General features: G+C 43.4%; 2 protein-coding genes across 3 annotated transcripts; one reads left to right on the top strand and one right to left on the bottom strand.

The window, feature by feature from the left end:
* Positions 1 to 27,980: 27,980 nt before the first annotated feature.
* On the bottom strand, positions 27,981 to 58,793 carry DTL (denticleless E3 ubiquitin protein ligase homolog). Its single transcript, XM_082217552.1, has 15 exons — positions 58,526 to 58,793; positions 56,303 to 56,428; positions 55,719 to 55,817; positions 55,242 to 55,303; positions 54,247 to 54,367; positions 53,098 to 53,163; positions 52,785 to 52,900; positions 51,360 to 51,433; positions 50,575 to 50,678; positions 49,733 to 49,837; positions 46,439 to 46,551; positions 37,858 to 37,947; positions 36,013 to 36,148; positions 29,996 to 30,792; positions 27,981 to 28,577 (listed from the first exon to the last, which is right to left on the bottom strand). Exons 1-15 carry the CDS (start codon positions 58,569 to 58,571, stop codon positions 28,509 to 28,511), a joined length of 2,124 nt encoding a protein of 707 aa, XP_082073678.1. The 5' UTR covers positions 58,572 to 58,793; the 3' UTR covers positions 27,981 to 28,508.
* Positions 58,794 to 58,975: 182 nt separating this feature from the next.
* Positions 58,976 to 98,451, top strand: INTS7 (integrator complex subunit 7). 2 transcript variants are annotated; one of them, XM_082217416.1, is made up of 20 exons: positions 58,976 to 59,176; positions 60,469 to 60,598; positions 61,171 to 61,317; positions 62,099 to 62,236; positions 62,836 to 62,882; positions 63,663 to 63,862; positions 64,621 to 64,743; positions 72,745 to 72,862; positions 74,772 to 74,906; positions 75,539 to 75,636; positions 76,536 to 76,775; positions 80,308 to 80,445; positions 81,070 to 81,276; positions 84,277 to 84,471; positions 86,258 to 86,361; positions 87,125 to 87,193; positions 90,227 to 90,359; positions 92,392 to 92,490; positions 95,363 to 95,548; positions 96,191 to 98,451. In XM_082217416.1, exons 1-20 carry the CDS (start codon positions 59,086 to 59,088, stop codon positions 96,482 to 96,484), a joined length of 2,892 nt encoding a protein of 963 aa, XP_082073542.1. In that variant the 5' UTR covers positions 58,976 to 59,085; the 3' UTR covers positions 96,485 to 98,451. The 2 variants fall into 2 exon arrangements, with proteins under 2 accessions (XP_082073542.1, XP_082073543.1); XM_082217417.1 differs by lacking the exon at positions 60,469 to 60,598 and having other exon boundaries at positions 59,037 to 59,176.
* The last annotated feature ends 27,981 nt before the right edge of the window (positions 98,452 to 126,432 follow it).

Here is a 126,432-nt window from a genome sequence, read left to right as displayed (position 1 = left end):
CCTCATCATCACACAGGAAGCTCATTATATGCAGATCTTGGGGACTTAACTACATGTGGAGGATGGGACAAGGACATAGTTGCCACCAGCTGAGTTTCCCTTACATGCCTCACTGGTAATTACCGTATTTTTCCATGTATAACATGCTCCCATGTATAAGACGCCCCATATTTTTGGGGACTCCAAATTAAGAAAATGAGGGGAGATTGCCCAGAGTTGCTGAGCTTTTTTGGGGGGTGATTGCCCATAGTTGTTGAGCTGTATTGGGGGTGGTTGCCCACAGTGACTGAGCTTTTTTTAGGGGGGATTACAGAAAATTGCTCACCCACCTCACTACTCTGCCACTCACATGCTTTGCAAGAGCGACCTATCATCTGTCCCCTGGCCAGCAGAAGCCGCCAATCACCTGCCCAATTGCCGCAGCGACACCCAATCAACACCAGCCCTTGCCGCAGCCACCAATAACACGCCCAATAGCCGCTGACAATCTCCGACTTGCTATGCACTATCCGTGTATAAGATGACCCCCAATTCTTAACATATTTTTAAAATAAAAAAACCACCTCGTGTTATACATGGAAAAGTACAGTAATAGTAAAAGAAATGTGTGACATGACATCACATCCAGGATTCACGCTCCTTTATTTGGTAGCCAGTAGAGGATCGAGAAAAATGTTGAACAGGACGATATCATATCACCTGTTGGCCAAGTAGGGATTTGAACCCAGGTCTCCCAAGCCCTAGTCTGACACTCTAACCCCATTTAGCACAAGGGCTTTTCCCTAGTCATTAAAGTGAGCTGGAACAATGCTTTACTGAAGCATACATGGACTTAAGACACTGCTTTTGAATCCTTCAAAACAAAATGGGTTAAACAAAAGCAAAGCAGATTACTACAGGAAACATATACCATAACATCAGGCATACAGGCCAACACACACAAAAATAGCATGTTAGATATTAAAGGATACAATATACACAGATTGTCATTGTCCAGGGAGTTTTATTTGAAACATTTTATGCAGGCAGAAGGGTTCAAACCTAGATAGCGAAACTATCCGCACAGGCTGTTTCTTTAAAGAAAAATCACCCCCCCCCCCAGTTTTTAGTACCAGCCTCTTAATTCCAGTAGTAATGTGGTTCTCTGCCAATCCAAAGAGGCCTGGGTTACATTACAAACTAGACAAAAGAACTTTAGAGAGGTGACTCATCACCCGCAGGAAGAGGGGTAATTGCTAAGTACTTAGGAAGCACCTGCAGGAGTTGTCTTGCTTAGTGGTAAAAGTCAGTGGTTATTCATGATGTGAAAACACATTTGGATATTAAACAAGATAGCTCAGTTTAAAGCTGTTGTGAACAGTTTGGCTAAGGTAATATAAATCAAGCATATCTTTATATATCTGCCATACAGCTGCAAAGAGGAGTACTTTGTTTAATTAAGGCAGAGTATCTTTGCCTGCTGGGTACTATTCAGTCACAAGCGATGATGACTTGATTTAATGTCTGGATATGGGTGTAGCTTGCATTAGATACAGCACTGGATTCCAGAGTTAGTTGAGGCAGGGTGTGACCTGACAGTAAGGCTGACTAACTTACAGTGGTTCCCCCAATTATAATTATAATTATGCTCTCACTGTTTTGACTAAAGCAAACTTGCACACACACTTACAGGGCATGCACAGAGTTACAGCTGAATTGAGATTTTCAGTAACTGTGTGTGTCCATGTGTGAATCAGAGGCCTTTCTCTACACACCAATTTGTTCACAATTCTCAACAATTCCATATAATAAGTAAGGGGAAAGCTGTGTGTACCGGTATCTCAATTTGAAAACAACGGTGTTTTGGAAACAAATCTATATCACAGATTGAAATGTGTATGGATTAGCTGCATCTAAAAGAGATACCATACGTAAATATATGCTTTCTAATCAGAAGAGAGGAATGTTAAGGAATTTTTGGAAATGAAGCCTTTCAAAATGGTGGCCTGTCAGTTGCTCCCCCCCCCCCAATGTTCACTTTCAGGCCCACTGTGGGGAGGTACATTCTCTCACGATGAATCAACATGCCTAATTTTATATGGCAAATGTTGGAGGATGGACTTTTGGCCAGAATTTAACCATACTTTGACTGGGTCTCTCTCCTGCCCCCACCCGTCCCAGTCTTTTTTAATTCCCCATAGGTTGGTATACAGTTACAGATGGCGGCTTGCCCTGGGCCAGAATAAGAATGCTTCACCTCCCTTCAACCTTCATCTCTCAGCAGCCATCTGAAGCCTCAAATATTAATATTATTTAACTAGGAGTTGCCTCGCACTAGGTTTCGGGGTGAATACCTTTGAGACCGCTTGTTCGTATTCCTAAACAAGAATATGCAAGTTGCTTGCTGGCTGCATTATTTTTTTGTTCCAAATGAAACTTAACAGAAGACTTAATAGGCATTCAACTGCTCATAACAGATTGCAGTGACTTTATGTATGCCACTCCCTCCAGCCTCTGCCAACATTCAGAAAAAGCCTAAGGGGAGATATCAAAGCTGGCTGCTGTTGTATTTTAATGTATTTTACTTGAGATTTGTTTGCAGAAAAGAACAGCAAGCGTAGTTCTGCTTCCCATAAATAATTATAGAGTCCCCCTCCTTGGACATGTTTTCTGACAGTGTATTTACCAAATTAAAACATGAAATGAGCTTAAAAGCAGTAACATCGGCGTTCTGAGGTAAATCTGACAGAACAGGCATAATCTTCCCCTTTTGCTTCTCTCTAAAGATTAGGGACTCTATTGCCCCACATTTAAACAAGTTTTCTTGTGGGTTCCACTGAACTCTAGAATAGGGCTAACTTACTAGGGAAATACATCTCTAACAGGAGCATACATGGAGTGAAATCAATTCATCCTTTATTCCCATTTGAAGTTCCTTCACAGGACAGGGTACTGGAACAAGTCTTGAGCTCATCCACACCACAGGCAGAGACTTCAGGGTGATTTGGGTCTTAAGCCAAGGCTAGAAAACCTTTTTGCCATTCATCCCATGGAGACTTCGTGGCAGGACTGGCTGCAAATGGAGGGAGAATGAGCCTGCCTGGAAGCTCCCTCAGCTCATCCCTTTTCAGCCCCCTCCTGGTTCTGGGAGACGGTGGGGAAGCACCTGGCTCTTCACTTGTCTGACTTGCCTCTACCTCCTCTTCTTCCCATCCATCCTGTGTTCTACCCTCCGGCTCTGAAGCTTCCCCTGCCTCTGATTCGTGCCTCCTGGCTGGTACCAGGCCCCACAAACCACTGCCCCCCATCCTAAGTCAGACTCCAGCTCCCCTGCCCCTAGAGCACACTCGTCAGCGTCCTGCCAGTCCCAAAGATCAAATCGTGAGAGTCACAATTGTTTGCACAATTACCAGCTCCTGCAGAGCAGCAAATGTTGCTTTCTTCCTTTTTAATAAATGGGCATTCGAACAGAAGAGAAATCCCACCTGTTGCAGCCAGTCAGTTAGAAGCTAGGCGGATTTGTTTTGTATTAGGACATTTTGTTCCAGGTCCAGAATATTTAAGCACAGCTAAAGACTGATTGTCTTTCATTGTGTACTCTGAGCGTCATTTCTCATGTTTTGAACAAGGGGCTGCAGTGTTATCGTTGGGTCTGTGTTCAAAACAGAGAAACAAAGTATTTTTTTAAATCTGCAAACAGACAATGCTACTTTTATATTTTGCCTCATAGCTTCGCTATCTCTATTAAAAACAAAAACAAAAATTCCTGTTTTGGCTTTTGACACTGATCATGCTCACAGATTGGCATAAAGCACTCACATTTTCAACTACCTTTCATCTGTCTTTATATTTGCTTTCTAATTCATGGTTGACATTAGCTACAGCTGTTTCCCCCTCCACTAGAAAGGCAGATATTCTTTCTGTGGTTTGCTGTCTTGATGCTTACTAGAGATTCATATTAGCTCAAAGCCAGAGTAAATAGAACAAGCTTCTTGTGTTGTCCCAGAGCAGGTGGAAAGGGGTCTCTGCCCCCATGACTGGTTTTGCTCCCCATTGCATAAGTGGAGACAAGGAAAAGGCTCTTGAAGAGGGGGAGGGATAGGAAAAGTGTTATTTAATTATTTACAGTTGTCTCCAGCTTTTCTTTAAGGTGCTCAAATCAACTGAGGTGTCTCCCAAGAACTCCTTAAATAGTAGGTTATCATGAGACCCAAGAACATATATGGAGTTTCACAGCCAATTAGAAGTTTGAACCGGTTTCTAATATTCAGAACAAAAAGTTTGGGCTCTTCAAACAAACAACAAGCATTTCTCTTGTACGAGTCTCACGCCTGTCTGTGCTGATCCTTCTAAATTTGCTTTGACTTTCAAAAATGCATTGAGATTGGAACAGTCCCCACCAGAATCAGCACACCCAACCCAAAAAGGTTGCCTTCACCTGGAAGCGCTGTGTGTGTGTGTGTGTGTGTGTGTGTGTGTTGTGAATGACGGTCTATATGGCATATGCTGTTGCTTCTTGAAGGCACTGTTTTTGTGTTCTCTCCATTTCAGTGCCAATAGTTATATTTTTAAAATCGAATACATCTATGATTCTGTTCTTGAGTCTCTTCTGCCGTGTGGATTTATGGATCAGTGAATATATGTACATCGGACCGCCAACACCTACTCTTTTTTAGACCTGTTTCATTTCATATGTGATGATCATCCTGGCTTCTCAGATAAGAAAATGTGTCCTCTTATTCATTACACCATTCTTCTGATATACTGTGTTTTTTTTGTTTTTTAGGTCCAAAATACTACAAGAATGGTGACTGAGAAGTAATGAAAAATTGTTAAGGTGATGATGATGATTGTATTAAACATGGGGAAACACAATAGATTGGCATTGTGATGAGTTGATCAGTCAACTGTAGTCTCAAGACTGAAACTCTACTGAGTACTGAACTGGCATCCCAAGGCATGTGGGGCAGGGATTCAGTCTGTGCCACTGTATTTCGTTGAACCACTGTGCTTGGTTCAGATTTATGTTTAATCAAGGCTTAAGATCAAGAAGTTATAAGGCAACAAGAGGGTGCCAGACAGGCCACATGTGGCTTGCACAGCTCTAACATGACACCATTGCTCTCCTCCCTCCAGCATCTGCTGCCTGAGGGGGTTATTTTATGCTGCCTAGTGGGAATTCTGGCCCTGATATGTGTTGCGATTAAACAAAAAATGTACAGCCAGCTTTGCCTGAGCCACTAAGGGATGGGTGAAAATAAACTGAACCAGCATTTGATTCACTGGCTGCTGCATGTGGGAGGAAGCTAGGTTTGTCTCACTGAGGAAATAGGTGCTATAGCTCCCTTGTTTGGGCCGATTGGTACATTGCTTATTTTTTGCTACTAGTTTTGGGTTCTAATGGATGTGTGTTATCCTTTTTTTTCCTTTTCCAAAAATACAGATAAATAATAACCTATCAGAACAAGAAAGCCTGAATGTACTCTATGTCTGCCTTTACTTAACACTTCCAAGCCTGTTGTTGTTTAGTCGTTTAGTCATGTCCGACTCTTCATGATCCCATGGACTGGAGCATGCCAGGCACTCCTGTCTTCCACTGCCTCCCACAGTTTGGTCAAACTCATGCTGGTAGCTTTGAGAACACTGTCCAGCCATCTCGTCCTCTGTCGTCCATTTCTCCTTGTGCTCTCCATCTTTCCCAACATCATGGTCTTTTCCAGGGAGTCTTCTCTTCTCATGAGGTGGCCAAAGTATTGGAGCCTCAGCTTCAGGATCTGTCCTTCCAGCCTATTTGGCTTTAAAACAAGCTCTTTTAAACCTGGATGGTTAACCTGAGGGTCAAATTTGGCCCAACAAACCACAGGAAGTTTCTCCACTAGTCCTGAAGCTTGATCTTCTGATCTCAGTCAGGCCAAATCCCTCTGCTTGATTTTTAGTGATTGCTCTGTGAAAGCGAGTCAGAGCACCTCATAACCTGGTCTCAGTGCTGTGGTGGTCAGTACTGAGATTGGGAGATTTAAAATCTCTATCTAAACAGCAGGCAGGAGGCCTTTATCTCCTGATCTCAGTGCTGAGCATCACCACAGAGAGATGTACAGTAAAAGGCAGCATTTTTCTATACTGCACTGGACAAGTCCTATATGTGATGGGGATGTCTTTATAAGAACCGTCATCCTGCCAAGGAAGAGAGCAAGTGCTGTATATATGCATTCACGTGCGTATAAGAGAGTAAAAGATGTAGAAAGAGAAGGAGTGTTGTGTGCCTGCATGCTTTGCTTTAAGCTCTGAGTCATGCTAAGAAAACTTAACAACTGCTTCTGGTGGCATAGCTAATAAATTCTGAAACAACGCACACACACACACACACACATACACACGTGATACATACCATTTGGCTAGATGACACAGCTGTAATGAGTATACTTATAATTACCCCAAATATAATTTTAAATTTGGCTACAATTGTGACTATCAAAGCTATTAATAGGGGAGAAAGCCTTGGTAAGCAAAGAACAAATATCAGAATCAAATCCTTTCTGTATACATTTATTCAGAATTTTACAAAGCTTTAAAATTGGGAATGAGTCACCTTGCTAGCACTTATTCATGCAGAAAGAGGATTGTGCTTCCCTTTTAAGCTCCGCAGTTTTGCACACAGTTTTGGGGGTACTGCTCATCTGCACCTAGAACATTTTAAAGTCAAACTGCATGGGGACAGTGGTATGTGTGTGTGAGAGCGAGAGAGAGAGCGTGAGAGCGAGAGAGAGAGACAGCAGTGTGACACTTTTTTCTGCCCATGGCAGGCATTTTGTGCCAGCACCCACAGCACGTTTATCAAGATATGAGTACCAGCTCCTCATTCTCCCACTCTTCCAAAAGCACTGCATAGGAGACACATGCTGTGTGTGTGTGTTTGTGGTGTGTGAAAAACAACCTTGTAGGTTGTAATCAGGAGCAGAACAGTTAGAGAGGGCCTGGTTAACCCTCTTTCTTCCTGCGTTTGGCTCAAAATCACTCCCTCGAGGGGCGGAGGAACAAAGATTGTAAAGACCTAGTTTGAACTTAAATCATTATCAAAGTCTGGGGAAACACAGTATTCGAGATCTCAAGCATTTATTTTGTATCTCCAGCTTGTGCGGAAACATTGCCTCAGGAAGCAGCTAAAGATGATTCATTCTCTAGTCTAGCTAGAATGTGTCTTAAAGCAATAACATTTCAACACCATTGTGGTTAACAGTTTATCATAAAGAATGAAAATTAAATTGAGCTTAATGAGGTAAATAGTTTTGTGCAGCTTGTAGGTGATACCTTTCATAGAATCATAGAATCATAGAGTTGGAAGAGACCACAAGGGCCATCGAGTCCAACCCCCTGCCAAGCAGGAAACACCATCAGAGCACTCCTGACATATGGTTGTCAAGCCTCTGCTTAAAGACCTCCAAAGTAGGAGACTCCACCACACTCCTTGGCAGCAAATTCCACTGTCAAACAGCTCTTACTGTCAGGAAGTTCTTCCTAATGTTTAGGTGGAATCTTCTTTCTTGTAGTTTGGATCCATTGCTCCGTGTCCGCTTCTCTGGAGCAGCAGAAAACAACCTTTCTCCCTCCTCTATGTGACATCTTTTTATATATTTGAACATGGCTATCATATCACCCCTTAACCTCCTCTTCTCCAGGCTAAACATGCCCAGCTCCCTTAGCCGTTCCTCATAAGGCATCGCTTCCAGGCCTTTGACCATTTTGGTTGCCCTCCTCTGGACACGTTCCAGTTTGTCAGTGTCCTTCTTGAACTGTGGTGCCCAGAACTGGACACAGTACTCCAGGTGAGGTCTGACCAGAGCAGAATACAGTGGCACTATTACTTCCCTTGATCTAGATGCTATACTCCTATTGATGCAGCCCAGAATTGCATTGGCTTTTTTAGCTGCCGCGTCACACTGTTGGCTCATGTCAAGTTTGTGGTCAACCAAGACTTCTAGATCCTTTTCACATGTACTGCTCTCAAGCCAGGTGTCCCCCATCTTGTATTTGTGCCTCTCATTTTTTTTGCCCAAGTGCAATACTTTACATTTCTCCCTGTTAAAGTTCATCTTGTTTGTTTTTGCCCAGTTCTCTAATCTGTCAAGGTCATTTTGAAGTGTGATCCTGTCCTCTGGGGTGTTAGCCACCCCTCCCAGTTTGGTGTCATCTGCAAATTTGATCAGGATGCCCTTGAGTCCATCATCCAAGTCGTTGATAAAGATGTTGAATAAGACCGGGCCCAAGACAGAACCCTGTGGCACCCCACTAGTCACTCTTCTTTAAAAATATGCAATTCGTCATTCTTTCGCCTCCAGGAAAAAGTGGTGGTGGGGAAACTCTAGGACCCTGTCAGAGCCTCGTGCTTCCTTCCCGAAGCATGCTTCTTCACTTAACCAGCTCTGGGAAGGCAGCACAAGGGCTGGCGGTGGGCGTCAAATTGTGGCCTTGTTTCCTCCACCCTCCGCATGACAATACAATGTGCGGCCTGCTGGTTCCGTGTCAAAGTACTCTTGCAGCCCACTTGTTATGAGAAGTTGGACCGCCCTGAGCTAGGTTAAGCAATCAGCAGGGGAGCCCTGTCAGTGATGCCCTGTGACAGGGTCTTGTTGGTGGTGGTTCACCGTTTGTGAAATTCCTTCCCTGCTGAAGTGTGTCTGTCTCCCTCATGATTGATTTTCAGGAGAAATGTAAAAAGAGTACTGTTTGCCCAACCATTTGATGGCTAAAAGATATGGGCCTCGGCTACCTTGAACATAGCAACTGGAAGGGTATGTGATTGGTTTTATGTGTTATTTGATGTTCTAAATATTGCTTTACATTGTTTAAACGTTTAACATAGGCTTTTATTTTGTTTTAACTTGCACTGCTTCATCTTGTTTATGTTTGCCACCCTGGGTTCCTTTGGGAGAGATGACAGAACTAATAATGACAATAACAATAACAATAATTGCACTCCTCCCTCCTGCCTGCCAATGCTCCTCAAAAATGTTTCTTCTGCCCACTGAAAGTGAACATCACTTTCACCAATGCACTTGTGTTACCTCAGTAAATGCAGGTTCCTGGCCATGGGTTTGCCAGAATGATGTCTAGTTTGGCTTTCAGTCACCTAGCAGGATCTGAAAGGTTGGTTTGTGTTATGGAGATGGGCCCATCCCTGAAATACTCATAAATTTATTTGCTGTTTAATTTATATATATATATTTATATATTTAAAAATCTAAACAAAGACTTTTTTGTACTTTCAGAGAACATTGAGGAAGTAAAGCACGACAAGCCAGCCAGGTTAAAAGTACAGAAAAACAGGCTTTGAATGAAAGTGCTGGATTTGGACAAAGAAGGAATTTGGTTTTTGGGCAGAGACTGAAGTGTTATGAAAATTTTAGGAGGAGGTTTGGAACTCTCCTGTACTCCCATGAGCCATTGGCTCTTGCAACCAGCAGCTGCGTTTCTTCAAGGGAAACACCAAGTGTTACAGGGGATGACTTGTAGAACAGCACACTGAGCAAGATTGAATAGGGTAACTGCCTAAGGTATGTCATAGATCATCTCCTTTTCGAAGGCCGTTTCCTGAGCAAGGCAAAGGGAAGATTCAACCAAACAGAATGCTATTAAGTGTTTTCCTTTCTTAAGTGTGGAGCTTTTACAGTTTGTGTGCGTTTGGAATGCTTCCCAGTCAGATGCCATGTGCTGTGAAACAGGTTTTGGACTTCAGGTAAGAAGCACCCTGTGCAAGAGAAGGAAAATCACCCCCCACAATCCCTCATTGCCTCTCTCCCTCAGGTGCAAATCTCCATTCCAATTTCTTCAGGGACTGAAGAGATAAGCCTCCCCTTTCTGCATGCTGTCTTCAGAGTGATAATCGGGCTCCTCTGCCCCATAATTCGTTAAGGAGTCTCAGGGCTGGCACTGCTTGGAGAGGTTTTAATTCAAGCAATTTACACATTTTCTAAAGCAAATAAATAAAAGATGGTGCACCCACAATCCCACTCCTCCTCTTTGCTCCTCTCCTGCCACTCCCAGCTTAACTTTCTTCTGTTTCGTTCTTGGTGAAGTGGCAACACCTAAGGATGGGTAACAACAGCAACTGAAGCACCACTTTTTCAAAATTATAACAAACAAGTAAAAGTGGATTCAGTTGTAAGCTGAAGAACAGGCACTAAAGCACTTGGATGATTTGTTCTACTGTATGCTAAAATAGTCATGGATCCACTCAGCAACTCACAGTGTTTACGTGCTGTGGGAATGAAGCCTTTCACAGATTAATAGCATTATAAATTACAGGGGTCAGTCTGGATGACACACCTGAGGTTGCTTCCAAATCTGTGACCCTGTAATCAGTGCGGCAAAATGAGTGAGTGGGAACCTGGTGGACCAGCCTAACAAGTCCCTTTGCAAAGGTAATGGATCTATCTAGGATCAATTGGCCTCCAGCCAGATAAGGTGTGTGGTGGGTGAAGGCCTCCCCTCTCATTGGAGAGAACTAGCTCTTTGAGAGGCTGATGAGCAATTAACCGACCAGCTAAAGCCATTACCTTTGAGAAGACATAGATACAGCCCTACTCAAATATTACAACTTCAACATTTCAAATTATAAGTTACAAATGAAAAATAGGGTATTAAAAGGTAATGTGAATACTCTAATATACTGTAGCCCTCCTAACTACCACAAGTGTATACCTATGCAATTTTATATTTGGCTTTTCTTCTTATTTAATTTTATTTACTGATGCCTGTCACTACTGCATGGTATGCACAACCAACATATCGCTAATTAACAATACTTATTACTGAATCTCTCACTTTCACTGTCCTTTGTCCTTTTAGAGAATGTACAACTCATTTTTCAGTGTGAAAATTATCAAAGTGAGAAACACGCACACACAAACACACACTTCCCATATGTTTCTGGCTGCCGCAAAGGTCATTCTATTTAAAGTGCCTCCTTATACTTCTCTCAGGTTAAATCAAGAGCTAATTTGCATGGCGAAGTCTCATGCTCCACTGACTTGCTTGCATGTAGTCTGCCTTTACTTTTAAGTTGTCAAAATCCAAATTGAAAATGCCAACACATTCTGCACATAAAGAACAGACCCAAGTTAGAGCAGGGACTACTATCTTGGATGCTAACTTCCTGCTCCAACCCCCTCAACTACAGGCCGAGGTAACTCATGCACAGGAGTGATACATTAACATACGTTCTTGTGGACCCCTGCATGTATGTACTGTTGTGAGTTTGGGTGGGAGGTGGGTCAGGCTGCATGCTTGAGTCCCTTCTAATGCCTGGATCCGGCAATGATTCAATTGCTGGAATACCTAGGCCAGCTTCCTGGTGAAGCAACAGCCTAAGTATGGGTTGTTGTTGTTGGTGGTGGCGTTGTTTAGTCGTTTAGTCATGTCCGACTCTTCGTGACCCCATGGACCAGAGCACACCAGGCACTCCTGTCTTCCACTGCCTCCCACAGTTTGGTCAGACTCATGTTTGTAGCTTCGAGAACACTGTCCAACCATCTTGTCCTCTGTCGTCCCCTTCTTCTTGTGCCCTCCATCTTTCCCAACATCAGGGTCTTTTCCAGGGAGTCTTCTCTTCTCATGAGGTGGCCAAAGTATTGGAGTCTCAGCTTCAGGATCTGTCCTTCCAGTGAGCACTCAGGGCTGATTTCCTTAAGAATGGAGAGGTTTGATCTTCTTGCAGTCCATGGGACTCTCAAGAGTCTCCTCCAGCACCATAATTCAAAAGCATCAATTCTTCAGCAATCAGCCTTCTTTATGGTCCAGCTCTCACTTGCATACATCACTACTGGGAAAACCATAGCTTTAACTAGTTAAGGTAATAGACCCCCTTCCTCAACTAGCTGTTAGTTAGAAGGGAAAAAGCCAGAATTTTGTGTGAGAGTTAGAAGCAGAGTGCAGGTCAGGCATGCCATTGTGGGTGCCCGGGCCACCATTCCCCCCTTGCCATGGCCTCCTCCTCTGGTGTGTACAGTGAAATGCAAATGCAATTTGAAACGCAGCAGAGAAAATAACCTCACCACTAATGTGTTTTTAAGCCGTTAATGTGTACATAGCCTTTGTTAGGCCACAGAATGCTGACTGATAATTGAAGGGGAACTGGAGAAGGGGGGCAATGCAATGGAGTATTCTGAACAAGAGCACTCCATTTCACACTGCAACACTTTGTTGCAGATTCCAGTTTATCTCTTACATTTCAAGCTCTGTGAATCTGGGTAACTTGGTGAGAAGGAATCTGTCATCTCAGCAGAGCTTTGCAAAGTTGTCACTATGATTATCTTAACAAAAAGCCTGTTTGATGGAGATGCATCAGAAAAGCGACAGGTCAAAGGGCTGCCTCTTGACACTTGTGTACCTCATGGGCTGTATTCAGCTGAGACACAAGTAGTCACAACTCCTCCTTAAACTGAGTCAGAGATTCATTTGCCAGCAGCTGAGGCAGAATCTAACCACATATGCTGAGCATCAAAATGACTGTGGTTTCTGTTTGATTCCAAGCCAACTGTAAATAGGATTGCCACCTTATTTTATGAACAAATGGCCGTGTCAGTCTCCCAGAAGAAATACAGAAGTAAAACCAGTATGTGCAAATGAATGCATGTGGCCCCAATATGTTTTAACTCCCACTGGGTTCTTCTTCAAGAATAACATGAAAATTTTATGATAATATTATCTAATAATACTACTTCTTTTTTTGCCACAGCAAACACTCTCAAAAATAATACTGTTTCCAATTTCTCATTTCAAGTGGTAAACAGTCTCAGGGCAACTTTTTTATTGCAGGGTCAATTGCCTTGCAAGAACAGAGCACTAGAGAATCATGGCATGCTTGTAGCATATCTGTCTAGTTACAAAAACAGAAACTGAACAGAGTGGAGAAACTGCCACACAGGCTGGCAGCACTGAAAAAGCATCAGGTCCTTGCAGTCAGCAGGACAACTGTGCAGCTCCTTGACACTCTGAAATATATGGTACTCAGTGTCGGAGTCTGTAACCTGAAGCATCTGTAACCTGGGGTACCACTGTATAATAATGGGCTACATTCAGGTGTTACCATCCAGAAGGTGCCAGTATGGCACTTGTGTCCAAAGAGGCCTCCTGTGGCCCCCAATAATGCTTGAAAGAAGCATTATTTTAAGCTCCAGTTGCAGAAGGTGCTAGTTTACAGGATGAGGATAGTGCCCACAACAATTTTATCTGATTTGCAGATGCCCCCATGATCCCGCAAAGGTTGAAAACCCTCGCTGTGAAGCAGGGTTTCCCAAACTTGGGTCTCCAACTGTTTTTGGGCTACAGTTCCCATCATCCTTGACCACTAGTCCTGCGAGCTAGGGATGATGGGAGTTGTAGTCCAAAAACAGCTGGAGACCCAAGCTTGGGAAACCCTGCTCTAAAGCACAGTCTAGCCTGACATGAACGAGCGTTAGCGTCAGGAACTGCTGATGGTTGTCCCTGATGTGGTGAACGTCTCAACGGCAACCTCTCAGTAAAGAGCCTTCTGGCTCTGAACTGACTCCGCCTGCTAGGCATTGGATCCTCCTGGAGAGGAAAGAATGCAAGAAGACTTCCTGCTTTGCTTGAGCAACAAGGCCAACCTGAACTGTGCTATGCCTCTGTGTTTCTGTTGGTCACGCTTCTTCTTGCCCTGATTGCCCTTTTATCCTAAAGTTTGGATTGAACTGGAAATGGGGGGTTGGACTGACCCCCCTTTGCAGGGATGGTTGGACTTTCCGAGTCTGGTAATGGGCCATCAGAGGTTTGGAGCTGTTGGGACTTTCAATTTTGGAGGGAATTTGAAATATGTTTTTAAACATCACATGGAGCTTAGTCTGGACTGTGAGAAAAGGGCTGATTTGCTGAAAAGGGTCAAAAACACTATTAAGCTGGAGTTCCCGCGAGTGAAAGGAAAATATGAAGAAGAGCTGCGAAAGGGACATGGAAGAGATTTGAAGGCCTCGGATATAAGAGCACCAGGTTAATGTGCCAGACTAATGGGACAAAAAAAGACTGACAATCCCGGGACCGGGGGGAGGGGACGCTGGAAGAAGATTGGATTGCTTTTATTTTATTGTATCTTTTTATATTATTACTTCTAGAAATGTTTTATGAATTTTGGGGAAATGTTGAGATGAAATTACTTGGCTCTTGTAAAAATGTTTAAAGAATTTGGCAAAAAGGTAATGGTTATGAGAAGTTGGTAAAAAAGATTTAAGTTTTAAGCTCTAAGGTCGTTTTTATAAGACAAGATGATAATAGAGTAAGGTAACGTAATGATAAAATATTATGAATTATGGAAAGGATTTGCTGTGACAATTATTAATTAAGATACAAGAGATGGGAGGAGGAGGTAATGGAAATTGGAGAATTTGAAAGTGATGGTTTTCTTTTTCTTTTTGTGTTTCTGTTTTTTTTTCTTTTTTGTAATGTTGTCTTTTTTCTGTGTAATTTTAAATTTTTTTGTGTTTCAATAAATATTATTTGATTGCCCTTTTATCCTGACTCTGGTTCCCTTCCTGGTTCCATACTAGTGCCCACGGCTCAACCCTCAGACTAAGTGACCAACAGGCAGGGGCAAAACTAGGCTTTATTTCACCCGGGTCAAAGACCCAGTTTGGCAAAAAACAAACAAACAAACAAACAAACAAACAAACAAACCCACATTTGTGTACACACACACACACACACACACACACACACACACACGCTGGGAGCCTCAATGGTACCCCTCATAAGGCTTCACCTGGGGCAAAGCCCCCAGCTAGGCCCCCACCCCATAGCTACACACTGCCATCAGGCATGCACTCTTGTCCCTTTCCCTAGGCTCACTCATGCCATACTAAGTCATGCTTTAGCACGCCGTCAAAAAAATGCAGCCGTTGGGTTTCTTCCATTGACTTGCAGGGCAGATCATAAAACTCTTATTATTATTATTGTGCTTGCGCTGCTTGGCAAGAGAGGTAATACTGTTGCAACGAAACAAAGCAAAACAAAACACCAAAGCAGTTATGCTAAATAAAACTATTAATTTCTTCCGTTTTGAAAAGAATGTTCATGGCTGTCAAAGTGCAGGGCATTTTATAGTGAAAGAGACTCTGTCTTGAGCAGTATCCGTAATAAGGTGTTGTGAGTCATCTTGTCCTCCTAGGGTGGGACCTGAGTAGAGTGCGGTGGAGCAGTCATTAAGCTGCACTTTCCCTAAAACCTCCTTTAAAATTCAAGAGGGGTAGCCTTGCTTATTCTGTTGCAACAAAAAGAACAAACAGTGTTCTGGCGCGTTAAAGACCGATAAGTTTATTGTGGCAGAAGCTTGTGTGGGACAGAGCCATCTCTAATGACTGCATCAAGGGGAGCCTAAGTGCTTGGTATGTATACCTTGAGTGCAGAGAGAAGAGCGCTGTTTCTATTTTGTTTTTGGTCCCCCCCCCCCCAAAGTAAAAGGTAATAAAGGTCAAGCAATGCAAGAGATAGCTGTAGGTAACCTAGGTCACACCTGCCTCCAAGGTATGCTGCAGATAAAACTGGTTTGCCCAGTCTGGTCGCAGGGAGTGGGGGCAAGGAGAGTTGAACAGAGTAATTTGTTTGGCAGGTGAGAGGAGAATGAACTGGTTCTTGATTTTTGCAGGGAGAGGACAGGCCTTGCTTTGGAGATAACAGTGACCGCCTCTATACCAGTGGTTTTCAACCAGGGTGCCTTGAATGATGGTCAGAAGTGCTGTGGGCAACATTGGACTCTGTCCCTCTTTCCTTCCCTCCCTCCTCTGATGCCCTCTTGCATCTCTGCCTCCAAAAGGCTTGCATGGCTGTTTGCTGCAGCAGCCCTAGCTACAAGCTCCCCAGGTGCGTGGTGCCTCTGGGGCTGGTGGGAGGGGTGTGCTTCCCAGGCCTCTGTGGGGCAGCGTAAGGAGACACCTCTTCTTGGGGTGGGCGTGGAGCAGTTCAAATCTACTTAGCCGTGAAACTCCCTAGGTGAATGAAATATACTCGGAGTCGAGTGTGGAGTTCATGCTCTTTATTCAGCTCATAGTAGTGAGGAATGGAAGTTCCCCCGAAATGTCTGCTTTATATACATTATTTACACAATGGGCCCCACGTGATTGGCTAGTTCTGGGATTCTCCTGTAGGCCAATCAGGTTGCGGATTCACTTCCACCTGGAGTTGGATTGGGTGGCTCCTGCGGACCAATCAGACTGCTGCATTCTGAATCTTATTCAACTCAGTACATAACAGTGACTTTGCTTTGGTCATTGCCTGTCAGCCTAACCTACTTCCCAGAGGTGTTTAGGGAATTATATAAGGAGGGGGTGAACAGTGTACAGCGCCTTGAGCTCATTGGATGAAAATATATAAATGTAATAAATAACAAACTTTTGTAAATAGATGGTTTCAAAGACAATAGATGTTTCCAGTGTTGCATTATTGAAAGGAAAGGGTTGCTCCAAACTTTCCATAGTCTGGGAAAGGACAAGCACACAGAACAATAGATTATTCCCTAATGCTATTTAATTATGCTGTACCTAAGGATATATATCGGAAAGGAAAGAGGTTTAGAAAGCGCTGCTCAACCCTGGAGGGTAAAAAGGTATTATACCAACTCAGAGAACTGTTGACATGAAGCATTTGATAATAATAGATTTCATCATTTCCTTCCTTAAACAGTTCTTTAAGGTTGCTGTGCAGCAGCCGAGACTCTTTGCAAAAGCAATGCAGGGTGGGTGGGGGAAGAGTATGAACAATATTTGCTGTGTTTTACAATGAATCCCATTGAATGAATCCATAGGGTGGCCCAGTTCAGATGCCATGAGAAGACTATGCTTTGGCCCTTTGGAACGTGCTGTGGACACAAGTCCTCCTTTCTCCTGCTTTCTTGGCTTCTTCTCCCCTCTTCCTGGTTTCTCCAAACCATAATCATAACAATAGTAATAGTAGTAGTAGTAGTAATAATAATAATAATAATAATAATAATAATAATAATAATAACAACACCACTTCAAACCATTTCCCCCAATTATGATTTGAAGGCAAACTATGGCACAGTCTGTAGCAATACTTGCCCAGTTTGGACCCCAAGGTAAACTATGATGACCACAAATCAAAAAGGAGAATCAGTCTATGGGAGGAGAGAAGGGGAGAGAGCACATGACCTCTGCAGTTCATTTCTAACTATGTTTTGACCACGATGTTGAAACTAAGCTTGAGAATCAGAGCCTACCAACACAGCAACACCATAAAGATATATATTTCAGGACAGCACTGCTGACACCTATGGATAAAGGGCGATATACAAAATTAATAAAGAATAATAAAAGGCAAGCTGGTTGAGCTCCAGCCAGGGTCACAATGAGATTTTTATTCAACAGAACACACAATCAAACCTGACCATCCAGAATCTGCTTTGCATGCCTGTGGTTAACTCACCAATAAGCACAGGTTCATCCTGCACAAGTTCTGACCAGTTGCACCTCCAGCCTCTCAGAGGACTCAGTGAACGTTGTTTTGGTCATGCTTGACACTGCAATAAAACAGGAGGGAAGTACCTGTCAGGCTATGATACATGGCTTGTGGATGGGACTTGGCTTGGTAAACCACAAGTTACGCAAGTCTGGTTTAAGGCTGTGCACACGTTATTTTCTTAGTCCATTGCTAGTGTTTGCTCATGACATTAGCCACACTCCTTATGTATCATAAAGTCCCAGGAGCTGAGAAAGTCAGCAATAAAACACCCAGGGTCAGTGAAGTTAACTCTTTATTCGAATAAACCAAAACAGCACAGGCCTGGTGATCACAGGTGGTCTTGCTCCAAGAGGTAGTTGGAAGGAATGAAGATCCCTGCCTTCCTACAGCTCCCTGTCTCCTTCCCCATCAACCTGAGGCTCCTTTGCCTTATCTCTCTTTGCTCCACCCTCTTCATTCCTCTTCTGGTTCTGGGAGACCAAGGGGAGGGGAGCTGGTCGCCGCAGGAGGGATGACTCTCTGGCTTCTTTACCAGCCTGTTTCCACTGTGCCTCTTGCCTCCGCTCCTCTCTAAACCTTGTGTTCAGTTTGTACCTTTCCAACCACATCCATCCCAACAGAACTTTCCAGACAACCCTACAAGTCTCTTCTTTCCCTGCTGTCACCATTGTCCCCAAATATTTGTTTTCTCCTTGTGGTGAATGCTGGCCTCGCACTCCCAGGCACAGTGCGATCATACATAGCTGTTCATGCTCAAGCCATGTGCAGATGAGCAGTGCTCTTCCAGAACCACATCAGCAGGGATGTATGACAGGCAGTGGCAAGACAAGGGCGGGGCTAGGGCAATGAGCCCCATAATTTAACCAACGACAAATTTAAACCCTTACTTTGTTAAACCACATTACACCAGTCAGCAGCTGGTGTAGCCCCCAAGATGAAAATCAGCGTTGGAAGAAACTCTTATCAGCTGCATACTGCATCATTAAAGGCTTGCCTACTTTGCAACAGTAGTAATTTTTTAATTCCAGAAAAAGCAGACAAGCTTGCATCATTGTCAAGCGAGCTCGGTCAGGGTATGGTGGTTCAGCGCAGCATCATTATCTTACTGCCTGTGGTTTTGTTTGACATTGCCGTGTAACCTGCTTTGTTTTTACCCAGCTTTTGCACAGGAAGTTCATCCAGTCACGTATGCATTTGCAGATGCCTTCTACTCATCCCCCAATATATTTCCCATCAATTAAAAAAATGGGTGTAGCATGAGCAAGTTTTTATTCCGAAGGTTTGGCCCAGAGAATGAAGTTTTGGAACTACTGGGTCAGAGCACACAACAATATGAAGCGGCCCCACCTTCCCACAGAAAAGTTGGGCGCAAAATAAGAGAGTTGTGAGAAAGTGCTGGCAGATCCACTGGCAGAAATTAGAATTATTCTGAGGCAAGAAATTTAAGGCTCCCTGGGCTTCTCAAGAGTTAGCGATGGCATCAGAAATGCATACCACTGCTCAGCTCTGAATACAGTGGTACCTCAGGTTACAGACGCTTCAGGTTACAAACTCCGCTAACTCAGAAATAGTACCTCGGGTTAAGAACTTTGCTTCAGGATGAGAACAGAAATTGTGCGGCGGTGGTGCAGCAGCAGCTGGAGGCTCCATTAACTAAAGTGGTACCTCAGATTAAGAACATTTTCAGGTTAAGAATGGACCTTCAGAATGAATTAAGTTCTTAACCTGAGGTACCACAGTACTGAGGTTTGTTCACCTGTAAGTTGTTGGTTCTGGGCCACTGGTTTCTGGTAGGCGACATCTTTCATACTGTGGCCATCTGGGGGAAACAAATATACGCAAACTGTAAATGCCAGTGTGAAACTTTTCCATTGCTAAGCTAGGGAGCTATTTAAAAAAAAACAAAACAAAAAAGCAGAGCAGGAAAACACCACCTCAATATGGCCAAATGGATCTGCTTAGCAAGCTGCCAAAAGTACAAGCTGTCTGGAGGCCATTCCGTCAGCACACAACAAATAATTTGGAATGCTGCCTTCACCGACATCCAACTCAGCAGCCAGGAAGTGTGTGGGATCCTGTTTCACTATCAGACACCTAAGGGACTTCATAGCTCTGCTCTGGTACAAAGCAACTGGGGACAAAAAATACCTTAGCACCATCAACAAGAGCTTTTTCGCACACCCACACCCTCTGGAGTGGATATTTTGCCTACGAAGTGTTACAAAGATTCACTGGCAGACATTTATTTTAAATTAGAATTTGTTTTATGGGCAATCTCAATTTACTGGCGTAATTTCGCTTTTACATTTAAAACAATCAGCCCATCAATATATAAACAACTATCAGCTTTGTACGTGGTGTTACTTAGGAATTGTAAGAAACCAAAAAATGGATGCAGATTTGAAATCAGTGGTTAAAATCACTGCGGTTTTGAAAGGTTCGGTCTGCCATCTTGATTCAAAATGGCACCCCACTATTTCTAGACGTAGACAGAAACTTGCTCTTTGATCTCAGGAACCATCATGCAAAACTTGGTTATGGTATTTTCAGAAAGATGTCCAAATGCATAGTAGGATGACTTTCCAAAATATATAGTGGTATAAGGAGTTCAGTAGGGACGCGGGTGGCGCTGTGGGTTAAACCACAGAGCATAGGACTTGCCGATCAGAAGGTCGGCAGTTCGAATCCCCGCGACAGGGTGAGCTCCCGTTGCTCGGCCCCTGCTCCTGCCAACCTAGCAGTTCGAAAGCACATCAAAGTGCAAGTAGATAAATAGGTACCGCTCCAGCGGGAAGGTAAACGGCGTTTCTGTGCGCTGCTCTGGTTCGCCAGGAGCGGCTTAGTCATGCTTGCCACATGACCCGGAAGCTGTACGACGGCTCCCTCGGCCAATAAAGCGAGATGAGCACCGCAACCCCAGAGTCGGTCATGACTGGACCTAATGGTTAGGGGTCCCTTTATCTTTAAGGAGTTCAATATGGTATACATGCTTTCCCCACCAACTGCATTATCACAACAACCCTGTTCAGACTAACTCTCTCTCAGCCTAACTGGCTCAAGGTCACCCCGTGAACTTCAAAGCTCAGAGTGGTGCTTAACCTGGTTCTCCCTGCTATTACCTTCAGCTCTAACCACTTCACCATACTAGTATACTTGGCTAATGCAATAATGTGCAGAATATGTATATTTTTGATAGATACACATGTGACTATTTCCCCCCTACGTGCTTCTGAAATTCAGTGAAACTTTTTTTTTTAAAACTACTTGTTACTGTTTGTTTTTTAATCCCAGTGGATTACATAACCAATGTCTTTTTTAAAAAATAGAGATGCATGCGTATTAACCTCAAGAGACAAGTAGTCAAATGGGGACAAAGTTACAAATAGACAGTGACTTTGCCAAGACCGAACTTCACACAGTGAAACTGAACCATGCCTAGACCTTATATGCGGAGATAAACTAGAGATTGCTTTGTTTGAAAAGGATAAAAGTGGGAGGCAAAATTAAATTTCTCTGGAACTTTCTACAGTGTGGATTTAATGCACATTCAAGGACCATTCTGGACATGGCACAAAGGAATAGTTTAGCATTATGTCAGGGGTGGGGAACCTTAGGTCCAGGTGTCAAATGTGGCCCTCTAAGCATCTTTACTTGGCCCCTGAGATGATCTCCAGGTCACGCCATCCTTAACTGCTTTTGTATTTGAACTATAGTGATGGTTCTTGTATGCCTGGAAGGAGTGTGTGTGTGTGTGTGTGTGTGTGTGTGTGTGTGTGTAGAAACCTCTAGCTTCTGCATGGCTATAATGTAAGCGTCTCACCATTGCTCCACCTGCTTTTGCTTCTGGCCCTGCCAACCATTGGTGGGGTGGGAGGCCTGATAGGTTGCCCACAAGGAACTGTGACCCTCAGGCTGAAAAAGCTTCCCAGACTGCTGTTTTCCTTTGGTGTGCAGCTCTACCTGCCTAGAAGAACAGGAAGCCTTTCTGAAATGTATCCTTGGAGGATATGCATTGTTAGAAAAGTCACTTAAATAACGCAGGCGACATCCAGAGAGAAAATAAATCCTGGTACCAAAAGCTGAACAAAAAACACCCAGCATATAATCTGAGGAGAAATAAACAGAGAGATTTTGTCTTTCTTACTTCAGGCCTTGTTCGTAGCAGGGACACATTCAAGCAAATATACAGACAAAAACTCCTTCAGAACTACACAGCCAATCAGAGCCCTTGCCTCTCTGGGGAGAGCATTCCACAATCGGGGAGCCACCACACAAAAGGCCCGTTCTCTTGTTGCCACCCTCCAAAACTTTCTGGGATGTGGGGGGGGGAGAGGGGGAGAGACATAGATGTCAGATGACAAGCGCAGGGTCTGGGTCAGTTTGTATGAGGAGAGAAGATCCTTGAGGTATTGAGGTCCATAGCCATGTAGTAGTCATCGATCACCTTTGTCCTCCAGGAATTTGGTTAATTCTCTTTGAAAGCCATCCAAGTTGGTGTCCATCATGAAGGATAAGCCTATAAATAAGGATGGCTATGATGTACCTCCACGGTTGGAGGCAGTATGCCTGTAAAAACCAATTTCTGTGAATTGCAAGACTCAGCTCCTGAACCAGTTGGGCCTTTGGCCTTTGGCAGCAGGTCTTCTGTTCTTCCTAGTCTATGTTTCCAAGCCGTTCCACATAGGAATGATTCCCCCCCCTCCAAGTGTTGGGTTTCCTCACCTATGTACGTCTTGGCTTCTTCAGGTCTCTCCGTGAAAAGATAGAAATACACACTCTCAATTTCAGGCCACGGTTACCTTTCAGCTGTTTCTTTTGTGTTTGACATTTTGTCACATCATTCTGATTTGTGAGCCTACAGCCTGGCAGTTATACAAATTCCAGCCAGGAAACTTCTCTGCTTAAGTGACGGGAGAGGAGAACGGATGTACCACCAAGCGCCAGCGCTTCAAATAAGCCAACAGGCCCTCCGTGATACTGGAACCTGATATGCGAAAGCCTCACAATTCAACCACTTATGTGTTTTGATTCCATTTTAAAAATATCCCTGGGCTGGATGCATTTTGTCCCATCCCCCCGTCCCCCCAGGGTCGCCTGAAGAAAGGAAACATTCCATTTTTAGCCAAGGTGCATGTTCTCCTAATAAGAAAAGCAGAACTGTAGAGATTGTGTAACATTTGTTCGAATGGGGTTGCCTGGCAACCAGCAGGAACTGCGCTGGAGAATGAGGCAGGCCTGAGATAAAGGAAAGCCTCTTAGGGGTGGGGGAGAGAAAGAGAACCCTGGCCACAAAATGCATTCCTCATGCCCATGTATGAAACTTTCTGCCTGCTCTATAGTCTCTCATTGCGGTGGGCAGGAGCTGGGCTTCCTGCTGAAGCTGCCTGCTTATCAGAGTGTCATTTTATGGAATGCATATCCAACATTTCTCCAATGTAAATAGGGACGTCCCATTCCATGATAATTTTACTATTTATACCCCTCCACGTCTTACTGGGTTGCCCTAGTCACTCTGGGCAGCTTCCAACATATATAAAAGCAAAATAAAACATTAAACATTAAAAAAAAAACACCCTTCCCTATACATCTGATTGCCTTCAGATGGTTCGCAGGTTGGATAACATTTCTCCATTGAAAGTAGGGACATGCTAAGGAAAAGTGGGACATTCTGGGATCACATCAGAAACCCCAAATTTGAGACATCCCTGGAAAATAGGGATACTTGGAGGGTCTTGGAATGTAGCAATTATAATTTATTTAGGGGAAAGGTTTTGGGGTGGAGAGAGTCCAAGCTTCCTATGATTTTGTAGGAGTTCCAACCACGGAGGCTTCTTTTGAATGCATAAAGGTAAAGGTAAAGGTACCCCTGCCCGTACGGGCCAGTTGTGTCCGACTCTGGGGTTGCGTGCTCATCTCGCTCTAGAGGCCGTGAGCCGGTGCCATCCGAAGACACTTCCGGGTCACGTGGCCAGCGTGACGAAGCTGCAGCTGGCGAGCCAGCATCAGCGCAGTGCACAGAAACGCCGTTTACCTTCCCGCTATAAAGCAGTCCCTATTTATCTACTTGCACTTGCTTTCGAACTGCTAGGTGGGCAGGAGCTGGGACCGAACGACGGGAGCATAGAATGCATAGAAAATGAATTAAAAAGTTGTGAAACTCTGGCTTAAGCAAATTAGATCTTCAGCCAGACCTGCTAACAGATTGGGAAGAGAGCAGCAGAGTGCCTGAATAGCACCTCAGATTCTATCCCTGGTATCTTCAGTTAAAAGGATCAAGTCATGGGGTCAATGATACAATCCTGGCCTAGATGGACAAAATAGTTTGATCTGATGTGAGGCAGCACCCTGTCCTCAGAGATCCAGCAAGTCCTAAACTCATCAAAATGAAGTTTACTTTAACCGCAACACCACTCACCTTCTTAGAAAACATAGCTTTCAAAATAACGTATGTGGGTTTACATACCCCTTAAGAAACAGTCCTTTGCTTCAGAAAATTTAAGCTATAGGCCAAAAGCAAATGTCTACAGGGCGGGTGCCACTACCGAGAAGGCCCTCTGCCTGGTTCCCTGTAACTTTGCTTCTCGCAGTGAGGGAACCACCAGAAGGCCCTTGGAGCTAGACCTCAGTGTCTGGGCAGAACGATGGGGGTGGAGATGCTCCTTCAGATCAGGGTGCTGTGGGTGAGCAGTTTCTGAGTGCAGATAATTGGTCAATTGCTTGCTTTGGATAGGGTTTTTTCCCCCTTGAAGGCACAGGCTCATAGTCTAGGCAGTGCTCCTGGATCTACCTGTCACTAGAGAGACAGCTACAGCCATGTCTGGACCAGGATTTAACCTGACAACTGTTGTCCATCCAGGATGGATTGCCATAATGTAGAATTGCCCCTTAGGTTGGTCTGGAAGCTGTGGCTAGTGCAAAATGCAGCAGCTTGAGTGCTACCGTGCAGGCCATTGCCATGTGTTGTTACACAACTGCTGAAAGAAATACACTGGCAGGGAATGGGCTGCACTGAAGATACCAAATTATACAAGGTATACAAAGGCCTACACACTTTGGGAGCAGGGTACCTAAAAAGATAGCCTTATTCCTTGTTTACTCAACCAATCACAATGCTGTGAAGCAGAGGGCCTCTTGTAGATACTATCTGTACAAGGCAGGACTCAGGCCTTTAGTGTGGAAACAGCCCCTCTTTGGAACTTCCTCCCTTCATATATCAGATATGTTGTCTTTTTAGACTGACGAATGTCTTCGTTTTCCAGCAAGGCTTTTAATTAGAGATCTTTATCCCAGTTTGTACTGAATTTGAAACTGTGTTTATTTATGGAATGTTTCAGTTTTGTCGGTGAAGTCATTTTTCATATTGCCATTTTATTGTTAACCACTTTGAGATCTTTCATAGGAAGTGATTCATAAATGGAACTGAATAAAGGATATTTTTTCCACTGTTGATATGGCATTGGTGCCATTAATTCCAGTCAGGTGTTCTTTTGTTTCACATATCTAAGCACTACAGCAGTTATTTGAATATAAGCCCCCGTGATGTGCTTCGTTCCTGTGGTGATATTGTGAGGAAAAACTTGACTTTAGCATTGTGTCCTCAAACCTTGCCAATGAAACAATTAGCATTTGGTGCAGTGTGTATTATTCCCTAGTCCCTATTCTTTCCAAGGTTTAGGAGTTAAATCTCAGTGAATTTGTACAATTAAAAAAGGTGCTGAAAACCACACTTCTACCTAAATAACAGGGCTTAAATCACTGTTGATGACACTTCACTTGAGGGGGGGGGAAAATAGGGCATGATGAACTCACCTACTTTTCTGCTGCCTCATTGTGAAAGAAGGCTTGCTTCCAGGTAAACACAGATAGGACCTGGCTGAAAAGCCCGAAACTATAAAAAGCACCTTGCAGTGAAACTGGATTATGAGAAGTTCCAGAGAAGTGTCTGCATTAAGTGTGCCACAGCAAATACAAGAAGCCCACAGCACCTGGGAAGGCTCTAATAACTGCAGCATAAATGTTCATATAGCAGAGCCTATTTCATCAAATACAAGAAGTCATGTCTTAAGTGGGTAGGTACATATACTCCAGAGAAGAAAAACGGTCTAGCGATGCAAAGCAGGAATAGGTGTGTCACGGTACTAGGCAGTGTGCCAGTGAATCGAGGCTCTGATCACAGGATATTGTAAACAAACACTCTAAAGGCGGGCAAATTACTTTCTGCGGTGATCCAGCCATTTGCAGGATTTACTGAGATCAAGCTTCACTTTGCTAAATAATCCTTTGCATTGCTTGACCCTTTGGACTCCCTTTGCTCAAATAATAATCTCCCCCTTTGTTACTCAGGTGCCTGCTCTGGCTGGCATCCCAGAGCAAGAGCTCTGAGTGTATGCTAATGCTCAACTCGGCACTTGATCCGTTTGCTAGGTGCTGGCTTCCAGCACAAGCATGCGCCTCCATTTGGCCATGAAATTTCCAGCTCTGGCTGGTTCAACCAACTGCAGCCACTCTTGTACTCCATACTCTGGGAACTTCCAGACTGGATGATTGCAACATGCTCTATGCAGAGCTGTCCTTGAAGACAACTCAAAAACATCAATTGGTTTAAAATGCAGTGGCCAGATTATTGGCTGGGTTCCATTTAGAGCTCACATAACCTGTCTGAAAACAGGTTCAGGGTGCTCATGTTGGTGTTTAAAGCCCTAACTCGCTCAGCTTTGACGACTCAGGCTCCAAATAGCTGAAATGCTGCCTCCTTCCTTACAGACATCCTTGGGTGTTAAGATCGGCAGAAGGGGCCCTCTTGGTTGTTCTACTGCCCTCAGAAGCGGAGGGTGTGGTGGCCTGGAAAAAGGCCTTCTCTGCGGCAGCTCCAAAGTTGCAGAATTTCTTCTCCACAGAGGTGTGTCTGGCACCTTCACAAAAACATTTCACTGAATGCTGAAGACATACCTCTTTAGCCTGGCATTTGACACACCGGCTCCCTCGGCCAGTAAAGCGAGATGAGCGCTGCAACCCCAGAGTCATCCTTGACTGGACCTAACGGTCAAGGGTCCCTTATGAGTGTAAGACACCAGAGATTTGTGTAAGTTGTTTTAAACGGATTTTAACATTGTGTCTTAGTTGTTGTAACCTGTCTTGGGACCTAAGGGTGACAGGCAGGTTACTGATATTAATAGCAGCCCTGACAAAAATACAGTCTTCCTCAATTAGTATTGTCCCTACCAGTCAGTAGTTGTTTGTATCACTTAAGGATGGATTTACACTCAAGGCCTCTTCTAGTCTCGGCCATTTGATTTGTGTCTCAGCTCTCAGGTGCCTTCTCCTTTCAGAAGCCCAAGTTATTTTAAGTGCTTGTCCATGGAGGACCAGGCTGTTCAGCCTTCCTGGGATCTCTCTCCTAAGACAGAAAGCTCCAAATGTCACTAGTTTCCCTCCCCTACCTGTTCCCTTGCCTCCTATCTGTTTTTCCCCTCGTACTAGGCAGAGATGCTTGAGAGAATATGAAGGCATGCATTGTCCCCTTAAATCAATTTTCTATTTTAGGAACTGTACTTGGAAGGTTCTGAAAAGAACCATTCAGTGATTAAGATTACCAACAAAGGCATACTTACCTTTGGCCACTCACAACTGACATTTTCCTGGATAAACCAGACTGATTTTCAGTGCGTGCAGTCTATGGCTTGTGTTCATCCACTATAATAGCCTTGGTATCCAGTCTTAGTCCTTGACCCCTTGATCACAGTGAACGCTTCTCCTTCTATTATCCTTGGAACAGGAGTTTTAATCCTTCTGTTTTTGTCATTTCTTCCCTTGGGTGGTTCAATTCCCTACCATTTGCATTTGAACTTTTTCTGGAATACATAGGCCTCATTATTACAGCCTGGGAGATTCCTCCCACCAGTTCCGATTCCTTATACAGCAACAGTAATATTCCTTATCTCTACCTAGATTTGTCCCTATCATAGAAACTAGTAGAGTAGAAGATGCTAGGTCCAGGAAGGGTGGAGCATTGAAGGCTGTGCACACATTTTACTTGAACTAACCATTTTAATCTCTGCAACTATGTCGCTCTAGCAATTGAACTACACAACTATTTCGTTCTTTGACCCCAATTTGGACATCTGTAACAAATGAATTTCTCTTGCATCTAACTGGGACTCAGGGGTTTTTGCTAATTCATCCTAGTAACTTTCTTACAGGACATGACTCTGAGCTCAGGTTCCTGAAGTTATTTTTGAGATGTCCACTCCATGTATTTTGTAAATATCTGCTGTTGTGCAACCAAGCAATCTATAAAAACAGAGGGCTGAGAAAAGAAGTGAGTCTTTCACATGTCAGGGTGTTAGGCTTTCTGCCTCACTTCTCTGAACTATGGTGACAATAATGCTGTCACTTAGGCATTCCTTCAAATGACGCTTCAAGGCATGGGTGAAGTATTTTCCCCAGTACTGTATTAAATGTTTTTTCCTCCTCCCATTCATATGAACTCCATTAGAAAAGAAGGAAAAAGTAGCCAAGGATGTTAAGAAACTCTGCATTCATATAAAACAAGTCACATTTACACTGTTGCAACAATGGAAGAATGAGCAGCACAAAATATAGATGTTTTTTTCAATGGGAGTCAGAGGCTCAGCTAAGTATCTAATTTTACTATTAAAGGCAGGGTGGTAATGTTGTACTTGAAACCTCCTTCCATTGAAAGCAGTATGCCAGACATGGCAAAACATATTTCCAACAAAGAAATACAAAGGATTTGAGAAAAAGGTTGGTAGAAACATTACAATTAAAAACACACACACCACAGTTTATATTTTAAAATCTATCTGTTCCTATACATTAATTGAGCAGATATCCCCCCTTAGCTGGTGTATTAACTAATTAAATGCAATAAATGGATAACAGGTTTTATATTTTTTTAAAAAAAAATCAGGAAGTTAATTTTATTAAGGTCCAAAGACAACAGTGTCTTTCAATGGGTGGCACAAATCCACTCACAGTAATATCAAGTATGCTACAACATTACAGAAAGTCTAGAAGAATGTTACTTGTCAGTTTTTCTGCAATTTTCGCTCAAAGTATGTGCAAATCTTCCTCATGGGAACCAAAGTAGCTACGCCCTGCGAGGGGAAAAGAAAGGCAGAGTTATGTATCAGGTCAGACACACTTATACACATTGGATATGTATTTTTTTTTTAAAAAAATAATTATCCTCTCTAAAGCCATTCTAGACCAGAAATTTGAATCCTAATAATGAACTTCCTCAGGATCCTCATGTACCCAAAACAGCGCCATTAATGCTGAGGTATCATGGGAACCCCATGTTTTGCAGAAGTACCAAAAGTACCAAAAGTACCAAAAGTACCAAGTACCAGAAGTACCAAGTACTTATTTTATAATACTTTTGTCTCATTCCTCTCCCCACCACAAAGTTCTCAAACTGGCACAATGTGGTTGTCCCCCACAGCAGACAACATAGTTGTGCATGGATGTGAACCCAGACGCTATCAAGCATCATGTCAAGTTTTACACCTTACTGGCTCTTGAGAAGACAACAAACCGCAGAATGCAAGCCTTGCAGTCCATAAGTATCAAATTGATGCTGCTGAGCAAGGGCAGAACCCCCTTCTTCTCTCAAGGAAAGGGCAGCCCTGAGTTACCCACTCATCATCTGAGTGAGGTAGTGTCATCCTCACTGCAACTCTCAGAGTGCAGGATCTGCACTATGAAGTACCACTGCCTTCCAGAAAACATAATCAGAGAAATTAAGCAAGGTGAAGTTAGCTACCCATGGAGCAAGAGAGCCCCAGTTCTGTCCTGGTCTCCAAAAAATGGCAAATACGTTTCCCATAACCCCAAAGCAAAGTGTCCTTCCTATCACGGAATGGAATGCAGCAGTCCTGTTATAAATGTTTCCATCCCCATTACACAGCTAAGCTCCACTTCCTTGTATCTATTGCTGCAGCTTTGCCTGCTGTGACAGAGCAGGAAAAGAAACTCAGATAACAATGGATGATTTGCTTCCCGGTGCTGTTTCCCGCTGTCAGCAACAACCCTCATCAAAGCCTTTAAAATGGGATTGAAGGGAAGGCAGAAAACGCTTAAAAATGCTCAAGCCACTCTGAGCAATAGAACAGGGTGGGGTAAACATTCACATAAATCGGCTGCCCTACTTCATCTGTGCCTGGCATGTCCTAGTAAAAGGTAAAGGGACCCCTGACCATTAGGTCCAGTCGTGGCCGACTCTGGGGTTGCGGCGCTCATCTCGCTTTATTGGCCGAGGGAGCCGGCTTACAGCTTCCGGGTCATGTGGCCAGCATGACTAAGCCGCTTCTGGCGAACCAAAGCAGTGCCAAAATTTTTTGAAAGGGGGAAACCTCCAAAAATAGAACGCACATACATAAATTAAACATTGGGAGTGGCCTGTAACAAGTGGAGTATCTGAGGGACTGCAGGGTCTCCTCAGGCACCACACACTGGGAACCCCAGAAATAAACTCAAACATCAAAGATGTTGTAGCCGCGTTAAATGTACTTACAGGCCCTGGTGACACAATTCCTGTCCCAGATTCCTGTCGCCTCGTGCTCAGATTCCGCAACGGCTGGGAGCTGCAGCCAGACCCATTTGGACAAGGAGGCTTGTTATTCCGTAGCTTGTCCCCTAAAGCAGACAGCCAGTTTCTTTTGTCTGGAGAACCGTTCTCCTTGTCAGCCATTTTCCCACAAGGGGCCTTGAGAGGAAGCGAAAGGTATGAGAAGCTTGCAGGGGAACAAGGATTTCCAGGTGGAGAAGGCCCTTCCAGGCATTCAGCGGCCTGAGCTTGACCACTGAGGGTCAGGCAGCCTTCCCCTTCTAAGTCTGCTTCCAAAGTGTCCTGCTGTGGCCTGGATTTTTTAGGCACCGGGTGAAGATCAGTCACGCAGTTGCAGGTTCTTAGGCACTTGGCAGGTCCTTCCTTGCTGGAGTCTAGCCTCCTCTTGGCTCGCACCTCGCACCTCAGATGTGGCGATTCAGAAGTGGCGAGGACCCGAGAAATCTCTGCTGCGGCTTTCACATGGGAAGATACATTTGGAGTCTTGGTAACCCACTGCCGAATGGACATAACTGAAGGAGGAGGTGGCTTGGGCATTGTGCCTGTGGCGGTTTCCTTCTGCCTTGTTGGAGTGTAGGCCGATGTGGCTGGAGGTTTGACCGATGACGATGTTGGTGTGCTGGAGGGAAGAGGAAGATCTCCGGTGTAAGCTGGAGCGCACGCTGCAGGCTGCGGCGAAGAAATAGGGGGGCTGCCCGTCAGAGAGGCTTTAGCAGGAGTCCCTTGGCTGCTGCTTTGAGTTCCTGAAGGTAAAACACAAAGCCCAGATGAGGACAAAGCACCCCAAGTGTGAAGAAAGCAAGGGCACCATCAGGACATACTAGCATTCCACATAGTCAAAGGGTCTCTCACTGCAAACTTCTGAGGATTGCAGCCTAAAATTATGGACGTGTGTGCAAGTAAAACAAACACTGAAGCAAGACTCATCTTCTTGAAGGATTCAAATACTTGTACGGCGCCCTGCCTCCCAGCTTATAGCTCTGAAGTGAGAGGGAAGAAGAGCTGACTCTATATTGCCGTCAGTTTAATAGTCTCTGCACAGCCGCAGCTTGTGCCAATCACTAGCTGGATGCACGTTCTATTCAAATAAAATAGTACCTGGTTAAGGCAACAGTGAATCGGAGTGCAAATAACTATTGTGCGCACATAGCACATGTTTGGTGTTCAAAAAGCCAAAGTATGTAGGAAGTCTGCCTATGTCGGCACGATCCTTGCACTTCCTTTCCCATTCCTGAGCTGAATAAAGAATAAGGTATCACATTTTTTTCCTAACAAGAGCCAACTTTTTGACTGTAAATATCCAGCACGGACATCACTTGCAGTTTTCAAGCTGGGAGATTTAACAACTACTTCTGTATCAATAGGAAGTTGTTTTTTTAAAAGTAGGTTTCCTAAGAGGACAATGATGTATGTGTGTGTACACGAGATACACACAGCACGAAAGAACTGGCACATACCCTCCTATTGTTCTGCAAGTTTCCTGTGAGTGAATTCTATGTTGGCAAAACAATCCCTTTCTTCCATTTCTCTGGGTTGAAAGAAGCCATTTGTGAAGGTGAAAAAATCAGCCCCCGGTCAAAAGCAGTATCTGGGATACCCTCTCTTGTGGGTCTGGCACAGTGGTTCTTGCATACCTTTTGGGTTTGTTAGGTTTTTTTTAGACAAACTCATGGGATTTGGGATAGAATTGAAAAACGTCTGGTCCCCAAGATCAAGATATTAGGTCTGGTGCCAATAATTTGCTACACAGCTACAGACCCATTCAAAATTGCTTTAGTACATCAATTGGATCTTCACGAATCGTAGTGGTTATTAATAGTTTGAGGTTCTAGCTCATTTACTTGTAAAACTAAGCTGAGCAGAAAGGCAAGGACTGCAAAGCCTCTCAATTCAGACAGAAACAGCAGCAACTGCAATTGTTCAGGGCAAATCCCTACAAGCTCCCTGCTCTTTTGCACATGCCACACCTCCAACCTGCTATTCTGAACCTAGGGCATGCTCTTTTATCCTCTCCACTAATGCCCCCTTTTTCTGCAAATACAAGTAAGGAAGAAGAACACTGTCCTGAATAATTTGCCACACTATTTCTATTTGCTCTGAATGGACTGTAGGGCAGGAAAAGTCAAGTCATAATTTAGTGGCCTGGACTGAATGCATATCCTTCCTGTTACCTCCACAGAGTAGGGATCTGTCTTGCAATCACCCTGTTAAGTGTCAAGCACACTGACAATAGTACAATAAATAGCATAAACCCATCTGGTAATTCTGTTCACAGTAGGATTTCTGGATTTGAGATTACAGTTTAGCAACTAAAATTGTATCTGCCACTGCAGTCCCATGGATGGGCAGGATACAACATAAGGAGGTGCTTAGGGCTGCGGACAAAGCCCAGAAGTACGGATTTTACTCAGGAAACTTTTGGGGTGGGGATGGAGGTTGTATAAACCTTAGCTCTGAAACACTAGTTCAGCACTACATAACTAGAATTCCTCTTAATCCAAATATTTGTATGCCCTACCCAGAGGATTTAGATAAAGATGGTTTTATTATTATTTATACAAGCCAGGTTGAACCAGGAAACTCCATTTGTTTACATTCCTTGTGCTGCATTGTCCTAGAACAGTAATAGACACATGCACACCCCTTCCCAAACATAGCTTGGCCAGGTAAAAGAGCTTTAAAGATAACTGTAAACATACAGCTGCTGCTGCTGCCGCCACGATTGCATCTCACAGATGCCCAGAATTTGATGGCTTCCAGATGTTGGACTCCAATTCCCATCAATCCCAGCCAGCATGGCCAACGATCAGGGGTAATGTGAGTTCAGCAACATCTGGAGGGCCACAGGTTCCCCACCACTGCTGTGAAGAATAGCACTGCCATGAAGAATAGGAGCTCTTTAACTTTTAACCATTTCATTAATCTTGTAAGCCGGTGGTTCCCAATTAGCTAAGTACTGCAGACCCCCTGTTTTTTCAAAAGACAAGCCATGGACTTTTGAAAAAGTTGAGAGCCAGTGTGGTGTAGTGGTTAAGAGCAGTGGACTTGTAATCTGGTGAACTGGGTTTGATTCCCCGCTCCTCCACATGCAGCTGCTGGGTGACCTTGGGCTAGTCACACTTCTCTTAAGTCTCTCAGCCTCACTCACCTCACAGAGTGTTTGTTGTGGGGGAGGAAGGGAAAGGAGAATGTTAGCTGCTTTGAGACTCCTTAGGGTAGTGATAAAGCAGGATATCAAATCCAAACTCTTCTTCTTCTTGATATCTCTGTAGTAGTTTTTGTTATGTGAATTGTGCTACCATACCCTCCAATGTGTTCCAGCACACAACTGGCCTGCACTCCTGCACGTGACCCACACAAGAGCACAGTCCCCCCAAATGGGATGTCTCAGACAGCTGGTGGTTATGTGCCACGGACCCCCTGGGAGGATTACACAGATCCCCAATTGGGAACCACTGCTGTAAGACATTTGCACCCCAGCAGGGCATCTTTCCCACAATTCGGCAATGCATGCATGCATGCATGCTTATTTGTTTATTTATTTATTTAACTTTACTTTTTCATTGAAAAAAAAACCCCAAACACTACTTTTCCTTCAGAGCAGGTACCTCTTTCAGGAATTTTTTTATTTATGAGTTGCTAAGAGGACTCTAGCCAGCTCCTTCTGTTTCCTTTCTGTAGATATCATCAATCTTTTTAGCAACTGGGAAAACTACTTCAAAAGCTTTTATTTTTATGTGGTGGAATAGAGGGAAAGACCTCTCCCTGCCCTCTGGGCAAGAATATAACACAAAAGCAGCCCAGCTGGATTAGACAAAGTGTCCACCTAGCCTGGCATCATTTCCCTTAGAGATACAGGTCCAAAGAAGACTTCACGGGGCATGAGCATGAGGGTTCCACCCCCCACATCCCTATGTTCCCAGCATCTGACATTCCAAGGTATACTGCTTCCAGACATCAGGCTCCATTAAGGCTTATGGTTAATAGCTATGACCAAAGCTCCTCTATGTATTACTCCAGCCCATTTTAAAGTCCTCTAATCTAGTGGCCATTATGTTTTGTGGCAGTGAATTACACATGGTAATCATGCATTTCTAGTCTCCTGAGCCTAGAGCCCATCAATTTCATCAGCTGACCTTGGAGTTCTCGTTTTATGGAGGCAGAAACTTTTCTCCTTATTGACTCATTCCATTCCTCATTATGCACATGCAGCTTCCAGGTCGCCTCCCCCACTCCAAACCCTAGCCTTTCCTCAAAGAAAATGTGCCTTATCCCTTTGGCAATCTGGGCTGCCCCTTTTTCAGTGATATCCACAGAGCGAGCATGCATGTGATAGGTGCACTTCACTCTACAGTATGCAGTTGAATTTCTGGTATTTTTGTTTATTGACATCTATTATACAATTCTTATGGAATTAGGGTGTGTGGCTATCTTAGCCACAAGATGGCTGCTAAGTCACTCCTCGGGATGAAAAGCTCTCTAACTACACATTGGGAACAGAGAAAGAATGATCCGAACACCATGAAGAGATCAGCAGCACAGGATGCTGCAACTACATCTGAACTGAAGGAAGGAGAATGTCTTGGCACATCTCAAGAGACCTGAACTTTTGCTTTTGTTTCAGTTTACTAACTTTACTTTCTTTGCTTAAAATAGACTGTGTGTGAATGGACTGTATGCTTGTACCTGTAAGTGTATGGTTGTAAATGAGACTATGGAGAACATATTATGAGAGAGGCTTTATGCCTCAAGCAGAAAGACAGCCTGTTTCCCTATTACTGTGAAATCCCAGGGCAGGGAGCATGATCCAGAGTATTGTTGTTTTAAACTGTACCATAGGATCAGTCTATCACCAATAATAAATGTTGTGCTAGCAAGTGGTCTATGCCACTGTCTTATGCCTTAGTGCGTAAGTGTGAATTGTGTGATTCAATCACAATCCACTGAAACAGTTTTACCACGTTGGTGATTCTTTTTCTTCTTTGTTATTGAGTTGTGGGAAGAAGGGGATAGGGGGAAGAGTGTTTCCATGGGTATGCTTCAACAATTGTGAAGTGACAGATTACTGAATTTTCCACATGATCACAAAACAATAAAACTGTATTTTTTGGAGGAATATTAAATAATCTAGAACCAATTGTTTGTGGGATAACATGCTGAAGTTTATAATTAAAGGTTAAAACCATAGAGCAGTGATGGCCAAACTTGGCCCTCCAGCTGTTTTGCAACTACAATTCCCATCATCCCTAACCACTCGTCCTGTTAGCTAGGTGGGAAGGAAGGCTGCCTGATTATGACTGATGAGCTTCAGTAATTTTCAGTTGTCTCAAGTGGGCCCTGGGAGCACAATGTCTGAGAACCTCTGGACTACGCAATACAACCAATTGTAACTTTTCTTTATTTGCATAATTCACAGAGAATCCTTAAAAGATAGATAAGAAAAATTATTCTTGATTTCAGGGCTAACATAATCAGCTCCAGGTGACCAGCTTACTGCATTAACTTGCAGAGCTGTTTGAATGCTTCCACTTCTTACAAATCTGTGGCAAGATTGGGTTTTACCATGCCTTTAAATGCTGTTTTAAGCTGGTAATCACCGAGCCACAATTTTGCCACATGTCTGCAATGCTTTTTGACATTCAACCTGTTACCTTGAATACACACACGTTCATATTCTGTGGCAGCTGTATTCTCTCAGCTGCACATCAAACTGATAACCTGAATTAGGCTTATGTACTTTTAATTACTAGTCTTCCATGAGCTATGCAGTGCGGTGGAAAAAATCATCTTCCGGCTACACAGGTATCTCACACACTGACAAGACATCAGTTTCATATAGCTGTTGCGAAAACCGTTCTTGAACCTAATTTATGCTATGCCTCTGCTTTATTAAAGAAATTACCCCGAAGCTACAAATCTACTGCACAGGAGAGAACATTTGTCAGCGTCTCGGAAGTTCTTACCTGTTCCACTTTGTTCTCCCACTTTCTTCTGGCAGGCCCAACCCACCAAGCTGCTTTTGTCTAGACAGTTCTCTCCTTCGGTTCCTCGCTTTAAGCGCCAAATCTTGATGGTGTTGTCGTCTGAACATGTGGAAATCTGCAAAAGAGCACAGGGAGCCACCTGAGAAATGCCACACTTCACAAACAAGGGAAGATACTGACTCTCTAACAAATAGTGGAAGAGTGGCGAGTTTTGGGAATGGTAAATGTGTCAGAAAAGGGACTTGCAGCTATCCTGCTACATTGAGAACCTCAGGCTCTCTCTTTATTAGGATGTAATGCTATGTCATTTCAGATTAGAGCCTGGTAGAAGTATGAGTCAGTAATTTTTTTTTAAACCACCTGTCTTATTAAGTTTAAATCAATAGATTTCTATACTGCCTCTTAAATAAATTTCAGAGCTGTTTATGGAATTAAAATATAATAAAACATAGCAAGAGAAAAAAAGGTATGAAATGGGCCTTTAGGCTATAACATCTGGTTCCAATAATTGAGAAATATGTCTCTATGCTACCAAGATGAGATGCTGGCTGTAGTTTTTGCATTTTCTGCTGCTGCTTTTTATAGATTATGTTTTATGCTGTTGTTTCATTCTGTAAATCCATTTTTTAAAATGTTTTATTGTTTTAACAGTGATGTTGTTAGCTGTCTTTGACAATCTATTGGAATGGTGAGATATTCAGTTTTGAAACCTGTAACTTTGTAAATGATGAAATATTAAAAACCTTATTGGGGAAAGAATTCTACAAAGAGGTACTAGCTCTTCAGTTGACAGGATTTGTTAATCCACTCTTGAGCTTACAAATCAAACACACACACAAAACGAACAAGGGAGATAGCCCCTGTCTTTAGGCTTACAATCTTGACAAGACACATCACAAGAGGAAAAGGGATTGGGAGAAATGAAGAACTAAGCAAACACGTGTTCCATGTACAAGAACATGTGAGAATAAAAAAGGGGTTGCCTGGTTCAAAGATAACCTTGCCAGACAAGGCCTTAAAAATAAATAAAATTATTGTTATTAAAAAATTTCTTAGTTTACAAAACTATGTGCATTGTCTCTTTTTTCCAAGTTGTGTTTTCTACAGATCAATTACATTTGTTGTGAGACATTAGTGTTGTATATAGTAGAAGGCTGGGGAAGAAAAGAGGGGGTTGGGATGGTAAAACTTATATTCTTTTACTTAGTGCATGCGTGAGATTTTATGTCAGAGTCACTTGGGTAGGTTCTCTTTCTATTTGTTTATTACATTTCCTTGGTAGTGAGAGGGATGGGGGAGCTGGAGTATGGTTGGTTGTCTTTAGTTGGTTGTAGTGAGATTTTTTTTCCCTTGTGTGTGTGTGGTGGCGGAGGAATTATTGGGTCAAGCTAGCCATATTGATTCATATGCTATTGGTGGGTTCTTGTTGTTGTCTTGTTGGGCTGTGTATGTGATAAAGGGGAGTTATACCAAAGTGAAGGCATACTCTTCTATTTGTCCCCATGTCAGTTTCAGTCTATTGATTAGCTTTTCTAGTAAGGCACATAGTTTGATACCAGTGGCCCATGTATATTCCTGACAGGTCTTTCCAGTGGTCCTTCTGAGCTCCACAAATGGTGCTCTACAACTGAAAAAAGGTCCTTTCATCTGCCTCATCTCACAGTGGGAGAGTCAGTTGTATAGCCAAGGGCGTAAGGCTATCTGGGCAGGAGAAGCTACTTTTGCTTTGAAGCAAATGAAAAGAAATTATATTTAGGCTTTTGTTAGTGGAGTTTCTTTCAGAAGGCAGGCATAAGGAGAGACTTTGAAAACGTGGAAGCAAACCTTAGTGAAGTCAGATGGACTCCAGGCAACAGAGGTGACCTCCTGCAAGTGGCCAATGAGCATCATGGGAGGAAGTTGGGGCTCAGATACCTATAGAAAGGAAGAATTGCAGAGAAAGTCAGAAAAGCGAAGACACCGGAACATCAAAACATCTAAGTATCAGAAGGGCAAACATCAGTCTGGGATATTTTCCAACCTGGTGCTCTCTGAGTGTTTTGTACTACAACTCCCATCAGCCGCAGCCAGCACAGCTGGGGTTGATGGGAGTTGTAGTACAAAACATGTGGAGGGCGCCAAGTTAGCAAAATCTGCTCTGTAATCCACCATTACCAAACAGTGCTCCCTTTCAAACAGTGCAAGTTTAAAAGGAAGTTGAGAAACAGCGGCATGCCGAGGAAATGTGTGTGTGTGTGCGCACACACACATACAAAATGTTAAAAGCCATCCAAATTCTGCACCTAAAGAAGCTGTACAAATCATGCAAATTTGCAAGGCCTCACTTATTTTGCTCAGTTTGCACCAATTGTCTCACTTGTAGCGAGGGGAAAGAACGATGCAGGACACAACCTTCACTTCCCAACCACTGGAAATGTAACTCAGCTGCCACATCAATTCCTGGCTTCAGAGATATCAGCAGCTGTTGGCTGCACACTTTCAAGCATATCTTATATAGTATCATAGAATTGTAGAGTTGGAAGGGGTCATGAGGGTCGTCTAGTCCAACCCCGCCCTCCACAATGCAGGAATCTTTCATGCAATGTGGGGTTCGAACCCACAACCCTGGGATTAAGAGTCTCATGCTCTACCGACTGAGATATCTTGTCAGCCATAAATCCCATGAGCTTCTTTTAAAAATTATATATATTCCCCACCCCACAACCTGTTCAGTGTTTTAAGTAACATGATTTTAAAACAAACAAATAAGGTTGTCAGAAGTCTAAATTCTGCACTCAGAACCACCATTCCTGCTTTTTCCTTCCCCATCTTACCCTAGGACTGATATAGGGAAACCTTTGGCTTCCCGGATGTTGTTGGACTATGACTCCCTTATCCCCAACCTTTGGCCATTCTGGCAGAGGGGCTGGAGGGAGTTGGAGTCTGACAACATCTGGAGTGCCATAACTTCCACATCCTAGCTCTAGAATCACAGCACACACAAACCTTGCCACATACAGAACAGGCATCATAAGCCCAGCTCATCAGCGGCGCTTACAAAATCTCCATTTCTTAACACCTTAGAGTTACAGTGGTACCTCGCAAGACGAATGCCTCGCAAGACAAAAAACTCGCTAGACGAAAGGGTTTTTTGTTTTTTGAGCTGCTTCGCAAGACGATTTTCCCTATGGGCTTGCTTCGCAAGACGGAAACATCTTGCAAATTTGTTTCCTTTTTCTTAACACCGTTAATACAGTTGCGACTTGACTTCGAGGAGCAACTCATAGAACGAGGTGTGGTAGCCTTTTTTGAGGTTTTTAAAGACTTTGGTGATTTTTGAAGCTTTTCCAAAACTTTCCCGACACCGTGCTTCGCAAGACGAAAAAAATCGCAAGATGACAAAACTCGCGGAACGAATTAATTTCGTCTTGCGAGGCACCACTGTATATTTTGCAGACAGCCTTGGTATGAATGACGTCTTTCAAAAAAAGACAAGCATTTTTAACCCAGGAAAAGTAATAGGGAATAAATTTAAGTGTGCAGGTACGGAAAGCTAGAAATCCATACATATGTTGGACACATCCTGTATTACATCAGCCTGGGTTGGGAAACCTGCGGTCCTTCAAATATTGCTGGACTCCCAACTCTTATCAGCTCCAACCAACATGAGAAATGCTCAGGGATGATGGGGGAGTTGGAGGCCAGCAATATTTGAAGGATCACAGCTTCTCTGATGCTGGCATAAAGCCAAAACCCTGTACCCTGTCAAGAACCTGCAAAATGTATCAGCTATGTATGAGTCACTTCAAGTGCAATCTTTTCCATTCTCAAATAATGCAGAATATTTTGGAAAAGTATGGGGTGGCAACAAAGATTATGAGACAGGTGGCGTGGGGAGAGTAGAAAGAAGTACTGATTTTTTTCAGTCACCCTTGCACAGCCTGCTGTAACTCCAAAAAGCTCAGAGCAGCTTACCTCTGGTTCCCTGGCAGGCTCATACCCAGAGAGCTTATGGGGACAGATCTGCTTAGCTTCAGCAGCGTAGCATGTGCCTTCAGACTATCCTCTGCCCCATGTAGGGCACAGCACAAAAATCCCCACCACCTCCCAAACACACACAACTTCAGCATTCCTGCTTTTCCCTTTGAGACTCCTTGGTTGATTTACCAGGACACTTTCAAATGCTTCTGCAAATCCACAAGGCAAAGTAATTTGCTCTGATGAATTAGGCTGAAATCCTTTGGAAGCCCGATTCTGTGTTAGATTCCCTGTTGCAGTGTGCAGACAGAACGTCCATATAGGAAGCTATCTGTAAATCAGAATTCTTTTCTTGAAAGGTCAAGGCAACACCCTTCTGCTTCTCATACAGAAACAACCGGTTCTGTTTGACTGCGATGAATTCAGAAACCTCAGTAGGCCTTGTTGCTAGATTTGCTTGCTGTGAGTCAAAGGCGACTATGGGGTGTGGCCTTTATCCACTTTCAGGGGGGCCGAGTGCCACAGCCTACCTGGGGCCTCTACACTTGCCTGGTCCACCTCTTAGCTATGCCATGGCCTTTTGACAGGACTAATGTCATGACCAGCAGCTCCTTGCACACTGTGTGGCAGAGGAGCTTGTGTGTGTGTGTGTGAGAGAGAGAGAGGGGGGGGGAGGCTCAGATGGGAAAGGGCCAGAGGAGATGTTGAAGAGTATCAGAAAGCAAGATAAAAGGTTAGTGTGTTATTTATTATTATATAAATAAAAAAACTGGGGATATAAAGGAAGGAGATAGGAAATAGGAAAGCAATTAAAAGGAGAAAGACGTGAACTTAAAGAGGCAAGGGAGTATGGATAAAAAGAAACCAGAAACTGGAGAGAGCTCAGTATGAAAGGAGAATGGGAGAAGTTAGAGGGATAAAAGGCATATGGGGGTGTGAAGGGAAAAAATATAAAAGAATGTCTTCTCTGGCGCAGCAAATGCCGCCTAAAATGGGATGCCTAAGTTGTACTTGGGTTGAGGAAAGTCAAGCTTTGGAACTCCTTGCCACACTGTGGTGTTCTAGCTATTTGCAAAGATGGTACTTTCCAGCTGGTTATGACGAACTCTGCCTCCATCCGCTGTCATTTTGTGACTGGCATGGACCCCTGATCACTGTTTTGCGACTGGTGGGACTCAGTAATTTCCAGCTGCTTCAACTGGTCCCTGGGGAGTGGACAGTTTGAGGACCCCTGTTCTACGGTTTCTTTCTGGAGAGACACTAAGAGGGACAGAGGCCCTGGGATCTCCACTTTCTGGACCTTGCATGCCCACCCCATCCTGAAAGTGCCTTAGGTGTAAAAAAATATTTCAGTACAGTCCTCTATGCATAACTCCTCCTGGCTATCTGTACTGACCGAGGCAGAAAACCTCCTAGCCATGCCGCAGGTGAGGAAGCAATTGGGAGAAAATGCCACGCCACCTACTCTGACTCATTAGGCCGCTAATGAATAAGGAGTAACCTAAGCTAACCTCAAGCTGCAGCAGATTCTCAGATGCTCAATTCTATTTTTCAGCCACTCTCCTTCCCAAAGCTGTGAGTCACCGTCAGCAATGTGATATTTGACGAGGATTTGCACTGATGACTAAGCGAACTTTATTAAATTCTTCACCATGTGGGTAAATGAAGCTTTGCAAGGATGTATGAAAAGCAAAAAAAGGATGCTCTACTTTTCCTGATCTAGTTCCTCTTTATTGTTCTGGCAGCTTGAAAAGCTATCCATAAAGTTCTTAAGTAGAATAGTGAGGATTGGGGTTAAGTCAGGTGGTGCATTTTAAAGAGGTTTTTGCCCCCTCTGAGTTTAGGTCAGCTTCTTGCCTATATATATTTAGAAAATGCCCTGTTCAAAACCCATCCTCTTTGCCAAAGGAGGCAACAACATGGAAACCAGAGCCCTTTTAAGGAGAACAGCTAAAGCTAAAGCTCTTGGTAGAGAGAGTATCTGTGTTTACATTTAGCCATTTCCCCCTTCCACAGTGTGTAGCAATATCTCACAATCCCTTATTAATGAGAGCAGGCCGAAAAAAGACATACTTCTTGCTGGGTCTGGATTCAACATTCATAAGGAATAATAATAAAAAAGCCCTAAGCAGCTGGTCCCAGTCCTAGGGATTGCATTGAGAGGTAACTGACACCTTTGAGCACATCCTTCCTTGCAAATGCTCATCTTTAGAGCAATAATCAATGCATGATGGAGCAATAAATGGATAAGCCCAGCTTTGGCTTAGCTCTACTATAGTTGGAAAACACTACCCACCCCCTGCCATAAAGCTTGTGAAATTGTAACTACCCAGACTTTCTGTGGCCCATAAGTTCAAAACCTGTTTTATGATTTTGAATTCCCTGAATAGCCATTTTATTTGTTTTTAATATGCTTTTATACTCCTGTTTCATGCTGCACTTCTGTTTTGATGAAAATGGTTATTTTATGTTGCACAGCGCCAAGAGATTTACAAAACTTTAAGCAGCTTATAAATGCTCTTAAACCAAATAAACAAACAGACAATCCCAAATGTCAGCCTACAATTCAGGCCTGGCACGCTGGCAAGACGCTCCTGTCCAGAACAGCCAATCTCTGCATGGAAACAAATCTGCACTAATGGCGGAGCCAATTCATGTGCAGAAAAGGCAGAGTGGTGGAAGACCCCACAGCAAATACCCAGGCCCTGCAATAGACCTGGATAGGGAACATGCAGCCCTCCAGATCTGGACTGCAATTGCTGCCATCTCTGGCCACTAGCTGATGGGAGTTGGAATTCAACTTCTGGAGGGCCAAAGGTCCTTGTCCCTCGTCTAAGAATGACCAATGCTTTCACCTCCAATGGCTGCCTTCTCCCCTACCAGCTCCTGATAAGCACTCAGGCTTCTTAGAATTAATCACATTTGAAGCTGCGCTGCATGTGGGGTGCCTATAGTGGCCCATAAGGACAACGGATATTCCACAGCCTCCTCTTGCCATAGTTTTCAGCCACAACAAGTTGTGTACACAACAAAAGAAACTACCAGGATACTTTTTGTGGAGTACTGCCTTGAGGTATCCCAAATGCTGAGGCAACAATAAATCTTGCTCTTTATTACTAATGCACCTCCTTTCCTTACAGCATATTGATTACACTGCTTCCAGAGAAGGTTATGGCGATGAGGGAACTTTACCTCAGGACACTAGGTTGGAACTGGAAGCAATGATTTAACTCCAGTGTGCTCAATGAAGTGACAGACGTCTTAATAAATTTCCCTCCTATTGGACGGTCAGGTTGCAGGACAAGGAGTTGGAGGGTTGGGCCAGGTAGCCATGTAATACAAGGAGGATGGCAGGAACGTCTCTTGAGAAGTTAAGCCCATGGGTTCAGCATACAGTGCAGACAAAAAATGAGGCAAGTTCACCCAGGGAGTGATGGTTATTATCTCCATGCAGTCTTACACCTGATAGGCCACAATGAAGAATGACTTGTTAGTGTCGCGACTGGCTACTTTGCTTGTGTGAACCGGCCTCAACTCCAAGACTTAGCTCAGAGAAATGGCCAATGGCTCAGTGGTAGAATGCATGTTTTGCACGCGCAAGATGCCAGACCTAATTCCTAGACTGTTCAGGTAGGTTTGGGGGAAAATCCCTACCCTAAAGAGCCACTGCCAGCCTGTGTTGACAGTACCAAGCAACATGGACCACCGTAAGACTTGGTGAGAGGTGGCCCCCTACGCTCCTTTGAAGGTGGAAGAGGTTATTGCTTTGCGCAGAGACAACAGCTAATGAATAATGGTTTTTCAGTACCTAACAAGCAAGGCAATGTATAGTACATAATTTAAGATTAACAGAACACAAAACTGTATCTGCAAGATAATAATCTAAATAAACATATACTTGAGGTAAAGTAAGGAGGAGGAACATAAGGGAAGGACAATTAAAGGACACCAGTTCAAATCTCAGTGGAACAGAGAAGACTGGTAGATAATGGAGTATTTCAACTTTCAAAAAGGCTTTGACAGAAGTCTCTCAACCAAAGGTTCCTAAGGAAACTCTGCGATCACAGGGTAAAAGGATAAATCCTCTTATGGGCCAGAAACTGGATAAAAAGCAGGAAGTGGAGAACAGAAATAAATTGACAACTCTCACAACGGAGGGATGCAAGAAGGGAGATTCCCCCAAGGATCTCTGTTGGAACTGCTGCTTTTTAACTTGCCAAGAGAGAGAGAGACAGAAAAAGTATGAGACAAGAGATCTATTGTTTGGTCCAGCTAAGGATCTGGAATCAGGAGGCATATAAAGAGGGATTAAAGAAGACAGACAGGAGCAACAGAGCACAAACATTTTTTTATACAACAACAACAATGGAACTTTACAGTGAACTGAAGAGAAAGGGAGCCAGAGTAGAGAGACGACAAGGAGAAAGGTGGTCACATTTATGAAAAGCTGCAGAGTGGGTCTCTTCCAACTCAGAAGCTGACAACTTAAGGGCTGGACAGATTGTGTATTGAAAATACAGAAGATATACATGTTTCTGCTGTTGCTTTGCAGCAAAAGGCTTGGCTCTCTTGGGGGGGGGGCGTCTCTTGAGCTACCCGCCTTTCTGTAGTGCACTTGATCTCTGCATATGGCACAGCGACTTGGAATGCAGTGGGGAAAGGGAGGCACTGGAAGGCAGAGGATCATTCTTTGGGGCAAGGGGGTGAGGGGGATATATAGCCTTCTGTTCTTTCCAATGTTATGATTTTGGCTTCTCTGCTCAAAATAAGGAAAGGAATCATGTAGATGTCAGTATGGCATGATTCAATTTCATTTTTTGTTCCCCTCTCAGGATCTGATGTGTTCCTGGTGTGGAACAGTGTGGTGGGAAGGAACTTGTATCCAGTTTTTGGTAGCTGATAGATGAATGAATCCATGCGCTAACATTCCAGAATTTAGGACAGAAGTTTTAAGAATCACACATGAGGAAAGACCGCCCATTACACAGTTTAAAAGTGCAACCACATATTTGTACCTGCCGTGTCCAAAGTCAACCCAAGTTGACAGGGGAAGAAGTGGTCCCTCTAGATTCTTATTCTGGACAGGGACAGCCTAATTTATGTTGTCTATGCTGTGGTAATCTCTGGGTTAGATTACTGCAATGTGTTCTACACAGGGCTGTCTCTGAAGACTGTTCTGAAACTTCAGCTAGTGAAGAATTTGGTGGCCAGGTTGCTCACCAGGGCAAGATGGTTTGAGCATATAACACTGATCCAATGGCACTGGCTGCCAATTAGCTTCTGGGCCCAATTCAAAGTGCTGGTATTCACCTGTAAAGCCTTAAACAGCTGAAGACTGCAATACCTCAAGGACCACCTCTTTCCATATGAATCTACCTGGACCATGAGATCATCATCCTAGGCCCTTCTTTGTGCGCTTACTCCATGAGAGGTGCGGAAGGTGGCAACAAAAGAATAGGCCCTTTCTGCAGTGGCTTCCCACTTGCGGAATGCTCTACCCAGGGAAGTTTACCTGGCACCTTCATTATACACCTTTAGGCACCTGGCAAAAATGTTCCTCTTTAACCAGAACTTTGGCTGATTGACACCCAATGCCCTTTTAAATGTGTTGTGGGAGTGGGAGGTGGTGGTTATTGGCTTGTTCTTGTTCTTATTTTTATTATGTATTTTTTGTTTTTTTTACTTTGCAGTTTTACGTTGTGAACTGCCCTGAGATCTATGGACAAAGGGCAGTATTGAATATTTAATAAGTAAAATTTAGCAGAAGACATCTCTTACTGAGTTTGTTTTACACTGGATGGGGTGGACAAAAAAAAAAAAAAGCCTACATAAATAAGTGCCCTTGGGTGGAGAAATAATAATACAAAAGCCGTTTGCATTCCTCCTCACATCATCTCAGTGTGCCAGCTAAGCTTCTCAGCTGCTTGCCGGTGCTTGGGAATTTTGCTGAAAGCTCTGGCTCAGCCACCCTAATAATGCAAAGGCCTTAACTCCCGAATACTAAGCAGCTAGGAAGGTGAAAGGTGGAGCAGGAGGAGAGGAAGAAGAGAGACAAACCTGACGAAAGAGCTTGTGAAGTGGGTAAAGTGCGGGGGGGGGGGGGAGAATCAAAACAATTAAACCATTAGACTCTGTTAAATATGAAGGAAGAACTTTCAGCTTGTCATAGCTGGCTGAGTAAACAGGACCAAAAGAGATTTTTAAAAGGCCTATTAAAACCAGATTAAGATCAGCAACTTGAAATAAGCAGGAGCCAGGAGCCACAAGAGAAAGTAGAAGCAGGAAGTTAGCTGTTTTCTATCAGCGCTTGCATTTGGGCTTGACAGTTGTATACTCTTGGCACAGTAATGCTAGGAGCAGCCCCCCCCCCCCAATGATCCTGTCTCTGCCTCCTCTCCGTGTTCACTGGGTGTGGAAGAGACCAGCCACAAGGGATGGGGCTGCTTACCTTCCAGATGTAGGCATTCTGGTCACTTGAGCCGCTAATCAAGAACTGGTCATCTGGGCTGATGCTGGATTTGACATAGAAACTGGAATTTTGATGCCCACTGAAAATGGACCCTGAGATTCAACAAAGAAAACCAAACTTTCAGGATTAGTCAGTAGTTATAGACGCACAGACCAAAAGTGCATCCATTTCCTGCCAGGTCACATACACTGAGGATTAGGGCCCCTTCCGCACTACACATATAAAGCAGTATCATACCACTTTTAAACAGTCATGGCTTCCACAGAAGAATCCTATACTGCCGTTTGTTAAGGTTGCCAAGAGTTGTTAGGAGACGCCTATTCCCCTCCCAAAGCTACAGTTGGAAGAGTGGTTTAACAACCGGTCCTGCTTCTCAGGGAACTCTGGGGAATTGTAGCCCTGGATCTGAAGCTCTAGCCATCCCTGACTATTGGCAGTGCTGGCTGGGGCTGATCGGAGTTCAACATATGGAGGGCACCAGGTTGGGGAGGCTGCTAGATCCTCTTATCCGCTGAAGAAACATCCCTTTGCAATAAAATATGAGAGGTCAAATAATACTCCCAGCAGTCTTTCGTCAACCCTTCATAATACTTTGCACCATTTAGTAAAATTTGAGCAACCGACTTCAGAAGCGAAAGTATTAGAAACTGGGCTTGTTTGGAAACAGATGCGCTCAGTTAAGCAACAAGTGAAATGGTTGGGAAACTTGCTTCACTTGACACAAAGCCTACATGGAAGAAGAGCAAAGTGGAAGTTCAGTCCAAAGCTTTTCAGAAGTCATCTTCAAGAGGCTTTCGTTTCAGGCTGGGAGGGCCTTGGCTTACGGAGGGCAGGGGTGGACACACAATTAAGGGAAAGCTCACACAGTCAACAGAAGCACACTCTGGCCCAAGGAAACACTGCCAGTGCCTGATTAACATTTCAGGGCAAAGGCAAGCAACCACCACAATGCAGTTCCTAACTTTTACCCACAATGACTAAATGTTATTGTATAATGGTAACTCAATGTTTGTGTATATATGCTGGATTCTGCCTGTAAGTTCAGGCGTCTCATCTTATGGTCTACACGCTGATCAAACAGGAATCATGCTGTAAAGTGAACGTGTGTCTGCATGGCAAAAGGTGGGCAAGTTTCAGACTTGTCAGATCCACTTTGCCTTTTATTAGCAACCCCTCCCCCCCCCCAACTTCTACCTTCTACCAAGTAGAAGAGCCAGGTGCAACAACAACAAAAGTCGCAAGAATTTTAAAAAGAGTGCCTCTGAGCACATTCTGAGTTTAGGGATTTATTTCCAAAACTGAAACTTTCACACAAAAGTCCCCATTTTTAGGAGGCTTATTTAGGTGGAAAAGGTTGTTTCATTATTGCTACTACTGCTGAGCAATCAGGAGTCAGAAACCTGGGCCTGTCTGCAGCTCATGACCCAGAGATTGACCATTAGATCCTGATCTGCCTTCTGCTCAACCCTGCTGTACAACCCAGGAGGCTCTTACTGTAGTCTGGCATTCCAAAACTGACAAGGATTTCACCAGCAGTTTATGATAAAACAAAATTATTTTGGCAAATGATTTATACCCTGCTTTTCAAAAGGTTCCTGGTTTGGCTGACGAAAAGATCGCAATAAAACAAATCTGACCCGCTCTTCCCTTCGCCCCAGTCAGTTACCCTATGTACTCCTTGCAGTGCAGTTTTGCTCTGCTTCTCGGTCTTCAAAGCCCCCAGTTATGGCAGCTTCCTTAAACCTCTTAGCATTCAGCACTTCTTGGATAGAGAATGAAGCTCCAGCATGTGTCAGGGAAGCTGCTCCTCTCTCACTTCCTGCCTCTGGTATCCTGTTTCTCAAGGAGGATATGCACCAGCTTGGTGACACGGGTCAGTGGGCTATTTTTAAGGGCTCACCTGATCGATTACACCTTGGAACTACTGCCCCAAATAGCTGTGACTCTTGGCACGTCAAGAACTGGAAGTGGCTGTCACTAATGGGGAGAGTTACGTGCAGATGCCAAGAGCTCTGGGTTGACTGTGAAGGGGGAAAGGGCGCATTCCTAGCCTTAGCACAGAACGTTACCGAGGCCTCTTTCAGTCCTGAAAGAGAAGCTCATTGCGGCACCCATCATATAGACGGCAATACCATAACCTGCAGCGATAACTGACTTCAGAATAGTGAAGGTGGTAGGAGTTTCTTTGGTATGTGGATTTGACATATTGGGCTATTTGCTTCCTAACATTAAGGGAATACATACACTTGCTACCTTTGCAGTCTCCTTCCTTTAAGTACACCCAGCTGCCAGCAGCCTCTATGTTTTTCTTATACTGCTACCTCCCACCCCAGTTCCCTGCCAAGAAATAAATAAATAAAAATCCAGGTGCCACTAGAACAATGTTATTACTACAGCCAGAAATGTATACGTTTGCACAACTGCTTAATTAAAAAAATCAAGTATTTGACTATAAATGCAAGGCTCGGGATAAGGTGTTTAAAATTGCCTTTGGCAAAGTCACCCAGCACACCCAAACAAGTTCATTGGACCTAGCCAATTTTTATTAAAATTGTACAAAATTAAATTACAGGATATAGTATGAGCTCAGATGCTTGGAATGTAGACAGACGTCCATGAAAAGTTTGTCTCAGACCACATTTCCTCCAAAAGGGGATGGGTGGAGAAGAAAGTTTAAGTAATTATGCTCTATAGCAAAGAGACTTGAATTAGAGGAAGTACAAAAGGGAAAGCGAGCAGCACCTGCTCTTTTCCAGGCTTTCAGTATTTGCTGCTCTCTGGTGGCCTAAGAACAGATTTTGAAGAGAAGCCACTGGCTAAAGTGGCAGAGTGGAAAAAAAAACCCAAGAACTACTTCTCTCCATTATAATAGGATATGGAACTGAACATGGTAACAATTCACAACTATATTTCATGGGTATTTATTTAATCACTTATAACCCATTACAAGCAGATCCTCTATGGATACGTATAGGGTGCATTATAGTAATCAAGCAAATATTTAGATTTTATGAATACTGTGGCCCTACTTCTCAGTAAATGTAGGTGGAGATAACCGCGCAGCTTTGCCAACCTGGTGCCCCCAGATGCGTTAGACTAAAATTCCCATTAGCCCCAGTCAGCAAGGAGCAAGGCTCACTGCACACTGCAGAGGTTCTTTTACAGGAAATACACACAGGATTTGACGATGTACACACACATGCCATATTCACCTAAGCTTCATGAGCACCTAGGTTTAAGGATAATCTAGTGTGCGATATTAATCATTCTTACCTGGAGTGGTCCTTGTAGTCGACATACTGAACATGTATATATTGTCATCAGTGCAATTAGCGAATAGGCTGGTACCACTCGAGTCCAAAACAAGACTAGAATAACCTAGACGAGAAAAAGCTCTATGTCAAATGTACGATAAACAAGTAGCTGCTTAAGAAATCTATGGAGGGAATAAATAGAAACTGCAGCAAAATGGTGCAGTGTGGAACGCTCCCATCTGGAGTCCCACCCAGATAGCTCTCACTTTTCCATTCTAGGGTCATAGCAATACTGCAAACTTCTACTCAGCAGGCTGATCATTACCAACCCACACAAGCCACTCACCAGCAGTTCCACCACCTTCTCTGGATTGAGTTCCAGTTGTTTAGCATTCATCCAGCGCTTCTAAACTGAATTATGTGTTAAAGGAGTGGAGTTTGTTGATATCACGCTCCGTATTCCCAGATGACCCCACTCAGAGCCTTCATGTTGATGTTGAAAAGCACGGGGTGGTGGCAATATAGATGTTACAGGGCCAAGCAGCAGTCCCCAGGCACCATCTACTGGAATCAGTCCTCCAGTAGGAACAGAACCACCAAAGTTCTGTGCCATTAAACCCTAATCCATAAAGCCTATCCAGAAGGACACCATGGTCAATAGTATTGAAGGCAACTAGAAGATCCAGGAAAATTAGGACCCCACTCCCCACTCTTCTCCTGGAAAAGTTCATCGAGGCTGAAGCCAGATGGACAGATCTACATAATGTATCTCACCGTAAAGTGAAAAAGTAAAGGAAGACCTGTTTTGTTTTTAAGGGACTCTGGTTCCCTTCAGTTCTTCAGCACAATGCTAAAACATACCAAGCTTACGAGTGCTGGTCCCAGGGTAGCTGAAAGACCTGGATGGCACTGGATCCTGTCGATACGTGGTGTAGTTCTTGCGCAGGTCCCATACCTTGATTACGCTAAAATTCAAGAGACAGGCCCTCTCAGAACTCCACAGTTCTTTCTCATTTGTAACACACATACCAAGGGGAATGGAATGTTGCGGGAGGGTGCGAGATTGGAGGCCATGCCTTTTCCTTCAGAGCCTTGTGTCAAGATAAGGCATTCCACGCTCCATTGCCTCTGCCTCCCCCACCAATGACTGCATGGGTGGATATTTGCTTAAAAATGTGACCAGCTTATATGGGCACTCACAACTGAATAGGACAATATGCTGATCCATAGTTTGCTTTATGTATGTATGTATGTATGTATGTATGTATGCACCCGTTCCAGGACAAGGGTAAGAATCAGCTCAACTGTATGCATGTAACCAAGAGCCACCACCTATTTCCTCCCCATCTCCTTTTATCTCATTAGGTAATTTTTTTCTTTCCTGGAAAAAAAATAACTTGTGGTAAAATGCATCCCCGCAGGGAAATGAGGGAGTTTTTCCTGAGCGAACTCAAAATTGAGGACACATATAGCAAAGGAGCAGTGTTTATTCCAAATTGGCTTTCCATCTTTGCCCTTCACCTGTAAAATACAGGTATATTTCTGACTTGGTTTTTTTTTTTTGTTTGTTTTAGTACCAGATGGGCTTGATGTGGGACAGGAGCTAAGGAGGGTTTATTAAAGAATTGCCGCAATTGCTTCCTTACCCATCAACTGCCCCAGCTGAGATTAAGGTGTGTTCATCTTGAAGTAGCACCACTGTCACACTCTGCTGAAAATCCTAGGGAGAAGGAAGAAATTCTGTCTGAAAACCACAGAAAAGTTATGTGAGGTAGTTTCAGCCTTGATTTACCCTAAGCATTCCCTGTAAACAGCATCATTAAGCAGCTTCTCCCTGCTCCCCAATTGCTGCCCTAATATTAACAGAAGGTGGAAACCAAGGCGATGAAGTGGCATAGATGGAATATGAGTTCATGCCCTGCAGCCAGTGATACTCCTACTTATTAACTGCAAGGATTAAGTTTAAGATCGGCTGCAGAGAAGCAAGAGAAAAGGGAAGGAAGGGTATTACATCATCTCGGCTGAAAAACCAGCTGCCTTTGGCACTCCTCAATTGCCACTTAGCAGCAGCCATTCCATCAGGGTAGCTGAACTGTTCCAACCTAGCTGGTTGTTATAAGAACTGTAAGAACCTTATTGCCCCTCTGCATTCCTTTTTCCTTATGCATCGTATCATTTTGACTGCAAGCCACAGGGCAGTGACTGTATTACTACTTTTTGCTGGAAGCGTTTTCTGCTAAAGAGCAACGGAAAGGTAAGGTAAAAGCAGAATGGAAATTAATGTGTGGCAATGGACTGCAGCTCAGTGGTAGAGAATTTGCTTTAAATGCAGACTGTTCACTCCCTGGAATCGCCAGTTACGAAGGACCAGATAGCTGGTGATGTAAAAGACCCCTTTCCAACTGGAGATTCTGGAGAGCAATGCCAGTCTGGACAAACAAGTAGTCTGACCTGGCATAATGCATGTTCCTAGTAGGCACCAAGCAAAAACATTCCTCTTCCCCCAGAGCTTTGGCTGATTAAACAACCTTTTAAAACTGTGTCTGGGGGTGTATTGTTTTGCTTATTTCTGTTTCGATATTGTAAACCGCCCTGCGATTCCCAAATGAAGGGTGGCAAAGAAATTTACTAAATAAATAAATAGCAAAGGGGAGAGCGCTACAAATTCAAGATATACGTATGCATATGTATACAAGTGGTGTGTGATGCTGCCTGCGGGTGAATGTTCTGTAAGGTATACATGTGTGAGAAAGCACTAATACACATGGGAAAAATGAAAGAAGAAAAGTTTGTACACCAGACTGTGTGGGCATTAATTTGGAGAAAACCCTAACAGAATAGTCTGGTGAAAACAGTGGATTTTTGTTTTTTTATCTCTTGCTGGAAGCAAGGCTAGCTATTGATAGAGGCTCATGCAGACCTATTTCATTCAATTTGCTCACTCCCCGCCTCCACTCTCCAGTATTTACAATGTCCACAGTTTATTTTCAAGCCAAGGCAAAGCTCAACCTTATGCAGCAGAACATTCTATAATGCTAGTCTATAATGGCCTTCAGCTTCCAAATCCTTACCACTGAGGGAGCGAGTCCTCTCACATTCTGCTTTTTCTTCTTTAGTTTGGATGGAGTCTGCTTGTCTACTATGTTGTGGGCCCCACTTATTTGCTTCACCTGCCTGTAAAATCCATCTGAAAGGCAATTACAAGAAACAATATTAAAAGGACCTCCGCTGCATGGCAGTTCCACACAGAGAATGAGCTCGTAAATAAACTGAATTGGAAGGCTACTATCACACCACTACAAAGGGGGGAAAGTCAGCAAGCATTATGAATGCTGCACTCAGCCCATATTAAGTGAACAGCACTGGAATTATAATAGGATGTACCTTTCTTACTGCACCGTGTGTCCCAAACCATGATGTTTCCATCCCTTCCTCCAGTACAGAACACAGCTGTGGAATATACAGTGCAAAATTTATCATTAATAATTATATTTCTATTCTGCCCTTCATTCAAGGATCACAGGGCAGCTGTACATATACAAAAATATGTAACATAGTAACAAGTAAAAAACAATATCTCCCTCCCGCTGTTTAAAAGACCATTGATTGAGAAGAGAAATAGAAGAGAAACATTTTTACCAGGCACCTAAAGTTATGTAACAAAGGCATCAGGCAAGGCTCGCTGGCTAGGGCATTCTACAAGTGAGAAGCCACTGCAGAAAAGGCCCATTCTCGTGTTGCCACCCACCAGACCTCTCACAGGCATACGAAGATGAGCCTCAAATGATGATTGTGGGGTCCAGGTCGGTTAATATGGAGAGACACAGTCCTTGAGGTATGGCAGTCCTGAGCCATTTAATACTCTCAGAGTACAAAATAGTACTCTCAGTTTGAAATACTGAAACATTTTTCATATGCAATCCTGCAATTTAATTTAAGTTCGGTAATTATTTAGGAGGTATTCTGCATAACAACTTGAGGTTTAATAAACTTGCTTTACGAGGAATCTCTAATTCTTTTAACATCAGGTTTTGGCTTTGGACTCTATGACATCTCTATTTTCTATCTGTTTCTTCACTGCACCAAGCACGGGGCAGTAGGAGTCCTGTTTAGATGGCCGAGAAAGACTCAAAAAAACACCTTGAGGAGCTAAGCTGGAATCACTGCCTTTTCACCCACCAAAGCTCTGAAAAGGACACAATATCACCACAGAAGCAAAGGCATCAAAGGCTGCCAGCATACCTAGATGTACCAACATGAGACTTCTACCCCATTTATGCAGGACTAGCCACAATCTCATCTATTTAAAGGAAAGCCAAGGATTTCCAAACTTTCCTAGTAACACTGGAGCAGCTTTTTAAAAACCTGTGATAAATCTATAGAAAGACTGTAACACAGTGGCAGAAAGCAAGCTTCTCAGGCTCAAGAAGCAAGTCTCAGGCTCATTTCCTGGCATTTCCAGTTAACAGGGTCAATTAGCAGATGACCTCAAAAGTGGCGAGATATACTGAAATATAAAATAGGAATATTTACCTCTTTCAAATTTAGAGAAAGCAACCGACTTGAGGCTGCATTGGTGCCCTTTGCAGACTCCCAGTAGCTCACTAGTCCGTATATCCCAGACTTTTGCAGTTTGGTCTCCTGAAGCGGTAACCTTAAAAGATAAAGAAGTTAGCTAATCATTGTAGTTAAAAAAAGAAAGAAAGAAAAAGGCAGAGTCCTGTTGCCCTCCAAGACTATAGCTTGTATTGGCATGAGCTTTTGAAGGTAAACCGTGTTTCCTTTCAGCATAAAAGACACTCTTGACACTCTCAGTGCAAACCTATGGGTGTTTACTCCAGCAAGTTCAAAGGGACTTACTCCCAAGTCTGCATATGATTGCAGCCCTCGAAGGTGGCAGCAACAATATGACTCAGATATGAAGGTGGAAGTTTCAAAGGTAACTGAACCACAAATAACCAGGCCCCAATTTTGCAATTACTAGACCTAAGTTATGTAAATTTCAGTGATTCTACTCTGAATGGTACTGAATGCACTGTGTAAAACATACATACATTATAAGTTGTAAATTTTATATGCAGCTGCTGGGTCAAAGCATGGGATCTAAACTATTACTGTAAAGGCATTCTGTAAACAGAGAATCAATCATGAATTTTAGACAAACCGCAAGATACAGAATTGGATTCATTTATGGATACTGCCCCTTTACAATTTTTTTAAGAATGGCTAACAAGGTCAGCAGATATCCAAAAGGTTAAAAATGCCCCCTACTAATGGCCATCCTTGGTACATTTCTTTAAGAATCCACTTGTGGACAATTCTTTAATAGATAGATTGCCTCCTTTGGCCTATGAAACAACAGAACACAATGATTTACCTGCATATCATGTAAACCAACTTTTGAAAGTATGAGTGAGGTTACTGGGTCTACTAGTGATCTTATTACAGAAAAGATAGAAAGAACACTGGAATTTGTGACGGAATTTGTAAAGGGCTAAACAAGCAAAGGATAGTTTTAGCTTACTCACAATTTTATGTTCTCCAGGCACCCAAGCAAGATCAAAAACAGCGTTTGAGTGAGCCTGCCACTCTATTGGGAAAATAAAAGCCTGTGTTAGTTCCAAACAAACAGCTGTTGAAAAACACTGAAACAACTACAATTTACAGTATTGTGTGCACATAACTTTCATACAAACACAACTTCCTTTGTGGTAGAGTGGTTAGCAGGAAGAAACCCCAAGCACAGAGCAATGCATATAAGGTATGAAGGAGGTGGCAAGGAAATAATCATCCTCTGAAGTTTTGACTTGCCATCAACCAAGTAAGAAAGCAGTAATGGAGGCAGACATAAGAATTACAATGAAAGGTATGCTATGCTACTTTTTAAATATTGAAGTTCTTGTTCCCAATAACTGCCAATTATTTAATCAGTCAAAACACTTTTTTTGTTTACTGCCGTTATCAACTAATTCAGCTCATAGTTCCCATCAAGGTTTCCCTTTTACCTCTAAAAATCCCCTTGTTACTGTTTTGTGTATGGGTGTCATACAGCCTAACAAATCCTTCTTCATTTGCAACGGCAAGTACATGCTGCACATCTGGAGCTGGAAAACAAAGCAGTATTTGTACGTTTGAAAACATTTTTAAAAGTGCTTTGGATAACACTCCACTAAAGATGCAATTTAACAGCACAAAATGTCAGGATAAAAATGTTCAGTAATCACAGAACTAAAGTAAAGTAAGAACATATATAAAATAATGTATCACAGCCCTGTTATTTTATTATATGGCAACATAGACATACTTCTATAAATAAGCAATCATAAAGATTGGGGTGCATCTGTACTGGAATTGTTATAAACATGTTTTTATTGCTAGTTGTTTTACCACCTTGGGTTCATATGGGAGGTAGAATGGGATATAAGTTTAATAATAAATAAATAATAAATATAGCCCCTGCAGGTTTATATGAAAGGCCCAAACATTACAGTTTAGCCTTTCTTCACAGAGGAGTTGCTCCAGGCCCTTGATCATTTCAGTTGCCCTTTTCTGCCACACTGCAATGTTTACAGATAAAATTCCCCCATACCTGTTGAAAAGGTGCAGCCAAAAGGAGGAACAGGCATTCCTGTTTCTCCATAAGACGCATGTTCATCTCCTTTAGTACACTGATAGCACTCCAAAAGGTGGTTTAAGGAAAACCTTGGTGGGAGACCTGGGAATAAATGATTTTTGGAAAGATAAGCAGTGTTTGAAACTCGGATATACAAGGTAGGAGCCAAATGACTCCTTAAACCAGGGTTACAGTCGCCAAAACGGAATGCATGGTTACCATTTTTTTGGCCAGGTAGCTTGAAAATTGTATTTTTCAATTAAATTTTTTGGTTCCTGAAATTAATTCTGATTGTGCAGATAAAATATAATGAATAGAATTCTACTGCAGAGAATTGAAAACAGTCAAGATCCAAGGATCCCCAGATGGAGGAGATATCAGATGACATCCTGGCACCCGGGCATCTTCACTTGGTTGCAAGTGGCCGATTGTTGCTGTTTAGTAGAGTCCGACTCTTCGTGACCCCATGGACCAAAGCACACCAGGCACTCCTGTCTTCCACTGCCTTCCATTTTGGTCAAACTAATGTTAGTAGCGTGTTAGTAAGTGTCCGATAGCCATGTGCAAAATGCTTGATGATTTTGAATGCTGAAGCTAAGTACCAAAAACCCTGCAAACAAGTTTATAAAACTGCAGCTGACATTTATGCGGTCCTCAAATCTATTATTTCACTGGTTCTGAGCATCATTCAGATGGTCCATGGCACGTCCATATTAAGTAAGTGTATTGATTATTAATTGTATTTTATTGCTTCTTTTATTTATTATTTAATATCTCTGCTGACTGATTTCTGATACTGGACACCCCACAATCAATTAAACTGTTGTCTAGAATGAAATAGTGGAGGGGGGAAGGGGAGATGAGGAATCAAGAGCACTGGATGTTAAGAGCAGATCCCCCTGCTTAGTTTTGAAGCTCACTGGGTGATCTTGTGGCAAGGCTTGCCCTGCATGGCATAAGTATAAGAGTCATTTGGAGAAAATGTGGAATTAAAAAAGGATACAACTTATTTATTAAATTGATACACTGCCCTTCATCCAAAGATCACAGGGTGGTTTACAGCATAAAAAATACATGAAAACACATAAAATGAACAAACAAACAACAAGCACATTTAAAAGGCCACTGATTGTTTAATTAGCCAAAGGCCTAGGAGAAAAGGAATGTTTTTGCCTGGTGCCTAAAGAAATGTAGTGAAGGCACCAGGTGAGCGTCCCTGGGGAGAGCATTCCACAAATGGGGAGCCACCACAGAAAAAGCCCGTTCTTGTGTTGCCACCCTCAGATCCTCTCGCAGAGGAGGCACCAGAATGATTGTAGGATCCTGGTCGGTTCATATGGAGAGGGGCAGTTCTGAGGTTTCAGAGATCAAACCTGCACCTTGAACTGGGCCCCAAAACTGGCAGCTAGTTGCTGTCGGCACAGGCTTGGTGTACAGTGGTACCTCGGGTTACAGACGCTTCAGGTTACAGACTCTGCTAACCCAGAAATAGTACCTCGGGTTAAGAGCTTCAGGATGAGAACAGAAATCGTGCGGCAGCGGGAGGCCTCATTAGCTAAAGTGGTACCTCAGGTTAAGAACAGTTTCAGGTTAAGAACAGACCTCCAAAATGAATTAAGTTCTTAACCTGAGGTACCACTGTAATTTGCTCCAGTTGTCTTGCCCTGGTGAGTAACCTGGTACAGTGGTACCTCGGGTTAAGTACTTAATTCGTTCTGGAGGTCCGTTCTTAACCTGAAACTGTTCTTAACCTGAGGCACCACTTTAGCTAATGGGGCCTCCTGCTGCTGCCACACCACGGGAGCACGATTTCTGTTCTCATCCTGAAGCAAAGTTCTTAACCCGAGGTACTATTTCTGGGTTAGCGGAGTCTGTAACCTGGAGCGTCTGTAACCTGAAGCGTATGTAACCCGAGGTAATTTGGTCCAGTTGCCTTGCCCTGGTGAGCAACCTGGCCGTTGAATTCTGCACCAACTGACGTTTCCCAACCGTCTTCAAGAGGCAGCCCCAATTAAAAGGGGGGCTCAAGGCAGAAAGGGCCTGACCCGCTTTCTGCAAAGGGGAAGCGCGTGGTTTGGCCAAAATTAGGGTGAGGGGTGAAGAAAAGGGCTGCATCTCCCTCCCCTCCCCGCCCCCCCCCCGCCATGACTGGAGCGCTGGTGAAGCGGCGCAGAGGGAGACGTTGCCTCGGATACTCACCCTGTGGCCCAGCCTGGCAGCGGCGAACGAGAGAACGGCACAGCATGGTAACGACGGCCGCAGCGCACACTCCTGCCCTTTCCCCGCGCAACGACCACCGGGAGCAAATGAGCAGCCGGCCCCCTGCTTCGCGACGCTATCTCCCGCCAGCCCGAAGTACGCGCCAAAGTCGCCTCGCGCTAGCCATTGGATAGCGCAGAGGAACAGACCCCGCCTCCTCCTCCCCATTGGCTTCTCCTTTCCCACCGGCAAGGGTGAGGCCACGCCTCTCGCCAGCTATGAAATTGTAAGAGGCCCGTCCCTTCCATCAACACGCATGCGCGACAGCGTCCCGCAAACTCTCATGTTCATTCGACCGCAAAGGGAGCGCGACTACGACACGCGTGCGCACTAGAATAGCGGAGGGGAGGTTCCACCGCGCAGGCGCAGCTGACAGCCCGGCGTCTGCACATGCGCAGTGAATGGCCGTTAAAGACTGGAAAGAGGGAAGATAAGCGCGTGTGCGCGTCTGTGTGGTGGATAAGTGCCCTCCTCCCCGCCCCCTCCGGGCCTTGGCTGCCATGGCCTCTGCTTCCAAATCCTTCCTCGCCGATGCCGGCTACGGGGAGCAGGAGTTGGACGCCAACTCCGCCCTCATGGAGCTGGATAAAGGTAAGTGGAGGAGCGGCGGCACCGCCGCCGAGCGAGATGTGCGCATGCGCCGATAGCGGCGCGAGGAAGTCCCGCCCCTTTTGATGGACGGTGGGGAGTTTGAAGGCGGGTTTAGGTTGTGTTTAGATGGTGTCGCAAGCCATGCATGGGGATCTGTGAGACGATAAAAGCAACAGAAGGTTGTCGCTCTCCGTTTAACGGTGTCATCCTAGGCACGCCTGTGCAGAAGTGAGGCCCGTGGAATTCAGTGGGTCAGGCTAGGGATGTGTGAGATTGCAGCTTTGTACTGTGGCAGCTTAAGCTATAACAGCAACAGTTTTATTATATCGTAATTTATGATAGCCCATTACGTGTGGTGCAATCAGCCTTGGTACACTCCATGGCAAAATCTTACACAGAATTAGATGTGTAGCGGATGTTTAAGCGGGGTTGCTGCCCGCATGTTAACAATCAAGATTTCAGCCACTTAGCCATCTACAGATAAGGCACCCAAAACGTAATTATCCCAACTGAATCTTGTATTTCTTCATCCCACCTAATGCAATGTGTCCACATGCCATGGACAATATGCCTGCTTCTTCCATTGCTGCAGAGCTCCATTTCACAGATAACACAGTCACCCAGTGGAATTTGTTGTTGTACTGTAACAGCTGTTATGTCTGCACAGGTGTGCCAAATGGAATGATACCTTCCTCCCCTTCTCTGTTTTGCAGGTTTCCTAACACACACACACCCGAGCCAATATGGGGAGGGGCAAGGGATGGTGGTGGGGAAAGCCCTGTTGCTTAAGTGGAAACCCTTGCTCAGGGCTCCCACTGACAATGTTCATTCAGTGAATCCTCCCCACCCCGCCCCCGCCAGCCAAAGTACTTTACATGGTAGATTGTTAAGCTACAGGATTCACATCCACACAGTATGTTTATGGCCATCATCTTAGATGGCTTTAGAAGCAGATTAGACAAATTTATGGAGGGTGCAGTTTTCAGTGGCTACTAGGCTCTGTTAGGAGGAAGGGTAGGATATAAATAATTAAGAAGCCATTTTTAATACTTCTTCAAGCTTATGAGGCAATTGTGGAACTTGAGCTTGGAGAGCAATATCGTGCCTGTTTCTTGCTAGTAGGCTTCCAATAGGTACCATATCTGGTTGGCCACTGTGGGAGCACGATGCTGGACCAGGTGGGTACTTTGGTTCAGTCTAGGAAAGCTGCTTTTATATTGCATGTCAGTTTGCTTCAGTTTTTAAAAGTCCAGAGTGTTTAACTGCTATGGTGGTCTTCTTATTTGTCACAGGTCTCCGATCTGGCAAACTGGGGGAGCAGTGTGAAGCAGTTGTACGTTTTCCCAGACTCTTTCAGAAATACCCATTCCCAATTCTAATTAACTCAGCATTTTTAAAGCTAGCTGATGTTTTCAGAGTGGGGTAAGTAAAATTAGTTTGTTCCCGATTCTTAGTGTTCAAGGAACTGGTGTTTTCAATTCAAAGTTCTGGCGATGACTCTTTAAAGCCCTTTTATGGTTTGGTGCTAAAATACCTGAATTACCACTATCTCCCATATGAATGTTGCTTGCTCAGTTGCATGTCTCAAAGATGCCCGTAGTGGATTTGGTGTTCTTTTCCCCATTCTTTTTGATCTTCTTTCTTGCTGCATGTTTTATTTTGCTGCTTCTGGGCCTTTATCACTGCCTTTAAATATTATGTTGTAAATATTTGATATTGTTACATGCAGTGGTGTAGCGTGGGTTGTCAGCACCCGGGGCAAGGCAAGTAATTTGCGCCCCCTAACCCGTGGAATTGCGCCCCCTAACCCGTGGATTTGCGCCCCCTAACCCTAACCCCCAGATGTCGCGCCCGGTGCGGCCGGCCCCCCCTGCACCCCCAACGCTACGCCACTGGTTACATGGTTTGTATTTATGAACTGCTAACTGCCTTAAACATTTCTAAGAAAGGAAGGGTACAAATGTTGTAGGTAAATAAAATTTGTTTTAAAACAGAAACAACTTCCTGCGGCTGTGTGTTCTGAAAGTTACTCAGCAGAGTGAAAAACATTTGGAAAAAATCCTGAATGTGGATGAGTTTGTGAAAAGAGTTTTCTCGGTTATTCACAGCAATGATCCAGTTGCTCGAGCGATCACACTCAGGTATGCATGTTTAATGAGCAAGAACCTGCCCAAATGCTATATTCTTCAGAGTACTGTCTGTTGAATGGTTTCTTTAAATGTAAAGGTTCATCATTGTTCCACTCCATGTGTATGTCTTTAAGGGGCCGGAGCAAGGGCCAGAGCAAGATAACGAGACCCAGCTTTACAGCTGTGAAACATAGCAGGTGCTGCTGAGTTGTATTTGATTAAGGCGTGTCAGCATTTGGGTAGAGTATATAAGGAGCAGCACCTAGCTCTCCCATTACCCTGGGGGATGGGTTGGTGGTTGGGTCATGTTTGTTTGTTTATGTATTTAGTGTAAATGGAGTTTTTGTTTTTCTTATTAAAACCTTTAAGTACTTTTTGAGTCCTTTCTTTTTAATGCATGATCTCCCCAGCAAGCTCTCTGCAGCGTTACTATACTGCAAAAAGCCAACACTGTCAATGCAGTAAATGCAGGACCAATGTACATAGGAAGTTGCCTTATACCGAGTAAGGATATTGGTTTGTGTAGCCCAGTACTATTTATTCTGGCTGCTAAAATATCTTTAGGGTTTTTTCCATTTCTGCTAGGGAGTGAACTAGGAAGTTCCTTCACAGATGTGTTCTTTCACTGAGTTCTATCTGCCCAAGTCTCGAATTTATCTTGTTTGTCATGCATAGAATGGAATGTTCACATTTTCTTTCATCTTTACAAAACACTACCTGGATGACTGCATATTTATCTTGTAGGCATCCTCCTCCTTTATAGCAGGTTCAGTCCCTCTGTTTTATTTTCCAGGATGTTAGGCAGTATGGCATCCATAATTCCAGAAAGGAAGAATGCACATCACAGTATTCGTCAGAGCTTGGACTCACATGACAATGTAGAGGTTGAAGCTGCTATCTTTGCTGCAGCTAATTTTTCTGCCCAGTCCAAGTAAGTGGAACATCTGGTGTAATTCCATCTTTCCTGAATGTTCAGGCAGTACTTTTCAACTGCATAATGCTTTGTCTGCATTATCTTAGTAATCCTTAACAGCAGTCCTGTCAGGTAGGTCAGTATTATTTCCCCCATCTTGTAGATGGGAGGGCAGCCGAGTCTGCCTCAGATCACCAATTTAGTGATTTATACATTTTCATGGTTTTAAAAGATTTTTATTTCACTGTCAATCACCCTGAGAGCTAAGATGATGAAGAGGGGTATATATTAAGAAAATTAATAAATAGTGAGTTCAGGAAGGGGCCAAGATATAAACTAGGGGCCTCCTGGTTTGTAGCTCAGGCTGCAATTCTGTGCACATGTAGCTGGAAGCAATCCCTACTGAACTCAGTATAACTTATTTGTCCTGTATAGGTTTGTGCTGCATAGAATTATGCTGTTAGTTTTTCAGCCATTGTGCAACTCTAGCTTTCACCTGCAACTTCTCTGTATGTGTACATTTCACATTCATTTTGCTTACCCAGATGTGGGAGTTTGTTTCTGTAGTTCAGTTTGTATGACTGATTTATCCTGCTTCCCCTTCTTGTTCTTGATAGAGATTTTGCTGGAGGGATTTGTAACAAAATCAGTGAAATGATTCAAGGTATGTACATTTTATCCAACAAATAATGAAAAGCATTAAAAGGTTTTGATTTTGTTAAAGGTTATTGTATCTTAAGTAACTATTCTTTTGAACTAACCGTTCTTTTCTTTTAAAAAAGTGAATCTTTTTAGTTGTTGGAAGTTGCCCCTGCATTCAGTTGCCTCTGAATTTGATGCTCAGTTTCAATACTTGGTGTTAAGAATGCTTTTTCTGTCTTCTTTCCATAGGATTGGATTTTATTTTGATCTGTCATGCAGTGTTTTTAATGTTGTCTGTTGAAAGCGTAGTACATTATTTTAGAAGGTGGTGCTTTACAATAGAAACTTTCTTTGACATTTTCATTTATTTTTCAAATGTTGGTTATATGATGTGGGTCGCTATGTGGGAAAGCAGCAAGATGCTGAGCTGATTTGGACTTGAATACAACTAGCATTGGATATTGACTAGATGAGTCTAGTATTTAATTTCACTCTTAAGTATTTGTATTATTTGTTAGTGCTATATGAAGTGATATCTGTGTCCATGGTGTGTGGTAGAGTGCCATAAGCAAAAACGACAGGTCTGCACTTTGAGGAGCTTATAATCTAAATTTCAAATGGAGTGGAAGGGATTTTTTAAAATAATAATAATAATAACCCAGCTTGCATGGTCCTTGTTCTGTGACTCTAGTACTGAAATTAGTCATATTATTTTTATTTGCCCCAGAGCTCTCAATGTTCACATTTTATCATAGGCACGCCACATGTCACCCTGAAAGGTATTTTTCTTTTCATGTACTAGGTTTAGCCACTCCTGTAGACTTGAAGCTGAAGTTGATTCCCATCCTGCAGCATATGCATCATGATGCCAGCCTGGCCTCCAGTGCCCGCCAGTTACTCCAGCAGCTGGTGACATCCTACCCTTCTACCAAGATGGTCATTGTTACTTTACACACCTTTACCTTACTCGCTGCCTCCTCTTTGGTTGACATTCCCAAGCAGGTAACAGCTACAATTCTTCTGAGTATTTTCTTTGAAGTGCTTAGTGTACTCAAGTAAAATTGTCATGGTTCAGTTGAAGGGATCGTATTCAGCAAGACTTCATAGGCTTCATCAGGCCTTTCCCAAATATTTCAAGCCTGTCTTGGAAGTCATAAGAACTGGCAAATTGTGCTTTTTAATTTTTAAGGGGGGGGGATATATAAACTAAGATTTTTAGGTAACCCAAGGTCTGTACCACATTTTGTGCCCATACTTCATTTGTGCAAGATTGCAAAATATCCAGGTCCTGTCTGCTTAGATGGTATCGTGGTGAGTTTACAGAGCCATCAAAAGCTGTATGTAATTAAGAATTTTGATTGCTTGTTGAAATTTCTGAAAGCTTTAAGGTTATCTCCAAATGTACCCATGACAGAAAGCTATTTGATCCAGCGGAGGCTTCTGTTGGTGAAAAAGTGGAGATGATTTTCATTTATTTGCCCTTCTTTCTTTTGCTCTTCCTTGCTCATGCAAGGCATTCTTTTGGAACAATATGTTGGTGGTGCAACGAACTGCAAGAGAGAGGGAGAATTTATGAAAAATCTCTTCCTTCTGTTTAATTGAAGCCTCTGCTGAATCAAGGAGCTTTCCATCAGTGGAGAGACTCAGAATCAACCCTTCATGTTCAGGCTTCTCTTTTTATTTTTTTGTACTCGCATGCATGTTGAAAAATACAAGAAAGACGTCAAAAGTAGTTTCATCTAAAACTTGCTTTCTTACAGATACAGCTCTTATTGCAATACTTGAAGAATGACCCAAGAGAGGCTGTGAAGAGGCTTGCTATTCAAGATCTAAAGTTACTTGCAAATAAAACCCCACATACATGGAGCAGAGACAATATTCAGGTATTGTAAATGCTATCATGCTTGTTTTGGAACTGAACCACTAGGCCTTCTTTCAGATAAGACCTGTCAAACTCTTTGTTGTTGACTTCCAAGTAGATTTGCTTAGCATCACACTCCAGATGTAGGTCTCTGTTCATCATTTTAGAGATGTAACTTTTCGTTTAAGAGCTGATTTACCCACCATGTTTTATAAATAATAGAAGAAGCTTCTAACATTCTGCTTGGAGAAACCTCCCATCACTGCTCCTATACCCTGTAGCATCTCTCATAAAGTGGTGACTCTTCATCAGTCCTCAGGTACTAAGGTAGAAAAGCTCTGTGCGAGGATTGAGGAACAAGGTGATGAGGTTTCCAGATGTTACTGGCCTATGGCTCTCGTCACCCTTGACCATGTTGAGTGGGACTGTTTTGAACCCAAAATAAAAAAAAATCCTTCCAGTAGCACTTTAGAGACCAACTAAGTTTGTTATTGGTATGAGCTTTTGTGTGCATGCACACTTCTTCATTTTTGAATCCAGTGACATCTGGAGGGCCACATTCACCAAGATCACTTCACTAAGGTCATTTTTCAAGCATGTAATAGGCCAATCTTCCGTAACAGTAAATTGAGTTTATGTTACGCTCCAGTTTTTTAAATGTATGGTTTTTATTGTATTGTATTTTGGTATTTGCTTCTCTGTCCGTTGCTTTGTGAGTCATTCAGATAGTTCCTGTTATGTGGCAGTTAGATAAAAGGGCCCAATAAATATTAAATAAAAATAATCATTAGCAATTGGAAGGCAGTCTAGAGTAAGGCACCTACAGATCACCACCCACTTGCCACTCAGTCAGCTGTACCCTTATAGCAGATGAAAAACAGCTTTTTAGCCTTAGCCAGCCATAACTGGTTTCAGGAGTACAAGTGTTACCAGAAATGCACTTTGGCTTTGGTGTTAATTTGTGTCCCGCCTTTTGATGGGAGTCCCCACAAGCAGCCCATGGCATTAGTAAAATACAAGTGGAAGATGTGTGCTTTGGTGTCTTTGCCCTGCTTCTATCCCTCTTTGTATGTTGATTACCCGTACGTGCCAAAAATATGAACAAGGATGGTCAGATAGCAGTAATAGAAAGAGTAGAGAGATAGAGAAACCTGCTAGGAACCTTTTGGAAAACCATTTCTTCCGGGAAAGGTTTACTTGGAAGAAATGAAATGAGAATTTGTGAGGATTCTGGTGATTGGTTGCTTGGACTATAGGGGACTCCAAGCTTGCTTTGTCTTAGGAATCCAGGGCTCCTTTGTATTGTGTGTGTGAGGCAGGGGGCAGAGACTCAAATCTCCAGGCAATTCATTCTTGTTCAGTTTTGCATTCTTGCCTGCTCCCTCGATCCCTGCCTTCCTTGATACCTTGCCCTTCCTAGAGCTGGAACCTAGGACATCAGTGTATTTTCCTGGAGTATTGTTCTATAAAGATTACAAGTTTTCCTTGGGAGCACCAGCCTGTTTGTGTTGTTTTGAGAAAACCTTTGATTCTAGGGCTGGGGCCTGCCAGCAAGCCCTTGACAGAACTGAATTCTGCAAGATAGAGAAGTGCTTTAAAAATGCTTCCCTGGGGCAGTGTCAGAGCATTCTGATGCGTATTGCTCACACTGAGTCATTAAGGCGTTATGTTCCTTAACATTTGCAGGGCTTGTACAGAAAGTGGGCAGGGCAATATGACTTGTGGTGTGTCTGCGCTTGGATTCCTATGTGTGGCTCTGGCTGCCTCGCCTCAAAAAGTTGTACAATTGGGAAAGGTTCAGAAAAGGACAACCAAGATGATCAGGAGGATAACTCCCTTCTTAGGAAAGGTTGCAGCATTTAGAGAAATGACATGATAGAACTTTGAGCATGGCATGGAGGAAGTGGGCAGAGAAAAGTTTTGCTCCTACAAGAAGTAGTGACAGCTTTAGACAAATTCATGGAGGACAAGACATGGAGGCAGTATGCTTCTGAATACCAGTTGTTGGGAGTTGCATGTGGGGAGAGGGCATTTGCATTTGTGTCCTTCTTGCAGGCTTCTCATGTGTATCTGGTAGGCAACTGTGAAAATTATGGGGTGGGTGGGCCCTTGACCTGATCCAACAGAGCTCCTCTTCATTTAGGTGCAGATTTGCTTTGCCCAGTGGTCTCCCATACTATATTCCGGAGTTGCATCACAGTGCAATGCAGCCAGCCACCTTCTCTTCCCTGGACTTAGGCATTCATGGGTGCATCGTTGAATTTGTCACAGGAAAACAATTGAGCCATTTATTTTTCTCAGAAAGGAATTTTCACCCTGCTCTTAACAAATTCACCTTGTCAGTTTCTGTGTAAGTTCTGGTTCCGCCTTTATTCTGATCAGATCTTTAATAAAGAGTTTTGATGGATTGCCTAGTTAACAAATGTATCAATTTTTCCCCCCAAATGCAGCTTTTGATTAAATTTTTACTCCAGATTGACTTTTTCTTATTTGGTAAATTAATGAAAAAATGCAGCGAGCCATGCAAAAACATGTCAGCAGCTTCAGATGGCTTGACACATCATAAATGATAGTGGGGCTTAGGCAATTTGAAGAGAGTTTAGTTGTTGTCCAAATTATCCTTTACGTGCAGCCAGCTAGAAGTGGCTGTTTCCCACTTACTTGTCTGTGAGCTGCCCCACCCCACCCCCAAACTATTTTTTGCCCTATAGGACGCACTTTTTCACCTCCAAAAATGAAGGGGAAATGTGTGTGCGTCCTATGGGGCGAATGCAGGCTTTTGCTGAAGCCTGGAGAGTGAGAGGGGTCGGTGCGCACCGACCCCTCTTTCTCTCCAGGCTTCAGGAAGCTATCCCCCCAGCCCGGCAAGCTCCCAGAGCGATGCCAAAGCTGTGCGCAACTTCGCCATCGCTCTGGGACCCGTTCTGGGGGCTGGAGTCGGGGGAAGCTCCAGCTTCCCCCGCCCGCAGCCTTGCAAGCTCCCAGAGCGATGGCGAATGTGTGCGCACCTTCGCCATCGCTCTCCGACGGGTTCTGGGGGCGGGGGAAGCTCGGGCTACCCCCAGCCCCACAAGCCCCGGGAGCGATGGCGAAAGTGCGCTCACCTTCGTCATTGCTTTCGGACCCTTTCTGGGGGCGGGGGAAGCTCGGGCTTCCCCAGCCCCGCGCCTGGGGGGGGGGAATAATTTTTTCCCCTTTATTCCCCGCCCCCCAAATCTAGGTGCGTCCTATAGGGAGAAAAATACGGTATCTGCTGAGCTGCTGTATTGTCACAGCATGTTCACAACTATTCAGGAAAAAGCTGTAGCTTTGGAGCATCTTCTGTAAAGGAAGTAAAAGGTCAATTTGGCTAGAAAAAAACCCACTTGGAGCTTAGAGACAGAAGGTGTTTAGTGTGTGTTTTGGGGGGGAGGGAGAGACTGAGACATGAGTGCTGGGAACCAGGAAGGCTTGGAAATTTTCTGAAAAAGGACCTGCAGAACAGAGAGTTCAGAGGGAGAGTAGCTGAAGCAAGGGCAGAATAAGAAGTGAGCTGACAAGTAGTGTGGGGCCTACAGATGAAGGAGGCCAAGTCTGAAGTTAAATTAAGAGGGAAATGAAGAAAGGGGAAGCTTAACCTAGGAAGCTGCTTTATGCTGAGTGAGGTCATTGGTCCATCCAGCTCAGTATTGTCCACACTGACTGACAGCAACACTCCAGGGTTTCAAGACAGGGGTCTCTCTTAGCTGTACTTGGAAATGCCAAGCATTGAACTTGTGACCTTCTGCAACCCAAGCAGATGTTGTACTACTGAGCTACCACCCTTCTCCTTCAGCTGGAGGCAAACCTTACACAGGACCCAAGGACAAGGAGAGCTTTGTGGTGTTTGCATAAAAGGAATTTGGAAACTGAGGGGGTCACGGCTAGAAATCTGCACAGCAATTTCAAGAGCTGGAGTGTGCGTTTGAACTAACCGCCCAAGTCTCTAGCTGTAGGCCTCTCATCTTGTAAACATGATTAGAGCATTTGTTGGGACAGACTACCTGTTTAGATGAGCACTGTTTTCATTTTGTTCTATTCTTCCGTGGCTAATGATGTGAAACAAAGGTACATGTCAGCTGCAGTGTTCTTTAATATGGTTTTCTTCCTTTCAGCCATGCTCAGTGATGCGTTGAAACGTTCTAGCAAGAGGTGTTGTGATACAGACAGATGGTGGTGTTTTAAATCTCTGCTATTTTCAGTCTAAAGTCAAAGGCTGGAGAGAGAAATAATTGGTGGTGCACCTTCTGCTGACAACCCTGTTTTGCTCTCCCTCACTCCTCACAGTATTGAATTCTGTCAGGTGCTCCTGCTCTATTCTGCAGAACATTTTGATGGCTCCTGATCCCATGATCAGGACACCGTATACTGTAGTGTGACTTGGCTCTTGTTTTAGTTGTCATTGATCAGAAGTATTCTGCTAATACTGTTTTGCATGTAAGCCATACTAATTCTACTCAAGATCTGTCCAGAAGAACGAGGTGGGAAACAATGTCAAAACATGTGGGCTTTTAGCACTTTGTAGAACTGTATTTGTTTGTTTAAATTTACATCTTGTTCCTTGGCCTCTGTGGTAACTTCTGTCTCTTACATCATGGATGTTGGCAAATTGGATTTTAAAAAAGCAAAATAATATTAGAATTGGAGCTATCAGCAATGCACAAGGGAAACTGTTTTAGCACTCTGGAACTTGACAAAGTGTTTTATATTATGGATGGATGTTTTGTATTTTATTAATACTATTGCCTAATACGAGTTTGTCCTGGCCTTCGAGTAGAACAATAAGCTTAAGAAAGGAACTGAGTGCAAATACTGATGCAAGTCTTGGAAAGCTGGATTTTCATTTTTATTTGGTTAATATGAAGAGTTAACAAGGAAAGGGTCATGAGAAAATGAAAACATACGGGCTGAATATATGGGATATGACATGCTTTATTATTTGAATGTGCTGCTGAGTGCTGAATTTGAGCTAGGGTTCAAAGCTGAGCAAATATAACCAGCTCCCATAGATCTGGGAAGAAGGTAGGGCCTGGGCAATTTGGTTTTGTATCTGTGACACGGAAAGAGGGATTCCTGCCTTTGGTCACTATTCTGAAGATTACTAAAGATTTATATCACTCTTGCAAAATGTCAATAATGTGGTTTCCTGATAAAAAAACTAGAGGAAGTGGTGGGAAAATGTGAAAGATGACTGCAAGTCTTTAACTTTCCTATAAGGTGTATTCTGACTGCTGAGATCAATGTAGTATGGTACTGTATTACCTATTTTAGAAGACAATGGCAAACTGAGTGATATATTTAGTTTTAAACACACTAGGGGCACAATCAAATTTTATTTTCATTTTCTCTGTAATTTGTGGTTGTGCATGAAAGGAACTCTTTTTCTTTGTGCATGGAAGTTCCAAAAGGCTAGCACAATATTGGGTGTTTCTTCTGTCCAGCGTGTTGTGATGAAAGGAACAAATGTAATTTCTTTAGAGAGTTCTGTTAAACACTGGAGCATCATATAGCAATGGCAAGGAAATTCATCAGTGAATTGGAGGGGTTCTATTGATGGGTGTAACATACACAGTTCCATTTAAAACATAAACAAATCTGGTCTTTCCCCCTTGCCTTAGTTGGACATTCGACACTTTCTTTGTTTTCTGCATATTGAAAATCTGACTGTCTTCAGAATTCTATTTTGTTCTTAAAGCTTTTCTTTTCACCCACGGAGGTGGGTGAAACTTTGAAATACACAGGCACTATCTGCTGAAAAGCCAAAATTAGAACAGATTTGTCTGTGACTTCTTTTGGCCTGCATAGTTTCTTCTCCTTCCCCACACATCTGTCAGTTCCATTAATCTTGCCACTTCCTCCTCCTGCCCTATTTTTCCTTTCTTCCACATCCAATCTCTACTCAAGCATCATTAATTCTGTAAAAATCCAAAAATGACAGCTAGAATAGATTATTCTAATCTGATGCCGAAAAAGATGCTTTGCATGCTTTATTCCATGCAGATGCTGTCTTATCTTGCACCCCCCCCCCTTTTGTACGGAGGGGAGAAGGTCCTTCCACCAGGTCTTGCATCACCTTTTATTAGGCCACTAATAAAAAGACCACTTTTCAGAACAAATAAACAAGTCAGTACTTAGTAAGGACTGTTGCTCTAAAAGGAAACTATTTTTTCTATGCCTATGAAAGTTTGCCAGCAGGAAAATAACTTTTGTTGCATATCAGCAGCAGCTGCTGATACTAGTTAAGGGCAGATAGAGATGCTCTGTGCTTATTTTGGAGGCTTCTGTATTCCTTAGGTTGTGTGGGCTACCAAGACATGTCAGAGACTTTCTCCCTCCTTTCACTTTTTTACCCCTGAAGTGTGTTGCTTAAGTGAGAAGCATTTTACCTAGAAGGGGGCAGGGGCTATAAATGCATTCAGTTGTACCTGACCTTTAAATGATGATGCCACGTTAGTGAATGTTGTGCATAGGATTTTATTCTGTCTCCTGCAGCAGCACAAAGGAAGCTACCAGTGTACTTCACAGTGACATTTAATCTTTCCCAGTTGAGAGACATATACTTGCATGGAATGACACTTCCTTTCCTGGTGTGAATGAATAGGAAATACCAGGCTGGTAATTCAGCTCAAAAATAATTGACTTAGTGAAGTGCATAGCACACTGATTCTCATGACCGACCACAGCTTCTCTGACTGATTTCATACTGGCATGTTCATCACCCATGGCTCCAGTAACAAATGTTGACTTGCATGTTTGAGGCAGCCATCACATGTGAGATAGACCACAGGTAAAGCTTACCTGTCACCTCACATAACCTCAAACAGGACCTGGCATGGTGTAGTGACTAAGAGCTATTGAGCTGTGAGCCTGGAAGCCTGAAATTCAAGGGTGTTATTCAGCACACTCACTCCATCAGCTCAAGGACTTTCGGCTGCACAGTGGGACAACCTCACTCCAGGCACCCCGTAAATTTGTTCTGGGTTTCCCCCCAATCTTCAAGAGTGGAGAGGGTGGAGGCACATGCAGAGAGAGGAGGGGGAGACGGTTCTGTTGCGCAAAAAGAAATCCTTGAGCTAATGGAATGTGGGATACCTCCCCAAATCCCATAGTGGAGAATTATAGTATTTAGAGCTGAAATGGCCCTTGGTGGTTATCCCTTACAAGAGAAGACATTGTTCCTGTGCCTAAATTGCTCCAGAAAATGAGAGCTGGCTACCTCCTGAGGTGGTCTTTCCCACTATCAAACAGCTCTTTGCATTAAGACGTGTTTTTCCCCTCTGATGTTTAGCTGAAATTATGTTTCTTGCCATTTCAAAACCCATTAGTTTAGGTCCTGCCCACTGGAGCAACAGAGAACAAATCTGCCTTCTCCTCATTGGGCAGCCTTAGGCAAGATGCTTTCTCTCTTTCTCAGCTCCACAACCTACAATATGCGGATAATGTTGAACAGCTTTATAGGGTTATTATAAAGACTGCTGAGATAATGTTTGTGAAGAATTTTGAATACCCAGGCCTTATACAATTGCCAAGTATTTACGGTTACTAATAATCCCCCCCCCCCATGGAGGTACTTTGCATCCTCAATCAGGAATCAGGAATCATCAAGCCAGTGTGGTGTAGTGGTTAAGAGCGGTAGTCACGTAATCTGGGAAACCGGGTTCGCGTCTCCGCTCCTCCACATGCAGCTGCTGGGTGACCTTGGGCCCAGTCACACTTCTGTGAAGTCTCTCAGCCCCACTCACCTCACAGAGTGTTTGTTGTGGGGGAGGAAGGGAAAGGAGAATGTTAGCCGCTTTGAGACTACTGAAGGGGAGTGAAAGGCGGGATATCAAATCCAAACTCTTCTTCTTCTTCTTCTTCTATTATTATTTACTATTATATATTTTATTACATTTCTGTTATGTAAATGTTATGTATGCGTGTGAATAAAGCGTGAACACATGTTAATAATTTTTAATTCATTTTCCTTCCTTGTACTAAAATTGTTCTATCTCTTGGCTTTTAGGCACTATGTGAATGTGCTCTTCAAACTCCTTATGACAGTATGAAACTAGGCATGCTATCTGTACTTTCCACACTGTCGGGGACAATAGCCATCAAACAGTACTTCAGCATTGCTCCGGGTATGAATAGATTAGATCAGCCAAATTTTGGCACACTTTCAATTTTTCCCTGGTGTTGTTGCAGATATTAGTATAAGTGGTGCTTTTCAGTCTTTTGAACACTGTAAATAATGTTGAAAAGTGTGTTTCCTTGGAAAGGCACTGCAGCAGTTCAAAAACTGCAGAGCTAATTTTAATCACATTGTAAGACTCTGATCGCGGGTGGCGCTGTGGGTAAAAGCCTCAGCGCCTAGGGCTTGCCGATCGAAAGGTCGGCGGTTCGAATCCCCGCGGCGGGGTGCGCTCCCGCTGCTCGGTCCCAGCGCCTGCCAACCTAGCAGTTCGAAAGCACCCCCGGGTGCAAGTAGATAAATAGGTACCGCTTACCAGCGGGAAGGTAAACGGCGTTCCGTGTGCTGCGCTGGCTCGCCAGATGCAGCTTTGTCACGCTGGCCACGTGACCCGGAAGTGTCTCCGGACAGCGCTGGCCCCCGGCCTCTTGAGTGAGATGGGCGCACAAACCCCAGAGTCTGTCAAGACTGGCCCGTACGGGAAGGGGTACCTTTACCTTTACCTTTAAGACTCTGATAATGACCAAAATTATAAACCAAGAAACTAGTCTTGTGCTACAGTTGCCTTCCACATTAGTATTCTCTGACACCCTTCTTCTCTGCATATGATCATTTTAAAACCTGCACTTCCCTAGCATGAATTAATATGCTAGACAATAAGATAGAATACATTATTTACCTTTTAGTTGCCTGGGTTGCTGTTTTCGCTACACACAGCATTGCATGAACTGATTGGTACATCTGATTTAAACCATCCTCCGCTCTCCAGCTATGTCTCAGGATGGTCTCTAAGTTAATCAGATTGTTGATGCATTCTGTGTTTGGAGTCCTGATTTGGTTTATGTGAAGGTCTATTGATTTTGGAGGAGTTTAAACCCACTTATCTTTGGTAGCTCTTTGAATCTGAATGAATGATTTGTTGTCTTCATATTCCGCTCCTTCTCCAATGAACTTGGAACAGTCTTTCAACCTTGAAACAAGCCCCCTGAAGCAAGGTAGACTGAGAAACAATGAGGATCCCAAAGCCACCCTGCAGACAATTTTTCTGCAAGGGTGTGGAGTATCTACCATTTCACTTAAAAATAAATAAATGGAGGGGCCGATGGAATCTAGGGTATATTGTAGTGATTGGAACTTGCATAAATTTTAGATAAGATGGATGTGGATAGTGTCCATCTGGCTGTTCTGTGTTTTGGAAAAGCAGTATAGTTCTGTGCAGGTTCTACCATGTTGGCTTAAGAGCCAACATTATTTGCAGTCATCTTTGGGCCCTCCCTTCTCCTGTGCATGCTGTTTCTGAGAAAATGCTCACGATAAAGCAAAAACTCAGCTCTTGGGCCCCAACCCCCCAGGACTCCTGTCATGAACAAATCACTTGGGTGGGAGGGACAGAGTCATATTTCATTGAGGCATTGAAGAAGCTGAAAAATGACAGCAGCATCCCCTTCCCCAAAGCCTCTAGAGGTACTGAGAAATAAGGAAATTTAGAGAGGGACTTGAGCTGCTGCTTCCCTTTCTGGAAGCTTTGCAACTTGCTCAGACGGATGCACTACACCAGTCTTACTTCTTATTAGAAGACATCTGAAGGCAGGCCTGTATAGGGAGTTTTTAATGTTTGATGTCTTGCTGTGTTTTAATTTGTTGGAAGCTACCCAGAGTGGCTGGGATAACCCAGTCCGATGGATGGTGTTATTGTTATTAAAATAAATACCCCATTATAGCTTAGTTGGAGCTTAGGCAATGCTTATAACCAGACCATCTTCCTATTTTTCCCTTGCTCTTAAACTGTGGAAAAGAAAATACTGCATGTAATGAACAAGGCTTTGCTGTTTAGAAGTACCCTACTATTTCTCCCTTAGGAGCAACAGCTACGACAACAAGATCATCCGATATAGTCAAACTAGCACAGGAATGCTGTTACCATAATAACCAGGGTATTGCGGCTCATGGAGTCCGAGTTCTGACAAACATAGCTGCTTCATGCCAGGAAAAAGGTAATTCTAAAAGGATGGGTGGGTGGGCGTCACAGTATATCTCCCCATGTTTGATGTAACGTGCTGTGTTTTCCTTTGGAAACAAGTTGAACTCATGTGGACGTCTACCTTTGATGCTAAACTAGAGAGCTCAAGTAATTGCTGTTTACTTTCACTATTTTTCCATAGCTTATGCAGTATTTTGTTGGAATGAGAGCTAAGCATGGTCATCCTAATGTAAATCAGTGCACTGCTCTTGAGTTGACTGGGTGTGAACTGCAGACATTCTGCTCATTTCTCTGCCAATGTAATAAAAGAGAAATTTTAAGATGGTGTTGCTGCCTTCCAGTTTATAGCCAAATCTAATGGTCATGTGGTTTGGTTTGTTTTTCATTTCACCATTTTCTCCTCCCTAACACTAAGAAATGCATGCAAGCTAGAACTGACAGCATTTCAGTTCTTGGTGTTTTAAAATTGATGGAATTTCTTTGAAACTCATTTGGCTGTGCTGTATTACTGCATCAAGGCATTTCTAGATCCCAGATTTCCAAATTATGTTAAAGGGGAAATGTTTTGTTCTCTTTCATGGCCATGAGGACCACAGTGGCTAGTATTAAAACAGTCAGGAATTAAAGTTTAAATCTTTGTCCTAGATCTTTTGCCGTTGGAGCAGGATGCTGTCTTTGGCCTCGAATCCCTCCTTGTTCTTTGTAGTCAAGACAGCAGTCCAGGTACTCAAGCGACCTTAAAGGTAAATAATAAATCCACCCCCACCAACCCAGTTGTCTTCCATATTAATCTATGTAAGAGCAATGCAGGTTGTTTTAGTGGGGCCGCTTTTTGTGGTCTGGCTAACTACTTAAAATAGAAATAAATGCCCAATCACTACAGAATGCACGCAGATCAAGGGCAGGACTCATTAAGTTAGCAAGTCCGGAGTAGCCCAACATTTGCCTCACTGTGCTCTTGTGAACTGGCCACCCCATATAACCAAAGAGTGAGGACTGACATGCAAATGAGTTAACGCCCTTTGTGGAGCAGGTAGTCAGGAAAAATACTTAGGATAGGTGAATATGTAGTTTGTCTCATTGTCGTTCCATACAATAAGTAGTCATATTATATGTGTTGACTGTATATAGCACGAGTCTCATCTTTGTAAAAACAGAACGGAGATGGGACTAGAGTGCTATCCTACGTTTAAACCACATAAACCACAGTTCGATCCCGGCTTCTTCCAATGAATCATACTTTAAGCTAAACACAGTTTATCCTTTTTAGGCAGGATATAATCAGCCCAGCTTAGTTTTAAGTTTAGAAGCAGCTGATGATTCCCTAAGCTGGAAGGGTCTGCTGTACAGAAGCTTAAGGGCAGTATCCAACAAAACATTTCCATTAATGCAAGGACTTCTGGCTCTGCAGCGTAACTTCCATTCCCTCTCCTCTTCTCTGTGCACTTCCTAAATCTGAATCCTCCCTGCATGTTCTTTAGTTTAGAGGGTTTGGTGGTTTGGCAGAATGCCTTTGTGTTTTTTGGTTTATCCTTTATTTTGCACCTTCATGGTTACATGAACGTTGTGACCAAAAACGAGTAGCATTTGATAGATTTACGATGAATGTTAAACAAGCGTTTTTTGTTTTCCCCAAATGCAGATAGCACTCACTTGCATGGTGAAGCTGGCCAAGTGTCGCCCCCACCTGAGCCAGTCCATTGTGGAGTCCTTGTTGACACAGCTGCACAGCGCTCAAGATGCTGCCAGGATTCTCATGTGCCACTGCTTGGCAGCCATTGCCATGCAGTTACCGGTCTTGGGAGACGGAATGCTGGGGGACCTGATGGATCTCTATAAAGTGATTGGACGATCTGCATCTGATAAACAGCAAGAGCTTTTAGTAAGCAACATTGATTCCAGATATAGCAAACTGATCCTGGGTACCATTGGATTGAATAACCATTTTGTAAACATGTAGTATTACATGTTGTGCAACAGTCAACTTGCCTCATTGCAGGGAAAACCATGATGCAGTTACAACATTGCTGTGTTTTTTGCTTTCTCTTCTCATCATGGGGTTTCTTTCTCTTTTTTTGTATTCTTGTATCCTTTGCCATGTTTCTTTCCCATTCTTTCACAGCGTTAGCATTCACGTTTAAAAGACTTGTTACTTCTCTTTTCATTTTTGGTTATCAACCCTGTTGTAATAATAGTAATAATGATAATATTTTTTTATTTATACCCCGCCCTCCCCAGCCAAGGCTGGGCTCAGGGCGGCTAACAAGCAATAATAAAAACAAGTTGAATGAATACAACTTAAAAACAAGATTAAAATACAACATTAGTGTTGTAGAGAAATGTATAGTGGTTTTGGATAACAATTTTACACGAAAGGATTTCATTGCTTCTCGTTTCCTGCCTGTGGTACTGGAGGAATGTGTCTATGAACTTGTGAGAGAGTGAAAGCACATTATGACAAACCACTGGTCCAACAAGTATGAAAGCATATATCTGGGCAGACCTATCCTTCATCTAACCTATGGTTGCCACTAGTCATGATGCTTTCAAATAACCCCATAATTTTCAAAGCCAAAATGCTTCTGTCTAACAAATATGAGGGATTAGCATCAGAGCACTAGATGCTCTGATTAGATATCAACTGAATGTTCAGTCAGTAGAGAAGCTTGTTTGGCTACTAGATGAGGTGCTAGATAGACAGTTGGCTTTTTAAATTAAATAATGATGTCACTGGACACCTTGGATTTCATGAAGTCAATGTGATTACTGAAAGAGGTGTGTGTGTGTGTGTGTAGAGAGAGAGAGAGAGAGGAAGAGAGCATTTTTAATACTGTAAATGAAAAAAAACCCATTGAACTTGATGGTACAGAGGAGTGGCATGTTAAATTGTTTAACTTCTATTAAGTAAGCACCAAACAGATGTTTGTATTTTTCAGCCAGTAAAGGAAACTGAAAAGTCTGCATCCCAAACCTGAAACACATCCATTTAGGAGTATATCTGCACTCTTATTAATCTTAATCCTCCTTCAGTCCAGTAGGTGGCACTTGTTTTACATGGGTGGTCAGCTTGGCCTGGAAATGACAGCACCACTGGAAAAAGTCTTACCCATTTCCACCATGGTTGTAGACAGGACAGCTCAAAGTGGATTTGATGCATCCCAGGTCTGCATGGTTTTTGTATTGCCCACCTTATCCAAGTGGCAGCCCTTATGCACACCCCATTTGATTTGAATCTTGCCCCATCCACGGATAATGTGGGTTGGGGAGCGACTTTACTCAGCTGTGGAGGTGTTGAAGCGCATTATGTGGGTGCGGTTTTTTATACATGTGGTGATGTTTTGCTGGGTGCCATAATCACCCCTTCTGCTGCTTCCGTTGGTAAGGCACTCTTTGGTGGGCTCAGGCAACACAAATGAACATATAATTAAATCTGCTTTGTGAAAGTCTTACGTATCAGAAAACATGTATCGAGAGAAAGAGAGAGAGGTGTTGCATGCACGTGAACAGATATTTGCGCACAGCAGAGCTCAGGTTTCTGAACCTCAGTGAGGGTGTGCAAGTATCAGTTGAGGGCAGCAGGCAACAACTCAGCATTTGAACACATCAAGTACCACCCACTAGTGTGGGCGGGAAACATTGAGACAGTTCAATCGAAAGTGCTTGTGTGTGAACAAACATGCACAAACGGCCTTGCCAATACTAGCCAAGGCAGAGAGGAAGTTCCCTCAGCAATCTTGCTGATGCACAGGGAACAGGCTTTGGGAAGAACTCATTGATCCCACACACTGCTGTGTGTGAAACTGATAAAGGTATTTCAGATATAATGGGCAGAGGGCTGAAACAGCCTGTTGTTTGCTATACGATATTTTCATGTAATTTTGTTCCAGTTCTTTATTGTGACTGTGTTGTTGAATGTTTTTCTACTTCTTAATATCTTTGTAAGCCTCAGAAGCTTAACAAATGGGAAAGTGTAGAAAAGGACCACCAAAATCAAGGGGTTAGAACACCTTCTGTACCAGAAAAGGCCTTTTTGTTTAGGAAAGAGCATGTCTAAAGGTTGGACATGGTAGAGACTCGTGAAATTATGTGTGGTGTGGAGAAAGCAGGTTTTTTGCCCTCTCATATAAGACTAGAAATTGGATCAGTCGGTGAAATTGATTAGCAGTAGATGCAGGACAGACGAGAAGAAGCACTTCAGACAGCACATAATTTATGGAATTGTGCTCATAAGATGTGAAGGTGACATTAGCTTAGATGGCTTTAAAGGGGGGATTAAGCAAATTCTCACATCAATCATTAGCCATGAGGCAATGCTGAATGCAAGTGGCAAAGCAATAATGCAGAGCTGTTGTTTTAATGCCCTTCTGGTGATACCTGACTGATCACAGGTGCTGATTTGTAGTTTGATTTAGCAGGGCTTTTATGAGGGCATAAAGCCATTTCACTACCATTGGTTGTATCCAGCTAGGTTGTTCTCAGAGTAGACCAGTTGAAATCAGTGGCCTTAAGCTAGACCTACACATTAATTTCAGTGATCCAGTTGTATATAACCCCATGTTTACTTGCCAAAGCTTGCAATCCTTTTCAGACAGACCCACTTGCAAGCAATTTCCACTGAAATCCATGAGACTTTACTGGAGATAAATGTATCCAAGCTCAAGAGTGTTGGACTGGGTCCTAAGCTCTATTGGAACTGTGTTTGGTATTAGAGTGGTTAACCTTTCAAATAAAGTAACAGAAACTATTCAAATGTAGCACTAAACCGTGGTTTACAGAGTATGAACCTTGGACTCTGCCTTCCCCTTCTATATTCCTCCTGTTGTGGTCAGAGATTGAATAAAGTACTTACCACTCCTGGTTTAGCAGCAATGCTGTTTTGTCTAAACCTAGTAAACTATGGTTTGTGTAACCCGCCATTTCCCCACAAACCAGGATTGCATCGCAGTTTGATCCTAATTTGTCATTGTGATTCTGATTGGAAGGCAAATATACTAGTTTTTTACTAGTAAATTTACTAGTGAACCAGGTACATAACTACAGTCGTACCTTGGATGTCAAACGGAATTTGTTCTGAAAGTCTGTTTGACTTCCAAAATGTTCAGAAACCAAGGCGCGGCTTCCGATTGGCTGCAGGATTCCAAAGAACATTCGTAAACTGGAACATTCACTTCTGGCTTTGCAGTGTTCAGGAGCCAAAATGTTTGACTCGCAAGGCGTTCAGGATCCAAGGTATGACTGTATTCATTGTGCAAGTGGTGTGTGTGTGTGTGTGTGTGTGTGTGTGTGTGTGTGTACGGACCTGATGAGACCAAAACTCACGCTGGTGATGGCAGACTATGATTCCACATTATTTGTGGCTAGGGACTGTGTGATCTATTTTTTCATTCAGCTTTGCGCTATTCCTTCCTTGTTAGGTATCTCTTGCTACTGTGATATTTGTTGCCAGCCAGAAGACTTTATCCTCTGAAGTGAAAACTGTTATCAAACAACAGCTTGAAAATGTCTCCAATGGATGGACAGCTTACAGGATAGCCAGACAAGCTTCCAGAATGGTATGTGTGATCCATAATTTATAATTCAGGTTTCCCCAATAAGCAGGGCTAATTGACTCAGTTGAAAGTAACTCTTTGTACTCCTTAAATTCCCCATGAAGACTGTAACCTTTTGGGGAGATAGCTGCCCCACCTACGTGATCCAAAGTGGCTGCATTCCCCTCCCCACGTACTAGGGTCTTTTTTAAAGAATAAGGAGTAGAGTTAAAATATGTGAAAGCATGCTAAATTAAAACAATTCTACCTGCCAGATTCCAGCTATTGATGGACCAATTCCCCTCAGCTAATTTTACAACAACAAAAAAGTCAGCTGATTTCATTGGAGGCATGGTAGGGTCTGGATACCATTTTGTAGAGTCCCATTTTGGCAGCTGTTAATTGGAGCACTCATCTTGAGCAGGGGCACTATTTTAGATTTCATTGGGAAAGACTAAGGCCTTTCAGTGGGGAGAGCAAGATTCTCAGCAAGGTTCCACTTGTGGGATATATTAAAGCTTTAAATGGCAAGAACGACTTTGAAATGTTTTTAACGATTTCATATTATTCTGATCCTGTTTTATTGTTTGGTTTAAGTGCAGAGTTTTGTTTTTGTTCTGCAAATCTCTCTCTTGTTGCCCTGCACAGGGTAACCATGGCATGGCCAGAGAGCTGTATCAAAGCTTGCTGACTCAGGTGGCTTCAGAACACTTCTACTTCTGGCTAAACAGCTTGAAGGAGTTCTCCCATGCAGAGCAGTGCCTGACAGGGCTGCAAAAGGATGATTATAGTTCAGCACTTTCCTGTATTGCTGAGTCACTGAAATCTTACCACAAAGGAATAGCATCCTTAACGGTCAGTGTGAATTCTCCCCCCCCCCCCTTTACTTGTTGCAGACCTGTAGGTTAAAGCAATTGTCCTTTTTCACTGCCATTTCTAACTAGACTATTCTTCAAATGTCTTGGAAGAACAAATGTTGCGCTTACACCTACTTTCTTAAGCAGCAGTAGCTTATTCCAGCAAGAACTTTAGCGTTTAAGATCTTCACCTTCTTTCTGTCTACATGGCCATCTGAGTGGATTGGTCGCTACTGAATTGGCATGTTGGCAGTGCAAGACTCCAGCAATAATTTCATCAGTAAGGTAGCTTACTCCTGTAATAATTAAACCAGTAAACTACTGCTGTTTGACAGAGTAGGTATGAACCCAGTGCTTTCATGCTCACATTAACATTTATCATCACATGAGTGCACAGGAGGCAGAGATTGAACAATAGCAGTCTTGGCTGCAGTATGAATGATCTCGGATTCCTTGTGCAATCAGCCAAGAGTCACCAGAGTTCTCTTCCGTAAAACGAAGACCTTTCCTCCCCTTTTGTTTACCTTCGGTTGCATTTGCCGGAATGGAACTGTGTTCTGCATTCTTGAAATGCTTAGCCAGGGAGAGGGACTTGCCCTGCTGCACTGGAAATATATTATGCAGTAAAGAAACAGCAACTAATTTGTATTTTGGTTACATGAACAACGACATCATTTGTGGATTATTTGCATTAATGTGTTGGAGGCTCGGCTTGACCTTATTATGGACCATGTTGCATAAGCTTATTCTGACATAAATAACCAATCCAAGAAATTCTGGATCTACCACTTAAAATGGGTGTGGGAAGCATGAGACGTGGCCAAGTAATGAATATGCATTCTTAAGCTTCTTCATTTTCAAAGCTTTGTTCAGTTCAGTATATTGTTGTGGTTAGAACATTGGACTGAATTTAGGCAGGCAGAGATCAATCCAGCCTCACCCCAGAGGTCCAGAGGTGAATTTGACTTGGTCTCTCGCAGACCAAGAGGTCTACCTTGCAGGTTTGTAGTGAGGATAGGAATGGCCCTATATCCTCTGTCCTGATTTTTCATTGCCATGGCTATTCAAAGAGCCAGAAAAGCCATTTTCTCCTCAGGAAAGGGGAGAGCCTGCAAAAAAGCACCTTGAGGGGGATACATGTTGTGGTGAGACACAGCTTGTCCAAACTGAAATCTCAAAAATTACAGGATATAAATACATTGTCTTCAAAGTGAGTTAAATACATTGCTTTAAAGTGAGTCCCTTGATGTGGTAGGAAGAAGACAGGCACAAGGGTTATTTAACTTGCCAGTTCTATTGAATTGCTGCAGTCCTGTGTTGCACAATGTGTGCGTGAACATTTCTGACTCCAGAAGAAGGCAATTTGTCAGCTCAGGCAAGCAGAAATAAGATAGAGCTTGGTTTATATGGAGCAGAAAATGTATTTAATTGCTTATCGTGACAAAAATAGTGCCCATTTCAATAGAAGAACCACAGTATGAGAAAATTGATGTTTTAGGTTGCCTTTGCAATGTATGTGCCCTAGTTTGAGTCTTTTATTAACCTAGTAATTGTTTCTTATGAAGCTTTAAAAAGGCAGCTAAGCAGTTTGTTCATCTCTCTGGGCAAATACTGATTTGGTTGTTTCATGTGTCTTTTATTGTGCCCTTTGTATATGGAAATCACAGAGCTTTGTTTATTAGCTTGGACATCCGCAGAACTCTGACAAATATGTTAATTCAGAAAGTATTGCTGTTGAATGCATACAAGCTGTGTGTCTACATGCCATTTACAAATGTCCTCTTTGTGCATAAGCTCTGTCCTTTTCTTTCTCCTCTGTCTCCCTTTACCTCTTTGGCCCTTAACTTGGGTTCTCAAGCCAATCTAGGATCAGAATATCATCCTTCACAAAGGCTGGACAAATACATATCCTTATATCCTTCCTTAGAAATCTGCTGCTATTCTGGCTGCTCATTTTTAAAATTGGCACTGGAAAACACGGCTGCTTCTCCCTTTTCTTCAGCTCTGGCCACACATTATCCTAATGCTTGCGGGATGATGAATTTTTGAAGGTGCCTAGTGCAGAGAGAAAGGAGGTATTGGAAATTAGGACCTTGCTCTACTTGGCGGAGACCTCTATTGGGGTGATTATGAGTTTGAGGGAGATGTGATGGGGTGGAGGGATGGGGTCATTGGTTCTAGCAGGGTTGCAGATAGCCCATCTCTGGTCTCCCCAATCCTGGGTCTTTTGCATATGAAGCTTCTCATCTGCTGGACCTTCTGATTTAATTATGGGTGAGGGAACTGACCTGGCATGCATCTCCATGAGGTGGGTGAGCTAATTGGGTGGAGTGGATCTGAGGACTGACTTAGAAGGCCTGAGACACTGACAGGTTAGGGATTCTGCTGTTTTTTGCATCAGACTTGGTAATTCTTGCAGTACTTGTAAAAAACAAAGTAGATCTCACAGGCCTGAACTCTACCCACTGCTAATCTAAATTACCGTATTTTTCGTTCTATAAGACGCACCTAGTTTTGGAGGAGGGAAACAAAAAAAATATATTCTGAATCTCAGAAGCCAGAACAGCAAGAGGGATCACTGCGCAGTGAAAGCAGCGATCCCTCTTGATGTTCTGGCTTCTGGGATAGCTGCGCAGCCTGCATTCGCTCCATAAGACACACACACATTTCCCCTTACTTTTTAGGAGGGAAAAAGTGAGTCTTATAGAGCAAAAAATACGGTACGTTTCCTTATTAATCTAAATCTTGTAAAAGTCTATTCCCCTGCTCCAAGCAGCAGTAGCAACTTCTGAATATCTGTGGGAGCTGTCATCCATAAAATTCACCCGTGGAATTTTCTTCTGAATACTAATACATAATCCCACAAATATCCCGCATTATCTAAACAAAGTGTTCATCTAGAGAAATGATTTCTAAAATTGAAAGGGCATTCTTCAGTGGCTTTTGGCTTGGGTCACCAGTCTCAAAGTTCTGACTCTGTGTTTTGTTTGTCTTTCAGGCTGCCAGCACACCCCTTAACCCTTTGAGCTTTCAGTGCGGGTTTGTCAAACTCCGGATTGACCTCCTTCAGGCTTTCTCTCAGCTCATCTGCACTTGTAATAGCCTGAAGACTAGTCCTCCACCTGCCATTGCCACAACCATTGTCATGACCTCAGGCAGTGACCTTCAGCGGTGTGGACGCATTTCCAACCAGGCATGTGCTCCAGTTTGTCCCTGTTATGAACGTGCAATTATATTTTTACTTGGCTTGGTGTGCTGAGATGAAAACAATGAACAGTGAACACTGACCAAAAAAGTGACCAGTAGCTGCAATTCAGCCGATCATTAAAGGATGAGGCTCCTTTTGCAATGGGCAGAAGCCACAGTGTTCTCCTATAAACATGTTGAAAAGGTACAGACCTTCTGCAGAAAGAATATTGTTTAGTGCCTGTGCCCAGGAGCTATGAGCTCCCATCATCCCCAACCACAGGTCACACTGGTAGGGAATTATGGGAGCTGGATCCAACAACATTTAGAGGCCTACATGTTCCCCATCTCTGATTTAGAATAGTAAGGTCTGTTTCATGATGCCCTGCTAAAGGTTCTACCTTATACGGAGGCCAGAAACATAGCTTTTTCCGTGAAAGGTACTCCCAGTGGAAGTACTTAGTCTCCCCACCTTGCTTGCCTTCTGGGGCATGTTAACACTTCCACTTCACAGAATTCATATGGCAGTTGATTTGTTAAGATGTTCCTGCCCTGCTTTAGTCTTGCTTGCACCAGAGTTAATCTCTTACAGTGAATGCTCCAATCTTGTCCCCTTTGCTCCTCCCTCCTAGTGCATGGAGGAAACTAAACAAAATCTCTGGCTTACAAGAATGCCAGAACTGGGGGTGGTGGTTTGTTTTAGTTCAACAAACCATGATAAGTAAGCCAAAAACAATCTTCAGTGTGCATAAGATCAGATATACATTGACCCAGTTCAGTCGTCACATCAAGCCATAGTTAGGGGTATTCACAATGACTCATTATGTGGGCTATTTTGACCCATTCTCCAACATACAAACACACCCCTCATAAGGGAGGGGAAAATATATCAAGTGTGGAGTTTATTTTCCCTCTATCAGCCCCCTTGACCTTCTGCCTGGGCTGGTATGAGACTGGAAAGGTTTTGGATTCTCCCTACCCCACTGAATTGCTTTGTCCCATAAATGAGTACCCTGCATTTTGGCACACAAGGATCCTCCAAAATTGCCACAAAATACACTTTGAAAATTCATAAAGCAAACTAGAGCAAATTAATAATACCAAAAAAAAAAAAAAAATAGTATCAGAGATTTCAACCTTCAGATTCCACAAGTCTGGCAGAGTGCCATGGTTTTCATTTGCCTCTTAAAAGCAAGAATTGGTTTAGCCAGGCAGGTCTTACAGAAGAGAATATTCCACGATAGAAAAGGCCCTGCTCCTAATAGAGCCTAACCTAATTTAGATGGGCAGGGTGGGGGAAAGGCAGGAATCGGATTGTGAAACCAGGATCGGGGAGAAATCTGAAGAGCAAATTGGCAGGGAGGAGGGACTTGGATGGTGCAAAAAGTGAGGCAAAGGCAACTTTCAACAGGGCAAAGAGAGAACTGATACATTTGAGGTGCAAGTTGTAATTGGATTCTGAGCAGCTTGCCAATAATCACCTGCTGGTTCTATATATTAGGGGCTGCTAATGGGAGCCAAAGAAAGCAGGGAAGTTCAGTTGGCTTCAGGCGAACCTGCATCCCAAGACAGGATGGAGAGAAGGTACAGTCTTGCCAGTTGAGCCAGTGATATGAGGGCTCAGTGCAGGGGTTCTGTGGTGTATTTGTTTGACCTTTTCAGTTTATGACCTAATGGAAACAAATGAGAAAACTGAGCAAGGATATACAAAGAAATAAAAATATTAGTTCAGTTCAGTGCAATCAATCATGAGAAGTGCTTTGTTTTTGTCCCCACCCCTTTTGCTGCTGCAGATGAAACTCTCCATGGAAGAATTCAGGAACCTAGCTGCAAGATACGGAGATCTCTATCAATCATCCTTTGATGCAGACTCAGCAACTTTGAGGAATGTGGAGCTGTATCCTACTTTTCAAAGCACAGGACTTGGTTATTTTTCTCTAAGTATATGCCTTGTAAATATGACTCTTAAGAATTTATTACTGGAGCTTAGGACATGGGGCGAACATAACTTTCTTACAAATTCAGCATGCCAGTTTCCTTTTAAAGCCAACACCAAACACCAAAGTTTGTTAGCCAGAATTTAGCACTTGATATCATTGTGTCAGACTATTACCTAGCTATCAAACGTTATACCTAGAAGGCTGTTCTTCAGGGCCTTCTGGAAAACAATGCAATGTAGAGATTTGGCACAGGTTCAGTGGGAGGAAGCTTTGTAGCTATGATGCCACTATGGGCAAGGATCTCTCCCTCATGGTCACCCATCTTGCTGACCTGAGGGTTGGGCACAGAAAGTGAGCTTCCGAAACAGGGTGGTATTCACAGATTAGTATGGGTGCAGGCAAACCAATAAATAGCTTGGGTCCAAACGTTTCAAATCTCCCGTTCATGACCAAAATTGGGGGGCGGGGGCGGGGCATGAACCTGACGCCTCCCTAGGCACATTTGCATAGGGCTCAACTCTGGTTCAGCATTGTATCCAAACCAGGTGTATGTGTGAAGTGGTCCGTAGAATCAAGTTGCTTAAACTAATGTTGTATTATGATCTCCCCAGAAATGAAGCCCATGCTGATTCTAGTGACTTACAGCCATTATTTTACTGAACCATGCAATATTAATTTGATTTTGCCAATTTCATTTGTTCGTCTTTAACATCACATCAGACAGCAGCAAGGTTGCTTATTGATATCGCATGCAATCGAAGCCCTGATTTTAGACCCTGAATCTGCAAGGTAAATATGATGCAGACTTAACTTTCTTCAACCTCTTGTCACCCACGTCTTGCCATTATTTTCTAATTTAAGTAGCCATTAATCAAGGCGAAAATGTCTAGCAGTAGTTTAGCCAGGGATTCTGTGAAATAAAGTTGCACAAAGTTAAACATTTTTAGTATATGGAAGAGTCCGTTCAAATTACCTTTAGTTTATTTGCTCATCTGAAAGAAACTTCAGCTGCATTTCACTGAAATGCACTGTTTCATGGGAAGCAATTCATTAACTAAATGTAGTGCATGCTTATTGTCATTCAGAAAGTATTTTTTAAAAAAACATATTAGTTCTTTAGCAACTTTGTCTTTTTCCTTGGCTCCAAAATTAAAGCTAAACATATGCTTTTTAAACTTTTCTGTATACTTTTAAAAATTTGACAGTGACTTCATACTTCAGTTTTTTTATTTAAACAAAATTTTAATAGAAGTATTAAAATAAAATAAACTGTCGGCACTGTACCGTGCTGATAACGAGGTGCATGAACTAGCGCATGAACTTGTCATGTGGAAGAGTAGTAATTCAGCATATTATTGTTTATATTGATAGGCATCAGGACAGCAAAAATTAGAAATCTTTTGAAGGGAGTCCTGATTTCCTTAATGTGGGTTGATGATTGGGCTAAATCAGGAATGAGGGTACCTGCAGCTGTTGTTGGACTTCAGTTCCTATCAACACCAACCATTCGCCACTCCGCCTGCGGCTGATAGGAGTTGGAAGTCAACAGCTAACTGACGCTGGCTGGGAGTGGCAGAAAATATTTAGAAAAAATACAGATTCAAGTAATTTGGTTATAATATTTTAGCTAGGCAATCCTTACTTTAAAAATTCTCAGGGCTGTATCCAACTAACATGTCCCATCAGTGTAAAGATTTCAGCTTGCACAACAGGACTTCCTCTCCTCCCTCCACCCTCTCCCAGTCTCCTCTGGGTGGATGGAGAAACCCACAGAACATATTTAGGGGGTGTGCAGGGGAAGGAGGCAGGAAGTCCTGTTGCACAAGTGGAAATTATTGCGTTGTTTGGAGACGTATTACTGCCACTTTGGATACAACCCTTAGTGATTTTTTTCTCTAGGGATGAAAGCATTGCGGACATTGCACCTGGTGAAATTGAGATTCTGTAGTTTAGTGCTTTTCCGTCTTCCTTCTAGGAAGGATTTTCACATTGACATCTGTGGAAAGCTTGCATGTCTGCCATGGAACCCCTAATGTTACAGAGGATGTTTTACAGTATTATAACAATAGTAATAATATTTATTTGCCACCTTTTCCCCAAGGCAGCTTACAGGTAAAACAGAGAAAGCAAAAAAGCATAGAAAAGAGAGTCATTAAATTACACATTCAGTTCCCTGGCTTGGGCCTCCTCATTGACCCATGTGAACTTAAAGCACAGACAAGAGCGTGCATCAGTGCATTGCAGTGAAAGATCACTATTGTTGCACAAGCCATCTTTTAGGAGAGCTTGTCTGTCATTTCTGTTCTCACTGAGAAGCATCCGTTAAGCTTTAAGAGAACCCTGGCATTCTTAGAAATAGTTCAAGATGAGATGCCACAAGCTCTTGTTGAAGGTAAAAATAAAATAAATGACAAATACTTCTTCCTTGTATTGCTTGTATACCTGGCCCTAAATAAACTTTATTTGATGTAAGCACTAATAATTTCAATGGAACTAAATTCCAAATAAGTTTACTTAAAAAGCCAGGGCTCCCCCCCCCCCAGTACCATTGGGCTCTCTTGAATAGTCCCTGTTTTCCTCCTTAGCTTTTGAAATCCCCTAAATTAACCAGATAATTAATCTCTGGTGTAATGCCATTGACTTTGATGAAGTTTCTCGAGGGACAAAGATAGCCATGTAAGCCTTCTTGGTGCTAGTAAAAGGTCTCCCTTTGGGCTGTCTCTGATTTCTGTTGATAGAACGTAAGTTGATCAGATCTCGTGAGACTGGAAATCGGAAAGAATTGCTTAGAAGTAGTAATGGCTCATTTAAACATGGGAATTACAGGACTGAACTGATGCCTAGTAGATCTTAATCCACATAGACAGTACACACTTTTTAAAACAATGGCCCGATTCAGATGTTGTGCACAGCTTTTGGCTCCTGCAATTTTCACTTTCCTCTTCACTGCTCCTGAACAGAAATGATTGGAAGCTGTCACTTCTGTTTTCTATTAGCCGCAGTTTATCATTACATCCAAACCTGAAACGTTACCCAAGCAAAAAGGTTTTCAAGCCCTGCACTGCACTTTGACGTCCTGACGATCGGGGCTTCCAAGCGCAGCATCACCTGGCGATAGTGATGCCAGGCGATTGGCAGGCAGCATCTTCACCCACATGTCAGATTTGGTCCAGAGGAGAAGGAAAAGAAGGATCCAGCCCACTGACCAGAAAAGGTTCCCTGCCCCTGATGCAGAAAGTTATAAGTTGATTGGCAGAACATCTAAATCATGCTTGCCAAGCACAACAACCACATCATCATTTTGGTGAACCAGCGCAGAGAATACATTGCACGGAGGTGGCTTCCATGTGTCACTTCAGGCTGCTTCAGCAAAATCGAGCCGTCTGCCTTTTCAGTTCAGGGGACACTTCCTGTGTATTCAATTCGGCACTGAATGCACAAGCAACTGTTTTGCAGGAGTGTCACAAATTTATTCCAAGATTTTTTATTTTTTTTAATTGAGTAAGGAAGAAATGTTTAAGTGAACTGGAAATGTTCAGATTAAGCATGAAATGCCTATAAAGATGGGGAGGGTATCCATGGAGTACAGCATTTACAAGGACAAAGGAACCTGTCAGAGAGGCTGTGCTATTTCCAGGAAATTATTTGTTTCCCCATGAATGGTTAAGTATATATAGACAAGATGATGGTTTTATAGAATCTTTATCTCACCTTCTTATCCAGCCTAGAGTCCCAAAGCATTGTGTAAAAATACCCAAGACACTTTGGAAAGGTTAGGGAAAGGCACACACTGAGCATCACCAGAGTGAATTTCTTTTCTAGTTTACAGGAATATGGATCTGCTGGAGTGGCACATGCCACAAGTGAATATGAAAGGAGAATGATGTCTGTGTTCAGTCATGTGCTGGAAGAAGTGGAATCACTGAACAGAAAATATGCACCCGTGTCTTACATGGCAAGTAATAGCCACTTTGTCATAGAGACTTTTAAAATAGTAGTTCTTTACATTCTTTTGAAACAAGAAGTCAAAAGATAGATGACCCCAGGTTTTGTATTGGTCACAAATAGCATATAACCAGAGAGATGGAATAAAATCGGTTTCTACCATAGAGCAACATTGGAGATTCATTTTATGCCTTAGAGGGTATAATTTTTAATGACTCATAGTGCCAGATTTGTATTTCTGAGGAGACGTGTATAGGATTGTACTGTTCAGTGGTCAAGGTGGAAGTGACAAGTCAAGACTCTGCTTCAATCTGTAATTTATTAATTAAAGATATAGGAATGGTGGAAGCAGCATTGATATTTTGGTATAATGAATTAACCAATACAAACATAAGTATAATCCAGAGATTATCATGCATATTAAAAAGCTTAAGAAACGTGCAGAAAAGTAAAAATTGTTTGTAATAAGTCTTGACTCATTCTCAAAATTTTTGACCAGCTATAGCAAAATTTGTCATGTTTTTTAATGAGTAGTATGTTTCTTTATCCACAGCTGTTTAGATTTTGGCCCTTTCCCCTCTCCTAAACTTTAGAATGGAAAGCTTCAACTTGAAAAGCATTATATACATCTTTGGTATACATCAGTAGCAACAGATGGAAATATTTGTAATTTGAAATAAAGGGATGAAGCTTGTAGTGACATGCGGAGCTACATCATTGTTCTTTGGACTTATAATTTTATTCAGTTTTCTAGGAGCTGTGTTATTTAATACCGTTCTGATTCTGACGCTGTGATGGCTGTCATGCAGAAAGTTCGTTTGTGGAACATGCTAGAGGCCACCTGCCATTGCTCCACCTTGGCTTCATTCATTGAAGCTGATTGTGTTTCAGTACAACTTTTCACTGGTGTAGAGTTTCTCTTATCGGGTCAGGTCATCCAAGAACACAAGCGCTAGGTGATGTAACTCCAAACACAAGGCGGAGAACAGTTCTAAATGAGCTTAATCTATCGACTAGAACCAGGGTTTCAGATACTGACTTTAGGATATCTCTGATCTCTTTGAGAGCAAGCAATCTGCTATCCTTCCATGCGTGTTGAGCATTATATTATATATGGACATACATTTTTATATGAATAAAAATGTACGCAGAGTCCTGTACGAAAACAAAAGCAATTATTCAAATAGCAGCAGCAGGGGGCCGCTATTGCCCTAATTTCTTGCTTGTGGGTTTCCCAGAATCATCTCACTGGCCACTGTGAGAAGTGAGATATTGAACTAGATAGAGCTTTGGCCTGATCCAGCAGGACTCTTCATATGTTAATTTCTTGCTGGCCATATTTTTGCTCTCGTTGTATTGCAGAAAGCACTAGACTAGAGAACAAGCCGTTTTGCATAAGACTTCAGAATTTCCCCATATTTAATCTTCAGGTCCATTCATGGCTTGTCTTTCTTTGTTGTAGGGACTCCCCACTGCTACTTAGTTTCTCTCAAGCCAGTACTGCCTTGCCCTGCCTTGCCCCGTTTGGCTGCATTCTTCCTCCTAGTGGCCTCTGGTCTCCAGGATGCCCCTGCCTTAAGATCTAATGTGCCAGGCTGCATTGGCCGCCATTTTATCTTTCCATATATCCTTGATCAAATGATGCACTTAGGAATAGGGGATGTTGGGGAAAACAACAACTTTCCCCCAAATTCCTTTAGAGCTGCTACAGAGCTATTTTCGGAGCTATTCAATGCCTCTCTTGTCCTGATACAGAAAGGAAACTGGATTTGTTCCCACCATCTCTGTAGGCTATTCTAGCCTGCTGCCCATCAGACGTTTTGGACCACAACTCTCATCAGGTCATAGAAGCTGTAGTCTAAAAGACCTGGAGCCCCCCAGGCTGGTGAGGCCTGCGCTCGTCCATATTCTTGATGATGCATTGTCTTGGCTTCCTAATAAGTGCTAGTGACTGCAACGCTAATGCACAAAGTACATTCTGTTTCCGATCCCTGCTGTAAAAAGGATTAGTTCTGATCTGGCTTGGCATTGTTTTGTTCCAGCACACGGCTTGTCTATGCAATGCAGTCATTGCCTTGCTGAAAGTTCCCTTGTCATTCCAGAGGTATTTTTTCCAGAAGCTGCAGTCGACTAGCATTAAGGTAAGCTGACGGGCTCACCGAATTTTAACTGCAGTTAATGCGGAGAAATGTCTACAATCCCTTTGCTGTCAGGAAGAGGAAGAGGAAGGGGAGGAGGATTGCTGCTGATCCAGATCCCTACGTCTGCTTTGATTCTTTAATTATTGCTATTTTTCAGTGGGAGATTCCGTTCAGATCGCTCACTGCATTCTGTTTGGCCCTGGCTCTTCTATAAACAGGAGAGAGAATGGGAGCCCTTAGTGATTGTATGGCACCCAATGCATCAGTTTCCCCCCCAGAGCTTTGATTATGTGTTTGTTTGTTTATTTAAACAATGCCTACAAGCAACTCCCCATTTACACACAATCTATTTGCATGAGTGTCCTTCTGGCTCACAAGAAGACCCTCCCCAGAGCCTGAAGAGGACAGAGGCACAGCGGGGCATTGTTGAGGCTTCCCGCCTAACAGCTTCCCCATGCATCAGCTGAGCAGCCTCAGCAAAGCCCCTCTGCCCGTCCGGCTCACAGAGGTCCGTAACATAACCCTGTGTAAATGGAGAGTCGCAGAGGGCCTTCTCGGTAGTGGCACCTGCCCTGTGGAACACCCTCCCATCAGATGTCAAGGAGATAAATAACTATCTGACTTTTAGAAGACATCTGAAGGCAGCCTTGTTTAGGGAAGTTTTTAATGTTTGATCTTTTATTGTGTTTTTAATATTCTGTTGGGAGCTGCCCAGAGTGGCTGGGGAAACCCAATCAGATGGGCGGGGTATAAATAAGTTGTTGTTGTTGTTGTTGTTGTATAAATAAGTTGTTGTTTGACAGCCCTTGAGCTGTCCTGGACATATGTTGTTCAGGGCCATGTCAATTAAGAAAATACTCTAGAACCTGGCCCATTAGTATATGGGCAGCCAGTGCAAGCTTTTGACCACCAGGGTTACAGGCTAGTGATTGTCCCCATCGACAATCTAGCTGCAGCATTTTGCACCAGCCGGAGTCTCCAGACAAGGGCCAAATATGGTCCGGCATAGAGCGTGTTGCAGTCATCAGACCTGTAGGTCACCATGGATAGTTGATGCATCTACTGCATCTGGTAAAAGGTAAAAGATAACAATGGCTTCAGCAGCGGCCCCATTCTCTGAACCTGTTCTTTCAGAGGGAGCGCAGCCCCATACATGTAACATCTGCATTTATCTTCCTCTTTTTATTTTACATCCCCACTGTCTCATTTATCTGAAGGAAATAGAATGATCTTTGTCATATCTTTCAAAATCTTGTGGCCTGTTATTTCCCTGCTTCATTTTAATGGTTCATTTTATTGACCATTCATTTGGTGTAATATGGCTTCTGATGCTGTTATGCCATTAAGCTCACATCCTGTTTATAAAATGATCAAGCTCCTGAAGGAATATACAAATATTCAGTATGGCTGAAGCATACGTTTAATCAATATTGACCACCCAGACACAGTGCCGTTCAAAGAAAATTTAGCCTCCTCTCCTGATTATCCAAAGCGGTGTACATGTTTTAAAGAGGTCAACACATACACGTCCTCCCCACATGTGGAATAGATATTTTACTCGTGTGGTACCTTCGTTACAGGGACAGCACATATTCCACACATAATAACTCTTAGTTACTGTGTTAGCTTTTGCAGTAAGGAAAGACCATAGCCCAGTGGTAGAGCACGTGATTTGCATGCAGAAAGTAACCCTGCCAGAGATCTAAAGAACTGCTGCCCGTCAGAGTAGGCAAAACAGAGTTAAGATGGGGACATGGTCTTGCATGTGAGTAAGGCAGCTTTGTATGCCCTGACTACTGGTTCATGTAATTTCATTTTCTAAGGCTTGTACCCTGGCATCTGGAATCATAACTTTTGAGATTTTTAGGCCAGTGGCAAGTTACAGATACTTCAATTAAGTAAATAATAGTAAAAACAGTGGTGAGATAAGGTTTGTAATTACAATATCAAGCAACAAACAAATTTGCCACAAAGTTTTACACACACACACACACACAGAGAGAGAGAGAGAGAGAGAGAGAGAGAGAGAGAGAGAGAGAGATATCCAGGATTGCTCCCCAAAGAGCACATACTTTGCCAGAAAGGAAGGTCTTTGTTAGCTTTCTGAAACTCACCAAGAAGCCTGCTAGAAGGGATCTCCGCAGCACGGGTACATCTGCTAAGGTTTCTCTTTACAGCAGACTCATGGAACTTCCTTCAGGACTCCTTCGGCTAATCAGTTGCCTGTGTCAATAGCAGTCGACTTAATGTCTATTTGGAGAGTATGTGTACTTAAGATTGTCAGAGTCAAAAGCTAAGGGCTCTTAACAAGCAAAAAAGCTTACTTGAAAGATTATCAAATGTTGCAGAATCCATGCCCCAGAGCATAAGTTGTCTCTCTGGTTGGGGTAACAGGGCTGTTTAGAATATAAAAACACAAAAATACATAACAAACAAAAACAATACCCTTCTCACAGTTCAAAAGACCATAGATTGTTTAATTAGCCAAAGGCTGATTTCCTGCTTGGTTTCAAACACAGTTTTTAGGCCGTCATCCAGCCTTCCATCTGCTGCCCAAAGTGCAGAGAAAGCTTTACGGCTTGATTGTACTGAAATATTAAAGCTGCCGTAATTTGGAGGTATTAAGGACAGCATCTTCATTTTGTAAAATAACGTTCTAACAGAAAAGTTAGCTGCAATTCAGTTTAGAGAAAATGCATTTCAAGTTTGGAGTGCTTGGAGACGTGTATTTTTTTTCCTGACAGTGCACTACTCATGCAATGAATGCACTGATCATAAATTGTGTTGATTATCTCTTGAGCATTGTAATATCCCTCGCCATCTTCCATGTGCTTCTTGTTTCAGTTGCTTTTTTATTTTATCTGTACTTCAGCTTGCCCTCTCACCATCCCCACGCAACCCTGCTGAGCCCATTGTCGTTCAGAATAACCAGCAAATGGCACTGAAGGTAGAAGGAGTGGTTCAGCACGGCTCCAAACCAGGCCTTTTCCGCAAGATTCAGTCGATCTGTCTAAATGTATCTTCATCACTGCAGACCAAATCTGGGCAAGAGTACAAGGTATGGAGTTGTATACTGTCAACATTTTACAGTGTCTGAAACCTATGAAGAATTTAAATGGAAATACCATTTTCTGCTGTTGGGTGGCGAGGATTTTAATCTCAGCGGGGGAGGGGTGTGCGGGTGTGTAGGCATTTCTGGCAGGTTCTTTGAAGATGAAACCTGTAAGCAAGATCTTGTGGTGGTGTTGTGTTCATATCCCGATGGGAAAAAGTCTGCGCCTTGTGTATATGCGTCTCGGTGGAAAGGGGAAGGTGGAACAGATAATCCTTTTCCACACTTGCTGTCTTGGCAGTAGCACTGAAAAGTCCTAACATTACAATCGACTAAGAACACACAGCTGTCTGGCAGCAGGAAGCAAATCTGCTCAAGTAAGAGAATGCTGATCACTTGGGATGGCTAATCACTTAGAGGTTCCCAAGCCCTGCTATGAACAGCTGAGCGGTTTGCAATAGCTTTAGCAGAGAGCGCTAAATGGCTTCTTACGTTTTGCTTAGACATGCTGAACAAAAGCAAAGGACAACAGTTCTGATATTGTCCTCCATGAGCCAAACCTTTGCTTATATGGCAGAATTGAAACATTGAACACCCCCTTAGAGAAGCTGTGGAAAATGCCATTCCTACTTCTGTTTTCTTTCCCAGATGCCCATTGACAGCCTGACAAATGAGATGGAGCAGATGGTTGAGCCTCACAACGATTACTTCAGCACACAGTTCCTCTTGAACTTTATTATTGTTGGCACCCACAGCATCACAGTGGAGTCTTCTGTTAGAGATCTCAATGGTATCATATGGAAGACGGGGCCCAAAACCACTCTGTTGATTAAGTCTCTTGAAGATCCTTACTCCCAGCAAATTCGACTTCAGCAGCAGCAAGGACAGCAGCCACCGCAACAGCCACAGCCACAGCAACGAACTGCCTATTCCCGTTTTTAGCACTGTTCTTATCATTCATCAGCCCAAGTGAAAGGCATTCCATTTTATGTGGACGTTGTCATTTCCCCCATCTGTTTCCCATGATGCTGTCCTTCCTTCCTTCCTTCCTTCCTTCCTTCCTTCCTTCCTTCCTTCCTTGGCAACTGCAATGATCACACCTATAAAATGCAGCTCGGTCACTGAAACCCAATCCTCTTGAGGCACTTCATATAACAAGCTAGTTGAATGAAGTGGCTCTGCTCATAGTTCCAGCTGTTTCCACCATGCCACTGAAATTGCTCTAGCAGTGGAGTGCAGAAATTTGCTAAAGCAGAACAAAGCCTTGGTTATGTACTTTTTTCAGGTTCTTATGGCCCTGTTCATGTGATGTGGGTCACTAAGGGCCTGAGGGGGCTAAATCCATGTTTTTATGGCTTCATCACATACCCAGCTCTTCTCGCCATCATTCAGCACAGATTTTAGGATGGTGTGATGAACTGAAATCTGGCCCTATTACATGATCCATCCATTCACTGTTTTATTGTGCTTTCCGTGTGCCTTGTAACCTGCATTCCACCACATACAATAGAAGGGCCACTTTAAAGCCTCAGATAAGAATGGGCCAAGTTGGTTTCCCTTTGCATCGTTGTTGATGGCTTCCAATTGGAAGATAGTGAGCAGTGAAAGGTCTGCAAGAATTTCCTGGGTTGCATCCCAACATATTGGCTGTTTGAGTAATCCAGTTGCCACTTCCTGAGGAGCATGACTTTCGATTCTACATTTAGTCTTTCAAATTGCATTGGGTTTTTATGTATGCAAATCTGTGTTCCTCTGTTTTATTCAGTACATCTACAAATGCAAACAGTTTCAACAAACGTCCAGACATTCTGGGTGGTTAAATGTAAATAATCATTTTGAATGCTGCTAAGTTAGAATGAGGTTTGGATATCATTCCAAATATCGGGGTGGTGTTTTTTAATGCCTCTGAATCTTGCAGCTGCTCATATTTGTTGCTTCTCTATATAATAATGCTTGAGCTATGCCATTGTGGGGAAAGGGAGATTGTCTTGCTTTATAGGAAAAGTCTTGCTTTATAGGAAAAGGCATTTCAGATTGGTTGGGATCCTTGCCCCGCTCCCCAACACAAAGTCCCCCAGAAAGAAATATATTCATCTTTGAAAGGTTAGAAAGTTGAAAGATCAGAAAGGGTTGTGTTATAACTGTTCTTCTTTTAACAACAATATGAAGGAAATGCGCATTGAAGCTACGTGAGTAATAGGGTTTTGTTTTTGTTTTTTGGAAGAGGCAACTCATTCTAAAGCAAAATGCTGCTTGAAGTGCAACACATGACCAGGCCCTGTACCCTATAACCTAAAGAGGGTATATTTTGTATGGTATTATGAGATACTTCAAGAGAGCAAGGAGACAAGTAATGATCTTGGAGCCTGTTCCACGTGGACTCTTGCCCCTACCACCTCCAGGCCAGCTATCCAGCGAGAAGAATCCTGTTATTTTTTAAAAAGCAAACATACGTTATAAAGTACTTTAATTTTACCAGTAAGGCTTGGAAGCATTTGGTATCATGAAAGGCAGGATGAAAATAATTCTAATACTAATAATTCCCTGCTTTATTCTGCACCAGTGTTGTGAATGGAGAGCCTTCTTCCATTAAATACTCTTATGGTTGGTGGAGTGCATGCCATAGCTGTGCAGGAAGAAATTGACTTTGCATTCTCTTACTGAACTTGCAATGTGTCCATTCCTCTTGCTTTCAGATGTGAGAAGTTCACTCAGCTCTTGATGGTACAGGTATCCAGGTTGAGGGTTTCTTTCATTGTAAATACTGGGGGATGGGTTTGGAGGTTACTTGCAACATGCTCCTTTTTTAGAAACTACTCAGATGTAGTTTCTTACTTCATCTTACATCAAGCAAATGCCTCCTTGTTATGTATAGAATATCCTAATAAACCATTTGTTTCCCATTTGAATCTGATCAGCAAAACCAGAACTTCTTGTGGGGGAAAAAGACATTGGCATTCTTTAAACTACAATACTTGATTCACTGGCTGCCTTGGGTTTCAAAGTGTCTCTCCAATTTAACAAAGAAACATTTCACCTCTTCTGTCCCCAGCATGTTGATTTTGCAAATTATGAATAATCTCCAGTGTTAGAAACTCAGATATATAAACTAGGTGCCAAATGGCTCCTTAAATCAGGGTTACAGTTGCTGAAACAGAATGCCTAGTTTCCATTTTGGGGCCAGACGACTTGAAAGTCATATTTTTCAATATGACTTTTTTGGGTCCTGAAATTCATTCTGAATGTGCAGATAAAAGATAATGGATAGAATTCTACAGAATGGGGTATTAGCGTGTGAAAAGAGTGCAGATCCAATGATCCCCAGGCATGCGCCTCCAGATGGTGGACATGTCAGCCGCCAATCCTGGCACCTGGGCATCTACACTTGATCGCAAGTGGCCGATAGCCAGCCAAATGCGCCTGGCAAATTTCTAACGCTGCCTCTGACAGCAAGCAGCAGGAAATGTGCTGCTTGACATACGTAGGTAGATGGAGCTTCGTGTTGATCAGCTGGCTAGCTTCACAGTTTTTTCCCCATTTTTATCTTTTAGCCACCTTCGTCTAGCACTGACTTAGATGAAGTCAAACCTATGTAAACCCAATCCAAAGGCTTTTCACCCACGTTACATAGAGGTCACTGGAGCTAGGTGTGCATACCATCAGCTGACCATGGGGAATCCCTGAATATTTCCACCTTGTGCTGAAAAATCCAATTTCTGATTGAATAAGCTGTTTCCCTTCAGGACTCCTCTTTCCCTAAATTTACTTAATTGAAAAAGGAGTTCTGTGCCTATAGATACTGGACTTGTTTAGAAGCCACTTACCCCACTGCTGGAATACTGAGCATCCCTTTGTTTCTACATGAGACTGCTAGGGGTGATTTGGAGTTGGATATCTTCAACATGCTGATGACACTTAGCTGTCTCTCCTTTCCACCGACTCTAGGAGGTCTTGGAAGTCTTTAATTGGTCTGAAATCAGTAATGGAATCAATGTGGGCTAGCAAATTTTTGGTTTAATCCTGACAACTCTGGGAATTGTAGCTCTGTGAGGGGTACAGGGATTGCCTAACAACTCTTAGCACCCATAACAAATTACAGTCCGCAGGAATCTTTGGGGAAACCCATGACTGTTTAAATTGGCATAATTCTGCTTTATGGTGTAGTATATGGTGCCCAGTTGAAATGGTAGGTGAATGGTTTTGCATAATGTCTAATTTTGCTCAAGAAGAAAACTTGTCCGTTGTGTTAATAGCCATATATGACAATCCAATTCATGCTCATTTATGACCATGGAAAGCAGAAAAGGAAAGTGTGATACCAGGAGCAAGAAGAAGGAGCTGAAACATGGTTAGAAAATACCCTGATGTCGGTTGGCCTTTAGGGACACTGGTGAAATAAACCTGGGAAGTAGGGGGAGCAGAGATGAAGCTAGAATTTCTGCATACCAGCACGGAGGTAAATTCTACAAGTTGGAACCATTGGAGGAAGAAAGATATGGAGTGGTAAGCTTTTTAAAAAAAAATGTGTAATCCATTATGATGATTAGGCAGTTCCCACATACAGAATAATACAGATTTTCATGTTGGTTCCTTCCTCTGGTGCATCAGAAATAGCCGTAGCTGGAGATGGGATTTCAAACAGGATGGACCGGCTGAAAGGCAATAGAATTCAAAGCAGGGAAGAAATTCAATATTTTTTCCTCATTTTTGTGTAGCTGCCCTTTTAAGAAAGATACCTAATTCAGGGTTTTATGGGCCTTATGTCTGAAGTTCTGAGGCTGATGAAAACGGAGCCATGACCAACATCAGCATCTGGAGTCCTTGGAGTCATGGCCCCAGCCTCAAGCTTGAGCCAGATATCCTGGTCACAGGCAGCAATACTTCTGCATACAGCTGCCTCCGCTGAAAAGCATAGTGATCTGGGCCATAGGAGATTTCTTGCCTGAGTGTTTTATCTGCAGTTATGACCCACACATTATGATCAGGGATGGGGAATCTCTTTCACCCCACAATCTGTGTTCCTTTGTGGGTAACCTTCTAGGGACGAGACTTCAGGTAAGCACATACGTGATCATGAATTCAAGCATTGTATGCAAGTTAGGACTTCTTTTCCTTGACCAAATTCTGTTGTATTTATTTCATTTGTTCTCTCAGGAATGGTCAAGTCTGGGGGAGGCTATTGCACATCAGCTGTGCTGGATTTCAAGGACCTACTGGAAATGTTTCTTTGCTTCATATTTCAAGCACCTTGAAGAACTGTTTGTCTTGCATAAAATCAGAATTTTACAGAATCTTAGAATTGTGATTTTATTATATAATGCATTTTGAAGGTTATCTTCACAACATGGAAACGAGGTTGCATATTAAAAGAGGCTTGCAAAAATATTTCCCAGTAAGCAGCCATTCAGAACGCAAATGCTGATTGTCCAAAAGACGAACACATAAAAGGGAACATTCGGCATAGAGCAGCTTTCCATTTGCATAGAGAAAAAGGCAAATTATATATAGCCTACTCTGAATCTCTTATATCAGTGCTAGAGATTCTCTTCTTCGAGATTACTAATGCCACCACTTCTGTAGAACATCTCATGAGAATATATATCATTTCAGTAATTTTCACAATAGCTCTATAATGTTGGTGAATGTTACCTCCATCTTCCCAGTGGGGTTGGGGCAAGACTGAGAATTTATTGCCTGTAATTGTCTAGCAAGTTTGTGGTAAAGGAGAGACTCTGAAAGATTTCCTGTTCATACCCATAGCCACCATATGCTATAACAGCTTTACAATAGATCATGGATGGGAGTGGACCAAGGGTGGGAAATAAGTGTCCCTCCAGTATCGTGATGCTATAAGTATTGCGATGCGATCTGTCCAGCAGGAAGAATTAACTTTTTATTGTCAAAAGTACACTTACAAGTTAGGAGAAGCCATGTCCATCAGTCCTACGTCTCTCAGCTACTCCTAGGTGATCCAGCAGCAATGGAGAATGAAAATACTAACAAGGTGTGCACCCAATGTGGCAGTTGCCACAACACAGAGGTCCCAACCTTGGCTTTTGGATCTCCCCTACCCGAGCTGTGTGCAAGCAAGAGAAGACTCTGTCTGCATGTCACCTCCTGCTCCTCCCACTTCAGTCCTCTCCTGGTCCTGGGAGACAGAGGAGGTGTGGAAGCCCTTGACTCTCCACCAAAAAATATATTCTTGCTCAGAAATATATTATTATACACTGTAATAGGAACCAATAAAAGTACAGGGGAACCTTGGTAGTCAAATGCCTTAGTTGTCGAACAAATCTGCTCCTGAACGTCGCAAACCCAGAAGTGGGTGTGCCAATTTGTGGACGTTTTTCAGAAGCCAAACATCCGCTTGAGTGCAAGAAGCTCCTGCAGCCAATCGGAAGCCACGCCTTGGTTTTCAAACCGTTTCAGGAGTTGAACGGACTCCCAGAACGGATTCAATTCAAGAACCAAGGTACGACTGTAACTGCTAAAAGGAACTGAAGTTTACCCTGTATTTCCTAATGCACTTAAATTACAGCATTCTTACAAAAAAAATTGTGCAAAAATGAGGCCTACTGAAAAATGAGTAAGAGGGTGGTATTGCTGTTCTCAAAGTCATCCCAAGGTTTGCAGAAGACAACCCCCCCCACACACACATGGATTTCACATTTATACAGTGTGCCTGAAGAAAGCTGAGCAGTGGAACTCCTTAACATGAGGAAAATGCTGCGGCAAAGAATCTAGCAATTTCCAAAAATGCTTTAGATATTGGTAGAAAAATTATGTTGGTAATTACTGGCCGATTGCTGAATTCTGCCTCCATCTGCCACCCTTTTGTGACTGGTGGGCCTCAGCAATAATCTCAAGTGGGACTGAAAATCTGACACCTCTGCCATACAGGAAATACTTATTAATGAGAAATCAGCAAAGCCTGGATTCCTGCACTAATAGATTTCTCTCCCCGCCCCCCAATGGATAACCATGCATACATTTGCTAAATTTTCCTAATTTATTTCTGGTAGCAGAATCTGTGTGTTTGCATAATATGAAATCCTCGTACATGAGGCAGATCAGCCAAGGAGGCAAGAGCCAGGAAGATGGAAAGCCAGTTCTCAAGGTGGTAAGAAGGTCGCTCAGTCTGGAAAAGCTACCCTCCAAACTTCACTCTGTTGCCTGACTTGGGAAGAAGCAGGCTTGATGCTTGGTGAGTCATTTTATAGCTCGGGGGGGGGGCGGTCATTAGGGGCAGATTGTTGACCCCACCCATCAGTGTCCCATGACTTTCTCCCATGTTAATGAGGGCCATTCCCACCTCCCAAATGAGGAAACATTCATAGGGAAAATATTGAGTAACCTGACTCTCATAGTTTGAAATCCCCTCAATTCTGGGCAATGGGTTTTGGACCTCGCAGGCAGCCCATCGGTTGTGATGACAATCTTGCCTCTCTAAATTAAACCAGTTTCCCAACATTCTGCCACAACTATAGCGCAGAGATCGCCAAAGGGTTGTCCTCTTGATGTTGGGCGCCAACTCCCATCAGCCTCAACCAGAATGGCCTGTGGTCAGGGCAGATGGAAGTTGTAGTTGAACAGCACAAAGCACCCAGTGTGTTGTCTCTTATTACTTATGACATTTATTTGTCGCTTACAAAAACATCTCAAAGCTGCTTACAGTGGTGCCTCGCAAGACGAAAAGAATCCGTTCTGTGATTCTCTTCGTCTAGCGGTTTTTTTGTCTTGCGAAGCAAGACCATTGACGGATTAGCGCTATTAGCGGCTTATCGGCTTATCGGATCAGCTGATAAGCGGCTTAGCGGCTTAGAAAAAGGGGGGAGGGGAAAAAACCCGCAGGAACTCGCAAGACATTTTCGTCTTGCAAAGCAAGCCCATAGGAGATTCGTTTTGCGAAGCACCTCCAAAACGGAAAACTCTTTCGTCTAGCGAGTTTTCCGTCTTGCGAGGCATTCGTCTTGCGGGGCACCACTGTACAATTATAAAAGCAGACTGGATACAGTGGTACCTCGGGTTAAGAACTTAATTCGTTCTGGAGGTCTGTTCTTAACCTGAAGCACCACTTCAGCTAATGAGGCCTCCCACTGCTGCCGCCGCACAATTTCTGTTCTCATCCTGAAGCAAAGTTCTTAACCCAAGATACTATTTCTGGGTTAGCGGAGTCTGTAACCTGAAGCGTCTGTAACCCAAGGTACCACTGTACAAAGATTAAAAAATACAGTATCACAAAGTTAAAAGGAGCATTCATTGCCTAAATGTGCCCATCCTTCAAAAACATAAAAATAACAAATCTTTCCCCATCCTACCATTATGGACTTGGGTATATCATACCTTATGACCCCCAATTAAAAGCCAAATTCTAGGGTGAGCAGGAATGACTTTTCCTGGCTAAGAAGTTGTTCCTATGATGGCACCAGGCAACTTTATTTGAGGAGAGCAAGCCACAATGGGGGAGCCACCACTGAAAAGGCCCATTCTTGTGTTGCCACCCGCCAAATCTCTCTCAGAGGTGGGACAAGAAGCAGGGCCTCAGGTGATGAATGTAGTCTGGCATAAGCAAGATATGGAACCGGTGCCAGGGTTACACCAGGCAGGGGCAGACACAATCCTTGGTGGATCCCCTTCTAAAATATTGTCTGTTGGTGAAAGCAAGATTGGAGGGAGAGGAGAACCTCAATAGAGAGGCAGCGCACACAGGGGGCTGGGTCTTTCCTTGGACAAAGAGTCCATAGTTCAGTGGTAGAGAACATGGTTTGCATGCAGAAGGACCCTAGTTATATTATTTAGTAATTTAGTAATATTATTTAGTAGTATTATTATTTATTAAATCTATATACCGCCCTATACCCACAGGTCTCAAGGCCGTTTACAGAATAAAATCAAAATATAAAACTATAAATTCCATATTCAAAATAAAAACAACAACCCAATAACACTCCCCTGAAAAAAAAGAGAAAAATTTAAAAGGGCATAGGATGTTGAATCAAATCAACCAAAGGCCTGGTTAAAAAGGAATGTTTTGGCCCAACGTATAAAGGTGTATAATGAAGGCACCAGTCGAACTTCCCTGAGGAAAGCATTCCACAGACGGGGAGCCACTGCAGAGAAGGCCCTGTTCTCGTGTTGCGGTCCTGAGTCATTTAATGTACGTAACTGGTAATGAGGCCGACAAAATAGTCAGGGCTGGCACAAGCCATTTTGCTGCATGAGGCAAGGCATCAAATGGCAACCCTCAAGTCATAGTACCCAAGATCAACCAAGATATTTTGACATCTGGGGCAGGACATCCCACAAACGGTTCTTTCCCCTTCTAGGCAGCAGACGTACAGTGGTACCTCGGGTTACATACACTTCAGGTTACATACGCTTCAGGTTACACACTCCGCTAACCCAGAAATAGTGCTTCAGGTTAAGAACTTTGCCTTAGGATAAGAACAGAAATCGGGGTCCGGCGGCGCAGCGACAGCAGGAGACCCCATTAGGTAAAGTGGTGCTTCAGGTTAAGAACAGTTTCAGGTTAAGAATGGACCTCCGGAACGAATTAAGTACTTAACCCGAGGTACCACTGTACATTAAATGATAATAATTTGCTGCCCTTTCATGAGGCTTAAATCAGTTGCCCGAGGCAGCCATGTCGTAATAGTTAGGAACAGTCCTGCTAGATTTCTACATTGTTTGAACCAACTTTTCATTTTGGGCCATATGGGGAAAGTCCCAGACTCGATCTCCAGTATCTGTAGTTAGAAAAAGGATCAGGTGATGGGAAAGGCCGCTCTTGCCTGAGACCCCGGAAAGCAGGGCTAAATCTGTGGCAGCAGTGCTCCTCCAAGGCACCTTCCTCTCTCTAAGTCCTTTTGCCTGTCAGAATGAGCGTTGGCTTTTCAACACTGCAGGTCAGAAACCTATTCCATCAGAGGATGCCGTGGTTTTGGTGTTGCTGCCTCTGCCAAGTCCTTGTGGCGTGTCACGATGGCTTCTTGATCCTAGTTAGTGCCATTATGTCTCCACCTCTGAAGAAGGATGCCAACTGTCATTCTAAATTTATTTTGCTTTGAGTGCTTGTTATCACTGGCATATTTCCTCATGCATTCTGCTAGCTGCATTTCCCAAGAGGAGACACTGAAATTGCACCTTGTTTAGGAACCAGCAAATTCCTGTAATTGGGTTTTTTAAAAAAATTGTCATTTTTAAAAATAAATAAGTTTCAGAGCTTCCATGACTTGGAGGGTGATGGAGTCACTGTTTAGCATGATTGTTTCCACTCTCCATACTTACATGTAGGTTAAACACATAAGCAGAGGGTCCAAATAGGGTTTCTGATGTATATTGATTGCTTTAAAATACTGCTTTTTAGCATCATATTTTGGATCATACAGTTTTATTGGTTTTTAAAAATCATATACTGTACATTTCCCAGAGAATGTTCGTTATTGGATAACTAAAAATGCAATAAATTAGATAGATTTACATTTATCTGTAAATATTAGTATTAATCCTTTATTTATTTCATAAAATGTATACATCACTTGATTGTTAAAAAACCAACAACACTCAAAAGACGAAACAGCGAAATCAAAAGAAATCTCAAGTATACTTTAAAACACAAAAAAGTTAAAATACTAAAACAGATTAAAATCACCTCAACTTTCTGATTTTCATGTATTTAATCAAATATTGTTTATTTTCTTTCTTGGGCAGGGACTTTGGCTGTTCTGGGGTGGGAAGGAGAAGTTAAGTCTCCAGGCTGATTCAGTTAAATCATCAACTTATATAAGCACAATAAAAATACATACATACAGGCACTCAGTTTGATTGCAGAGTACAGTACAGGGAATAATCATGTTTGGAAACGCATTTTCTTACCACAGTGCTACTGAGTGCCCTTCCTACAGCCTCTGCTCAGGTCAAATGTAGGCCTAAAACATGTCCCTACGTATGTCAACCGCTGCAAACAATTTCCTGTGCGAAAAAACTGATTTAATTTGCAAGGATGGGTTTGTCTGAGCTTTATGCCAGTCACTACCAAGCTGAACTTGATTCAACCAGCAGCTGGCTATCGGTGCAGGAGCACTGGAAATTCAGTTTGCACAATTCAAGTCGCAGCTTTTTGAAGAACGGAAAATGTTGCCTCCTGAATTTAACCGTATTAAATTTATGGAGACGTGCATCCGCCTTAATCCCATGGCTGGCCGTTGTAATTGCCATGTGATGGTGAAGCTGGCCTGTCCTTGTACCGTTCCTGCAGCTGCCCCTGTCCATTTTGCCTGCCGCAAGACTTGCGTATCGGGCAAGCCTGCTCTCTGTGACCTTTCCCCTCCCTTTTAGTACTTCTGATCAACATCATCTATAAATGCAAAAGTGCTTCAAAGAGAATCTGGCTACTTTAATAGGTTTGCACCCTAATTTTATTCCAGTCTAACTTGCATTCAGTCCAAATGTTAATTGCATTCACACAGTGGGAATAACCTCCAGCTTAGCCCTGAGCATGACTGACATACAGGTCTCTTTGTGTGCTGTTAGTTGGTGATCCAAATCAAGGTCAGCGCAGGCCATGCCAAAGCCAAAGTCAGGCCAACACACTTGCAGCCATTGGATCCCAGTCGAAGTTAGATTTTGCTCAGTAGCAACCTGGGTAAACGGTGGAAAGCTTACAGTCCAAGAAAACCCACAGACAACTTTAAAAAGATTAATAAGAATATGTAAATATAGATTGACAATGAGGGGAAATGTATATTTATAATAGGTTAAGACGCTGAGCAAGGATAAATGATAGAGGGTATTTTTAATATAGGTTAAGATTTTGAGTAAAGTTAAGGATAGAGGGTAAGGACTTGCTAAACTAAATATCTGAACTGGAATACAAAAAGGGAGGTGTGAGGAGGTCAAGAAACTAGTGATGAAGTACAGGTTATGAAAATTCTAATCTTTTTTCTGTTCTGTTTGTGAATGTTCTTTGTTCTTTTTCTTTTATTCTGTTAATTTTTTTTATTCTGTGTTTTTATTAATTGTTCAATAAATATTACTTTAAAAACAACAACAAGAAAACCCACAGACAATTGCATGTGACTGAAACAAATTACTCCGTTAATATTTATTTATTTTAAATTAAAAAAATATACAGTTTAAATATATTGCAGTGGTTTAGGTTTAAAAAAAAGTAAAGGTCCCCTGGACGGTTAAGTCCAGTCAAAGGCAACTAAGGGTTTGTGGCGCTCATCTCGCTTTCAGGCCAAGGGAGCCAGTGTTTGTCCACAGAGAGCTTTTCCGGGTTATGCAGCCAGCATGACTAAACCGCTTCTGGCACAACAGGACACCATGACATGTGCCAGAGCACACAAACGCTGTTTATCTTCCCACAACAGCGGTACCTATTTATCTACTTGCACTGGAGTGCTTTCAAACTGCTAGGTTGGCAGGAGCAGGGACGGAACAAAGGGAGCTCACCCCGTCAAAGGGATTCGAACCACCAACCTTCCGACTGGCAAGCCCAAGAGGCTCAGTGGTTTAGAGCACAGCGCCACCCGTGTCCCAACAATAGAACAACAACAACAACAACAACAACAACAACAACAACAATAATAATAGAAAAGCATAAAGGATATACAAAGCTTAATAGATATGGAAAAGGACACTGATGTGAAATAGAATTGTGAATGATACAGAATGCGTACAGAAAATGGAAAATATAATATATAAAAAGCTATACAAAATCAGGTAGATTATTAGTTATTGGATATGATTTGCATAAGGATTACCAAATGGCAAGCATTGACAAAGCAATCAATCAAAGTGAATCAGGTCGTGTATCCACAGAGGAGGAGGAATGACTGCTGGAAGGAGCACAGAGAGAAGAAACGCCATGGTGCGTCTGCAGCAGCACAAGCGGACACTTTCATCCTCCCCAGATGCCACAAAACATGTCTCTTCCATATCATTCTTTACAGCCACAGCAGGCTCTATAACTCTCCAGTGGTTTGACTTCACCCCCAAAGACGCACTCCTCCATTGTCTCCCGAGTTACCAGATACAAGACTCTTAATCTCAGGGTCGTGGGTTTGAGCACCACATTGGGCAAAAGATTCCTGGACTAGATGACCCTTGTGGTCCCTTACAATTCTAGGATTCTAGAGAAGATGGACCTCCTCAAGAAAAGACCTAAAGCAATCTCTAAGCACAGACCTATAGCAGAAACGTTTAAAAGAGACTACAATCTGTGGTGGCTGGCTCATTCTACATTTTTGGTCTTCATCTATTTTTTAGTAAGTCATTGCTAACCTTGGGGCAAGATGAAACCCCAATGGGCAGAGAAATAATTGTACCTGGAAATTGACCTAACTGAATACGTTTGAGCCTCTAGGCAAGGAAATCCAGCCCTTTTCTCTGCAAAAGGTTCATGTGTGTACTTGTTAGCTGGTATGTTCAATCTTCTTGGCAAATGATCTGTCAAACTCAACAGCAAGAACAGATGCAAAGGAATGGGATCGGTGTCATATTTCTAGATAAGAGATAAATTTCCCTTTGCAGTGTTCAGATAGACAAATGATACGCCATGTTCCTGTGTTTTTCGCCACGGTGGCAATAATGGCTCGATGCATTCTGAAACCGGGCTTCTTTGTTTCACTTCAAAATTCCTCAAAACCAAGTACATAATTTATGCCCAAAGGATGGAGCAGGCTGGGCTTTGAGTCGTGACTCATTTGTACCACGTTGCAATATTAAAGCCTGCGAGAGACATCAATGACAAACCTGGTGTACAGGTTACAGGAACCTGAGACACTCAGTAGCAGTATGGTCACAGAATCAGTGCCTCCTGAAACCAGATAGGAAACTGTATACAGCAATCAAATAACAGCAACACAATCTGAGCGCAAGCAGGCGACCGTTCTGTTGAACATCCAACTATCCTGGCATCTCCTGGTCGGACAAGGCATGTCTCCTGTCTGAAAACCTGAGAGCCGTTGGTTCACATGTCATGGTAAGCCAAACTATGACTCAGCATGAACCAGCAAGAGTGCTGGCGCAGAACTGCTATGTTATTCCGCTGCTTCTGGGCTACAAGAAACTAAGCAATGGTTTCATTTTGGGGGTCTGTTGCATTCCAAACAATAAGCTGTAATCAAGGTTAGTTATTGGTTTATCACTTATGGTTTGTTTGGGAGAAGACAAACCATGATCCTGGGTTGAATCTAACACTACTGGTCTTGTCTGTTCAATCTGCAGCAGTCTATCTTTCCATGCAGGGGAAATCCGTAACTCACAAAGGGTTTGAGATACATCAGCTAAAAGCCGTTTCCAAGGGTGTGGCTTCTGTTGCATGCTGACAGCTTCTAGGAGCCACAGGGTGAGAGCTGAGTGCAGGATGAGGGCCAAAGGCAGACAAACTACCCCATGCATGACTTGTCCCCCGCCAGTGGTAATACCTCTCCCCAGCACCCGACTTGTAGATCAGGAACTGGTTAAGTAACAGAAAGTGGACAGTAGGAATATATGGACAATTCTCCCAGTGGAGGGATGTAGAGAATGGAGTCCTCTATTAGGACTGGGCTTATTAACATTTTCACAAATGAGTTCCCACTCTAGCTCATTCATGAGCCAGTTAACAAGCACAGTCAGGGGAACAGTGATGGCAGCCAAGTTGACAGATGGTACTAAATTGTACACCTCTGGTCACCTCATGTCCTGAACTGGCAGGAGTATGGGGAGGAGGAAGGGGCTTCCGGGAGGGTGTAGACAGCACTGGGGCACACCAGGGCAAGCAAGGGATGGGGAAGGAGATGTTGGTGTAGGAAGCACTTAAAGGGGGACCAAGGAGGACGAGGGGGTGGGGGTCGATGTGCAGGAGCCAGAGCAACAGGACCCATCCTCAGAGCCAGAGGGGCCCCTGTCTCCAGATATGTGCAGGCTCTGATGCACAGGGAACAGCGGGTGGAGCGCTCCAAGAGGCAGAGGCAGAGGCAGGCAAGGGCCCACAGCCCAGCTTACTGTTGAGAATTTCCATTCCACCTTAAGGAGCAGACATGTGGAACTGTTACGTGTCATATGTCTGTTTACATTCCAGCACAGCTTGCTGGGAACTTCTGCTGTGTGTATAGTTTTTGCTTTTCCCGGTCTTTCTGAGAAGACAAAGAGAGAGAGAGGACATGTTTCTTTGTCTTGATTTATGATTAATAAATCTGTAGCTGTAGTATGCGTTCACAAGCCTCACACCTATTCTGTGTGTGCAGTTCAATCTGCTGATAGTGTGCCCTGGCTTTGAAGCCCGGGTTGCTGATTTACGTCAGAGCAGAGGCCGATGGGTCTTCGCAGTGGGACAGCTGGAAGGAGACGGCCCAGCTGGGGCTAGCCAGCTGGCCTCCCGGCCCTCTGCATGTCAACACTTACCAGTGGGCCAGGTGGGGCTCACTAGCTCTGGGAGGAGGTAAGTGATTCCCCAGTTGGAGTAGGCTGGGAGCAGGTGAGGTCACATGGCTCCTCAAGCCCAGATGCTGAAATCAGCAGGCATAGTATAAAAGGGCAGCAAAGCTGAGGTGCTGTCCCTGCTCAACTGCACCTTGACGTGGGTGCTCCTGGACCTCCACGGGACTGTATTTTGGGCTTGTCGCTGGACTGTATCCTGACTTCAGACTTGGATTGGCCCTGAACCTTGTTTCCTGACCTTCAGCCTTTGGATTTCGGACTTTGCCGGCGCTGATCAACCCTTGGCTTTTGAACTTGTGTTTGGCACACTTGAGTGGCTGACAGGTAGGCCCAGGGGATCAGGACACCAAACCTCAAAAAGGATAGAGTTGGGAAAGGTTTCTAAAAAGGCAACCAAAATGATGAAGAGGATGGAGCAGCTCCCTATGAGGATAGGGTACAAAATTCGGGCTTTTGGGTTTAGAGAAAAGGCGAGTCAGAGTTGATATGATAGAAGTGTGTAAAACTATATGAGACATGGAGAAAGTGAATGGACACAGGTTTTTCTTCCCTCTCTCATAGTGCTAGAACTCATGGGCATCTCATGAAGCCAACTGTTGGATGGTTCAGTGCAGACAATAGAAAATACTTCTTCACATAGTGCATAAACTGAGGAACTTGCTCTTGCAGGAGGAATGTGAGGGTCCCCAACTTTAAAAAAGGACTAGACTGTCAGGCCGAATGCTTCTGGATAGTAGTGGCTGGAAACTGTGATAAGGGAGCTTGTAGGCTTCCTCTAAGTCTCTGGTTGGCCACTGTGAGAAGAGGATGCCGGGTTGCTCCAGCAAATTCTTCTTAAGCCTCGTATAATGGGGAGAGTGGAGTGCCTGGGCTAATAGCTTATTTTCATTTTGGACTTGCCCATGCAAATGAAAGGAGAGGATACAGGTCAGTGACCTTGCGCGCATTAGCTTGCATGCAAAAGGTCTCCGGTTCAATGCCTGTCGTCTTCACTTAGGGCTGAGAAAGACTCCTGTCCTAGCTGGAGAACAGCTGCCAGATAGTGTAGACACTATTAAGCTAGCTAGATCACTTGTGTATGGCAGATTCCTATACTCCTGTTACCAAATCAAACATCCCTTTTATTGGAGCAGCAGCAGCAGCAGCAGCATGTCTTAATTGGGTCTTTAGGCAGGAATTGCGTTTCCTGTGGGTGCAGCAGTGTTACACTGGTGGTTCCTTGGAAACGCATGAGGTGTAATTGGCAGGTGTGTCTCCAAGTGTTACCATTTGATTTCCCCCAAATAACAATTCTTGCCCTGAGCAGCTTACAATACACATTTCAACATGGGGTGGAGGAGGAAAGGAAATGACAAGGACAACAAGGGATGGATGTGAGAAAAGGACACATCCCATATTGATAACTGCTCTTTTCCAGCTGTTCTGTATCATTTATTTTTCTATCCTGCAGGATGGCTGAGACTTAGAGTCAGCCTCTGTGGATCAGAGTGCACTCCGTCGTTTAAACTTCCAGCAGCAAGTGCCGCAACTGAAGGCATCACAACTTGTTGCCTCATCATTTTCCAATGAAGCTATTTGTTTCAAAAAGGAAGCAACTCAAAGCGTGACCCTATAGGACAGGGGTGCGGAAGATCCTTCTTACAGCCCACATGCTGGTGACGGGAAGGGCAAACAGACCAGGGTGACGATTTCCTCTGTACAGTAATCTCTGCTGCACCCACACAAAAGTCTTGAGGTTTCTACACCCACACACTTGCAAACAACACTTCTCCATTCAGGCAAGCGAGAGATGTGATCACTGTTCTTCAAAGACTCCAGCCAGCCAAAAACAACTGAGAGAGCAGGAGCAAGGACTGGTCAGAGGGGCCTGGAGGATGACATTCACGCCTCAGGGCTGACGTTCTTCACCCCTGCACTATATTCGGTCTGAGCATAGCCAAAAGGTTTTGGGCAGTACAGTGGTGCCTCGCAAGACGAAAAGAATCCGTTCTGTGATTCTCTTCGTCTAGCGGTTTTTTCGTCTTGCGAAGCAAGCCCATTGACGGATTAGCGCTATTAGCGGCTTTTAGCGGCTTAGCGGCTTATCGGATCAGCTGATAAGCAGCTTAGCAGCTTAGAAAAAGGGGAGGGAAAGGAAAAAAACCCAGCAGGAACTCGCAAGACATTTTCGTCTTGCGAAGCAAGCCCATAGGAAATTCGTTTTGCGAAGCACCTCCAAAACGGAAAACTCTTTCGTCTAGCGAGTTTTCCGTCTTGTGAGGCATTCGTCTTGTGGGGCACCACTGTATTCTACTAATTCCTCCTCCAAGCACAAGGATTACCACGAATGTAGTGGAATGCCCTGCATGCTCTGTACCTTCCAGGGGTATCAGGGGAAGCCCTAGAACAGATTTAAGGGGTGCGCAGGGGGGAAAGAGGGGGGAGTCCCATTGCACTAGCCGTAATCCTTGCACTGATGGGACCCCGACATGGTGCTACGTTGAATGCAACCCTTTGATTCTGAAGCCACCTGAACAAAATGAAACAAGCCTACAGGGCATGAAGGCAATGCCCATTCCCAAGTTTCGATAAGCCTTGCACCTGGCATTAAGAGATACACTGTCCCCAATACTGGAGGCTCAGCTGGCCAAGCGGAGACCTTTCTGCCCTGGTCCCTTCTTTCCTCTTCTCAATCTTCTACACTTTAGACTCTGAAGGCCGGCTCTACCATTAGGAAGTGAAGTGGCAGCCCTAAGCGGCCATTTTGGGGTTTCTTGAAAAGCTGGAAAGTGCTAGTTATTTAATGCATTATTATTATTTAATGCATTGTTATTGCATTTTTAACACAAGGAAAGGTGAAGGACACTTGTGAGACTTTCTGCTTCAAGTGTCAAAGTAACTTTAACCTGGATTTTTCTTTAAAATCTGCTTGTTTGTTTTTAGAAGCCTGTTGCCAGATTATCTCAACGACTAGTTTACAGTATTAAGCTCTAATCTGGAAGCAGCCTTGGTCATTGTTTTAATTATTTGTTTTCAATTTTTGTTGTTGTTTTATACCTCATTAGCCACCCGAGCAACCTGTTTTGGAGGAGAAAAGCAGGATGCAAACAAATCCTAGTGTACCATTTGCGAGCATCCCATATTATGTATGATGTGTGGAAACAAGGCTGTGGTTCATCGAGCTTTCCAGATGAACAGATTAGAATTTCTTCCAAGTATGCCAAACTAAATCTGCATGCAGTATTTTCAGAAGCCCGGTTGCTGGGTGAGGCCTTTGTGATTTATAATAATTGCAAATAATTGTAGCATCGTGGCATAGCTATTTCCTAGATGCTGACACCACTCCTCTCCCAGAGATCCTGCTAGAGAGGAGAAATCAGCAGTGTTGCTTTTGAACAAGATGCTTCCTCTGTTTGCTGCAGTTCAGAGCCGGCAGTGAGGTGACCACCTTAAGCAGTACAGTAGATGCTGACGTGTGGAGAGCCACAGCTAAATGTGAAATGGCAAGGGGAAAGTTGCTAGGTTATAACCCAGAGATGCACTGAAGGCCTTGATAAAGTGGGAAAGTCAACACGGTGTTATTGGGCCTTGTACGATCACTTAAAAAAAGCAACAACAGGTGGATCAGGGCCTCAGTAGCATCTAAGTGTTAAAGTGCCCTCTCCCCACACTATGACCTTGAGCCAACTCCCCCCCCCACTACAATCACAACATACAAGGCTAATTTGATACCAATGACATCATGTCTAGTTTGGTCTTTTCAGGAGTGGCCCCCTCTATGGAATGCTCTCTGCAGGGAGGCTTGCTGGCACTGATCTATTTTTGGCACCAGGCAAAGGCATTTCTCTTCTCCCAGGCATTTATCTGGTGCCCCGAAGACTGTGATGGTTAGACCTATGTTAGTGGATGTAGGGACTGCTTATATCAGGCATGTCCAAAATCCATTTCGGGGGCCTAATCTGGCCCACCGGTTGGTTTGATCCGGCCCCTGCAGCAGTTTATTTCCTAGTCGGCCCTCACAGCCCATCACTTCATCAAATCTGGCCCTCTTTGAAAAAAGTTTGGACACCACTGGTTTATATGGTTTGGTTACCTTCTATTGTGCGTCCTTTTAAATCACTGTGCTTTTAAAGGTTGCATACTGTATTTTTACTATTATTTGTAAGTCACCTTGAGACGCTTGTGACAAGAAACTACAAAGCCTCATAAATAATAAACATGGTGCTAAATGTGTCATTAGAAACTAGAAGCACTTCCGGACACAAGGCTTAATATTACAAATGGGTCATTCACGTATTGCAAGTGGGTCATTGGCTCTTTTTAAAAAATAATTTAAAAAAAAACTTTTTGGATTTCAGTGCATAGCTGTCAACGTTTTCCTTTTTTAAAGGGAAATTCCCTTATTCCGAATAGGATTCCTCACAAGAAAAGGGAAAAGTTGACAGCTATGTTTCAGTGGCATAGCATGAGGGGGCACAGGGGTGCTTGCCCCGGGTGCAACATTGTTAGGGGCACAAAATTTCAACACTCTGGTGCTGCCTCAGTACAGCTGTGTGCTTCCGTCGCTGAGCTCCAATGAAAACAGCTTTTACATGTGAAACAGGAAGTGGCCTCCCCAGACAACAGGACAACTCTTTTCTTTTCTCTGTGTCTGCGATCTGCTGGGTGATGCGGACGCCATTAGGCAATTGAATGCGCATGTGTACTCCATCCATTTCCATCCCTCCCACCCCGTCCACCCTCTGTGTGGCCCTGGGCACAGGCAACCCAGACTATGCCACTGCTGGAAAGAGTAGATCTGGACTGAAGGGGGTGGGGATACAGGCTGTCATTTTGATGACAATATCATTTCTTTTCTCTCTGGCATTTGCATTGGTTGATGCAAAAAACAACAACCTGGCATGTCTGAGCAGCATCGATCCCACAATAAATACAGTGGTACCTCGGGTTAAATACTTAATTCGTTCCAGAGGTCCGTTCTTAACCTGAAACTGTCCTTAACCTGAAGCACCACTTTAGCTAAGGGGGCCTCCCGCTGCTGCTGCGCCGCCAGAGCACAATTTCTGTTCTCATCTTGAAGCAAAGTTCTGAACCTGAGGTACTATTTCTGGGTTAGCGGAGTCTGTAACCTGAAGCGTATGTAACCCGAGGTACCACTGTACTGCTTGGAATTGTCCTATGTTAAGTGGTGGTATTTTAAAGCCAGCTGGGGTGGGGTTAATCAGGACAGCAGCATGCACAGATACAAGATTTGATTCTTGCTTTCCCAGTTGTGCCCACCAATAATTGCCCCATGCACTGATATTTGCCTAAGAAATAAATATCCCATTGTTGCCCATGGGAGCTTTGCCCTCTAAGGCTGACAGCAGCACATGGGAAATTTTAATCAGGATTGAGGCAGAGAATGGAATGGTTAAATCTCCCCACTCTTGTGGTCCCAATGAAAATTCCTCCCCCCATCTGCAATGCTTATTATTACACTTTAAAAACCTAATTTAGTTTCTAATGATCCATTTAGCATCACATGTAGTTCGGCTCTCTGAGTGCGCACACACTAATGGCTTAAAATGCAGCAAGGTTGTTTTTCCACCGCAGCGTTTCAAGCCACATTTGCACAGTGTTGTGCACATCAGTGAGGGAGCAGGGATGTACTCGCCCGATGTGCATGATCTTTCTTGTTTCCCTGCCCCTGCAACTTCCCTAGAATTCCAATTAACAAAGCTTTTGTCTGTGCATGCACGCCCATCGGCACATGTGCAGTGACTGTCTCAAATACATGCACCAGGCTTAAGCACAAAGTGAATGCAGCTTAGGTTTTCTAGCTGGATTTAAGCTGGTTTGAGGGAGGCAGAAATTGCATAAAACCGTGGCATTTGTACAGGACTGATACAGATTGTGGCTAATGTCACAGGCACACGGCTTCAAAAACTAGCCATGGGAAAAACTCTGCATGCAGAGTAAGCTGAAGCCAGGCAAAACATTATCATTCTGAAGGGAAGCCCTGATGACAAATGCCTTTCAAAAGGTTATTCAGAAATCAGATATGCATTATCCAGTCCCCATCAGCAAACTACGTTGTGGTGTATTCTGGTATTAAATCAGACCATTCACAGACTGTCTTGGGCACCGTGCTGCTGAGAACGAATCACTTGGGGCAGTGGCTCTGTGCCAGCAAGTGGAACAACCGATGATATCACCTTCTCCAAAGTTCTGAATGTGGGCCAAGACCCAACACCTGGAATGCTGCCATTCCAACTTCCCACACCGGAGATTAGCAAAGTCGATGGCTGTTTACAGAGACCTAGAAGGAGTGTGGGCAACGCCAAGATTTGCAAGAAGCCATTCATGAAAATGTCAAGAGATGGTTGTCAGCATTCTGTAGTAAAATGAAGCTGTCCATGCTTCATTTTTCCGTTGGAACTTGCTGGAACTCAGTTCCAGCACTTCTCCGATGGGTGCCATTGCCATTATAAGTGAACAAGGGAAGTGTTTGTGGTGAGTTCTGGCACCTCTTTTTCTAGAAAAATAGCACTGCATGGAACCCTCAGAGTTTTCTGCTGTACAGTGGTACCTCGGGTTAGGTACTTAATTCGTTCTGGAGGTCCGTTCTTAACCTGAAACTGTTCTTAACCTGAAGCACAACTTTAGCTAATGGGGCCTCTTGCTGCTGCTGCGCCGCTGGAGCACGATTTCTGTTCTTATCCTGCAGCAAAGTTCTTAACCTGAAGCACTATTTCTAGGTTAGTGGAGTCTGCAACCTGAAGCGTATGTAACCTGAAGTGTATGTAACCCAAGGTACCACTGTACTACAATAATAAGGCAAATGTTTATGAGATTCCCAGGATAATGATTATTTAGTGGACCCTCAGGCCATGATGACATTATTTTATTAGGGAACAGAGACTGAACTCAAGGCCTCTCCTCCTAAGACTGGGATGGGGGGGGGATCTGTGATCATCTGGATGACCTTGGACTATGGCTCCCAACACCTCTGACTGCTGGCCATGCTGCCTGGGGCTAATGGGAGTTGTAGTCCAATGTTATCTGTATGCAGTGGCGTAGCGTGGGGGGTGCCAGGGGTGCCGGCCGCACCAGGCGCAACATTTTGGGGGGCGCGTTTGGCCGGCCCTCCTCGAGGAAGCAGGAACCCCACTGTCCTCGGACCTCCTCCGAAGCCTGGCGGTGGGGCGGAGAGACCTTCTCCCCGCGCCAGCCTTCGGATGGCTGTCCTGAAGACTTGTGGTGGGAGCAGTGGCGTAGCGTGGGGGGTGCAGGGGGGCCTGTTGCACCTGGCACAACATCTGGGGGGCGGAAGAGACTCGAGTGCTAAAATCCACGGGTTAGGGGGCGCAAATTACTTGTCTTGCCCCTGGTTAGGGGGCACAATTTACTTGCCTTGCCCCGGGTGCCGAGAACCCACGCTACGCCACTGTCTGTATGGACACAGATGCCCATTGCTGTCTTAGAAAATGTTGTGAAAGTTTGACAGGTCAGTCCCAATGTGCGGTACAATCACAGAAATGCCTAGAATGGGACACCAATGCCCCCAGAATTAAAATGTTGTGTTAGCTGGACTTGAACAGTGTTGTGTTCAGAGGGATTATTGGAAGTATGAATCCGGATGTACGTTTAGCTTGATGAATTAAGGCTGCAATCCTGTGTACACTTATCTGAAACTAAGTCCCACTGAACGCAAAGGGACTTAGACCTACTTCTGAGTAGATATGTATAGGATTGCAGTGTAAGGGTTTTTAAGTTTTGTAATTGCTGGCTTTTAAATACTGTGACCTTTGATCTTTTTACCAGTGGAACTTCAAATCATTTTTAGCATTGTTAATTATCGTTGCATATTGATTTGTTGTAAGCTGCTTTGGGAGCCTTGTCTGTACTGCAATACTGAGGTCCGCTAGCATGTGAACAAATAACAAACTGAAAAATTGTGCCAAGGTTAATATTTTAATAACTTAAAATAACATCAGCAAATAATTAACTCACTTGCGATGAGTCCTGCTGACCCATTTTGCCTCAAACTTAACAGGCCACTACCGTTCAGCAGATAAGTAGAAACTAGATTAGTCATAAAGCAGTTTTGTCCATGGGAGTTCCACAACATGTGGGTGAGTTTTAGATCTAATCTGCATGCAGATGAACTACTTCAGTTCTTTTTCCTCAAGCTCTTTCCTCTCTCTCCTTTTTAAAATAGATTAGCAAGCTGGAACTTGTCCTTCAGCAGCTGTACAATTAACTTGCAGTAAACACAGCTGATAATTGCTTAGTACTTGTATCTTGGTGCCTGCACACAATTCATTGCGTCCTGAATGCTCAGCGTCAACTTTGATTAAAAAAAAACCCTCATTGATAATCAGCCAGAGACTTCCCTATCATAATCAGTGAGTTTGAATACACATACCTGCTGAGTCTGTTGATGACCTGTGGATCAATCCATGTACTCATATGCTTACAGATATATATATATATATATATATATATATATATATATATATATATATATTAGTCTCATCTTCTCATCTTTATATTTTCTCTCACACCACCCCTGCGAGGCAGGTCACCAAGAGACAAACTATGTTACCCAAAACATGGAACAGCTGATGAAAACAAGCCTCATGTCAAGTTCCCCTCTTCTGTCCAACAGGATGTTGTAATTAAACTCAAGACATACCATTGCCAGATGATGTGCTCTCCTGCCTCCCCAACTCAAGTTGATGACATGAAGTGATGCCATGATGGAGGGATGCTATGCATTCATTACTGAAATACCCCATCCTTCCCAACATGCCCTCTTGGGTGTTAAGATCAGCAGAGGGAGCCCTCTTAGTAGTTCTCCTGCCCTCTGAGGTTCAGGGTGCTGGCATGGTGCTGGAGATGGCATTCTCTGTGGCAGCTCCTAGGCTGTGTGGTACCTCGGGTTACAGATGCTTCAGGTTACAGACACTTCAGGTTACAAACTCCACTAACCCAGAAATAGTACCTCGGGTTAAGAACTTTGCTTCAGGATGAAGACAGAAATCGCACAGTGGTGGCGCGGTGGCAGCAGGAGGCCCCATCAGCTAAAGTGGTACCTCAGGTTAAGAACAGTTTCAGGTTAAGAACGGACCTCCAGAATGAATTAAGTTCTTAACCTGAGGTACCACTGTATATAGTTTCCACTATATGCTGAAGACCCACCTCTTTATCCAGGGCTTTTGAAACTCAAGACATGTGTTTTCAGTGCCTGCTCCATTCCTGTGACGGCAATTTGTTTTACACTGTTTTTAACACTGAATTTTAACTTCTTGTAACCCGCCTGATGGGGGAAGGGCAGGTAATGAATTAAATAAATAAGAACAAGAACAAGAACAGCTTTGGGAGCAGAATAAAAAAAAGGGCCCAGGAACCAGGGGCATCTCTGAAAAACTGAACTTCGACAAAGGGGCATGTCTGGAAACTGGATTGCGGCAATGGTTGGGAAGCCGGGTTTCCCTTCCTGTCTGGGGCCTGGAAATTTCGCCAGCTCTTCAGTTCTGCACTTCTCCTTATGGCCATGCAGCTGATGTGTGCAGTTGACGGCTGCCTCTCTGGCACATGTTGGCTGTATGCTTAGAAATGTGCATTAGGAGAAGGGCTGCAGCTCAGTGGTTGAGAACATGTTTTGCATGCAAAAGGTTCTAGGTTCAATCCAAGGTCTCCTGGTAGTTTCATGGCCCTCAGACATTCATGGGCTGGCAGCCTGGGAGAGGGCGTTTTTTCTGGCAGCCCTTCAATGTACATCTGGCACCTTCATTATTGAAGATGCACCTCTTTCCCTGGCTTTTGACACATGGGAAATATAAGTAGAGAGAGGAGGACAGACTCTGTTCTTTTGACTGTAATTTTAACTGATTTTAATCATCTATTTTCAAATTGCTGTAACCTACCCTGTGATATTACGGTGAAGAGCAGGTAAAAAAGTAACTTAAAAATAATCAGTAATGGTTTCTGCATGTTATATGGGAGAGAAAAGGGAACTTGGTAAGTGTTGGGGGTAACGTTTGCTTCTCATTTGCAGGTAGGGAGAGAAAGCATGACATGTTCCCCCACCATAGGAACAGCCCCTCCCCTAGCACCCCATACACATGTAACTGTGTTCTTGTAATATTTGCTTTGTCTGTTTTTGCTTCAGTTTTTTGTTCACCACTTGGAGATACTTTTAATATATTGAGTGGTATAGAAATTTTATAATCAAACTAGTTAGTCTGGAGAAGACTTGGGAAGGTGGGGGCAGCGATAGTATCCTTCAAATACGATGGGCTGTCACACAGAATAGGGCAAAGATTTGTCTCTTGCTACCCTAGAGGACAGGATTTGATTTATTGGGCTTAAATTACAGAAGGGAAGATCGTAGTTCAACTTTAGGGAAAAGACCTTGATTATGGCTGCCTAATCTCTGGCCCTCCAGAAGTTGTTGGACTCCAACTCACATCTGCCCTAGCCAGCAGGGACTACGGTCAGGGATGATGACAACATCCAAAGGACCACAGATTTGTCATCCCTGTTTGCCGAACAGAAGCTGGGCATCTGTTGTGGATGCTTGTTGGTTGTACTATTAAATGGTGCACTCGTGCCACTTCCAACACTATGATCTTCTGACTAATAAAAATTGGTTGCACTCTCTCTCTCTCTTTAAAAATTTCTGTAACTCCACAGTAAATAGCTAGGTATTGCAAGTTAAGTTTCTTTCATCACTGCCACAGCGGTGTTCAGTATTGCTGTGATGGGACAGCTTGGTCTTTTATTATAATCAAGTGCTCTACCCAAGGTTTTGGCAAGCACTATGTGCTAATGAGAAGACTTCAATATCATGTCTGTTTTAATGCATCTGTAACGTGACCATCTGGATTGGATAGTGCTGCAGCCTTTGTAAGCATGTGGTAAACAGAGCATGACAAAATGCGCAATTGTTAAGTTTTGACGCCATTTCATTGGGCATATTTAATGTTTGTTAATAATTTATGTCTTTTCCGTGTTTATATGTTTCTGGAGATTATTCACTATGCAATTTAAACTCCTGGTATATATCACCTTTTGAAACTTCTTGGATAAATGATAGGTTTTTTAAAAAGTCAATTTGCAAATAAAAATGTTTTGCTTTGTTTTAAAAAAGATAAATTTAATATCCCCAAAGACCTAAATAATTCAACAACCACTACTAGTACGTGAAAAATGTGACACAAGATACAGTGGATGCTTTTTGAAAATGATGGGTGTCTTCACCTGCTCCGGCTGTTCTGACACAGGAAGAGGAAGAACGTTTTGAAGGGTGCTTTATTACTTCACAAACAAAGTCTTTGTGTAGTTTACACTGGCATCTGTCAACTGCTCTGATTTTGTATGAAGAGTTGTATGTCAATGGAAAAAGACAATCAGCAGTTCACTGCTTCTACAGCTTGCTAGATCCTGAAATACAGTGGTGCCTCGCAAGATGAAATTAATTCGTTCCGCGAGTTTTTTCGTCTAGCGAATTTTTCGTCTTACGAAGCACGGTGTCGGAAAAGTTTTGGAAAAGCTTCAAAAATCACCAAAAACCTCAAAAAAGGCTACCACACCGCGTTCTATGAGTTGCTCCTCAAAATCAAGTCGCAACTGTATTAACGGTGTTAAGAAAAAGGAAACAAACTTGCAAAAAACGCAAGACGTTTTCGTCTTGCGAAGCAAGCCCATAGGGAAATCCGTCTTGCGAAGCAGCTCAAAAACCGCAAAACCCTTTCGTCTAGCGAGTTTTTCGTCTTGCCAGGCATTCGTCTTGCGGGACACCACTGTAAGTGTTTTTATCTGGGTATCCTGTATCAGCAGCCTCCAGCCAGCTCCCCAAAGTAGCCGTATTACAGTGCACTGTCTAATAATGAGACTTCCTGCCAGGTAACTGCGTGCAGAATTGCAGCCTAAGGCACACACCTGGAAGAAAGCCCCAGTGAACAGACATGTACAGTGCAGTGTCTCAAAGCACAGGCAACAGGGGAGTCTCATGTTGTACCTTTAACAAATGAACAGTATCATGTAGTTCTGCAGCCAAGATCCTACCTCATGAATCACTGTGCACAATGCTAGCCACATGGATTACTTTTCACAGCTGGCAGTCAAGTGACTCACAGTTGGGACACCGATACAGAACAGCTCTAAAGCTTCAGTTCTATTACACTAACCTTGAATTCAATGGGAATTATTTCTGAGCGAAGTGGCATGCATAGGCTAGTGCTGTGAGTTTGGGAGGGTCAAAATAGCCCTATTACGGTAGTAGGCGGGAAATAGTATGCATTCAGCTGTGTCATTGTTGAGGAGTGCATTAACACCGTCCATGCCTGTGGCTTCATAGACATAATGCTGCTGTTTTTTTTCTGTGACAGGAACAGAAGACGTTACTATATATGGAGGCAGACCATTGGACCAGCTCTGAGGGCCTTCTGGCGGTTCCCTCACTGCGAGTAGTGAAATTACAGCAAGCCAGACACGGGGACTTCTTGGTGGTGGCTCCTGCCTTGTGGAACATCCTCCTGGCAGATGTTAAGGAAATGAACCACTATCTGGCTTTTAGAATACATCTGAAGGCAGCCCTGCATAAAGAAGTTTTTTTAATTTCAATGTTTTATTGTGCTTTTATATCTGTCGGAAGCCACCCAGAGTGGCTGGGGCAACCCAGTCAGATGGGCGGGATATTATTATCATTATTCAAGCTCAGTATTGGCAGCAGCTCTCCATGGTGTCAAATAGGAGTCTTTCCCACCCCTGGAAGTGCCAGGGATTCAGCTGCTTGCATGTAAAGCATGTCCTATGCTAATGAGCTGTAGCCCTTCCCCAGATTACGGTGGTTCAAGATGAGAAGACCACCTCAAGAAATTTATGTTTCAGATGCAATTTGCATCAGAGTATTAGTTGTTGAGGGAACAACAGTGGGAGAGTGTGATTGCCTTCATGGCCCCCCTTGTGGATTTCATTCTGGGCCTTTAGCAGTGTGGCAGCCATTTTGTTTTCTTCTTTCATTGTACAGTGGTGCCTCGCAAGACGAAATTAATTCGTTCCGCGAGTCTTTTCGTCTTGCGATGTTTTTCGTCTTGCGAAGCACGGTCTGTCGCAACTGCGCCTCTTCAAGCGGCTTTAAGAAAAAAGCGAACAAACTCGCAAGACGTTTTTGTCTTGCGAAGCAAGCCCATAGGGAAATTCGTCTAGCGAAGCAACGCAAAAACCGAAAAACCCTTTCGTCTAGCGAGTTTTTCGTCTTGCGAGGCATTCGTCTTGCGGGGCACCACTGTACAGATAGATTTTTAACACACTTCCTTATCTTTTCCACTGCCAGATCTTTATGTTAATTGCTCTGCAAAGCAGTGTTCTTGGCCAATTTCAGTGCCTGAGGAGGAGAGCTCACGTCTCAGACTGGCATGACAACCAACATTTCTTCCCAAGACTACATGGAATTGAAATGTAAATTCTTATCTAATATTTAGGGTTACCATGTGTCCTCTTTTTCAGAGGTAAAATTTGAGACAAATTGCATCTATTTGCTTTGAATGGCCATCGCAGCGTCCTCTTTTTTGCTCTTCAAAATATGGCAACCCTAATCGGAGGCATTCCCTAAAACAAAATGCACATATGCAAGATCAGTTAAACATAGATTGTTAAGTGTTCCTTCTATTTCTGATGAGCGCTGTTGCTTATGTGACCAAACACCACAGTTCACACACTAGACAGAGATATCAGCGTATTAGGTGAAACCTCCTAGGTTTGCAGAGGTACAAAAAAACCCCCTAAGTGGGATCTCAAGCACTCGGTGTCAAGGAAATATTTTGACGGGGTGGGGGGAATCGAAAACTGGGTGGGAAGGGGAATAGAGTACTGTGGAGGCATTGCTGTATCAATAATCAATGTGCTTGTTGTTGTTGTTTAGTCGTTTAGTCGTGTCCGACTCTTCGTGACCCCAGAAACCTACAATCTTGGCTGTAAGTCTTGGAAGAACTGTTTCCTGTCTTGCAGGCCTTTTCCCACCTGGCTTGGGAGAGCTGGGCCCTGACTCCAGCTACAAAAACTGAGGCTACTGGGCTGGGGTATTGGGGGGGTGTTGGATGTTGTTGCTGCTGCTGTTATTGATATTAATTTTTGTACCTTTATTTTAGAATTTATTTTTATGAGGAAATTGTTTCAATTTACTTGTGTACTTTCTTGATGTTTTCATATAATCACAAAACTGTCCAGTTGGAAGGGACACTTGAGGGTCCAAACCCCTGCAATGCAGAAATCTTTTATTGCTTATTGCTGTGCCTGCTTCTTGGGAGAAAAGCAATGACAAACCTAGACAGCATCTTAAAAAGCAGAGACATCACCTTGCGGACAAAGGTCCATATAGTTAAAGCTATGGTTTTCCCAGTAGTGATGTATGGAAGTGAAAGCTGGACCATAAAGAATTGATGCTTTTGAATTATGGTGCTGGAGGAGACTCTTGAGAGTCCCATGGACTGCAAGAAGATCAAACGTATCCATTAAGGAGATCAGCCCTGAGTGCTCACTGGAAGGACAGATCCTGAAGCTGGGGCTCCAATACTTTGGCCACCTCATGAGAAGAGAAGACTCCCTGGAAAAGACCCTGATGTTGGGAAAGATGGAGGGCACAAGGAGAAGGGGACGACAGAGGACGAGATGGTTGGACAGTGTTCTCGAAGCTACCAACATGAGTTTGACCAAACTAGGTGGGGCTGTGGAAGAGAGGAGTGCCTGGCGTGCTCTGGTCCAGGGGGTCACGAAGAGTCGGACACGACTAAACGACGACAACAAATATGTTTGTATGTGATTTTATTTCATGTTGTAAGCTGCCTGGTGCATAGTTTTAACTACGGAAAGGTGGCATACAAATAAAATGATATATGTATTTATGTATACACACACACACACAGTCAAATGTTTTGAAAGCTGCATTTCCAAATTAACACGCGGTTTTCAGACCCACTTCACTTCCCGGCCCTCCCACATCTACTCCAACCTCGCCTGTCCAACCCCCACCCCCGCAACCCAATGTCTTTGCTCCTTAAACCTTGAGCAAGCAAGCTTCTCCCCCCCCCCTTGCACCCCAACCCTCGCAGGGCATACATCTGCAGGCCCTTATGTGTGAGGCATGGCCCCCGACTCCCCGACCCCAAAACCCCTTGCCCGTGCCTTAAATTCCTCTCGAGTCCCCGCCTCCTCTCTGTCCATCTTTCCCCGCGCTCCGTTAGGCGCGAGCATGCACACGAGTCATGTGCCCGTGTTCGCCGTGCCCGCTTCGAGCCCTTCCACGCGACATTTTCCAAGCCAGGGGTCGCTGGTTAATGACAATGTAAGAGGTGGAGGGAGAGAGAAGGGCAGTGTGGGGTCTTTCATCCATCCAATCCAGCGGCTTTCTCGCTTTGCTCAAGCTCAGTAAGAGGAGGAGGCAGGAGGAAGTGTGTGGGGTGGGCTCCTATTGTCCCCCCCCCCTTTTGCAT

Source organism: Podarcis vaucheri (assembly GCF_965113315.1).
Source record: "Podarcis vaucheri genome assembly, chromosome: 3".
NCBI lineage: Eukaryota > Metazoa > Chordata > Lepidosauria > Squamata > Lacertidae > Podarcis > Podarcis vaucheri.
This window is presented reverse-complemented; position numbering and strand designations above follow the sequence as displayed.

Excerpts from the sequence above, each read along its gene's own strand:
- DTL (XM_082217552.1), bottom strand. The coding sequence starts at position 58,571 with ATGCTGTGCCGTTCTCTCGTTCGCCGCTGCCAGGCTGGGCCACAGG. Across the intron at positions 51,434-52,784 it reads GAGGACTCGCTCCCTCAGTG|GATTTTCAGCAGAGTGTGAC; the intron begins GTAAGGATTTGG and ends CCTTCTCCCTAG. Across the intron at positions 50,679-51,359 it reads TCAGCTGGGGCAGTTGATGG|CGTAATCAAGGTATGGGACC; the intron begins GTAAGGAAGCAA and ends CTTGAATTTTAG.
- INTS7 (XM_082217416.1), top strand. The coding sequence starts at position 59,086 with ATGGCCTCTGCTTCCAAATCCTTCCTCGCCGATGCCGGCTACGGGGAG. Across the intron at positions 81,277-84,276 it reads AAGGAATAGCATCCTTAACG|GCTGCCAGCACACCCCTTAA; the intron begins GTCAGTGTGAAT and ends TTTGTCTTTCAG. Across the intron at positions 90,360-92,391 it reads ATGCACCCGTGTCTTACATG|CACACGGCTTGTCTATGCAA; the intron begins GCAAGTAATAGC and ends GTTTTGTTCCAG.